This window comes from Phascolarctos cinereus, unplaced genomic scaffold (assembly GCF_003287225.1).
Source record: "Phascolarctos cinereus isolate Bilbo 61053 unplaced genomic scaffold, phaCin_HiC Scaffold_1;HRSCAF=81, whole genome shotgun sequence".
NCBI classification, from domain to species: domain Eukaryota; kingdom Metazoa; phylum Chordata; class Mammalia; order Diprotodontia; family Phascolarctidae; genus Phascolarctos; species Phascolarctos cinereus.
Window position 1 is genome coordinate 193,445,467 of NW_027555514.1, and position 111,208 is coordinate 193,556,674.

The window sequence follows — 111,208 nt, forward strand, 5'->3', positions numbered from 1 at the left end:
AAAAGAGAGGTCTGTGAGCATTGATTTTGGGGCTTGCTAAGAGTGTGGCTCAGAAAAAGCAGCACCAGGTGGTGGCAGTGGCAGGTAGCTGCAGCATAGAGCAGTGGTGGTGGCTACAGAGGCACTAGTGCCCAGGGACAGTAAATGGACTGAATACCTGGCCAGAGGATACCTGTACTAGCACCAGGTACACAATTGGATGACTTTGGCCCCTTTGCCCATGAGTGACCACAGTCATGAGGAAACAGAGACCCTACCTGGTTAAGGAGCTAGGACAGACACTAGAACTCTCCCTGGATCATACCACTTTGGAGGCACCAAAAACCTATAGACCCACAGTTTAAGCTGTGAAAGCAGAAGGATATAATGGACAGAAATCCAAGCCAGTCATCCTCCTCCAAAGGTGAGTAGAGCCCAATTCTGAAATAAAGTCTTAAATCAAATAGTGTGGAAAAATGAGCAAACAACAACAAAAAAGAACCTGACCATAAAAAAATCTATTTATGGTGACAGAGAGGCTCAAGACACAAACTCAGAAGAAAATGACTAGAAAACATTTACAAGCAAGGCCTCAAAGAAAAATATTAATTGCACACAAGCCCAACAAAAATTTCTAGAAGAGATAAGGAAAAAATTAAAAAGAGCTAGACATGATTTTAAAAATCAAACAAGGGTGGTAGAGGAAAAATTGAGAAAAGAAATGAGAGCAATGCAAAAAAAAATTATAAAAAGAGAATTAACAGCTTGGTAAAAGAGACATACACACACACACACACACACAATACTGAAGAAAATTAAAAATTAGAATTGGCCAAATGGTTAAAAAAAAAAAGGTACAAAACCTCACTGAAGAAAATAGCTTCTTAAAAATTAGAACTGGTCAAGAAGATACTAATGACTCCATGAAGTATCAGGAAAAAATAAAACAAAGTCAAAATTTGGGAAAAGCAAAAAGGAGGAGAAAATGTGAAATATCTCATAGGAAAAACAACTGACCTGGAAAATAGATTGAAATATATCTGAAAACCAGCAGTTTTTTTAAAGAGCCTAGACATCAAAATTCAAGAAATTAGACAGGAAAATTGCCCAAATATCTTAGAAGCAGAGGGCAAAATAGAAATTGAAAGAATCCACTACATAGGAATAAATGGAGTCTTCCTTAAAATGATAGATAGCATCTATCAAAAACCATCAGCAAGCATTATATGCAATGGAGATAAACTGGAAGCATTTCCAATATGATCAGGGGTGAAACAAGGATGTTCATTATCACCACTGTTATTCAGTATTGTGCTAGAAATGTTAGCGGTAGCAATTAGAGAAGAAAAAGAAATTGAAGGAATTAGAATAGGCAAAGAAGAAACAAAGCTATCATTCTTTGCAGATGACATGATGTAATATTTAGAGAATCCTAGAGAATCAAGAAAAAAATTACTTGAAATAATGAACCAATTTAGCAAAGTTGCAGGATATAAAATAAACCCATACAAATCATCAGCATTTCTACATATTACTAACAAAGTCCAGGAGCAAGAGATAGAAAGAGAAATTCCATTTAAAATTACTGTAGACATTATAAAATATTTTGGAGTCTATCTGCCAAAACAAAACCAGGAACTATATGAACACAATCACAAAATACTTTTCACCCAAATAAAGTCAGATCTAAATAATTGGAAAAATATCAGTTGCCTATGGGTAGACCAAGCAAATATAATAAAAATGACAATTCTACCTAAATTAATTTACTTATTCAGTGCCATACCAATCAAACTACCAAAAATTATTTTATATAGCTAGAAAAAACAATAACAAAATTTATCTGGAAGAATAAAAGATCCAGAATATCAAGGGAACTAATGAAAAGAAATGCAAGGGGAGGTGGCCTAGCTGTACCAGATCTTAAATTGTATTATAAAGCAGCAGTCATCAAAACTACTTGGTACTGGTTAAGAAATAGAGTGGTGGATCAGTGGAATAGGTTAGGTATGCAAGACACAACGGTCAATGTCTATACTAATCTACTATTTGATAAATCCAAAGGCTCCAGCTTCTGGGATAGGAAATCACTATTTAACAAAAACTGCTGGCAAAACTGGAAAAACGTATGGCAGAAACTGGGCATAGACCAACATCTTACACCCTATACCAAGATAGAGTTGAGGGAACTGAGGCAGATAAAGGTAAAATGGGTCACACATCTAGTAAGTCTATGTGTTCTGATTAGAACTCAGAACTTCCTGATTCTAGGCCCAACACATTATGTACTGCTCTACTACCAACCTTTAAAGCTGCTTATGCCCCGTGAAATTATCTTATATTTTCTTGGTGACCTTGTCTCAGATCCTATCTCTGACATATAGCAGTTGGTACCTTAGTTACCTCTCAATGCCCCAGGCAACTCTTTAAGACTAGAAATTGCAAAAAAGGTGCTAATCTTTTTTAGTAGAGGGAGCTTCCATTCATTCATTCAAAAGCAGGGTGGATACAAAAAAAGGCAAAAGACAGACCCTACCCTCAAAGAACTTATAACAGGGGAGACAACATGCTACTAAATATATGCTAAGCAAGCTATACACAGTTTAAATAGGAAATAATTAAAAGGACCAGAATTAAGAGGAATTGCGGAAGACTTCCTGTAGAAAGTAGGATTTTAACTGGGACTTAAAGGAAGCCAGGGAGGTCAGTAGTATGAGCAAAGAAGACGAGAGTTCCAGGCATGCAGGACAGCCAGAGAAAATGTCTGAATTTGAGAGATGGAGTATCTTCTTTGTGGAAGAGCCAGGAAGCCAGTGTCACTGAGAATTCCCTTTACCAATGAAATCACAGATCCTTATGCATACGGGTGGTCCATCCCCACCCCACCCCCCAAATTCCCAAAAGCCTCTAAGCAACTTGACTGCAAGGATTGGGCTGTTTTTTGTCTTTTATCTCCAGTGCCTAGTACAGTGCCTGACACATAGGTGGTTAATAAATAGGTGTTGCTTGATTGAATTGGGAGAATAGGAGACTAAGGGAGAGATGCTAGCTGTCTTCAAGCTCACAAAGGGCTATCATCTTAGTCCTGAGGCCCCAGACAGCAGAACTAGGAGCACTGGATGGAAGTGGCAAAGAGGCAAATTTAGTACGTGTAATATAGGGAAAATTGTCCTACCCATTGGGTCCTCTCCTATGCAGAGTGCTTTGAGAAGTAGTGGATTCCCCTCTCACTTGAACAGGCTAGATGACTACTTGCTGGGTAAAGAGGGTTTATCTGTTCAACTAGATGGCCCCTCAGGGTTATTTCAACTCTAAAACTTGGAGATTCTGTAAAGACACTGAGTCAAGGCTAAACTGCAAAGCACTGGCAAGGCAGGGCTGAGAAAGTCCTCAAATGTTTTGACTCTCAGTTGATGCTACCCTTCCTCTTTCCATGTGATTACTTAGAATGTCATCTTAATCTTTGTTGATTTATTTCAAAGGAGCACAAATGACTGTTTTTCATATCTTCACCTTACAGTGAAATCAGCATCTTCCTCAGACCCTTTAGAAGAGGGTCATGAAACAGATGAGATGACTTACCCTCTATAAATAGTTGAAGCCATTGGGCCTACCTCAAGTTTGCTAACACATCTATAATGACTTTATTTAGCCACTAGGTGTCCCCATTAAACCATCTGTAGTTTGGGACATGCTACCTACACTCTACAATTCCACAAATCATGGCAGAGCCCCTTGAAAATTTCAAAAATGAGTGTCACCATCCTCTGTGTTTGTGCGTAGGAAGAAGAGGAATGCTGAGTGAGGGAAAAGACAGTGGGATTTGAAAAATATTGCTCCAATGTAAAGTAGTCTACATGAGACAATAACGTTGGTTGGAGAAAACTGGGTGAGTTATACTACAGTCAGTGTAGATGATTTTTTTTTTCTACAAGTTTGGATGGGAAAGGAATAAGAGATCTAGCTAGAAGGGAAATTGCTTGAAGGAATGACAGAGTTAGGGGCATCTGGGTGGCGCAGTGGATAGAGTCCTGGCCCTGAAGTCAGGAGTACCTGAGTTCAAATCTGGCCTCAGACCAAACATTTGACACTTACTAGCTGTGTGACCCTGGGCAAGTCACTTAATCCCAACTGACTTAAAAAAAAAAAAAGGAATGACAGAGTCCAATGCTCTTTTTTTTAAGGGTGGGGAAGCATATTACTAGAGAAGAAGTAAGTAGATTAGGAGGGCAGCTAGGTGGCATATATTTGATGTGCTCTCAAACACCTTGGCTTCCCAGTTCATCAATCTGCTCAGCTCTCCTTAACTATATCTTCATTTTACCTTTTTACAGTCATATAAAGGGATATTCTACAGTCATATAGAGAGATAATCATACCTTATATCTCACCATCACTCATAACTATGCCACCACCATGATTTTGAACTCTGAAAATTTAAAAATCAATCTCCTGTTTTCTTTCTTGGCCTCTCATTTCTCCTTAAAGTATTTTTTCTTCTTATTTTATTCCTCCACTCCTTGCTGTTCTCCCAGTCTAGTCTCCCTTCTCTGAGCTCACTTTCTTCCCTTCACAGTCTTTTTTTTTTTTGCTTGATTGAAATCTTATTGATATGTTTTGCTTTTACATTACAAATATTTACAATTTACTCTATTTTGTGAGAGGTTTCTTCTAACAAAGTAAAACATTTAAGTAAAATTAATAATGTTGACCTTATCTCAAAGCGCATACAGCATTTCACACTGGTAGAGACCCCCCCATTTAAAAAAAATAAGAGAAATCTATTTTCTTTCCCTTTCCTCCAAACTCCCATAAAAAATTTTCTGTGATAAATATGCATAGTGAAGCAAAACAAATTTCTGCAATGGCTATATAAAAAAAGAAACATTTTGCAACTCTAAACCCATAACCTCTCAGTAACAGATAGCATGTTTCATCATTGGTCCTCTGGAATCATAAATAGTCATTAGATCAATCATAGTACTTACAGATTTCAAATTTGTTTGTTTTTACAGTTTTTGTTACCTTATAAATTGTTCTCCTGGTTGTATTCATTTCATTCTTCATCAATTTATAAAAGTCTTCAAAATTGTTCATTCTTATAATATTGGTGTTATAGTATGAATTGTTTTTCTGTTTCTCTTTCCTTCACTCTGCATCAGTTCACATGTCCTTCCATGTCTTTATGAAATCATCTGTCTTTTCATTTCTTATAGCACAAAAGTGCTCTATCAAACTCACATACCACGATACACGTGGACATTTCTCAATTGTTGGACATCCTTCTAGTTTCCAGTTCTTCTTTTGTCACCATACACACACATACAGAGCTGCTATCAATTTTCTTTTTTTACATAAAAAACCTTTTCTTCTTTCTGTGGTCCTTTTGGGTTGAGATCAAAGAGCAAGGCTATTTAATAACTTTTTGTGGGTAATCCCAAACTGCTTTCTAGAATGATTGTACCGATTCAAAAGTCTACCAACAATGCACCAATGCACCTGTTTTCCCACAGCCCCCTCCAACATTTTTCATTTTCCTTTTTTGCCATCTTTGGTCCTCTGAAAGGTATGAGGTAGAATTTCCAAACTGCTTCTGACATATACTGGCTATGTGACCCCAGGTAAACCACTTTAACTTCCTAATGTATCTAAGATTATAAAATATACATTGTGATATTTTAAAAGTTAGAAAGACATAGTTTCTGGGTAATCAATAATTTTATTAATAATTCTAACATATTACCAATAAAATGGGTCAGTGACATTCTCGAATGCCAAAGACAAATCATGGTGATGGGCTCCCAGTTTGTGTGGGTGTTGCTGAGGATGGCAATCAACTCTAAACCAATGAGAGGTGGACCTATTCTAATGAGAGATTGGAGATGTGACTTTAACTAGGTCATTTACTTCTAAATTGCCTAGCCTTGGACAATCTAATCAAAGAATTTATATTTCCCACCCATATCTATGTAGAGCATCATGGCTTCCCCCCTCAGGGTATGGTCTGAACAAGGTTGAGGAAAGTTAATTCAGTCTCATTATCAGCAATGTCCTTCAAAAGCTGAACAACCTACAGGCTTCTGAAATAAAAATCCTGATCGTAATTCAATAATTGATTATTAATGTGAGAGAGAAATAATCATTCCCTCATTCATCCATTTGGTTCTATTGAACTCAATGAATCATAACTGATATGACAAACACTTCATCAGGAGTTTCTAACGATGGGGCTTATGAAAGGAAACAATGTAAGGGGAGAAAAAAAAGGGAGAGATGGCTTGCTGCATTGACAAAATTGAAGGGGGCAGTCCTCTTGTTAAGCAAACCTTACAGATAAAAGGCACACATTCCCTTCAATTAATCAATTTAACTGTACACTCTCTCTCCCCATGAATCCCCTGAGCTGTGGCCACTCTCACATTGCCAAACCCCAGCCCTAGCTTACTCCCACACTATCAGGCTGTTCTTACTAGCTGCTGAATGCCACTCAAAGAGTTACACAACTGCACCAAATAGGTTCCCTACAAATATATAATTTCATCTAGGCTCTTGATAGCAATTCTTTTGATTCTATCCAGTCTCCAAAGTGGTTATTCTGAACCTTTTCTTCTCTCTTCAATCCCCCTACTCTCTGACATTCCTTTCCCCTCTTAGTAAAGGATTTTGCCCCTACTTCAATGAGAAAATGAAGGTTATCTTTCATTTTGAGCATTCTCCTCTCCCCACTATACAGACCCTCTACATCATCTCCCTTTTGTGAGGAAGACAAAACAAACCCCTCTACTTGGGTCATTGATCCTGTACCTCCTGATCTTGACAAAGAACTTTCCCTTCCTCTCCCCCATCTTCATTCTTTCCTAATCTACTTTTGTTGTTCAGTTGTGTACAACTCTTCATGACCCCATTTGGGGTTTTCTTGGCAAAGATACCGGAATGGTTTCCTATTTTCTTCTCCAGGCCATTTTATAAATGAGGAAACTGAGGCAGACAGGGTTAAATGACTTGTCCAGGGTTACACAGCTAGTAAATGTCTGAGGCCACATTTGAACTCAGGTCTTCCTGACTCCAGGCGTGGTGCTCCCTAGTTGTCCTCCTAAATCTACTTACTTCTTATCCATGCTTCCTCATCCTTTAGATTTCAGCAAATTGAATTTTCTTACACAGTCTTAAATCCTTTTAGATGAGAGTACCACCTGCAGTATTCATGTCTGACATGTATGCCGCCATACCTCTACCTGCTAGGATCATAGGATTTTGTAAGAGATAATCTATTCTAACCCCTTTCATTTTACTGGAGAGGAAAAAGATCCTGAAAGGGCATGACTTAACCCAAGGTCGCACAGGTAGTAAGTATAGAACTGACTTTCAAACCCAGTTCCTTTGACTAGAAATCCAATTCCAAATGATTCCTTCTTCCCATCAGTGCTCTTAGAGAGTGGCCCAGTTCAGAGTTTGTCTCAGGTAGAGCTCCACTGAAAAGCCACCATCATTAATTGACCCTCTGTACTGTATCTTGGGTTATTCTGTTTTGTTTAGCCTTTTGGTTATCATTGAGATATATGTATTTTTAAAATCTCATTGTCTCTTCCCTCTCAGTTAACACGCTCTCTCTGCCTAGGCACAAACACAGAGGACTGTGACATTCATTTTTGAAATTTTCAAGGATGCTCCCCTATCACTTGTGGAATTGTGAATGCTTTCCTCACAACAGTTCTGGGGTAGATTATTGCCCCCATTTTACAGATGACGAAACAGGTTTCTGATAGGCTAAGTGGCTTACTCCTGATTACACAGCTCATAGCAGAGGCAGGAGTTGAACCAGAGTCTCCTGACTTCAACTACAGAAGACATTCAGTCACTATATGAACATTTAGTAAGTGCCTGCTGTGTTCCAGGCACTGTGCCAAGTACTGGGTATACAAAGAAAAATAAATGACAGTTCCTGCCCTCAAGGAGCTCACAGTCTAATGCAAACAACTGTGTACAAACAAGATATATACAGGATAAATGAAGGATAATCAACCGAGAGAATGATAAAGAAAAGCTTAGGATAAAGAAAAGCTTCCAGTAGAAGGTGGGATTTTAGCTGGGACTTGAAGGAATCCAGGGAAGTCAGAAGGTAGAGTTGAGGAGGGAGAGTGTTCCAGGAATGGGAAACAGCCAGAGAAAATGACTGGAGCCCAGACATGGAGTGTCTTGTTCAAGGAACAGCCCGAAAACCAGTGTCACTGGATCATTGAATATGGGGGGGAGGGCTGGATGGAGAGGGGCTTAGATAAGGTAATTGCTACTGTTTGTCCTTCATTCTCGAAGAGGACCATGACATCAAGGAGGTGATGCCATGACATGCAAATAAATTGGATTTAAATGAGGGAGGGCTATGCAAAGTCACCAGCCTCACTTTCTCCTCCGGAGCCCTCTGGGTCCAGTGGCCAGATATGGATTAGGACAACTGAAGATGGCCCAGGAAGCAATAGGGGATCTCGGCCTTTTCAAGCTAAGGTCTTTAACATGTCTCAGTTTGACTGAGGCAGTGTCCATTCAGTGATTAAGGCTTAATGAAAACAAGGCAAAGAATAGCCTCTTAAAAAAAAAAAAAGATCTGGGAGGTGAAGATCCTTAGGGTTTCTGGGCAAAACAGAAACAATTATTATTTACATGAACTCTGAGCCAATCAGGGCCCAAACAGTGACCCAGAAGGACTTGGTCTGGGACCAGAGTGAGTTGGGGTTAAGACTGGTCTTTAAGAGAAAAAAACAAAACAATAACAACAAAAAAGTTACAGGGATTGAAATTTACATTCTCTTTGGGCAGAGCACCAGCAGGTCAGGGTGTGATACTCCATGTGGAGTGGAGAAACAGAGAGAGAAAAGGAGAGAGGGAGAGAGAAAGAAAGAGAGAAAGGAAGAAAGAAAGAAAGAAAGAAAGAGAAAGAAAGAAAGAAAGAAAGAAAGAAAGAAAGAAAGAAAGAAAGAAAGAAAGAAAGAAAGAAAGAAAGAAAGAAAAAGAAAGAGAGAGAGAGAGAGGGAGAGAGAGAGAGAGAGAGAGAGAGAGAGAGAGAGAGAGAGAGAGAGAGAGAGAGAGAGAGAGAGAAGAGAAAGAAAGAAAGAGAAAGCTGTGTTGCCCAACTGGAAGTTCTCTACTCACAGAGGTTGCTGTTTGCCCTTCATTCTTTTTTTTTTAATTTTTTTTGATTTATCAACAATCACTTCCATACGCTTTTGAGTTGAAAATTTTTCTCCCCTTTCCTCCCCCCACCCTCCCCAAGACGGCGCACACTCTGATATAGGCTTTACATTTACATACCCATGAAACATTTTCACATTAGTGAAGTTGTAAATAAAAATTAAAACCAATAGGAGGAACCATCAGAAAGATGAAACAAAACTCAACAGAAGGTAAAAATGAGTGATAGCAATTCAACTTCCATAGTTCTTTCTTTGGATGTGGACAGCATTTTCCAACCCAAGGCCTCTGGAGATATCTTAGATACTTGTAATGCTGAGAAGGGTTCAGCTTAACAATATTAGTCATCGCACAACGTGGCTGTTATTGTGTACAGAGTCCTCTTGGTTCTGCTCACTTCACTCAGCATCAGACCATATGAGTCTTTCCAGGTTTTTCTGAAGTCAGCCTGTTCATCATTTCTTATAACAATAGTATTCCATTACATTCATATACCACAACTTGCTCAGCCCATTCCCCATTGATGGGCATCCTCTCAATTTCCAATTCTTTGCCACAACAAAAAGAGCTGCTATGAATATTTTTGTACATGTGGGTCCTTTTCCCATTTGTTTGATCTCTTTGGGTTATAGCCCTAGAAGTGCTATTGCTGGATCAAAGGGTATGCACATTTTTGTAGCCCTTTGGGCATAGTTCCAAATTGTTCTCCAAAATGGTTGGATCATTTCACAATTCCACCAACAATGTATTAGTGTTCCAATTTCCCCACATCTTCTCCAACATTTATCATTTTCCTGTTTTGTCATGTTGGCCAATCTGATAGGTGTGATGTGGTACCTCAGAGTTGTTTTGATTTGCATTTCTCTAATCAATAACGATTTAGAGCATTTTTTCATATGACTATAGATGGCTTTAATTTCTTCATCTGAGAACTGTCTGTTCATATCCTTTGACCATTTATCAATTGGGGAATGGCTTGTGTTCTTATAAATTTGTCTTAATTCTCTCTATATTTTAGAAATGAGGCCTTTATCAGAGAGACTGGTTGTAAAAATTCTTTCCCAATTTTCTACCTTCCTTCTAATCTTAGTTGCATTGGCTTTGTTTGTGCAAAAACTTTTCAATTTAATGTAATCAAAATTATCCATTTTGCTTTTCATAATGTTCTCTATCTCCTGTTTGGTCATGAATTCTTCTGTTCTCCATAGATCTGATAGGTAAACTATTCCTTGTTCTCCCAGTTTACTTATGGTATCAGCCTTTATATCTAAGTCATGAACCCATTTTGACTTTATTTTGGTATATGGTGTGAGATTTGGGTCTATGCCTAGTTTCTGCCATACTCTTTTCCAGTTTTCCCAGCAATTTTTTTCAAAGAGTGGGTTCTTATCCCAGAAGCTGGGGTCTTTGGGTTTATCAAATAATAGATTACTATAGTCATTGACTACTGTGTCTTGCATATTTAACCTATTCCACTGATCCACCTCCCTATTTCTTAGCCAGTACTAAGCAGTTTTGATGATTGCTGCTTTATAATACAATTTAAGATCTGGAATTGCTAAGCCACTTTTCCCTGCATTTCTTTTCATTAGTTCCTTTGATATTCTGGACCTTTTGTTTTTCCGAATGAATCTTGTTATTATTTTTTCTAACTCTATAAAATAATTTCTTGGTAGTTTGATTGGTATGGCACTGAATAAGTAAATTAGCCTAGGTAGGACTGTCGTTTTTATTATATTAGCTTGTTTGCCCTTCATTCTTGAAGAGGACCATGACATCAGGGAGGTGATGCCATGACATGCAAGTGAATTGGATTTTAGTGAGGGAGGGCTGTGGTAAGAAGATTGGACAGGAGTATGGGAAGGGCAGGTAATGAATGACTTTGAATACTAAGGGAGATTTTATATTTGATTCTGGAAGTAATAGAGAGCCACTGAAGAAGGCCCAGGATATAGAAGGGTGGTGACACGGTCTGACCTGTGCTTCAGGAAGATCACTTTGGCAGCTGAATGAAGGATAGACTGGAGTGGGGAGAAGCTTGAGTCAGGTAGATCCAACAAGTTAGGCATGAAGTGACAAGGACCTGCACCAGGCTGGTGGCAGTTTTGGAGGAAAGAAGGGAGCATATCAGAGTGATTTTGTAGTCGAAATCAACAGACCTTGGCAACTGATTGGATATGGAGGATGAGGAGAGAAGGTGAGAAAGAAAATGAGGAGTCAAATATGATACATATGTTTCTAGGCTGGGGGACTGGGAGAATGGTGGTACCCTCAACAATGACAGGGAAGTTTGGAAGAGGGGAGGATTTTGGAGAAAAGATAATTGGTTTGGCTTTGGGCATGTGGAATTTAAAATGTGTATAGGGTATTCAGTTTGAGATGTCTATTATATTTGTCCTTCATTTTTTGAAGAGGACCAATGATGGGGTGATATCTTGACTCATGGGTGAATTGGATTCAAGTGAGGCAGAATTGCACAGTCATCAGCCTCACTCTCTCTCCCTGAGTCATCAAAGTCCAGTGGTGAGACAAAAGTCTGGGCAACTGTCAATGGCCTGGGATGCAGCGGATGACCTTGGCATCTTCAATGGTAGACCAAGCTCTAAGTGCTCCACAGCTTCATGGCTGTTGGAACAAATTGCTCTCATCTGCCCATTCACCTGGGGGGATGTCTTCACATGCTTGGGGTAGACATTCCCCTAACTCACCAACCCCTAACCCCTGTAGGTTACCCTCAACCTGGTTTAGCCTGTCTGCTGAGGTTTTATCCAGGTGTGGCTGTGCATACTCTACACCTTCTTGGAGCCACAGGTAAGAGTTGGGTCAAGGTGGTGGATGAGCAACTCTGAAAAGGGCTTGAAAAAGCCCTTACACCAGAGATACTAGTCTTCTCTGAACACTCATACACTCCTTGAGATATTTAATAGGCAGTTGGAGATGGGAGACTGGAAGTCAGCAGGGAGGTTAGGGTTCAATAAATAGATTTGAGGATCATCAGCATAGAGATAATAACTGAATCCATGTGAGCCAATGAGGCCACCAAGTGAGAGAGCATAAAGGAAGAGGGCCCAGGACAGATTCCTGTGTGACATTCATGGTTAGTGATGTGATCTGGATGAAGATCCAGCAAAGGAGACTGAGGATTGGTCAGGAAGGTAGAAGGAGAATCAGAAAAAAGCAATATCACAAAAACCTACAGAACAAAGTATCAAGAAAAAGAGAGTGATCAGCAGCATCAAAGACTGCAGAGAGGTCTAGAAAGATAAAGACTGAGAACAGGTCATTGGATTTGGCAATTAAGAAATCATTAAGGGGGGCAGCTAGGTGGTGCAGTGGATAGAGCACCGGCCCTAAAGTCAGGAGGACCCGAGTTCAAATCCGGCCTCAGACCAAACACTTGACACTTACTAGCTGTGTGACCCTGGGCAAGTCACTTAACCCCCATTTCACCCCTCCCCCCAAAAAAGAAATCATTAATAACTTTGGAGAGAGTAGTTTAAGTTGAGTGATGAAGTCAGAAGCCAGACTGAAGAGACTTAAGAAGAAAGTAAGAGGAGAAGAAATGGAGGGGGCCTCTTGTAGATGGATAGATAGTCTTTTCAAGGAGTTTAGCTATTATAGACAGAAAAGATATGGGAGAATAGCAAGACATAGAAAGATAAGCTAAAACTTAAAGAAGAGGATACTTTGTGATGATGGCATAGGGATGGTCTAGATTACAAGTTTGAATTCAGTCAAAGGGCTGCACTTGGGGACCTAGAGAGCCACATGTGGCCTTGAGGCCATAAGTTCCTAGAGTCCTGGGACTCTAGAACAAGGGTCATGGCCTGGCATCTGTTTCAGTATGGCCCTCAACCGTATTTTTAATATTTTCAAATAGTTGAAAAAAATCAAAAGAATAATATTTGGTGACAATGAAAATTATATGAAGTTCAAATTTCAGTGTCCATAAATAAAGCTTTATTGGAACACAGCTAGGCTCGCTTGTTTATGTACTGTCTATGACTGTTTTCTCAATACATTGGAAGAGTTGAATACTTGTAACAGAAACCATATGTGGCACCCATCACTTTGCCAGGCTGCTTGCCCTTGCTATAAAACAAAGAGATGCAGTTATAACTCAGTAGCATATGTAGTGCCATGTGTATTGGGCCATTTAAAAAAAAATTACCAGTGTGTACCCAACAAGAAAAGTAGGGGGAGTATGGATTATTTTGTTATTGAATTAGATGGCAAAGCATTGTTTTTTATGCGATGATACTACAGCTGTACTAAAAAAATAGAATATACGCTAACATTCCAAGACTAAGCACTCATCATAACATTCCCAAATCACAGCAAAGCAAGTCAGAAAAATCAGAAAATTTAAAGAGGAATCATAGTAGAACTTCTTGACAAAAATAAAAAATAAAAATGAGGCTGAAACCAAAGTAAGTTTCCCAGTGTCTGTTTTGTAGCCAAGCAAGGAAAATTGCTTACCCATAGTGAATTAATTAAATCAGGTTTGGTTGTGGCAACTGAAGAAACTGCTTAGAGAAAATAAGTTTGCTTAAGACTATTAGTTTTTTGGCTAAACTGAAACCATATACTTGTAGACTGATATTAGTATTTGGCAGTACCTATCTGTGTTAGGACACTTAGGTGGTACGGTAGATAGACTACCAGGCCTGGAATCAGGAAGACCTGAGATCTGAGATCAAATCCAGCCTCAGATACTTCCTAGATGTTCAACCCTGGGCAAGTCACTTAACCCACTTTGCCTAGTTTCCTCATCTGTAAAATGAGCTGGAGAAGGAAATGGTAAATCACTCCATTATCTCTGCCAAGAAAATCTCTAATGGGGTCATGAAGAGCCAGACATGACTGAACAACAAATCTGTGAGATTTTTTTTCAAAGATCAAATATGTACAGACCAGCATTAATTAACATTTGCAGTCAATTTTAATGATAGGGAACATTAACTTTGAACCCCAATTAAGTAAAATGCTATTTCTCAAAACGGAATTCCATTCTTCTCATTAGTAAATCCGTAGTATAAAAAATTATACTCAATTATATTTGTTTTAGATTTCATCAATAATTTGTGGACATTTGTTTTCTCTTGTTAGAGAAGTATACCTACATAGCATCTTCGATTTTACCTCTTGGCCCACAAAGTCTAAAATATTTACTATTTGGCCCTTTACAGAAAATGTTTGCTGACCCCTGATTTAGAGCAACAGTTCTCAAAGTGCGATCTGAGGACCCTCCTAGGAGGGGTCCCAAGACCCTTTCAGGGGGTCCCTGAGGTCAAGATTATTTTAAAACAATACTGACAGTATTTGCCTGGTAAATACTCCTTGCTTTCCCAATTAACTACATATCTGTATGAGATCAGATTTTCTTCATATACTTTGACCAAAATAATTTATCAAAACAGAATCAGATAGGAACTCCGACTGTTTTCTATTAAGCTACATGTTAGAGATTTGCAAAAATATGCAAAACAATGCTATTCTTTTCACTAATTTTTCTGTTCCAGAAGTTTTCTTAAAAATGCTATTTATTAACAATGTATTTATTATTATTTTAATGAATTAGTACATTAAAATTTGTAAGTTTTGATTTCTAACTTGGTAAAGAATTGACAGATATAAACTACATGAACAAAAGCTCTTTAGGGTCCTTAATTTTCAAGAATGTAAAGAGGTTCTGAGACCAAAGTTTGAGAAATGCTGGTCTAGAAAAAGCACTGGATAGGAAGGAGTATGCCTTCTACTTCTGTTCCAGTGTGAGGGATGTTCGGGGTGTTTAGGAAGGACTAGCACCTCCAGGTGCTAGTGAGGGCTTGTCAAGCCCTTTTCGGGGCTGCCCATCTTGTTCACCTTGACCCAACTCTCATCTGTGGTTCCAAGAAGGTGTCAGTCATATGGAGCCACATCTGGGAAAGACCTTCTCAACAGACAGGCTAAACCAGGTTAAGGGTAATCTACAGGGGGATGTCTGTCTCAAGCATGTGAAGACATCCCCCCAGCAGAATAAGCAGGTGAGAACAATTTGTTCCAACAGCCATGAAGCTGTGGCACACTTAAGAGCTTGGTCTGCCTTTGAAGATGCCAAGGTCATCCACTGCATTCCAGGCCATTGACAGTTGTCCAGGCTTTTATCTTGCCACTGGACCTTGATGACTCAAGAAAAGAGAGTTAGACTGATGACTTTGTGCAATTCTGCCTCACTTGAATCCAATTCACCCCATGATGTCACTGGTCCTGATAGTTAAGATGGAATGTCTTCTAGGTGGAGCCAGGTTTCTCTGAGTGCAAGATGGAAAATCTAAGAGGAAGAAGTCTAGGAAGAAGGAAAGTTTGCCAAGGAAAGAATGGTGTTCCAGATACCACAATGCTAAATTTGGTGTAATAAAGAACTGCACAGAATCCTGCCTCAGATTATGGGCAAATCACTTAACCACTCAGACTCGGTTTCCTTAACTGCAAAATGGGGTAACAGCAACTTCCTCACAGGGATATATGAGGATCAGATGAGATAATATATGTAAAGAGCTTTGTAAACTTTAAAAGACTATAAATGTTAACTGTTAATATTACCACCAGGCTACTGCTCTAAGTTGAGGCTAATTAAGATTTCTAGAGTCAGAATTTTTTAAAAACTGTACATAAAGCAATTTTATGATACAAATCATTTGAAGGCAGAAATGGTGCCTAGGTATGGTTCTATTAAAAAGTGCATAGACCCTTGTGGAGGTTAAATCTATAACATCATGTCGAATAAAATCCAAGGAAACAAAGCTGTAACTGTCTAACTCCCATGCCTGCCATAATGGAGCCACAAAATGCTTATACTCTATTGGTATTGTTTAGACACAGAGCCACCATCATCTGAATTACATCAGTTTGTGAATCTCCACACTCCCCCATGATAAATATTTACTATGGCATTCATTAACCACTGCTTTTGCATGACATAATGGAAAAGTTAGCAGACTCGGACTGAAGTCCCTGCTTTGCCACCTTACTTCTTTTGAAATAGTGAGTTTGAACTTAGGGTCTCTTCCAGCTTTAAAATTCTAAAATTTTAAAGCATTTGCCTCATTCATTATTGCTAAATGATGAAAAAAGGAGATTCTAAGCAAAGATAGTCAAGAGATAGCAATGAAATGTTTGTATAAATTATTTTTTATTGACATAACATACAAAAGCTATAAATATGATTCATGTAAAACCAGAGTTGACTGAGGAAGGCATCTCTCGAGACATTCAAGCAGAAAGCAAGTAGAGCAGTGTGACTCTTCTGAAGATCAAAGGAAAAGCAAAAGAGAAAAGGAGAGGGATTAAATTTACAGCCTCAGGGTTGGCTCCTAGCTTCCAGGTTTCTCTATCCACAATAGCTGAAGACAAGGGAACAACTTCAGTTAACTACCAGTTTATTATGTCTGGCAGCAAGTTAGTGACCTAGGTCTAAAGGGCCTCGGGGCACTTAATGAGGAGGCACTTGACTGGAAGAGCCAGGCCTAAAATGGAAATAAATTAACAAAAGGAAGATTGGCAGGATTGGTCAAAAGGGGATTAAATGTGAAGTCCTTTGATCTCCCCCCAGATTAATTTCCTACTCTAGGCATTTTGACTTGAAGAGAAAAGGAAGCAGGAAGTACTGGGTAGGGACTTAAGAAGCCTGAAGCAGGGAAATACACTGACAACTAATTTCTAAATTTTGGTGCAAAAGTTACTACTTGATTTATTGAGATATTCTAATAATCAGAACTCGTCAAACAAAGATATTGTGATTTGTGAGCGAAAGCAACGAAAGGGCAAGTTGTACCAAAATACAAAGGCTTTGGTGACACTGAGTGCTAGTAATATTTATGTCAGGAAGGGCCAAACTCTGCCCATCTGAGGGTTGCAGAGTTAATAAGACAGCTAATTCTAGGACCACCAAATGTATAGGAACGAACACCTTTCGCTGCCACCATTTTTCCCTTTTATTTTTTAGACATACAGGATAGCTGAAAGCTTCAATAGATAATTCCTGCTGGAGATTATATTCCCTAGGTGAACGGCTTCATAGACACCTACACACAGGAGGCACCATTGGGTTGAAAATAAGGGCAGCTGCAAAACCACTGGGTGAAGCCATCTCCAGTACTCGTGCCTTGAAGGCACCATTGGCATCATTCTGAGAAGAAAAGGATTTTAATCTTTACAACAAAATTAAGACAGTTACATTAAATTAATCCTTCACTGGTTACACATTTGATAGCCACTTTCCTACCTGGGATTGGTGCCAGTTGACTAGTCAGTTTTGAAACTAAGAGGGTTTCACACTGACATAAGAACCTCTGGTCCTAAGGGAGAAACTAAACTAGTTTCAAAAAGCAGATACTTAACTTCCTCAAAAGGGAGTGCAACTGTCAAAGAGATAACATTCTGGACAATCTCCAAGGGCGTATACAGGCTCTGGCTAAACAGAGCATTTCTTTGAGGATGGGGAAGAATGATGGATGCTGCTTCTTCCCATGGGACAAGGTGTGGGTAAGTCAGCACACATGAGCCATTGGTGAAGTGTCAAAGTGATAAATCACTTTGGATTTCTCTGGTCCTGGTAGAAGATTGTTCTCTGGAAATCATCATTCCTCAAACAAGTCAAAAGCTGGATCCAAATGGACATATACTACTATGGACACATAAACTTCAATGGCCTTGGTCATTTAATCTACAGGATGGGAGAAGGAAGCAATAGCAGGAATGGAGGTTTTGTTTTTTTTTTTTTAACATAATCAGCCCTCCCATTTATGAGCTCTGGACCACAGGCACAAGCTATAGAACCTCCTCTGTTGCTGAAAAGCTGTCCTAGCATCAGTTACCAATGTGGGCAAAAGAATGTTAAGAAATAACTGTCCCTTTCTAAAAATAGATAAGTAACTGAAATAATCTGAACCTGATGCCAGATACAAGAGATTCCAGGCACAGGAAAAACTGATCTTTGAGGCATAGGATAAGTAAGCCTCACTGATGTGTGCTATAAGTAAAATTTCCTTTGCAGCCTGAATAATCTTTCATCTATTCTGGGTTGGTAGGGGCTGGAAATTCCAGTGAATAGTTTTTTTTGTATATGCTAGAATCAATCCAAAAGATATTGGATGACTTTTCTCATCTCTTTCACACTTTGGGGAGGAAGTTATTTTCTCCCTAAACTTAGCTTCATGGAGTGAGAAACAGGTTTGGGGCACGACTTGTCTTCTTTCATTCACAAGCTAGCTTGCTGTCAAAGCTGGAGAGCCCAATAGCAAAGGCCTGGAGGGCACACATGGGATAGTTGTAGTCCAGTGTGAACACATCTTCTGCTATACGTCCAAACTGCATGACTATATATTCAGCTGCAGAGACAGAAAAAAGAGTTGAAGGAAATTAGAGAATGTTCAAGATAATGATAAGGAAAAACCTATTTTAATTTTAGAAAGAATTATAACGCCTAGGTAAAAAGCTAATTAAAATTTGTCTTACATTAAAAAGTGAAAAAAAGGAAGCTTTTTGAGGTTAAAAAAGGGTTTCCCAATCTTGAGCAGTTTTAATTTACTGCTTCTTCCATCCACTGGAAATGAAAGCCTGTTCCTGATTACCATAAAGGATCCTAGCAAGAGGAAGGAAAGGATGAGAACAACTGACTAAGGCTACTACAGATTAGTTAAACAAAAGGACTCAAGCTACGGGAAACCTTTGCTGCATGTCATCTGAGTTGGTCCTTCCAAAATAGCCCAACCTAAGACTCTCTCTGTGGCAGCCCAGCAGCTGCTTGACATTCTCTTCACCTGTCCATGCAGTAAAGTTCAGAAGCTCTTCTCCTAAAGTATGACTGTCTTCCCAGAGGGAGTTGTCTCTCTCAAACAATTGTATAAGCCCCATAATTTACCCATGAAAAGGAATGTTCAGAATTTATCCTACCCAAAATGCAATTCAAAATCTCCCTTCCAAAAAAGCCCCTCTCACTGCCCCCATTCGGCCCTTTCCAGGGGGCTTACGGTCATTTGCATGGACGATCTGAAAATTCTTCACAGATGCCTGAGTGACTCGGCCATGGAAATTTAAGACATAGGACTGAGTGTCGTCATTCCCAGACAGGGGCTTTGTTGTGTAGTTCTATCACATTTTCCATGTTTTTTATTTTGCCATTTGGAAAGCAAGTTCTCATGCTCCTGCTCAAGGGAAAAAACACCATGTATTAAGACTGCATTTACATCAGAGGCACTTCTCTATTATGATCTTAATCATCCTTAAATAATAGTCAGAGAGTGCTGTGGGGGTTCTGTTTGACATTTCAGAGAGAGTAAAGCTAAGGTACAGAAAGAAAAAAAAAACCTGAACGAGGATTTTTGATACTTATCCCAATGCTCCATGTTACTATTTCATAGAGAACATGCCTTTTAATCAGCAATTACACTACTGTAGCTTTAGTCAGTAAATATTTATTGAACACCTACTATGTGCCAGGTACTATAGTAAGTGATGGGGACACAGAGAATGCAAAAAAAAAAATCCTCACTCTTAAGGAGTTCACAGTCTAGTGGGAAAGACCAACATGTAAACAACTATGTATAAACAAGATACATACAAGATAAGTGGGAGAAAATCAACAGAGAGAAGGCACTAGTATTAAGGCAAATTGGGAAAGGCTTCTTATAGAAGGTAGAAATATGAGGAGAGAGAAAATTCCGGGCAAGGAAGACAAGCAGTGATGATGTCCAGGGCCAGGAAACAGACCGTCTCTTTCCAGGAGCATCAGGAGGCCAGTGTCAATGGATCAAAGAATATTTGGGGGCGAGTAAGATGGAAATACAGGAAAGGCAGGAGGGAACCATGTTATAAAGTGTTTTAAAAGCTAAAAGGAGGATTTGATGCTTTGATCCTGAAGGTAACAGAGAGACACTATAGTTTATCTGTATTTTAGGAAGATCAACTTCACAACTGAGTGGAGGACAGACTGGACTGGGGAGAGATTTAAGGCAGGGAGACCAACCAAAAGGTCACTGCAATAGTCCAGGTGTAAGCTGATAAAGGCCTGCACCAGGGTGACGGCAGTACCAAGAGAACAACCCACACAATGACTAACAACAATTTAAATAAAGGTAACACTAGCGCTGGTATCAGGATGTGAAATTTAAAGCAAATATTATTCCTTTCTGGTGACTTACAATAGTGCAAAGTGACATGTATTTTCAGTTGCAATCACACGTTGTTAGGTGACTTTGCTTAACTTTTCAGGTAATATATTTTATAGGAGGTGATTCTGGAGGTGTATTATAGGAAATGTTTTTCTCTATCACAACAAAAAGGATCAATAAATTTTTTAAAAGAAAAAATAAGGCTTTACCCCAGAGATCTGGCAATTATACTCTGAAGTGGAATGCAGGGAAAACTGAACAGATTCCTTAACAGCCTTTGAAACCCTCTTTGCAAATTAGGTATGTCCCTACTTACATTTCGTGGCCGGAATGGGATTCTTTCATGACTCATATTCATCCCTGGAATAATCACAGACATTTTCCTGGGACCCTTAAACCCAAGCACGTTGGTTTCCTAGAAAATAGAGAAACATCTTGGAAAGTGAAGCAGAACTCTTGAAAAAAAAGGGAAAAAAGTGACAACTTTTTAACTATCCTTCTTTGGCGCTCTCTATTGGTAGTAACAAGAAAGTAATAATAACAAAAATAATGTCAATATCATGGTGAAGTGGACATACAGCTGGGTTTGGAGCAAAAGGACCCCCTCAAGTTCTGCCACCTAATAGCTCTGTGACTTTGGGGAAGTGATTTAACCTCTTCAAGCCTGTCTCCTCATTTATAAAATGAGGGGTTTGAAATAAATGATCTCAAAGGTCCTTCTCAGTTTACAAAGCATTTCTTTACTATAACTCTGTGAAGGACTATTATCTCCATTTTATAGATGAAGAAATTAAAATCCAAGGAACTTGCCCACAATCACACTGTCAGTTAACTGATGGAATGAGATTGAATAAGGTCTTGTGATTCCATATGTTGTTTTTTTCCCCCTCTACATTAAACTGTCAAAAACAGGAAGCATTATCTCTATAAGTGACAGTAATGCAGTTGCTATAAACATAACAGAGACACAATCATATCAATCCATACAGATCTCCATAACAGATACCGTTGTCCTAAAATTCATCTTATTTGTCTCTAATTAAAAAGAAAATGACAAGTAACTTTAGCAAATTGTCTAACTTAGTCATCCTCAAATATTTAACAGAACTATGAACTATGGAAATGACAGATTTCAAGTTAAATATGATCTCTAATCTTGAGACAATTTAATAAGGAAGAATATGATCATATAATTAATATTTATTCAGAATATACAGAAGTTAAATGCATTATGGACATAAAGATGATAAATGGATAGGGCTTGGTTTGTATTACATAGATCAAATATTACTGAAAGACAAAGGCTGAACTATTATTTAAGATCAAAAGGATAAAGTTTGGCAGATAAATTAAAAGATACTTCTGAAGAAACATCTCTTTTGGAAAAGCACAAAAACTAAAAAAGTTATCTGATTCAAACTTGTCAGCAAACTGGCATTCTTAGAGATCTACAGTATTGTGATTTCAAGTTGGCTGAAAACAAATGAGTTTTTAGTTTCATTCCCTTAATCTTTGGGTCTATATCAGCTAGTTCTGTTTTAATTTTTGCTAGAGACTAAGAACCAAATACGATAGGAAGTAGCTTGAAATTATAACTGTTCACAATCCCCGGAGGTTAACCAAATTCCTCTGTTATTACCAAGTAATTACTGAAAGCATAGGGTTAGGTTGGGTCCTCCGGAATTATTTGGTTTATATTCTCCAGAAGTTTATATAATCTTACTGGGGCTTGTAGGTAGAAGCAACATAGTTCTAGATCCATTCTCTGTTTCTAATCTTAGCTGGGAGCTCAGAGAAGGGATTAAATAGCAAGAATGGCACTTACATAACAGATGGCTGCAAGCTCCTGACGAGTATGGGCCTTTTCCACTAGGCCCTGTGCCTTAGTTGGGCTGACTCCATGGTCATACACTGTAAACTTGGTTCCCATGAGATTGGACCTAGAACCAGGAAGAGACTGTCACCAACGTAGTCTCATTTTTCTCTTATGCAAACAATAATATACTACATTGAGTGACACAACAGGTAACTGTTTGTATATTCCCTAAAATGTCAAAGTATATCGATCTCATCTGCAGCTTTTACAAATTCCTTCATTAGAAAAAAGCAAGAACTCTGACTCAGTTCAAATCAAAATGCTGGGTTCCAACAACACTCGGTGGTAGCAAGTCTCATTGACTCACTGAAACTACCAGAATCAAGGCAGGACACCTTTTGGCAGAGGTGATGGATAAAAGTGCCGGAGGACATACACATTTTCAGATACAACCAATGTACTAAATGGTTTTGCTTGACTATACATATTTGTTATGAGGGTGTCTATTATTCAGTCAGTTGAGTCAGTAAGCATTTATTAAGTGCCTGTGCTAAGGAATGGAGATGCAAGGAAGGGCAAAAACCAGTCCTTGCCCTCAAAGATCTCACAATTTAATGGGGGAGACAATATGCAAGCAACTATGTACAAACAAGTCATATATAGGATAAAAAGGAGATAATGTATGGAAAGAAGGCACTAGCTGTGTAAGCCTTGGGCAAGTCACTTAACCACAACTGCCTCAAAAAAAAAAAGAAGAAGAAGGATTGATAAATGCTTCCTGAAGAAGGCATAATTTTAGTTGGGACTTGAAGGAAGTCAGGGAAGCCAAGAGGCAGAGATGAAGGAGAGCATTCCAGGCATGAAGGACAACCAGAGATAACGCCCAGATCCGGGAATGAAGTGCCTTGACCTTTTCTTCTTTCCCTTAAGGAAACCATGAGGCAAAGTTCTCAGCTGAGAAAGTAGGTGGAGGGAAATCATGAAAGCATGGGAGGTTTCAGGAGGGATGAAAAGGTCTGGAAGAGCTACTGTGGTGAGTAGGAGAGTGAGTTAATTTAGGGTGGTGTAAAAGGGCTGCCCAGCAGCAAACCCAGTTGAGTTATATAACGTAAACTGGTAGTGGATCCAGTCAGATTGGTTGCTTGATTCTTCTATTAGCAAAGGATAGGGGAACAAAAGAATTGCTGGTGATAGAAATGCAAAAATAAAAAAGAATAAAATACTTAAAGATATACAGAAGAAAAGAGAAGAAAGTCTATAAGGATACAAACCAGGCAATTTTGTTATTATCACATTAAACTTAATACATTCTTAAAACAATCTGTATATAACAGAAGTTTATGATTTCATATGTAATTCTCTTTTTTGTTCCTTTGTGTACTACAACATTCATGTTTGTTGATTATTGTTAAGCTCACAATCAAAAAGAAAAATTAAGCTAAAAAAAAGAAAGGGCAAGGAATAGGGAAACTAGATAAAGTCCTTTAGTCCCTCTTGACTTCTGTTTGCTGATTTGTAAAAGGAGGGGTTGGGCTGAATGGTTTCTGAGGTCACTCCCAATCCTAGGCTAGAACACTCGTCAACCCTGGGGCTCTCACCTGAGTTTGCCAATGTAACTCTCCCCTTCCCGAGATAAATCTGTCGGGTCAATGGAAATGAGGTAGTTGGACGTTTTGCTCTTTTTTCGCTTTCTCCCGGCAAGAAGGAATGTCTGAAAAATGCAAAATGTCATGTCAGGTCTGGAATGAAGAGAGCACAAATCTTACTCCGTCTACTCGAGCAGTAAACCTTTTTGATCTCTCATTCCAACCTCCAACCTGCTTCCACAAATTGAGGGTCCACTGTTCTTTCTTCTTTCTTTCCTTTTTGGCAGTGAGGTAGCACAGTGGAGTTAGTGTGCCCAACGGTAAAAAAGGGTCGTTGTGAGGACTCAATGAGATCATTTTTATGAAGTGCTTAGTGACTGGCACATAGGAGGCACCTGATAAACACTTACTTCCCTTCTATAGCTTTCCAGGTTTGCTTCAAACCTTGCTCTCTGTATTGCCGCTTATTTTTCTATCACTATGGACCCAACAAAACATCTTTCTCCCTTACCATGGACTTAACCTAATTGATCAGTGCAGTCACCTTGTCCTACCTTTAGTTTTATAATCTTTACTGCAATAATTCCCTTGCTATTCTGCACCTCATCACTTCTGTGATACAACTACTTCAGCATTAAATTCTGCCTTCCAATCAAACCACTTCTGGGAATCCTATGTTAACTCTTCAGCCCTTATGTCTATATGGAATGAATTATTCGTGAACAAGTTTAAAAGTGCTGAGAAGCCCAAGTCTGAAATAAACTAGGATTGTTGGGGCATTTAGCTTGTCTCTTCTTCTGATTATACCTAGGTCATTCCCCCTCCCAACCCACACGTACTTATTTTCCTTTGTCATTATTCTTCTTTGATTAAAAAGAAAAAGAAAACCGAGATGCTTCCCCCAGGAAAAAAAGAAAACATTTCATATTATTTAAAAAGTAAATGTATGGATACTCTCTAAAGCATCTGGTGTATCAAAACAAAATGAAACAATTTAAAACATAATTTTCCTTAAACAATCTAACAAAGCAGTCTACTTATTAAAACTTTCATTTCCTTATATTTAATTCATTGAAAAGAGCACTAACACATACTTACAAGGAATGGAAGTTCACTCACTTGCATTGAATTTGGCCTAAGAGCACAGGATAAAAGGATAATAGATATATAACTGAAAGAAACCATGTAGACCAACTCTTTCATTTTCCAAATGAGGAACTGAGGCCCAGAGTGGTTAAGTAACTTGCCCAAAGTCACAGAGTTATTGGTAAGCAGCAGGGTTGGGATTTGAATTCAGATCCTGTGACAGTATTCTTTCCAAGGTACTATATTCCCTCCACCAGTATTTTTTCCTTATTATAAAATCCAACCTCCTATATTTCCCCTCCTGAAAAGCTTTGCCCTAGAAGATCATTCACATACCTTCCGATTTTCATCCCTTTCCAAGTGCATGTAATAGGTGGGGTAGAGGCCCCTGTCCATTCCCTTCTTATCCCTGGTGATCCGACACTTCACTGTAATCCCCCGAGGAGCAGGACGAAATGCAAAATCTTCTAAATTTTCTACTTCTCCTAGCTGGTTATCAGCCTGAAGGGATGCTGTACAGGAGGCTCCTGTATCCTGAGGGAACAGTGATACCTGAGTAAGAGGAGACCTGGCCAGAAGCTACCACATTCTTGTGAGGAATAATCGGCCTTTGGATCTTCACAACCCAGGCCTTCTCACAATGGCAGAAGAAATTCAGGGACATCAAATGAAATGATAAACATTTGGCACAAGAGAAGATAGCAAAAAGGTGATGCCCTTAAAAGTTATTTTGAATGAGGGTTCCTGTAGGCACTAATCTGTCTATATTCAGATATGAGCCCTCTGAAGGCACCTTCATTTAACAACAATATTTTTATTGATATTGTCTGTTTTTACATTGCCTACATTTCACCATAGGTCTTTCTTCTGTTTCCTCATCCCTCACAAAGCAATCTCTTATAACACAGGATAAAAAGGTGGGGGAGGAGGGAAATGTTCCTCAAAATCAACCATACAAAAATTTGAAAATATTTGCAGCCATAGTCTCCCACCTCTGCAAAGAAATGGAGGGAGGGATGGAGGTAGAAATCACCCTAATTTAACAGTGCTATTACATTATGAAGGTAAGCTCTTGGGAGAGCTGGTCTAATTTACCCAAAAGGAAGAGCTTCCAAAACTACATACTGTGGCTGATTTCTGGCTGGATCCAGAACTGGGTCGCTGTGTTTCTGAGTAAGGTGAATGAGTTCTTGATTTCTTTCCTTCTTCTTCCTCCCCATCAGTTGCCTCTTCATCAAAGTTCAAACTGTCAGAGATACCTGATCAAATATAGAGATAAAACTGTCAAAATTAATTAAGAGTCTGAAAATTTAAGTAAAAATTAATTCCCTTCTCTGCCCAGCCCCTCTACCCACTTCACATACACATACCCCAGCAAATATTCTTACCCAAACTGTTGTAAATCTTTCTTCTTCTGGATTACTGCAACAGTTTTTTATTGGGTTTCCCCTCACCAATCCAAATTAATCATTTATCTTCCTGAAGTACCTATCATTCTGTTATTCCTTTACTCAAAACCACTTTTAGTGGGTTCCCATAAAGCACTATCCTAAACTCCTTAGTTTGGCATGCAAGCTTTCAGCAATCTTGCTACAATCCTCAGTTTACAGCTTTTAACACTGAGGACCTGTGGACTTGAGTGACTCATTTAAGGACAGGAAAGTTATACACCATAGAGTTGGGATTAGAATCTAGATCCTCTAAGTCTAAAGCCTATCCTCTTTCCAAAATTGTCTATTCACTCTTCCTCATATTCCCTTGCTTCTGAGACTTTTTCCTAGTGCTCTCCCTGCTTTTAATAACTTTCTTTCCCCCTTCCATCTAGAAAATCCCCACCTATGCTTCAAGGACTAAGTCCTAGTCATTCTGTAAAGCCTTTCCTAATAATTCCTACCTTTACTCCCCTAGCTGGAAGTGATCTCTCAACCCTTTGAACTCTTAAAAACATTTATTCTTTAGACCACTGATTTGGGATTTAGCATAATGCCTTATACGGTAAAGTTTTTTGTCTTTTTAAAAATGTTTATAAGCCTCCTGTACTTTATGAGTTTTATGAGAAAAACAGTGCCAAGCACATAGGAGACAATCAATCAATACTTCTTGATTCAATCAAACAATTCAACAAGCATTTATTAAATGCCTACTATGTGTCAGGCACTACACTACGTGCTGAACATGTGAAGACAAAAATAAAACAGTCTCTGCTCTCAAGAAACTTACATTCTAGGGGGAAGGGGAAGAGAAAATAACATATACACAGATAAGTAAACACAAAACAATTTCAGGGGGAACAGTAACAACCATGGTAAGAATTAGAAAAGGTCTCTTTAAAGGAGTGGCCTTTAAACTGAAGCTTGAAGGAAGCTGGGACTCCAAGAGGCAGAGGGGAGAACACCCCAGGTACGGGGGGAAGCCTGTGCAAAGGCACAGCGAGAGGAGAGGTCGTGAACAGGGTAGAGCAAGTAGGCCAATTTGGCTGGAATAGCCTGTGTGTACAGGTCGGTAATATGTGCTCAATCTAGTGAGATAGGCCAGAGCCAGATTCTAGAGAGTTTTAAATGTGAAAGGAGTTTACTTTTGATACCAGAAGCATTAGGGAGCCACTGAAGCTTTCTGAATAAGGAATGACACGAAGAGAACGTCGGTCTGGCAGCTGTGGGAAGGGAGAACCTGTGCATTGGAAAGGCTGAATGCCAGGATACCAAAAAGGAGGCCACAGCAGCAGCCGTGGGGAAAGGTGATGAGGGCCTGAGTTAGGGTGGCAGCTGTGGAAGTAGAGAAAAGGGAGCAGATACAAACAAAAGACAATGTGAATAGGAGGATGTGGCGCAACTCATCAGGCTGTTCTATTCTCCTTAGTGCCTTCTGAAAGAAAAAACAAATGGGGTTTCTTTTCTTTCATTATTTTTTGTAAATAGTATTTTATTTTTTTTAATTACATGTGAAGATAGCTTTCAACACTAATTTTTTATAAGATTTTGAGTTCCAATTTTTCTCCCTCCCTCTCTTTCACCCCCCCCAAGATGGCAAGCAATATAGCTTACATATGTGCTATAAACAAAACAAAAGGCAAAAGCCATGGGGAAAAAAAAAACCCAAAAAAGTAAAATTAGTATGCTTCAATCTACATTCAGACACCATCAGTTCTTTCTCTGGAAGTAAATAGCATTTTTCATCATGACTCTTTTGGAATTTTCTTGGACCACTGTCTTGCTGAGAAAAGCTAAATCAACCATAGTTGATCTGTGCACAATGTTGCTGTTACTACATACCATGTTCTCCTGGTTCTGTTCACTTCATTCAGCATCATTTCATGTTAAGCCTTTCCAAGTTTCTCTGAAATCTGCCTGTTTATTATTTCTTATAGTATAATAGTATTCCATTACATTCATATACCACAATTTGTTCAGCCATTCCCCAACTGATGGCACTTCCTCCATTTCTAATTCTTTGCCACCACAAAAGAACTGCTATAAATATTTTTGTACATGTAGATCCTTTTCCCTTTTTTATGATCTCTCTGAGATACAGACCTAGTAGTGGTATTGCTGGATCAAAGGGTATGCACAGTTTGATTGTCCTTTGAGTACAGTCTCAAATTGCTCTCCAGAATGGTTGGACTACTTCACAACTCCACCAACAATGCATTAGTGTCTCAATTTTCCCATATCTTCTCCAATAGTTATCATTTTCTTTTTCTGTCATATTAGCCAATCTTATAGGTGTGAGATGGTACCTCAGAGAGGTTTTAATTTGAATTTCTCTAATCAAGAAATGGGGCTTATTTTCTCTAGTTACACTGTGTACTCAAAAGCTTTGAGAGGGACTCCAAAGACACCCCAAAAGTCCATATCAGAACCTAGCTGAAACCAGTTCCTTTGGGTCAGGGCTCTCCCTAGTAGACAACAGAATTACAGAATTTCAGAGATAGAATGGACCTCAGAGGCTATCTAGCCAAACCTCTACCTAAAAAGGAATACTCTGTGTTGTAAGGGGATGGCTCTCTGAATAATGGGAAGAGGAGAGGAATATTTGGAAATGAAGGGGATATAAATCAATCAATCAACCAACAAGTATTTATTAAGTGCTCATTATAAGCCAGGCACTGAGGATACAAGTACAAGGAATGGAACAGTCCCTCCTTGCAATGAACTTACATTCAAATGAGGTATGTATGTATATTTTTACACACATATACGTACATATGTATGGATAAGGTTAATAAATATAAATGTATATAAAGTAGTTAAATACAAGGGAGGGAGGGCTCCAGCAGTTGGGGGAGGGATCAGGAAAGGCTTCACGAAGAAAATGGCGCTTGAATTGTATCTCAAAGAAAGAGAGGGGCTCTATGACATGGAAGTAAGAAGGGAGTGCACAGAGATGGGCAAAATCAGAGACAGGAGATGGGCATATCATCCGTGAGGAACAGAGAGAAGGCCAACTGGGCTATCTCACAGTGCACAGGAGGGGATGTAATATCCAACAAGGCTGAGAGACAGGCTGGGCTGCTTGTACATGGATTTAAAAGCTATACAAAAGAGTTTACATTTTACCCTAGAAGCAGCAGAAAAACACTGATGCTGGCTGAGTAAGGAAATCATAATCGGTGTGCCAGATGGACTGGGGGTGAGAGACATGAGGCCAGGAAATCAATTAGGAAGCTTTCAAAAAAATCTAAGCGAGAGGTGATGAGGGCCCGAACTAAAGTGGTAGTTGTATGAGTTGGATCAGAGAAATATTATAAGGATGGAAATGGCAAAATGTAGCAATTGATGTGTGGTGAGGAATGTAACATAATGCTAAGATTATGAACCTGGGAGACTGGAAGGATGATGGGACCTTTGAAAATAACAGGAAAGCATGGGGAGGATTCAGGGGAAAGATAATGAGTTAAGTTTTAAGCATGTTGAGTTTAAGACATCTATGAAACATCCAGTTTGAAATATCCAATAGGCAATTGGTAATGTGTGACTGTTAAGATTGAAACTAAAGTAAATTGAGGCACAAAGTTCTAAGTACATTCAATTTATTGGTAAAGCCAGCAATTGCCAATTCTTTCAGGTCCTCAGTAAGCAACATGAGGTAAAGCTTACTAACCTTCATATAGTTTTGAAAAGTACAAGGGAACAAAGAACAAGAAGTATCACAGAAGGAAAACAATATGATTGGTTACAGAGTCCAAAGTACCATAGATAATGGGAAGCAATATGACGAGATGGAAATCTGGAATACAGGGCTAGCAACAACCTCTCCACTCATCTTTTTGCTATGGAAAGCTCATTGCTGGTGTCCTCTTGCATGGCTAGTTAGTGTCACAGACTTTCTTGAAGGACGGCCAGGATTGCAGAGATAACAAACCAGACTCCCTGGCATCCACCTGCACCCCTCAAGGAAAACAGATTTCTTCTAATTGTAAAAGGGCAGCTAGGGATACAGAGATAACTGTTTTCTTTCAATTAAAGTGATTTATAGGGGAAAAAACCTTTTAAACTTAAGTCAGAGAGGAAAACTGAACTTTCATATTCATGAACTTCTGAACTTAACTTAGAGACAAAGAAATATTGCTCAGGCCATGAATAGAATCAATATAGAATGGATTCAAAAATAAAATACAAGAACAGTATTTTATTTTCTCAGGACTAAAGTTCAGATTAGAGACAAGGGCTGGCTACATAGATTGAGAAGTCATCTGCATAGATATGATCATTAAACCTGTAGGATCCGATGAGGTTACCAAGAAAAAGAGAACAGGGACTTGGACAGAACTTTAGGGGATGTGATGCTGATGAGCAGCCAGCAAAGGCGACTGAGAAGGAACGATCAGACAGGTAGAAGGTGAAAGAGAGTAGGGTCACTTCCCACTGGCGGCACTGGTAGGATTTGACATCATCATCATGATGTCATCATGCCATCATCATGCCCTCAAGCCAGGCACCTTCTCCCTCCACCTTTTTTAGTTTCCTTTTGTATGTTGCCTTCCTCCATTAGATTGTAAACTTCTTGAGTATAGGGACAGTCTTTCTTTTTCTTATTGGTATCCCCTGTTCTTAGTACAGTGCCTGGCACATAGCAGGTACTTAATAAATGTCCATTGTATTGAAACTAAAAATAAATTAATTAAAAATGTTTATTGTATTGTATTATTGTGTTGTGTCATGAAAACCTAGAAAGGAGAGAGTATCCAGGAGGAGGGGGTGGGGAATGGGAATGAGAAAAGATCATCAGATTTAGCAATTAAGAGATCAATGGTAACTTTGATGAGAGTGTTTTCAGTTGAGTGACAAGATCCTAAGTCAGACAAGCAAAGGCTTGAGGAATGGAGGTAAGGTGTGGTTGGGAAAGAGAGGAGAGAGGATTATAGCTTGGTCTAGGGAAGATTTTAAGGACATGGGAGATTTGCATATGTTTGAGGCAGGGAAGAAACAAGTTGATAGGGGGAAGCTGAAAATTTGAGAAAATTTGGGAATGCCAGAATTAAAAAACAGAAGGCATCAACTTTTTAAAATAGATAGTATCTGTAACATATCTGACAGGTAGTCCCTAGGCTCTACTTTAAAGTTTCAAATGAGGGGGAACCTACTATTTCCAGAGCCCATTCTACTTTTTTAGCTCTAGTTTTTAGCACCACTTTCCTTGCCTCAGGCTTCTACAGGTCTCTTTACAACTTCAATTCACTGTTCCTGGTTATATCCTCTGGGACCAAGGAGAATTAGTTTAAAATCCCCTCTTTCATGTGATAGTCTTACAAATATTTCAAGTCAACTATCAATTCCATGGGGCAGTTAGGTGGTATGGTAGATAGAGAACAGGACCTACAGTCAGGAAGACTCATCTTCCTTAGTTCAAATCTGGCCTCAGACACTTATGAGATGTGTGACCCTAGGCAAGTCACTTAACCCTGTCTGCCTCGATTTCCTCCTCTGTCAAATGAGCTGGAGGAGAAAATGGTGAACCACTCCAGTATCTTTGCCAAGAAAACCCCAAATGAGGTAATGAAGAGTAAGACATGACTGAAAAACAAATGAAAATCATTTCCTCCCTCCCACACCTTCCCAGTTCACTTCTCTCCTCTGGGTTAAACATTCCTGTTTCTTTCAATCAATACTCATATGCCATGAAATTAAGAAGGCATGTTTCTAATATTTGCAAATGACACAAAACAGCTTCCAGGAATAAGGAGGTTAATATATGCTAACCCACACTAACGTACTCTGCGCTGTTCTGAACATTTCTGCAGTACTGTTCAGTTTTGGATGCCACATTACACTTAATGCCATTGACAAGAGGGTCCAGAATAGGATGACCAGGATGCGGAAGGCTCTTGAACTCAAGTCAGGGAAGGACAAGAGTGAGGAACTGGGGATGTTAAGACTAAGCCTAGAGAAGACTGTCATGTAGAAGAGGGATTAAAATTGCTCTGATTCATCCAGGAGGCAGAACTAGAAGCAGTAGGCATAAAGTTGCAAAAGGGCAAATTTAGGCTTGATGTAAAGAAAAACTTCCTAATACTTAGAGCTATCCCAAAATGGAATGTGCTGCTTTGGGAAATAACAGGATCCCACTCAGCAGGGGTCTTCAAGCAAAGGCTGGCTAATTACTTGTCAAATGTGTTGTAAAAGAGACTCTTTTTTTGGGTTATGGATTAGACTAGGCAGTGGTAGCAATCCTCCCACTTCCAACTCTGAAAGTCTATGATTCTGCTAACTCAAGGCACTTCCCCTTCCTGGTTATCTTCCTCTACATTTTCTCTAGCTTATCAATTTCCTTCCCAACATGTGACCAGAACAGAACACACTATTCCACATACAGTCTGTATGGTGGGACGTCACTTGGCCCATATATATGCCTCTCAACGTAGCCTAAGATCAAATAAGCATAAGAACATAATATTACTTTCTTTACCAGTTTTACTTCTTAAAATACTTTAAATGTACTTTTGCAATTTTGGAATATGTTATTTCTTGTTCCCAAGAAATATGAAGTTAAAATTTCGTTATCATCTTCTATCAATATTAATTGAATATAACAAAATGTGTGACTCACTGGTTCACTTTGTTGAAATTAACCTTAGTTGTACAATGCCTTATATAACAAATGTCTTCCAAACAAGCTGAATCATTATAAGTGGAATCATATTTTTCTTTTTAATCATGTTTCTTTTGGCTTACTTTGTAACTTCGAACTCTTCATTTCTGATTTAACGCTCAATTTAGTTCTCTATACTTTATGCTTTATTTTCTCCAATTGTGCCTTCACAAAGTCACTCAGTCAAAAGTACATATGAATTTCTAAACCATTTTACTTGTAAATATATAAAAGTTGTAAAAAACAAAATACCCCCCAATTAAATCCCATAGAATTAAAATGTAAATAGGCATACATATACATATATGGGTATGTACCATACATGTTGTCTTCCCTGTATAAGGTAAGCTCTTTGAGGGCAGAGGTGTTTCACTTTTATCTTTGGACTCCCTGTGCCACAGAGGAAGCATGGTGTGGTATGTAGAGCATTCTGACTTCAAGCTAGCAAGATATGGGTTCAAGTCCTGCCTCTGACCCTGGGTGAGTCCCTCAGCCTCTCAGTACTTTAGATATTCTATACCTCTAAGGGGCAGAGAAGGTACAGACTTGTTGGAAGGAAATTCCATATAACAGTGAAGCCACAGAATACAACTCAGCACCTAACACAGGGCCTGGTACCTAGGTAGTTAAAAATGCTTGTTGAATGATTAATAAAAGTCTTAATATGGAAACCTGAGGTTAATCTTTTGTAGCGCCAATTTATTTAACTTCTTAGGAGCAAATTTCAGTGAAAATAGTTACATACTTTCCTCTTACCTTTTCTGAAAATTTGATTGTTCCCTTGAAGACTACATAATGTGTACAACCTAATACTGCTATGCTTTTGCTTTATTCCAGAATGTTTACTAAGACTTCTAGCACTTTGTTCTCACTCATATCTGGGGACCTTGGGAGTTGGCAATAGCAACAATAATACTGAAATCTTGGAATTATAGAACATTTTTATTCTAAAAGTCTCAAAGTCCCTTCATAAACTATTCATATCCCTTCAAAATTCTAATTTTATCTTCACATTTCTTTGAGTTAGATCAGATATTAACTTCATTTGAGGGTTAGGGAGAGTGATTTGTACTCCTGCCTCCATCACGAAGTATGTGGCAGAGGAAGGACTAGAACATTGAGTCTAGAGTTAATGTCTTATTCTTTTTTCGCTCTTTAAGCTCAAGTTTACACTGAGATAAAGTTCCCAAATCACAGATTTCTAGGACTGTTCTCATCAATGGATTCTGAACCAGGCTCTACTGCCTACTCTTATTCAACTTAGATGTTCTACTGAAATGAATGAGTTGTTCACATTTGTACATTGTCTAAATCAGTGGTGTCAAACAGGAGGCCCCAATAGGCCCTAGTGGCTAGAATCAGATTAAGAAGTAATTGGGAAATAGTTAACAAAATAAATGAAAATAACAAAACATAAATAATATTACTTTGTAGTTTTCAAAGTCAACAGGTGGCCCACAATGATCTTTATATATGGTTTGGTGGCTCCCTTTTCTATCTGACTTTGTCACCATGCTGTAAAAGATTCAGGGTCTGTGGCAGAATGATCAAGGGCCATCTGAATTCTCAAACTATTTTCTTCAGCTCTAGACTGCATTGGCTTAAGCCTTAACAAGACTTATTTGTATTTACCTAAATTGAATGGAATCTGTATTCTGGAGCAACTATTTACCCTGTAAGATAAGGTTTTCATGCAAAGGTCCTTTGCCTACCAACAAGAATTATTGATTTCATTTAATATGAAATCCAAGCACACCCAACATTCTGGGAATTTTGCTACATGAAAATGGAAACCCAACATTTGAAATTGTAGGAATTTTGTGGAAAAGTAACTGTACTGCTTTACTCTTTTTTTTGTAGCTAGATAAATTTGCATGCTAACGTAAGCCCATCAATACAGCCTTGAGTTCTAAGTATGTCCTAGGATGATTTTTATTTTTCAGTCAATCAACAAACAAATACACCGTAGGCCTTAAATAGTTGTTGAATTGAATATCTGAGTGCTTCCTATGTGCAAGGCATAATTTTAGCTTTCTTTCTCATCTTTGTTGTTTTGGAATTCATAATCCAGAATACTTTTACTTAAGATTGCATAAAAGCTATATGGCTTCAGTATCTGATACATTGTCTCCAAGTGACACACATAACAAGGAGAAATAACACCACTCTTAATTCAAGTACTTTAGAAAATGAAGTAAAATTCTTCCCCAATAATCTACATTGGAGCAATATGATTCATATAGTTTCCCACACTTATCAATGAAAGTGTCTATTTGTAGAAAGGAGAGGGTCAAACTTAAACAATCAGTACTTAAAGCTGAATTATAGGACATGGCATAATCTGAAATGCTAAGAAATTTCTATTTCTATTCTTTAATACATTTCTGAAACCCTCACAAAACAATTCAATATGTCAAAGAATAAATGTTAAGAGGTCAGCTGAAATGTCTAGAATTTTATTCTGAATTATTTTAGTCATCGTTAGCTCAAAATACATGTAGTTGGAATACAATAATGAGCAGCTAGAGACTGGATATTATCTGTTCCAAAAGTAAAAAGAAACAAGGTATAAGCAATAGATATAATGGTTTTTCTATGCTACTAAGATTTCTTTGCTGGTCAAAGGACATGAATAGCAGCTTTCAGAAAAAATCAAAGCTATCTATAATAATATAAAAAATACTCTAAATCACTACTGATCAGAGACATGCAAGTTAAAACAACTCTGAGGCACCACCTCACATCTATCAGATTGGCTAAAACGACAGAAAAGGAAAATGACAAATGCTGGAGAGGATGTGGGAAAATTGGGACAATAATGCACTGTTGGTGGAATTATGAACTGATCCAACCATTCTGGAGAGCAATTTGGAACTATGCCCAAAGGGCTATAAAACTGTGCATATATCCTTTGACCCAGCAATACCACTATGAGGCCTGTATCCCAAAGAGATAAAAAACAAAAAGAAAAGGACCTGGGTATACAAAAATATTTATAGCAGCTCTTCTTGTGGTGGATAAGAATTAGAAATTGAAGGGATACCCATCAATTGGGAATGGCTGAACAAGAAGATGTGGTACATGATTGTGATGGAATACTGTTGTGCTATAAGAAATGATGAGTAAGCAGATTTCAGAAAAACCTGGAAAGACATGAATTTATGCCAAGTGAAATGAGCAGAACCAGGAGAACTTCATACACGGTGTCAATAGTATTGTACGATGATCAGCTGTGAATGACAGCTATTCTCAGCAATACAATGATCCAAGACAATTCTAAAGGACACATGATGAAAAATGCCATCTATAGAGAAAGAACTGATGGAATCTGAATACAGTTCAAAGCATACTTTTTTAAAAAAAAACTTTCTTTACTTTTTTTTTTGGGGGGGGTAGAGGGGAAGAGACCTGTTTTCTTTCTCTCTCTCTCTCCTTTTTTTTGTTTTTGTTTTGGCAAGGCAATTGGGGTTAAGTGACTTGCCCTGGGTTACACAGCTACTAAATGTTAAGTATCTGAGGCCAGATTTGAACTCAGGTCCTCCTGACTTCAGGGCCAGTACTTTATCTACTATACCACCTAGCTGCCCCCGTTTTCTTTTACAAAATGGCTAATGTAGAAATATGTTTTGCATGACTACACACATATAAACTATATAAAATTATAAACTGCTTGCCTTCTCAGAAGGTGGGGAGGAGAGAGAAATAATTTGGAATTCAAAATTTAAAAAAACCCCAAATGTTAAGAAATGTTTTTACATTTAATTAGAAAATATAAAATTTTTAAAAATGTTTTCTGTGTCTGCCTATCTACTATCTATCTATCTATCTATCTATCTATCTATCTATCTATCTATCTATCTATTTATCTCAAAACAAGTGACAGTCCAACTATGCTCTGGACAGATGATACACAACATGCTGTACGATGAAGAACTGTGAATAATTTAGCTATTCTCAGCAATACAATGATCCAAGGCAGTTCCAAAGGACTTATGATGAAAAATACTATCCATTTCCAGAGAAAGAGCTGCTGGAGTCTGAATGCAGACTGAAGCATAATTTTTCTCATACTTTTCCTTGCCTTTTTTTTTTAACAAAATGGCTAATATGGAAATATGCTTTGTATATTCAATTTCACATACATAACTGATATTTCATTTCTTGCCTTCATAATGGGTGGGGAAGGGATGTTGAACTCAGACTTTTAAAAAAAATTGAATGTTAAAAACAAATAATAAAAATTAACAGAGACTGCTTAGTTCACAATAAAAAAAGAAAATTTAATGAAAAAAGAATGTTTCTGAAAGTAGGATAAGATATCAGTATATGTATAAGTTTTAAAGGACGTAATTTTGCTACCAATAACTCACACTTAATAGATTCATGTCTTGAAAGACATCAAATGATGCTTGCTCTTAAGAGATTTAGACTAAATAAATTGGAACTACTTAAAAAAATATCCTGTCAAACGAATACCTTTGAAGAGCCACCTTTACCTACAGGATAATGGTGGATTTTAAAAATAGATATATTTTGGTGACATAGACCTAAAATGACATTTGTTTATCCAGTATTTTAAAGCTACTTCTGAGGAGGAATGGCAGTGGCTTAATATGCCAAAAAAAACCCAAGATCTAGTAGTTTCGCATAAAGAGCTACCTGCCCTAGGTTCTGTCCCAGATCTTGCATTTATTAGCTTAGCTAATGTGATAGCTTAGTAGGGGCAGCTAGGTGGTGCAGTGGATAGAGTGCCAGGCCTAGAGTCAGGAAGATTCATCTTTCTGAGTTCTAATCTGGCCTCAGATACTCACTAGCTGGCTGTGTGACCCTGGGCAAGTCACTTAACCCTGTTTGCCTCAGTTTCCTCATCTGTCAAATAAGCTGGAGAAGGAAATAGAAAACCATTCCAGTATCTTTGCCAAGAAAACCCCAAATGGGGTCACAAAGAGTCACACACAACTGAAATGACTGAACAACGAATAGCTGTGTGACACTGAAGAAGTCACTTCATCTCTCTGTGTGCCTCAGTTTCATTAGGAGGAGTTGGCAAAATGATCTCTAAAGAGTCCTTCCAGCTATTAAATTCTATGTTTCTATTCTGAAGGGAGGTAGAATACTATGGTTAAGTAAAACACATAAGAGAGTTTTAGAAGAATGTGACCCATTAAAAGAGCACTAGAAGAAGGAATGTTTTGATTTAGCTTGTGCTCTTTCTAGGTTAGTTACTTATATTTTACCCATCACCTGCAGTGAAAGACATAGTTTCAGCATTCAACAGAAGCTTTGCCAGAGGATGGGGAAGACAATGAAACCTAACATTCTTGAGAGAGAACTAAATTCATGTACAGCAATTTTGCTGCTGAGGCTCTGGTTTACTCTTAGACTCATTCTCTAATGTGTTATTTCAGATTATTAAGATAATTGATAACAGTATTGAAAACCATCAATACTCCAGTGTCAGTGATGCTTGCTACCTTTACCTCTATAAAGCCCTTTGCTGTCTTGATAAATTAATGATCCAGCTGGAAGTGGATCTGACTGACCAACTTAAACATTTATGACAAGAGCATAAAAAAAAATCACAAATAGTAAAATGAGACTGTGAACAGAAATCAACACCAATCCTCACCGCGTTTCTGAAGAAGTTCCTGGAGATCTGGTTTTGAGGCAGTGTCAACAATATTCTCCCCATCCAAGTCTGTCTCAGTCTCCTCTTCTGTGGTAGAAGAGCCCACTGAGAGAACGTGGAGTTTGGTTCTCAAATCTTGAGCCTCTGGTTTCATGAAGGCAGCTGGGCCATCAATTCCTAGGGGAAATAAAAGGAAAGGGAACAGAACAAAGGGCTATCTGTTGTTCACCTGAATACCCTGACATATTTGGTCAGAGTTAAAGGCTGTTTAATTGGATCATTTCTCCTTCTCCCTCCCCTGACATCCCCAAGTCCTTCATGATGTATTTATTGAGGAAGTATTCCAGGATCAATATTCACAGCAGGTACATATTAAAAGGCAGTGTGGCAAGGCTAACTTATTTAGAAGCTAGGAAGACTGGGGTTCCAGTCTTACTTCTGATACATCCTGGCTGTGTGACTCTGGGCACACAATATCCTCTAAAATCAAATCTATGAACAAGAGAAATGTTGAAAGGATTACTAGTACTGTCCCTTTTGCCCACCTGTTTTCCCAGAAAATTTGCTGGCCTACCTTGGTAAGAAAGAATGCTAGCTAGGTACATACCATGCAAGACCACATCACTGCAAAGATGAGTGTGAGGCTCTACCAAAGGGGTCTGCTCTTCACAAACTTTTGGCTTTGACCGGCGAAGCCTGGCTTCTGGGTTTGGCTGCACCATGAGGGGCTCAAGACGCTTCTTCCTTTGCTTCTTTTCCAGCAAAGCTCGCTATGATATAATTATGATGATGAGAACCACAGCTGCCATTTAGCATAACAGTAATAACAACAGAATCTTGGATTCATCATTTTAATAAACTTGAGACTTTGAAAGTATCTTTCAGTGATCCCCACAACCCTATGAGGTAATAAAGGAAGAGCTTATTCTCCCTGTTTATAATCTGGGGAAACTGTGGTACAGACGGGCACGTAATTGTCTAAAATCACACCCTTCATTACTGGTAGAACTAAGACCATTATTCAGGTAAAATTAAAAACAGACAATGGGCAGCTAGGTGGTGCAGTAGATTACAGTGCCAGCCCTGGAGTCAGGAAGACTTATCTTTCTGTGTTCAAATTTCAGACACTCACTAGTGTGTGACCTTGGGTAAGTCACCTAACCCTATTTACCTCATCTATCAAAGGAGCTGGAGAAGGAAATGGCAAACCACTTCAGTATCTTTGCCAAGAAAAGCCCAAATAGGGTCATGAATAGTCAGACATGACTGAAAATAACTGAACAACAACAAAAAAACCCCATATAAATTAAAACAACTTTTTGGGTAAATAGTTCATATCCAACAAATTAGCAAAAACAACTGAAAGTGAGAAAATGCAATGCTATCTGGGTTGTGGAAGAATAGATAAACTGACAGATAAGTGCAAATGGACAAAATCTTTTTGAAGAATAATCTGGAAGCCGAGTTAAAAAAATAATCATATTCTTTCACTTAATAATCTCATTATGGAGAACTTTTTAAAATAGCCATCTGTTCAAAGATATTTATTTACTGTAATGATAAGTAACTGAAAATGTGTAACAGAGGATAACTAAATAAACTATGAGAAATTAATGTCAGAGAATATTACAATGAACTTAAAATGACTGAAAAGTATGGAAAGACATGAAATAATTTTAAGTAAAAAAAAGCAGAACCAAAATAGCAGCATAAATATTGGTAATTAAATATACAAATAACACTGGTGAAACAGACAAACCAAGAGAACAGAAGGCATACACAAAAGCTATTATTACATATTTGCTTACAAAGGAAAAAAAAATCTGTGGAATTGCTTTCAAACATTTATATGAAAGGACAGGGTTGATACATGCTAAGACTGACTATAGTCAAGTCACTTCACTTTTATGCCTCGGTTTCCTTATATGTAAAATGGAAATGGTAATACTTGTACACTTACCTTAGAGTTCTTCTGAGCAAAGAAAGGCTTTGTGAATCTTAAAGTGCAATATAAGTGTGAGCTGCTGTCATGCTGAAAGTCATTTTTAAATGGAAGTTATCATAAATGAAAAATTGTTTTCATTTAAAGTTTTGTTAAAACCCTTCAACATAAATTGTAAAGAAAAAAAAGACATAAGCAGTAAAAGCTGAGTACTATATAAATTGGTATTGTGGAGATATATCCCTCCCTTTAAACTTAACTACACTGTAATAAAAGTCTGATTAAACAGCCTTCACACATATCCGTTACTATGAGTTTAAAAAGTTATTCAATTACTTGCATTTGTAAATAAAGTGTGACACATGTATCTTAAAAAGAGTAAATTCACAATTAAATAACAGGGTCCTAACTCCCTAGCTAATTCATTGAACTTAAAGATCCAATCTGAAGTGATTTTGGGGTTTGGATTTCTCACTAAAAGATAATTAGGTTTACTTTTTTCAAAAAAATTTTTTTAATTTATTTATTTTGCTTTTTGGTGAGGCGATTGGGGTTAAGTAACTTGTCCAGGGTCACACAGCTAGTAAGTGTCAAGTGTCTGAGGCCGAATTTGAACTCAGGTCCTCCTGATTCCAAGGCCGGAGCTCTATCCACTGTGCCACCTCACTGCCCTTAGGTACAGAAATGAATCAGAGAGATACAAAGGACAGAGGAAAATAGCAGAACAGGGTAAGAATCTAAGGAACTCGAGAATTCCCATGGGAAGCTATCAGCAATCTGAAAAGTAAACAAAGAGCAGAGGTAAGATGGAAATAGTACTAAAGAACAGTAAAAATGTGAGAGACTATAAGGGGAAAAAAGGGAAAACCTCATGATACTGACAATTTTAAACTCTTAGCATGTAAACAGTTAAATAATCTCCAATGCTTGAATCAACTGTCAAGTCTCAAGTTAAAAAATAAGAGAAGCTAAGGCTGTTAAACAAGAGTTCTAAGTGGAAATTGCCCACGAAGCAAAAGAATAAGCATTCACTTTGCCTCTTTTCATCAGCACTGCTTCAGAAAAGTGTTGGCAGGGAAGAAGAATCAATGGATGGGAAGGGAATAGGCTGCTAAAATAACACTGTATTTTCCCTCCAGTGATCTGTGAAGGCAACCAAATATTTCAGAAGGTATTGGGGAAACTAAGTTGTCTTTTTTTTTAAATCTAGTCTGTTTTGTATGGAAGAAAAAGGACTTAGATAACATGGTAACTTGGGCCATACCATTAGCAGTTAACAGTGGTTAGGGAGAAAGAAGAAATAATTACAACTAAGTTAATATGAGCTCATTTTGATTTAATGGAAGGGAAAGCCAAACGAGAGACAAACTGTAAACTATAAGCCAAGGTTACTACAATGTAGTGCTGAAATCTAACCTGTTACTACCCTGCCACACTGTAAACTATATATACAGTAATAGCAATCAGCTAGCAAATAACTGTCATGAGAAAGCAGTATTGTGATTCATTGTTCTAAATAACTTAGCTTCTTCATAAGGTCTAGGTTTTGAGATTCAATCTAATCCAGGAAACATTTATTAAGCAAAGCACTATGCTATATGGGTGATATATAAAAGTAACCCAATACACTCAAAAAGTTTATAATCAAATAAGAGCATAAAACATATAGACAATTAACTGTGCTATAAGAGAAAGTGAGACAAGTGCAAAGTATTTCAGGCATAATATTATGGGAAATTTAAGCCTGTCCTCAGGCTCACTAAGCTAAAGATAGTGCGGAAAGGCTTTCATGAAGGGAAGTAGTACCTGTGTTAAGCCTTACAGGCCAACATAGGGAGGCAGGGAGATGGGGGTGGGGTGGGGTGGGGGGAACAATCAATTCCAGAAATGTGGATAACATAAAGACACTGAGATGGCAAAAGACAGAGTAGGAATGGAGGGGGTGAGGGTAGGGTAAAGTAGTCCAATTTGGCTGGAACACTAATACACAAAGAGAAGTAGCATGAGATAAGTGTTGAAAGATGGATTGGAGTCAGGTTCTGGAAAGTCTTGAATACCAGGATCAAGATGACAAATGCTAAGTAAATTTGGGCATAACATTGACAACTGACACCTATTTATAGTTTCACCTTTCTCTTAAATGCTAAAAGTGCTCAAATAGAAGAAATGAGAGTGCAATAGCTCTTTGGAAGTCGGAGAGGAAACAAATTTGATTAAACTCTATTATATTGTGGTTTTATCCACTGCTAGATCATATTGCCTTCATGAATACACACACACACACACACACACACACACACACACACACACACACACACACACACACACACCCCCATATGGACCAGAAATTCAGCAACTTCAAGAAGTTCCTTATGATCTGAATGGCAACTTGAAGAATCCTACTCTCTCCCAAATCTGACAACATAGTTTACTCTTATACCCCTAGGGAGAAAGACTGAAAAGCAAAAGTTGTAATAAAGGACAAAAGAATGGATTAAATTATATGGTAACATAACTTTCCTTCATAGAGAATTAGGGACCTCCTCAGTTAACAAGAATAAAATTCAAGTGAGTTACCAGAAGCCCCAATTAATTACTATCTAGCTTTTCTGATGCTCATTTTTCTGAGTACTCTTCGAAGGCGTTAACACTGTCACCAGATAGGTTAGCTGTGATCTTTGTATACATCCAGTTAAAAGTACTAAAAGTTCTCTGACATATCCCCTGGGGTCCCAGGCAAAAAGTCAATCTGGTGTGCAAGTTCATTCCATCATCAGCCATTTGTCTGGGAAAAGTTTCTATACCTAGGAGGTACATTGATAATAGGAGGATGTGGATGGCTAACCCATTACCAAAACGGCTGTGATAATTTAAAGTTTTCTACCAACTAGCAGTAATATTCTATAACTAAGGTATCTCTGTGTTCCTAAGGAACTACATTCTGATTCTCAATTCTCTGATTGCCACACACTCCACTACATGCTGGGAATCCAAAACGAAGGGAAATACCACACACATATACTACATATATGTAAACATCTATGCACACACACACACACACACACATACACACACACACATATATACACACACACACACACACACATAATATTTTTCCAATTGGACTTATGATTTCAGCACTGTAGGGTGGTGATGATAAGGAACTTCCTTTAACAATGGACACTGACATCTTTCCTGCAAATTTATAGTTTTAGGGAGTTGCCTCAGGCATTGACAGAGATTAAGTGACTTGCCCAAGATCTCTCACACACATACATAGCCAGTATGTGGGACTAGAACTCAGGTCTTCCTGACTCAGAGAACAGGTTTTTATCCACCATGCCAAACTGTTTCTTGCAAAAAAAATACAAAAAAATAAAAACAATGAGGAAGTTGATTTAGTAATCTAGGTACAAAACCATAGGGCCTATATTAATATAATAGCAATGGGAGTGGAAAGGAAAGAATAAGACATATTTTGGGAAAAAAAATAAATGAAAGAGCTTGGTGATATATCAATCTGGAAGGAAAGAGATTGATTTGTATTTTGATTGAGAGACCAGGAAAATGGTGGTACCACTGATGGAGGAAACTTGCTGCAGGTATGGAGATAATGAGTTTAGAATGCATGAGATCACTGTGGGTCATTCAAATGGAAATGGCCAGTGTACATCTGAAGATACAAGATTAGAGCTAAAACAAGATCAAGACTGAAGATAAAGATTATCAAGGCACTGGCATTAAATGATAAAATTGGATAATAAAAAAATGGATAAACTTTCTGAAATAAGAGTTGAGGGAGAACATGCCCAACAGTATGGATTGAGACAGAGAAGATTGTGACACAGTCCCTACCCTCTAAGAACTTACATTTCTAATCAAACTTCATGATAAAACATGTCACTTTTCATAGACTTCCCAAACTTACTAAGTCAGAGATTAATACTGATTATATCATATTTATATCAAGAATGATAATAATAAATGTATCATATTTATATCGGGAATCCCGGTATTGAGAATCTTTCAACTGCTATGGTACAAGATAGTTTTTATTGTATATGCAGCACTAAAAATCTAAAATGTGATGCCTCTAAATAATATCACCAATCCAATTCAGTTTGTCAACAAGTCCAAATCAACAGATCTAATAAACGATATACCAGGTTCCTGAAGGAACTGGTGGATGCAACTGCCAATACACTGCTTGTGTGACACTTTCATGGGCTTCAGTTTCCTCATCTGTGCATTGAAGGGGTTAGATTAGATCACCTGAAAAGTCCATTCCAGCTCTCGATCTATGATCCCATCCAAAGTGTCTCCTTTGGTGACCTCATCAGCTCTCATCAGCTCCAGTCATCATTTCTTTGCAGACAACTTCCAAATCCATAAATTCAGCCCTAATCTCTTTCCTTAACTCCAATATAGCATCACCATATCTCTTGTATATACTACCAGTTATTTCCAACTCTATATGTTCAAAACTGAATTATCTTCCATTCTAAACAAACTCCTCCTCCAAACTTTCCTATTTCCACTGAAGGCATAACCATTCTTCCAGTTCATCCAATCCAGGATTCAAAACCATGGAGTCATCTTTGATTCACAGATCTGGAGCTGGAAGGGACTTCAGGGCTATCTAATCTAACTCTCTCTTTTTACAGATAAAGAACCTGAAGTCCAGAGAGGTGAAGGAAGTGTCAGGGGTGGGACTTAAAACCCTAGTCCTCTGACTCCAGAGCAGAGCCAACACTCCTTCCACCACTACACTAGTAGTTCTGGAGCAGAAAAGGACAGAGCCACAACATAGAGAAGCAAACCCTAATTTGGCCCTCATTAGCCAGAGAATATGGATAATTTACATACAGCTAATTCATATAGATGAGTCATATGGACTAGGTAGGGCCAGAGGAAAAGGGATTATCTATCAATGCTGAATTCTTTTCCTTCTTAGAGAAAGCTGAATGAAGGTAATACCTTTGGACTTGGATAAGTCCCTGGGGAGGAGATGAGCCCACCAGAAAAGGAAGGATTTACCTGCATCATTAATGAGGTTGAGATCTGTGTCCTTTCTGTTTTGAACATTTTTTGTTTAATTAAATAAAGGCTGACCTGTAGTCTCTGCATTATCAATCTGAATTCTTACATTAGAAGCAGAGGACACTTTTATTTTTCTGTAAAGATGTACACGAGCTATTTTCTGATGCTTCTACAGAAGCTGTCCCCAGGAATGAACCTGATCCATGTAAGCAGAGAACTGTATGTTTTATACCAACTCAAAAGACACCATTTAGTGAATAAACTTAAGTACCTATCCCTTCCTAGCCCTTGTTCCATTAAGTGATCAAGTAGAAAATCTATTTTGCTGAGGAAGAATTGAGACCATCAAAGACCACGATATTATTAGAAGGAGATCAGCACTAAAAAGTAGACTCTAGCTTACCTGATTATCCAATTTCAATTGCCGGAGCTTCATATTTTCATCTTCAAAGACTCTAAAAAAAAAAAAAGACAGAAAGAAAAAAACTTGTGAAAAATCTGGCTAGCTTCATCTCACACATGGACCTGCTCCTCTGAGTTGTCTCAAGGCAACTGATTTTGCTCAGGGAAGATCAGTTTCTTAGATGTTCTTCATACTATGTATGACCCGTCACCCTGCCCAACAGAGCCCACAGGTATTCTTCACAACATCTGTGCTCTACTCCTCCAGCCTGAAGCTACCATGAAAAGAAAGACTAGATCACAGACTTTCAGTCTATCAGGAATTATAGACCTATCATAAAGGGAAACTCTTCCTAAAAACAGCTTTTAAATTATATTACTTTTTAGAGATGGCTCTAGACTACCCCAACACATTAAGACGAGTTCTTGTTCCAGTGCTAACAATTATTTCTTTATGCCCAAGGACAGAACTTGTCTGTATTTTCCTGGGTCTGAGGTACTTACGCAATGCAGAGCTATCCTGGGAGTTAAAAATTTCAAGATCAACCCAGTGAGTTAAATTTTATGTCAATGTATACGTAATTAAGATTCAATAAACTCCACGGATTTAGATATGCAGTACTTTCTGGTTCTCCCATATCCTATTTTTTGTATTTTATTGTTTTTGTTTTTTTGTTTTTAGGCAATTGGGGTTAAGTGACTTGCCCAGGGTCACACAGCTAGTAAGTGTCAAGTGTTTGGTCTGAGGCTGGATTTGAACTCAGGTCCTCCTGACTCCAGAGCTGGTGATCTACTTACCATGACACCTAGCTGCCCCCAAAACAGACTATTTTCTTAACTAATCTTCTAGTTCGGTATCCCTATTTCACTGCCTCCAAGAAATCTGATATTGACATAAAGTGGTGAGATATCTTCGTGGACCTTGAGTCAGGAAGATATGAGCTCAAATTTAGACTCAAAACATACTAGCTGTTTGATTGTTGGCAAGTCATTTAATCTGTCTGCCTCAGTTTCCTCATCTCTGTGATAATAATAGCACCTACCATACTGGGTTGTCGTGAGGATAAAATAATACCTGTAAAGCTTTTTGTAAACCTTAAAGTGCTACGTGAATGCTAGCTATTATTTATTAGCAGTAGTAGTAGTATTAAAGCTGTCACATGGAAGAAGTTTAAACTATTTAACCCCAGAAGGCAGAAGTAGGAGCAATGGGTAGAAACTTTAAAGAAAGAAGCAAACTTAGACTTGATTTAAAGTAAAGCTTCCTAACAGACAGAGTTATCTAATCGTGTAATGGAACTGCTTCAGAAAATGGTGACTTCTTCCTCACTGGAGATCTTAAAGCAAAGGCTTGTTCAAGTATGGGTTAGACTATGTGGTCTCTCCGGTCCCTTTCCAACTTCCTTGGATTCTATGATTCTGTAACTATTAAGAGCATTGCAGGGATTCTGTAAAGCCTAGGTCACTACCTTTATCCTGGCATATGCCATGATGTAAGAAAGGTCAAGTTAGAAATGAAACAGACTCACCGCTACAGAGCAATAATTTCTACATTGTTACGTAAAGCACATCTAGGGTATTCCCTGAAAGAACAGTCATGGATATGTGTTTAATGCAATATTACTCCATCATCAACATATCCAACCTTTAATACTGTACCAGAGTTAAGGTACTTTCATGAAAAAAAAAAAGCATGCCCCAGAAGTGTGCCACAACCTTTGCCACAAAATAGAACTCCTCAAATATTTCTCTCAAGGTTTCTAAGGATGAAGAAATTACCACACAAACTAGATGTGTCTTGAATGCCACACCTAGACACCAATCAACCAAATAACTTTTTTCAAGATTGGGCAAGTTGAACATAACAGCCAAACAAACAGCATATAATCAAAGCACTTTGAGCTCACTAGTTACAAACACTAAATGTATGTTGTGCAATCATACCATCTGATTGCCTTTAACGTCTAAAAACGACATACTTTCATTAAGCGATCGAGGACAGTTTAAATTATAGCTTAGAAACAATAGCAAAGATAATTTGTATATTTACAGTCATAATTAACAAGGACTCTCTTTGAACTAGAAAAAAATCTTGCAGAATTTGTGGGATTTTTTTTCTCATTTTTGTCATACTAAAGATACTCAGTAATAAATCTAACTAACCTTGGTTAGTAAATAGAACAGGACAGAAAGGACTCCTGATTTGCAAAAAGAGTTTAACTATATGAAAGTCTCTTGACTTTAGTTTTCATGAAAAGGTGTGGGAATAAAACCTTCCAGATGCTCTAAATGAAAAAAAAAAAATTCAGGGGCTCATAAATCTTGGAGAAACAAGGCAAACCATCACTAAAGATGATGCCCATGTAATATGGCTCACTGCTCTCGTCACTGACCTCTGGGTCAAAGTCTGAGCTGAGACTGCTTGAACAAATTATCACTGCTGTAAACACCTTTCTAACTAAGATGTTTTAACATCTAACATTCTTACAGGAATTCTTCCCCAGCCCCTCTTAATTCTAGTGCCTTCTCTCATTAATTATTTCCTATTCATTTTATATATAGCTTGCTTTGAATATATTTGTTTGCATGTTGTATCTTCTTAGATTGTAAGCTCCTTGAGGGCAGGGATTGTCTTTTGCTCTTTTTGTATCCCCGATGCTTAGCACAGGCACTTAAAAATGTTTACTGACAGACTGATAATGTAAATATCAATAGATATAAACCATTTAAATAGAATCTCTTTAAGGCAGGGATCCTCAATAATTTTTAAGGGACTAAGGCCAAAAAGTTTTAGAACCGCTGTATTAATAGATCAGGATCATTTTCAATCTTCTTACATTTTTTTCCCCTATTATTTCATTTGTAATTTTGTTCTAATAATTCCAGCTGTCTCTTGGGGTTATTTTTTTTTGTCTATTCTAGTTTTCAGGGAGTCTATTTCTTGGCTAATGTTTACTACTTTTTCCTCTAAGTATTTTATTCTGCTTCCAGTCTTTTCCTTAAGAGACTTTACTTTTTTTTTTAATTAATTTTTTTTTTCGGTGAGGCAATTGGAGTTAAGTTACTTGCCTAGGGTCACACAGCTAGTAAGTATCATGTGTCTGAATTCACATTTGAACTCAGGTCCTCCTGACTCCAGGGCCAGTGCTCTATCCACTGAGCCACCTTGCTGCCCATACTTTCTTAAAAAAAAAAAAGCTTTTGCTTCATTTCTTCTAGGCATGTAATCCTTGTAGAAAAACTATTTTTTTGCAGTTTGTAAAGTTAAATTTGCAATGATTTTTGATACCAGATAGTGTTTTCTTGGATTTATTCACCTCTTCAGCTTTAGTTCCTGAATTAGGACTTTATGCCAAGTCAGCCTCTATCGCCAGCTGCTCTTTTGAGTAAGGTAGTTAGCTGCCTTTACTTGGTCTGCTCTGAGTCCCCTGGATTCTTATATCTCTACCTCCCAAGTTCAGCCCTTCTAGATCTTTAAGGTTCAGAGTGCTGGATCTTCAGGGTCCTCTCTGGTATGTCAGGATATAGTATTAGGGGCATCAGAGTCCCTGGGTCTGTGCTGTTTGGATCTGAGGGCTGGGGACATTACATTGCTTTGGTCTCTCCCAGATGCTGCCACTCCCCAATGTTTCCAAGCCTTCCACCATGCAACTTTTTCAGGGATTTCTCTACTTTTCCTGCCTTAGGACACAGAACCTTGAAGGTAACCCACGTTCCTTCTCTCTGGTCATACTGAGGCCCTGCACTGGTGCTGGCTTTGCTGATAGAAGCCTCAGTTGACTTTCTGTGCAGTTGTGAGGCAATCATCCCTTCCTGTCATTTTTAATTGGACTTCTTGATCATTATCTGGTCTGGTATGAACTTCAGGGTTTTCAATACATCAGTATGTGAGAGCTGGGCCGTTCAGGCTTTGGCTTCCCTAGCTTTAGTAATGAGCATAATACACACCAATCTTTAACCCAATCTAGAGTCCCTCAAATTTATTAAAAAAAAAAAAAGAGATAATTGAAGTGGCCAAATGAGAGCTTGCTAATACTAACATAGGCTAAATGTAGTCTAGAGTGGGCAGCATGGAATAGTGGATAGAGAGTTAGCCAAGAAACCAGGAAGACCTGGGTTCAAGTTTCACCTCTGACATATAGCAGCTATGTAATTCAGGGCAAGTCACTTAAATGGTCAGTGCTCTAGATCACAGAGTATCCAATATATATGCTGACTGCAAGAGCTCCCTGCCAGAATTAGATTAAAATGTAACTGAGAAATATTTAACAAAATAAATAGAAATACCATAAAACAAAGGTAATGTTAATATATGGTTTTCAAAATCACCATCTGATATTTACTAGAGTTTGTTGTCACTTCTATAGGAAACTCTCTAAGACTATAACCTACAGAGAAGGTGCTAACCTGCACTGGTAGAAAGAGTTTCAGGTCTAGTGCCTAACTTTTTCCTTAAGAATGGGCTAATCTCCTTAGTAACTGCGTAATTCTGACCAATGAATAGCATATTTGAATTTCCATGACTTTTGTTAAAATTTTGGAGTATAAGGTTCAGTTAATACTTGTACATACTAATTCTGGGTAGACTTTTACAATAAAACTAAAAACAGACCTCTTGTCTTTCAAATAAAAAGTTCTTAATAAATGTTTGTTCAATTTGTTATTTGTACTATATATAATTCAAGACTTTGCTAAAGGCTATTCCATGCTGTGGATCTTCTGTTAACCTTTACAAATCACTTACGGCATATTTCATAGTATTTTAGGAAATTAAAGAGAAGGAGCAGTGAAATATGGAACTAATGAAGAAAGAGAAATAATTTAATCAAGATCAAACAGCTGTGCTCATTTTAAAATTTAAGGTACCTGATTCCTAGTTCATAATCTACCCAACAAACCATGTTACCAAATGAAGCTAAAAGTTTCAAGATAACAACATACCAAAGACCATACCAGGCTCCTTCAGCTTACAATCAGTGTATTTATCTAACTGCCAATGACACAAAATTTTAAAAGTTGCTGAAGACCATATGTTTTTGCTACCTACATCATACTAGATAATAACTATGCTGCAATCAGCACTCAGCTAAAATATGGCCACGGGTGGAAGGGATAAATAAATAAATAGGCTCCTTCTGTTCTGCTGCCAGACACAAAGCAGGATGAGACTTAATAGATAAATATAGGCTTTTCAATCTAAACTGCTCTTCAATTTTTCCTTTACTGACTATAATATGGTATCCTATAACCAACAAATCATTATTTTTGTGAGCAATCAACTTAATCTGAAAAGTCTATGAAGCAGTTTATTGGCAAAACATATATCATTATGCATTATGCTATCCACCTCCAAAGAAAGAACCGATAAATAGAAGTATGATTAGCATGGTTTTACATATACCTATACATATGTGTGTATGTGTGTGAGAAATGGTGGCCTTCTCTGGTGTGGGGTAGGCAGGGAGGGAGGGAGTTTGGAACTTAAAATGTAACAAAAAAAAAAATTTAAAAAAATGTTAAACAAAAAAACTTTCCATGAACTGATTTAGATTTTCTGAAATCAGTTTACAGCTATACTCAAAAATCATTTACCTGTACATACTCTTTAACCCAGCAGCACCACCACTACCATTACCAAAAGTATCAAAGTAAAAAGGAGAGAATCCATAAGTTTATTTACAATTGCACTTTTTGTTGTGGCAAAGAAATAGTCAATTAGGGAATGGTTGAACAGATGAGAGGCAGCCAGGTGGCATAACTGGACAGATAGTGAAATCCAGAACACGTGAGTTCAAATTATGCCTCATACACTTATTAGCTGTGTGACCCTGGGCAAATTACTTAAAACTCTTTGAGCCTCAGTTTTCCCATGTGTAAAATAAAAATAATAATGGCACCTATTTCTCAAAGATCAGTAAATAAAGGAGATATTGTATGTAAAACACTTTGCAACTTGGTCTATCACGCCACTTCTCTTGGACAGACCTTAGAGATAAAAATGAACTGGATCCAGAACAGAACACAGGAAGAGAGCAGCCTGAATTGAATTTGGAAAATTACACAGTGCTTTCAAAGGCCTCAAGCTTCTCCACAAAACTTTTAGTATCAATATCCCTCTAGATATGCTATATAACTGTGAACAATAGACCTCCATAGTCTACTACAGACATACCTTGTTTTATTACATTTCACAGATATTGCAGGTTTTTTTTTTTAAACAAACTAAAGGTTGTGGCAAGCCTATGTTGAGCAAGTCTACTGGAACCATTTTTCCAACAGCATGTGCTCACATTGTGTTTCTGTGTATCATTTTGGTAATTCTTGTAATATTTCAAACTTTATTATTATTATTATTACTATCATATCTGTTTTGGTGATCTGTGATCAGTGATCTTTGATGTTACTACTGTAACTGTTTTGGGGCACTACAAACCACATCCATATAGACTTTAGGTAAACTTAATGGATAAATGCTGCATGTGTTCTGACTGCTCCGACTGGCCATTCCCCCATCTCTCCTTCTCTCTTCAGACCTCCTTATTCCCTGATGAGACACAACAATATTGAAGAATATTACACAGACTAAGCTGATAAAGCTGTGGCAGGGTTTGAGAGGATAGACTCCAATTCTGAAAGAAGTTCTACTGTGGGTAAAATGCTATCAAACAGAATTACATGCTACAGGGAAATCTTTCGTGGAAGATTTCCTTCTTCCTTCTTTGAAGAGTCAATTAATGAGGCAAACTTCATTGTTGTCTTATTTTAAGAAATTGCCACAGCTATCCCAGCCTTCAGCAATCACAACCCTGATCAGCCATCAACATCGAGGCAAGACTTACTGAAGGCTCAGATGATGGTTAGCATTTCTTTTTTTTAGCAATAAAGCATTTTTAAACTAAAGGGTATCTGTGTGTATTTTTTTTTTTGGTGAGGCAGTTAGGGTTAAGTGACTTGCCCATAGTCACACAGCTAGTAAATGTTCTGTGTCCAAGGCCGGATTTGAACTCAGGTAATCCTGATTTCAGGGCTGGTGCCCTGCGCCACCTAGCTGCCCCATGTGTGTATTTTTTAAAAGGGGGTACAGGTAGGTGGTGCAGGTGATTACAGCACCAGGCCTAGACTCAGGAAGACCCACCCATCTTCAAATCTGGCCTCAGATACTTACTAGTGGTACGACCCTGAGCAAGTCACATAACCCTGATTGCCTCAGTCTTATTTGTCAAATGAGCTGGAGAAGGAAATGACAAACCACTCCAGTATCTTTGCCAAGTAAACCCCAAATGGGGTCATGAAGAATCAGATATGACTGAAACAACTGAACAATAACAAATATATTGGTTTTTTGGACATAATACCATTGCGCACTTAGCAGACTACAGTACAGTGTAAACGTAATTTTTATATATATTAGGAAACCAAAAAATTAACGTGACTTGCTTTATTGTAATGGTCTGGAACCGAACCTGCAATATATCTGAGATATGGCTATTCTTTTAAATAAGAGACAGTTGTTTTTGGAACAAACAGATTCCTTCAGATAAAAAGAAACATTTCAAAGAAGTATAATGATGCAGTATATTAAGGAAAAACTGCATGTGGTTCTTTGAGAGAAAAGTATTTTAAGAGAGACACATATCACCAAAGAAGGATAACAACAGCTACAGGGTTTATATAGCTTTTTAAAGTTTACAAAGCACTTTACAAATTCTCTCCCATTTAATCCTCAAACAACCTTATATGGCAGGTGCTATTATTATCTCCATTTTACAGCTGAGAAAACTGTTGAGGCAGCTGAGGTAAATAGAAGTTAAGTGACTTCCCCAGGGTCACACAGCAGAGGTATATGTGAACTCAAGTTCTCTTGACTCCACACTTAGCACTCTATTCACTGCACCACCAACTGATGCCCTTTTGTTACGAACTCCTGGGAAAACTGGAAAGCAGTCTGGCAGAAAGTAGGCTTAGACCAACATTTTATACCATATTCCACAATGAATTCAAAATAGATATATGACCTGAATATTAAAGATACCATAAAAAAAATTGTAAGAGAAGCAGACCTTTCATAGTTTTGGGCAGGAGACGAATTCTCAAACAAGGACAGAGGAAATTACTAAAGATTAAATTGCTTTTATTATACAAATTGGAAAGCTTTTGAACAATCAAGAATAATGTATCTTGGATAAGGGAAATAGTCAACTGAGAAAAAACAATCTCTGTATCCCTATTTCTTGGATAAGGGTATTAATATGCAAAATACATAGACAACTAAGAGAAATATATAAAACCAAAATCCATTCCACAATAGATAACTGGTCAAAGGATATGAACACATAGTTCTCAAAAGAATTGCAAATTATTAACAACCATATAAAATAATGCTCCAAATCACTATTAATAAAAGAACTGTAAAAGCTGAAGAAGAGGCAATGCTGGAGAATTTGTGTAAAGACAGGCACACTAATGCAGCAGTGATGGAGTTGTGAATTAATACAAGCATTCTAGAAAGCAATTTGGAATTATGAAAATAAAGTAGCTATTGTTTGAACCAGAGATTCCACTGACTGCTTGGCATGTATCCCAAGGGAGTCACTGATAAAATGAAAGACTTCACATATTCCCAAAAACTAATAGCAGTATTTTTTAATAACAGCAAAGAACTGAGGGAAACAAAAGTACTACATATCTATAAATTGGAGAATGGCTAAACAAATTTTGATACACAAATATAATGACTACTGCTAAACTACTATATAATTGATATCAAATTGCTTGCCTTATCAAGAAGGGGAGAGGGAGAGAGAATTTGGAATTCAAAGGTTTTTTTTTTTAGGCAATTGAGGTTAAGTGACTTGCCCAGGGTCACACAGCCAGTGTCAAGTGTTTAGTCTGAGGCCAGATTTGAACTCAGGTACTACTGACTTCAGGGCCAGTGCTCTATCCACTGTGCCACCTAGCTGCCTCTGGAATTCAAAATTTAAAAAAACCGATTATTTGTTATAAGGAATTATGAACTGGTTGATTTTAGAAAAACTTGTATGAAATAATAAAGAGTGAAACGAGCAGAACGAAGAGAACATTGTATATAGTAACAGCAATTTTGTTCAAAGAACAACTGTGAATGCTCCATTATTTTGAGTATTACAAAAACTAAAATCAGCTACAAAGGAAGATGCTATCCACCTCCAAAGAAAGAACCGATAAACAGAAGTATGATTAGCATGGTTTTACATATACCTATACATATGTGTGTATGTGTGTGAGAAATGGTGGCCTTCTCTGGTGTGGGGTAGGAAGGGAGGGAGAGAGTTTGGAACTTAAATGTAACAAAAAAAATAAATTTAGAAAAATGTTAAACAAAAAACTTTCCATGTAATTGGGAAATACTTAACAAATAAATAATAATATATTTTAAAATATTACTATAAGAATTGAGAATATGATAAATACAGAGAAGCACTGAAAGACTTACATGAACTGATTAAAAAGTAAGCAGAACCAAGAAAACAATATATACAACTACAACAATGTAAACAGAAAAAAAAACACAAAATAATAGATGAATTTGCAGAATAACAAAGAACATAGGGAAAGGGCAAAACACCTCCTCACATCTCTATAGAGGTGGGGGGAGTCCAATGGGGTCAAATATTGCGTGTGTGTGTGTGTGTGTGTGTGTGTGTGTGTGTGTGTAAAATCAAGTATTGGGTTTCTTCTGATCTTCCTTTTTTCTTTTCTTTTTAAAACTTTTGTTAAAAGGCATGGCTCTCTGGAAGAAGGAAGACTACAGGGGAAAATACAGGCAATGTGAAAACAAAAGCTATCAATAAAATTAGTTTTTAAAAGACACAAATAGATATTGAGACAGCAAATGGACAGCCTTATGTATTGCACATATATCGAGTAATCAAGAAATGTAGAAGGCCTCCAGATCATTGTATGGACATGCTGTAGAGGACATGACAAGGGACACAAAGAATGAGAAGGCATGTATGGGTTTTGATCAGTACTGGAGAAGAATGCACATATTGATTATATCATATGGAATACACTGCATTTTACTAAGCCAGACACTGGGTCAAACTCTCTACAATACTCCAAACACGAGGCAGCTGGAAATATAAGTCAAGTTATCACAGGACCTGGAAGTGGAAGCTCTGATCAAAAGATTCTTCTATCATCCTACAAGTGGCTCTGGCAAACTCCATCTACCTCTTGGCCTTATGACTGGCGTAAGTGCCCACTGAGGGGAAAATACTTCCTCATTGCAACTGCCCCCATGTTTTCATCCCTATCCACCTGAGCCCTTCACAGTCCATATTCTCCTCTGCTTTCCTATTCCACTGAACCCTCAGGTATGACTTCTACAGTTAACAAACTCATAGGGACTTTAATACGCATATTGATGCCTCATCAAACACACTGACCTCCCAAACTCCAACTCCCATGGTGTGAATCTGTTCCAATTCAGAAGTGATAGTTGTATCCTACGTTTCACCATTACTACAAATATGCCACAATCCTGAACTCTGAAACTGTCTCTGATCATAATTCTATCCTTACATTTCTCTGCTTCATTCCTAAGCTATGTTCTTTATTCACTTATTTTGAATATTATTTCATCTATCATCTACCTTTTCTGTTCCTACTAAAATGTTGATGAAGACTGCTAGAGAAAGGCAACTGACAATTAGGTTTTCAATGTTTCATGGACATCTTTTTATTCTTCCCTAATTGACACTATCTCACACATTCTACAGCAGCTGTTCCAAACCTTTCCTCGTGTCACCTACCTCTCCCTTCAGGATGTTATTAATAGTTAGTGCTGCCCCAAAGCAGAATGAGCTGCTTCAGGAACCAATGGATTCCTTCTCATAGGAAATCTTCAAGTAGAAGTTCAATGACCATTTGTTAAACGTTATAATGGGCTGGACTAAATGGTCACAGAGGTGCTCCCAACACTAATATTCTCACCTCTGTTTTATAAGTTCAATATTCTCCTGCTGATACTATATGACAACAAACCATGAATCATCACAATTTCCGAAGAATCAAAATTTTGGTGACCCACAGGGAAATAAAGTGCTTGATAAAAAGTAGGCCACAACATATTACGAAGGATTAATCGATCATTAGGTAGTTATTAAGTGCTTACTATGTTGTCAGACGTAAGAAATGGCCTAAGAATCAACATCAAGGGTATATGTGATCAGAAAATTTGTACTTCACCTGATTAAAGGTTGCATCATTAAAAAAATTACATGAGAACAAGATCAGTTATCTTTTACAGCTATAACTGAGGTAAGAGTTCTAGGCAGAAGTAATCACAAAAGATAAAATGTATAATTTTGATTACATGAAATTGTAAACTTTTCGTACTGACAAAACCAATGCAACCAGGATAAGAAGGAAATATGTCAACTGGGGGAAAAAAAAACTTTGAATCAAATATTTTTGTTAAAGCCCAGATATCCAGTCATATGGGAAACATAAATATTAAGACTAAGAGCCATTTCCTAATGGGTAAGTGGTCAAAAGACATGAACAAAGTTTTCAAAAGAACTGCAAACTGTTAACTACCATAAGAAATAATGCTCCAAATCAATAACAAAAAGAAAATCAAAACAGCTCTGAGATTTCACTTCATACCCAACAAATTGGCAAAAATGAGAAAAGTTGGGAAGTCAGTGTTGGAAGGGTTGAAAAAGACAGGTAACTGGTCAAGCAGTGAATTCTGAAAGGCAATCTAGAATCATGGTAATAAAAAGCCTAAATTACTCATACTTTTTGACTCAGAGATCTCATTGTTAGGTATATACTGCAAAAGGGTCAAAGACTTAAAGATCCCATAGAGACTAAAATATTCATAATATCACTTTTTGTAGTTTCTCCTTTCTTTCTTTTGCAAGGGATAGCTCTCTGGACAGGAGATAAGGAAGGGATATATTTGGAAATGAAGCCAATGTAAAAATAGAAATGAAAAATGAAAAATTAGTCCTTAATTTATCAAGAATAAGAGAAATATAAACAAATTCATAACATATTTATATAGTGTTTTAAGCTTTGCCAAAGTGTTCTATACACATTATCTTATTTGATCCTTATATCCAGCACAATGAGTAGATCCTCTATAAGGTTTTTGGTGGACGTACACAAGAATAGACAGTATGAAAAGACAAAAATATGGATTGGGATCTAGATGCATGGAAAGATCATTACATGGATAAGACTGCTTAAGTACCAATTAGGATGTATTGATATCAGTCCTAAGTAACAGAATTTTAACAACTATAAAGTAATTTAGAGATCATCTAGTCCAACTCTCTTATTTTCCAAATGAAATCCAAAGTCACACACAGCTACTTGATGGCAGTCAGAACTATTAAACAGCCCTCTAACTCAGTTCCAATGCTCATATACAGTGAGACTAAAACACCATGGGATAAAAGTAGTAGAGACATTCCAACAATCATTATTTTTTAATGTGCAATTCTACATAAATATGGTTGTAGTGGGTAATAGATGTGATTCTGACAAAAATTTCAGACATGCTTATAGGTAAAAGTACATTCATTTTTTTTTTAAGTCTTGTACCAGTTTTATGACAGAACCACAGAAGAATCAAAAAAGGACTCAGTGGCTGTTTAGTCAAATCTACAATAAAAAAGTAATCATCACAGTAACATACCTAGCAAATGATCAAATTCGGTGTTGCTTCAACGACTGGCAATGAGGAGGAACCCACTAACTCCTGACATAGCCCATTCTACTTTTGCATAGCCCAATTATTAGGAAGTTTTTCCTGATACCAAACCACCATTTACCTCTTTGTACCTTTACCTATTACTGCTGGTTCTGCCCTCTGAGGCTGTTCTTTCTGTAGATCAGGGATTAACATTTTTTGTGTGTCATAGACCCTCAAGGCAGGTTGGTGAAGCCTATGGATCCTTTCTCAGAATGTTTTTAAATAAGTGAAGATGATAAGTTTTATTTATGGGTTAGTGAAAATAAGGATGTAATTTTTCCCCCATCCAATTTCACAGACCCCAAGTTAAGAAATCCCTGCTCCAGACATTCTTCAGCTTATCAAGGTCTGCCTATCTCATCCAGGCTGAAAGGAGAGCAGAGCCTACTCACAGGTCCCATTCCAGTACAGAAGCTCTGACCAGAGTCAATTTGACCCTACTTAGGAATCCTGGTGGTCCTCCTCCCAAAGGCTTACCAGTTTAATGCCGGATACACCCTCAGCTTTTTCCCTACTACAGCTCAGAACTCTGGAACTCAAGGGATCCACCAGTCTCAGCTTTCCCTGGATTACAAAAATGTGCCACCAAGTCTGGCCTCAATGTACTTTTTTTGTTCTGTTTTGTTTCTTGGCTAGGCAGTGGGGTTAAGTGACTTGCCCAGAGTCACACAGCTAATTAAGTGTTATGTGTCTGAGGTCGCATTTGAACTCAGGTCCTCCTGACTCCAAAGCCAGTGCTCCATCCATTGCGCCACGTAGCTGCCCTCAATGTACTTTTTAAACAGGGTAATTAGAACCAAATAGGAAATTCCAAAGGTGGTCTGACTAAGGCAGAATAAATACCTCTTTATCTATGAAAATTATGTCTCTTGATGTAACTTAAGTTCTTTTTTTAGTATTTTTAGCTGCCATATCATACATGTGACTTGTATTGATCTTGTACTTCATTAAAAGCCTTCCTCCAACACTTTTCGGACAAATTGCTTTCTAATCCCTCCTCCAACTTGTACTCAAGAAGATTAGATTTGGCTCAATGCTTAGGCCCAATGTCTAATTCACAAAACTCCTAAATGCTGCTGGAACCAGAGTAAAATGTAATTGGGAAATGTTTAACAAAATAAGTAAAAATGCAATACAACATAATGTTAATTTGTGGTTTTCTAAATAAATATGCTTCCTGGTTTCTATTTGAGTTTAACACCACTGCCTTAGCCCATCAAGATCTCTTTGGATCCTGACTGTTGCAGTGTGTTAACTATCCCTCCCAGACTTTTGTCACGTGCCAATTTTACAACCATGCCATCTATGTCTTCATCCAAATCAGTGATAGGAATGTTAAAAGGCATATGGCCAAGTGAAGATCCCTGGAGCACATCACTAAACACTGCCTGTTAAGGTGACACAACTATTCTTTAAGTGTAACTATTTAACTGCTTAGAATCCATCTAACAGAATTATTTCCAGGTTCAAATCTCTACCATCTTTTCTACAAAATGTGAGCTACTTCACCAATTTTTTTTATACTTCTAGGCAAACTCTACCTCTAGTATTACCCTCATATACAAATTTAGTAATCTTGTCAAGAAAAAATGTTAAGTCTAGCTTGACCTGTTCTTGTAAACTATTCTGTCTCTTTGTGTTAGATATTTACTTTAATGGTCCGGTCTATAAGAGAAAAATTAACATCTTCATAGACAGAAAAGAGTTCAAGATTTAACTAAGTCAGAAAGCTTTATTCATTATACAATCATTAAGAAAGTCTTAATAAGGTAAAAACCAGTAGATTTAGTGGCAGTAGATTATTTCCAGTGACTAGATAAAAAGCAGTAGATATAAATATGCCACAGATTTTCCATATAAAAAAAGCCTTGCTAATTTCACTGTTACCCTACTTCAAAATAGCAGAAAGACTAAATGAATTGTGTGCATGATTCTCAAATGCTAGGTGAAGCAATGAATAGAATGCCAGGCCTAGAATCAGGAAGACCTAAGTTTAAATCAGGCCTCAGACACTTACTAGCTGTCTTACCCTGGGCAAGTCACTTAACCTGTTAGCTTCAGTTTCCCTTTCTGTGAAATGGGGATAATGGTATCTACCTCCCAAAGTTGTTGTGAGGTGCCCTAGCATAGTACCTGGCTATCATCATCATCATCATTCTCATTGTACAAATGAAGTTTCTAATCTACTGAACGATTTAGGGATTTTTTACTTTTTCTACTAAGAGGAAGCATCAAGTTGGAAAGAAACAAATACAGAAGAAACAACATAATTTCACACAGAAAGACAACAGTAGAGCTACCCAAAATCAAAGGTTAGGAGACCCAGAAATGTCCAATTTTTCTCCATTAACAATACCAAGGAACAAAAATAACCAAACACACAGAAACTACCTTTCTAGTTCTGTAGGACTCAAAAATTGGGAAAAAACCCAAACAGGATGCTTGTTTTTTATCCATTTGCTGTAGCACTTTGTATCTGCTATCAAAATAATTTACTAAGTATTTTCAAAACATGGGGGATGTATATTTTGCAACAACAATTTACGAATCTGAGTAAACTCTGAGGAGCTAAAGGAGAGAAAGAAAATGAAAAAGTTTACTTTGGGCAAAATCCCAGCAGAAATTGAAGTTTTATTTTTAACATCTAAAGAGAAATCATAGCTAATGAATGAATTCCATTATAAGAATTTTCAGGTCTGAAAATGAGCCACAACAAATCCTAATTCCTCTTTCATCAAAAGAACATGGTTCAGCCAAGCCCTACCATGAGGAAGAAATTTATACAACAAAACAGTCAATTCCCAAAAGGGTCCTGTGATTTAATCCCTAACAAAATCACAAACTTGGCTTCTAATTTAAGATTTAGGGAAGGTTTAATTTTGCTTTGAAGACTTTTCTATTTATTATAGGCACAGGTGCACTTCAAGGCAAAATAGACCAAGTACAAATTTTGTTTAGGTTATGGATTACTCCTACTCTTAATATACATCTATAATTTTTTGAACCTAGCTGACCCCTTACTTATCACCCCTAAATGAAAAGCATTTCTTTGTCCACATCTCTGATAAAAAATAAAAAATCTGAAACCTAAAAGCCAAAGTCAGTTCACACTCTCTAAGCCACAGATGAACTCAACAGCAACAGAAAGCTATACTACTATTACTGAGCAGAAACAAAAAACTTACCTGATTCAAAAATTATCCTTTGGTGTCATTTTTCATTTTTAAAGGTAAGATTTCTTTTTTTAAGAAAACAATCTCCAGTGGACATTCCCACATTGTTCATAAAAGCTTTCTTTTCTCTCTACTGCTCCCTCTTGCCTGTCATTCCTCTCTTCCCTCCCTTTTCACTCCTCCAAAAAATTATCTCTTTAGATTTCAGATTCAGAGAATTAAAAATCTTTTACCTCCTGGTTACTGGATCATAAAAACCTGCTTTTAAAGGCCATTAGTTATGTGAAACATTAACTAATACCCACATAATAAAACTTTAAATTCATTAATTCATTCAAACCTCCACCAAAGTCCTGCTTGGGGGTGGGGTGGGGTGATGACCTTGGCTCTAGCACAGCAGGTTCTTCCAAGCTAGACTTTAATCCGTCCAGCAGACTGATGTTTGTCTAGCTAAGTCTTGAGAGGTTCATCACCAAAACACTGAACATGAAAACACAATTTTTTTCTAGTCACACAATACCATTAAGTCTACTCACAGCAACATGCTAAGATAAATTACTAAAGAAAGTAATGAGAGGAATTGTCATCTACATCAAGAGGGAACACTCACACCAATGAAACCACAGATGCCTGAAGTTTTAGTCCTTCAATAAATATCTGAATACCTACTGTGTGTGTGACATCTTGCATTCACTCAATAAATGCAATCAGAGAAGTAGAATATTTTTCATCCTTTTCCAAATACATTGAAGTCTAAGAAGAAAAAAGTATGAACATAGCTGCTTTGAAAAGTAAAATAAGTAATTAAATCAGTGAATAGGTTTCTGGGAATGCCAAATGAATGGAATTTGACTGAAGAAGGGGTTGTCTCTTTTCTCCATCCTTCCTACGACCATTAAGTCTATTCAGAGCAACTCATCATGAACATCAATTATTAAGCAGTTAAAGGAATTGTCATCTTCATCAGTGCAGGGAGTACTCATACCAAATGGAATCAAAGATCCTTGAGTATTAAATATTCATTTAATAAATATTTGAACACCTACTATGTGTAGTACCCTTCAGTAAGGAGGAAGGGAAAAAGGACCCATCTTTTATTAAGTACCATTTTCAGCCAAATGTACTCTCCAAAATATGTTCACTAATTTATTTTTCTGTCCAAAGGAGCTGAATCCACAGCTCCCTAGAAATCAGTGTGTTTGGAAAGGAACGAGAAATTACAGGGGAAGTATTCAACTTCTCTGATTGCATGTAATTAAAATTTATACGGACCAGATCTTTATCTGTAAGGAAACACATTGATTTAGGTTTACAGATAAGCTAAATGTCTTTCTCCAAAGATTTCAGTATTCTCAAGTCTCAGGCTGCCCTCTCAACACCTCATAAAGAAAGCAATCTGGCGTAGTGGAAAGCATCAGAACCGAAGACCAAGCACATACCAATTAATCTTAGAACCTCAGTTTACTAATCTGTAAAATAGGTGTAATTAACCATTACTCTACTCACATCACGCTGTTATGGGGAAAGTTCTTTGCAAACTGACAGGCTATATGAATGTAAGTTAAACAAAGGAAAACAGATTTCAGATGATTTTATTTCCCCAACTCTCCCTCTGCCGGAAAAGTAAAGGTTCTGGGTAAGGCAAAGATCCCGAATAATTCTGAACTAATAATACCTTATATTTGCAAACTAAATTTGCACTTTTAGCCTCCTGGTAACGTCCAAAAAGCTTCGAAGTTAGGGTCATTTACTAGATCCTACCCAACAACGCTTCTGCCTCGACGTCCTCAAAAACGAACACATTCGATTTTATTTTATTGATATTATTTGGATACAGCATCTCTTGGAAGCAGATCCTCGTTTTATCCTCCAACGAGGAAAAAATGAGGCCTAGTGCCGGCAGAACTAGAAGATGCGACCCCTCCTTTTCAGGGCGGAGAACGGGCAAGAAGGAGCAGCTTCCGAGGTGGGGGCAGCGCTGCCGGCCCGGCCCCAGCTCCGGCTCCCCGGGGCTCCTCGCGCCCCTCCCTCCCGCCGCCAGCCCACCCAGCCGTCGCCCCCAGGCCTGACCACTCAGCTCCGACCTCCACAGCCAAGCACCGTTCTCCCCGATCCCAGGGGGAGACCGACCACTACCCAGCGCTGACCTATCCCCGCCGGGCCCGAGTCTGTGGCGCGCCGCTTCCATGCCGAGCCGCTCGGCAAGCGAGAGCTGCATCCAATCCCGGCGGTCCCGACCCCGGCTCCAGACGCCGCCGCCGCCGCCGCCGCCGCCGCCGCCCGCCTCCTGGCAACCGGACCCCGCACCACCGCCACCCCCCATTGGTCCGGAGCGCCGCCGCTGCCGCTTCATTGGCTGTCGCGCCCGTCCGGCGATGCGGGAGGGTTTCTAAGGAGGGGAAGGGGCGAGGGAGCGCAGAGCGCCTGCGTGGGAGCTGTCGGTCCGGGGGCTAGGTGCCGGCGCTGTGGGGGAAAGGAAGGGGTCCGGGACACCAACGCCCCCAGCAGCCGCAGCCCGCAAGGGGCAGGCACGGCGGCGGACATAGCCTTCCCTCTCACCACGCGTCCACAGCTCGCCCTCCACCGGGCCACATAGCCACCTCTATTCTCGTGGCTAAGCGGCCAACTCTGGCGGGGTTAGGTGCCGTCCCTGCCCGGAGGAGCGGCCCACCAGTTCTGCTTCTAGCCCTGGGGCTGACCTGTAGGAATCTTGGCCACCACCAAGCCCACCTTCGAAGCACCAGTGTTCTCCAACTTACTCTGAATAGGTCAAAGACCTATCTTAAGTAGTCCAGTGGATGGAGCTCTGTCCCATCTAGGGTCAGGAAGTTCCCTTCAGACACTTACTTAGCTGTGAGACCTTGGGCAAGTTATTTAACCTGTTTACCTCAGTTTCCCCAACTGTAACACAGGAATAATAATGCACTTACCTCGAAGGTTTTGAGGAACAAATGAGAGAATGTTTGTAAATTAAACCCATATCCCTTCTCTTTTCCTAATCTAAAATGAGAGTAAGTTGTCTGATATTATTTATGCAAAGCTTAACTATATATACACCTTATTGAAATCTGGACTGTCCTTGTGCTTAGCACAGCACCTGGCACATATATTAGGCATTTCATAAATGCTTATTCTCTTCCCTTCTACCCGGCCTAAATCTGCTCTTCCTCTGGTCATCTACTGAATTTCCTTTGCTCTGTCTTAGACCTGCCTTTGACTACCTTGAGCTCTCCAGTCTCATCAGGAGAACCCCAAACTTGCACTCTCCTGACCAGCCAGAGGCTTTCTTTTGTTAAATATGAAATACTGCTCTACTACAGGCAAAAAGAGGCAGCATTCACTAATAGTTTTCCACATTTATTTGTACACATTTTTAATACTTTCTAAAAGTTATCTTCCCACCCTTAAGTGCATATTTACAATTTGTTGAAAATATTAAACGACCATTTTCCCTGTGCTATGAATTATCTTTAAACTGGATAAATAGCAGGAAGAAAAATATAAAAATAATGGTTTGTGTATGCTATGCCACTAACTAGCAACACCAAAAAACACATTAGGGAACTTCAGCTTTAGTTCACATGATGATTTTGGGGCATATGGTTCCCTATTAAATCAACTGGAGGGACCCCAAGGGTCCTAAATCACACTTGAGTCTGTTGATTTGATATCTTCAAGAGCCAGAAATTGGATTAGCAGCACTATAAAAACCATCCATGGGGCAATGTAAATTTCTGCCCTTCTGGATCCAAGTTATTGATAAAAAATCAATATTTCAAGGTTCCACTCATGTCTTCACAAAAAACTGGCTCATGCTCAATTTCCCCTTTTCCCTGAGGCATGTAAGAAGTTGGTATCGTCGTCTCCAAGTTACCTTGAGCCCATATTTCTCCTCCGGTGTGTCTGCAACCAGTACAGGGCTAGGGTCTGGGCTCTTGGGAGGATCCATTAGGAGGGGGAAGCTCCTTCTCGTAGGCTGCCTCTGGTCTGTGGGAATATCCTTCACAGGGGACTGCTCTGGGGTCTGGATATCAGGCGGGATAACCACATAACCTGAATTTTGAAGGTCATGAGAAGACAATTCCCTATAGCTTTGAGGACTGAATAGAGGGATCAAGGGCCTTCTGGCAGTGTCCTTTGGACACTGCATAGGAAAGTCCATAACTGAGAGATTGTCCAAAGCAGCTTCACTGGAGGAAGACACTGAACTCTCAAAGGACAGAGGTGGAAACCTATTCTTGGTTGCTTTTCGACTTGAACCTTTTGCCAGATTCCGAAGATTGTAAGGCACCTGATGTTGTTTCTGGTAGACTGGCAACCAGCCTCCTGTATTATCAAACTGAGGAGACACCTAAGAAACAAACAGAAGCAGTCAGCCCAGACCCAAGAATACCTCTAAAAAGTACTTTGTCTCCATTCAAGAAGCCACAGATATAATACCCAAATTTTCTAAAACGAGAGCCTATCTACATTAAAATCAGCATATTCTACAGCTATGAGCACCAGACTTGGAGTCAGGAGCTTTGAAACCTATGAAGTTACAGGATTTTTATGAGGAAAAACAACTTACAAACTTTAAAGCACTGTATATTTGTGAGTTAATATTTTTTTTTATTGGGTATCTACCCTGTTCCGAGAGTATGGATTATTGCTTTTGCAGCAACTTCTAACGAGTCATTTTTTAAAGCACTCTAAGCAGGAGCTGAAGTCCAAAACTGGCCCCTGCTCTTAACTTCTACTTCTCACAACATAACCCAAAACTCTTTCAGCAGTCTTTAGACTGTTAAGACTGTCAAGTATGGATGTTACTTTGTAGCAAGCTATTAAACAGTAAACAATGTACCTAAAGAAGAATATACATTATCTGGGACCAATGAAAAAATCATTCCCCATCATGTGGCTACTTTTATCATCAGACACTGCATTTTTAAGAGTGCTTGGAACCCTTTTTCTGGTCCTTGTCACTCTCCTACTCAGTCAACTCTAATACACCCCAATTGCCCCTAATATAAAATAATAACTTTAGCTTTTAAAGCCATTCACAACCTGGTCCCAAACCATCTTTCCAGCCTCAGGGAACATTATTCCACCTCCCGCAGTCCAACCAAAACTGACCTTTTCTCTGTTCCTCAAACAAGACAACCTCTCTCCATTCTTTTCACTGGCTGCCATCGGGCCTTGAATGCAATTCCTCTTCATATCTGCTCTTAGAATCCCTCTCTTCTTTTAAGACACAACCCAAGCACCACCTTGTACATGTACGGATCCCCCCACGTTAATGCCTTCCCTAAACTACTTGTATTTAACTATTTTGTATTCTATTTTTCCATATGTATGTGAATGCATGTTTGTTTAGACAGATATGAACACATACATGCATGTACATGTTGTTTTATCTTTTGGAATATAAACAACTTCCCAAGTTGGAATTGTTTAATTAATTGTATTTTGTATCCCCAGTGCCTGTCAATTAAAGCTTTTAATAAATGCTTGCTGATTGAATGAATCAGCGGTTGGGAGAAAGAAAAGGAAGAATGGGGGTTGAAACTCGTGTTCCTGAAGGAATTAGATAACTAATTGGGGTAGGTAATGTCTTGATTTATCAGGCCAGCCACCAAGGGTTAACAGTAACAAGGGAACACCAAAGCAAAAGCATATACTACTGAATCTTCAGACTACTGTTTATTCTTTTTTTTGGGGGGGGGAGACCTTCCAGAGAAGAAATGAACACAATGTGCCAAAATTCCCCACCGCTCTTTAAAAAGAGATGCAAAGTAAAGTCAGTCGAAATGTCAACAATTCTCCCTCTGACTGGCTATTTCCTGATCAACCCCCAATTATCTAGCTCTCCCCTCACCAAGATATTTGAATCTACCCATTTTTACAACTTATGGGAAGAGCTGTTGGTTGAGCAGTTTCAATAGATGGCTTAGGAATGGCAGATAGCAACAGACAGAAACAGCCTCTTGTCCCAGTGTACCACTAAGTGGGTGGTGGGTGACCTTTCTCCCGATATGGGTCAAATACAGAACTGCAGAGCCCTCTTGTATCAAATGCACCTAGTGTAAGAACTCACTGGCCCTACCCAAGAAGTGATGGTCTTGTGGTCTATTGGTTTGACTGGAGCATGCCTTGGGAGAGCTGCGGCTGGCTGTGGGGATCCATAGGGATGTTTGGGTCCCTCCAGAGGCCCTTCTCGGAATGCCAGTTGGGATTTCCGGGGCTGACTTTTGCATTTCTTCCTGCGAGGCATCAATAGTCGAGGAGGGAAGGACAGTGAGTAGCCTCATGTTGCCAGGGGTAATACGTCGGGGAGACGGGCAATGATCCTCACCCATCCCTGGAGACCAAACAACAAAACAAGCATGAAAAGAAAATCGATCACTGGCCCGGGAAGCAAAGCCCACACAAACTCGGCCGGACTAATCAGCGCTATCAGGGTGAAAGGGGGGCTACCATCTAAGTCCCAGAACCACCAACCTGAAAAGGCAGGAAGGACTCAAGGAAACAGCATAGATTAGCGCTGCAGGAAAAGCAAGGTGCTGCTCTAAGAAGGGGTGGGGGGAAGGGGGGAGGCAGCATGGTAACTTACGCTGGGTGAGTGCAATTCCTCCAATGAAGAAAGCACCTGGAACAAAAACTCGAGCTTGTGAAAAGGGGATCCCAGGGAGCGGGACTCGGACAGAGGAGCTCGGGCACCTGGCGCCGCCTCCCGCGTACCGGCCCCCCTAGCCAGCCCCGGAAGTCCGCCCGGCCTGGCTCAGCTGTGCCTGGCCCCCTCCCACGTCCGCCCTCCTCCCTCACCCGGGAGCCTCCGGCCGCTCAGCCCCCGGCCCCGACCCCGGCCCCGGCCCCTTGACAGCCCGGGCCGAGTTGCGGCCCGAACGCTTAAACGACGCTCGGCCCCGATTGGCGGCGCCCGCGTCACGTGACCGGCAACGCTCCGCCGGCGCCAATTTCAAACCGCGGAACAAACCGAAAGCCCCCTTATCCCCCTCCTCCCCCTCCCCTGGCCTAGGACTCCCCCCTCCCCCCCTCCCGGCGACCCCACCCCTCCCCCCCGCAGCCGGGGACCTGGCCGACCTGGCCCCCAGCGGCCCGGGGCCTGCTCCTGGACCCTGGCTCGGCCCCGGCGGGCTGAGGCTAAAGGGAGGCCTGCCCTGGGGCAGTGGTGGAGGCAGCTGCCGCGGTGCTGAGGTGAGAGGACCTCGGGGGCGGCCGGGGTGGGGGGTGGCCTCTGCTCCCGAAGGGGGAGGGAAGGGGTCTCCGGCCTGCCCCCCTCCCCAGGAGGGCCCTAGGGAACCAGGCAGGGTGGGAGCCCTGGGCCGGGGAGGGGGCTGGGCTCCGCAGCCACCCTCCCTAAAATGGGCCCCCGCCGGTCCCCAGCTTCTGGGCGGCCGCGGGGAGCCCCGGACAGAGGGTCGCGGGCTCGAGCTTGGATGCCAGTTCCGCCCCGGCTGCTAGGCCCCGACCCCCCTGTCCTTACCGGGGAAATGAATGACCCGGAGGAGGCAGTCCCCGAGGTGCCGCAGCCTCAGGAGATGGTGCGGCCGGGCCTGACACTGCACCGGACCGGCGGCCAGCGCTCTCTTCCACTGCGGGCCCGATCCCGGCTCGGCCACTTTCTGCCAGTGCCGCCCCAGCCCCCTGCTTCAGGAGCCGGCTGGGCTCAGTGACCACATCTGTAATCCCAGAACCCCCGGCCTCCCTTGCTGGGTGTATCGTGGCCTCCTCTGTTCAGTGGGGGGGGGGCTTTCTCGAAAGGACCTTGGATGTTGAAACCTCTTGGCACTTGTTTGATGTTTATTGTGCACCTTAGACCCTGTATTACTATTATTTACAAATGTGCATTATTAAGTTTTACATTCCTTGAAGACGAGAACTAAATTTTGTTTCATCTTTTATGTATCCCCTTCAGTGTTTTAACACTGGGTCATATGGGTGCAGTCGAATCCATAATTGAGCTAGGGTTGGAGAGTGGAAGGAAGCAATAAGACTTACTTTTTTGGGAAAGGGCATGTTGAAAAGAAAGAAGCAGGAGCTGGTGGTTATGGGAGGAGGGGGGCAATTTTTGAAAGGTGGAACTTAAGAGAGGTTGGAGAAAAGGTAAAATTGGAGGAACCTGAAAGAAGTGAGAACTTAGGTCCAAGAAATTAAAAGGTATGAAGAGCTCGTGGGAGACCCAGGTCATCTAGTCAAATGCCTATAAAGTCAAGAGTTGTATAGCAGGGACCCAGGAAAAAGAATTCCTCTGATTTCCAGGATGACACTTCCTAGTAGTGACATACATATGAGGGATTAGTCTTCCCAAATAAGTATTTGAAGGAAAATGTTTCCTTTCTCCTGTCTTACACAGCTATCATAGCATGAAGAAAAGCATCAGAGACCTGAATTTTAGTCCTGACCTTGCCACTAACTTGTAGAAATTGAGCAAATCATTTCTCTATACCTCGTTTTCTTAATTTAAAATGAAGCTAATAGCTACCCTGAAGGGATGTTCCACAAATTAAATGAGGTAATAGATAATTAGATACTTAAAAAAAAATAAAACACTATACAAATCTATAGTGTTAGCATTGCTATGGGTTTATAGATGGAGACCTAAAGGGAACCTTACAAATTGAGAACCTGAGGCTCAAAGAGGTTTTGATCAGAATACATCTGAAGCATTGTGTTTAGTTCTAGGAGCTATACTTAGTATCCCTCCCAAGGAGATGAGATGATGAGCCAGAATGGTGAAGAATATTGAGATGATGGCAACACAAAGATCAGTGAAGAACTGGGTTATGTTTAGTTGGGAGAAGAGAAAACTTAGGGGGATATGATAGTGAAGAGATTTGGGGTGACGGGACCCCGAGAATGCAGAGTTGCCGGGAGCAAATTCACACATTCAAGCCTTCTGTTAGTCAAGTGACAGAAGTTTTATTGTAACCGCAATAGTAGGTGTCTTAAGTTCCTTTGGGGAACTTGCAACTTAATAGTTGTGAATCTAAAGCTTAGAAAAAGAATAGGGAAAGCAATGTTAAGGCTGCTAATTAGGTAATGCAAGGTGTCCAGGTGTCTTTGGGAGCAGGTGTCAATGATCTACGGATGGGAAAATATAGGGAGTCAGAAACAACTTTGTTGATACCAGACATTGAGGGAGAAAAGACAGTTTTTGTTTAGCTGCCAGAAGCATGGACCTCAGGGATCTGGCTTGAGGGAGAGTCCTTGGGCCAGCCAGAGACAAAAATCCTTGGGCCAGGCACCGCTGTGTCTGTCCTTTATCTAAGGAATTATAGGGTCTGGTCTGCATGAATTCTGCAACAAGGGGAGAATTTTCTCGTGGGGTGGGTGGAAGCAGCTGGGATTCTAGGTTGTTTAGACATGGTCTTAGGGCTTTTTGGGGTCTGGGTCCCACCACCCCATCAATAGTATTTGAAAAACTGTCATGCAGAAGAGAGATTAGACTTATGTTTGACTTCAGAACAAAGAACTTAAAAGTACTTAAATTAATTGGTAGAAATTTCAAAGAGTCAATTTTAGACTGCATAAGGAAAAGCTTCCTAACATAAGCCTTACGAGGTGGTGGGTTCCTTCTCAGTGGAAATCTATAAATAAAAGCTGGATGACCTCTTGTCCAATATATTTTTGGGTGAGGAGTAGATTGGATTAGATGGCCTCTGGGGTCCCTTTCAACTATCTGAAATTCTCTAAGGTTATGATTTTCACAAGGTCTTATAATTAAGGAATAGCAGAAACAGAATTCAAATCCAAGTTGTCTGACTCCAAATACATCATTTTTCCTCTATGCTAGGCTACAATAAATAAAAATCTCCATTTTCTCCCCCTCTTTGATACCGTCTTCAGGCTGAAAGTTTATTGTAACAACTTTAATGTGAATTTTCTAACCCCTGGGATTATATCAAGAAAATGTACCTACTAAAAACAACAAGCCATAGTGGAGACAGTGCTGGCTTTGGAATCAGGAAGATCTAGGTTCATGTATTTTGCCATTAAATGTAACTTAGCCATAGATGGAGTTTAGGTCTTACTTTTCATTTCATTTGCTTCAGTGATCTGCTTCCTTACCACTAGACTGAATGTTCCTTGCAGACCATGAATTTATCTTCTTTTTTCTTCTTGTCAGAAAATGTATTAATATTACATGCATTTGTACTTGTAGAAAAAGATTCAGAATTCCCTCTACTAATTAGAATAATTTAACTGAAGCAATTTTTAGCTTACATTTAATAGTAATTGTAAAATAAGACACTAAATTCCATGGCAAAGTAAAACTTAAGATACAGAGTATAAGCTGGAGGGCTTTGATTTGCCAATCAGAAAAATTTTAATGTTGATACCACCTACACTGTAGGAGAAAATATCTTCCAGAAACTAATTATTCGCTTTCTAGCCAGTCCCTATAAGAGTGGATTAAACAAGAAGACATACCTACTTTTACTTTAGTCACCATAGGGCTAAGGACTGGACCTATAATTTCAATAGTTCAGGAAATTCCCAGATGAGAAAACCATCTTTATAACTTATGGCCTTATTGCCTAGAATATGAGAAACTAAGTGACTTGTCCAGAGTTACAAAGCCAGTATTTGTAAATGGTGGGACTCAAACCCAGGTCTTGGTGGGCTTGAAGTCAGCACTCAAGGATAGGGACGTTTTCTAGTTTGATCTTTGTATCTTCTGTACCAAAGTGTAGTGCCTTGTACTACCAATGGGCGGTTAATATTTGACGAAAATTGACTTCTGTTTAGTTGGGACTAATTCTTTTGTCACAGAAGCATAGCAATTCTTTGGATTCATTCTGATGATCAAGATTTGCTCTTGTGAAGAGGAATGCCTTTCTGTGCAGGCACTTTTTTCTCAACCTCACAGTCCATGTCAAACTGCCCCTTGTTTTTTATAGGTTCTACTCTTGTTTTCAATGGAGAGCAATTGCACAGATTCATGATGAAAACTAGCCCCCGTCGGCCCCTGATTCTCAAGAGACGGAAACTCCCCCTTCCTATTCGTGATGCCCCAAGTGAAGGAGCAAAGGAGGAGGCCAAAGGGACTCCTGCTCAGCAGGAGTCTGGCCAAACACAGCCATCCAGGGAGGTGGCGGGACCTGATCTTCAGAAGTTTCCAACAGGCATCAGGATCATCAACCATCCCACCATGCCAAACACCCAAGTGGTAGCAGTTCCCACCAACACAGATATCCAGAGCATCATTGCAGCCCTGACTGCCAAAGGGAAAGAGAGCGGTAGCAGCGGGCCCAACAAATTCATCCTTATCAGCAGTGGACGGGCCCCTGCCCATCCTCCTGGATCCCAGCCCCCAAACCAAGGAGATGAAGTGGCCAAGAGGGCAGAAGTGGTAGCTGAGAGCATGGGACCAAAACCTGTGACTAGAGATGTGACCCTACCCAGACCACTAGGAGCCCATTCCAGTCGGGGATGGGAGCTGGAGGGCTGTGGTATGTGATCCATAAAACGAATAGGTGGGGAGGCTTGGTATACATTACTAGACAAAATGGAACAGTGGGAAACTATCTTTGATGACAGGGTTTTTGTTCACATTACATTTACTATACATTTAATGCCTAGGATGTATCACATCTAGCCTGAAACTAATAGAAATTAATCTGTTCTTTGATCCTAAAACCTTGGTTCTTAGCAACTGGGTTCTGAGGCTGCTATTAAAATTCAGTATTTCCATTATCCCTTCTTAATTTGATAGAGGACTTTCTGTTTATTATTCTTTAAGTTGATCTTGCAAAGAAGATAAGATTAGTTTTTAGTTTATGTTGAAGTACAGGGACAGAAAGCAACTTATCTTGAGTGAGTAGCTTTTTGGTAAGATTAAATTGCCTAGTTTTCAGGGTGTCTTGAGTTAAGATCCAAGTTGAACTGTGCTGAATTTCTCCCAAAATCTAGAATGGAACAAAGCAACTGAGGGCCATCTTAGATTCACAGACTCCCTGATTCCAAAGTATTGAATACTGTGGGAATGTTCCTCAACTGTCTGTTTGGATATCAGGGAGACCTAGCTACTGGAACAGCTGGCAAGCAGGTAAAGAGATGCCCTGATTTATTTCTTCAACAGCTGGAAGTGAGGCAGCAGGCTGTCTTCTGGATGATAGCCTGACCAATATTCAGTGGTTGGGAAAGATGAGTTCTGATGGACTGGGTTCCTGCAGCATCAAGCAAGAGATAGAGGAGAAGGAGAATCGCCATCTGGAGCAAAGTCAAGTCAAGGTGAGTTTTCTTTGAGTAGTGTGGGCAGAAGGGTCAATCAGGATCATTTCAGGGAGTTCCCAAGAAAGAGAAATGTCTTGAATGGTCAACTACATCAGAATCTCCTGGTTCCAGTTCATTTTCCACTACTGCTATGATAGAGAACTGTGGGCAGTTTCCTTTCTTCTGAGACTTTTTCCCCTCGTGCATGAAATGGGAAGACTATTCATAAATATTGTTGTGGTAAGTATGAATCATTAAATTGGAAGGAACTTTAGAAGTTGTCTAAGTGATCCCAACTACCCAGTGCATGAGTCCTGTCTGAAATGTGATCTAAATGTGATCTAAAATGTGTCTAAAGTGATCATTCAGTATCTGTTTGAACACTTCCTTAGGAGGAACTCACAACTTCATAAGTTCAAACATTCAAAGGCATCACTGTTCTTCTGGTTGTCAGGGTTCAAAATCTCATTCAACTATGCCTTTTCCCTCTCATTTACCTTGCGATGTCCAGTTTTAGCAATTCTACTTTTTCACTATCTCTACCGTCTGTCCCCTTCTCTGAATTCATGTTAGGATCGCTTCAGTCCAGATCCTCATTACCTCTCCCCTTTCCAAGATGTCCCCTATATAGTCACCAAAGCGATATTCCTAAAATGAAGGTCTGACCACATCTCTCCTGTTGAAGAAACTTCAGTGGCACACCGCTGCTTTTAGGAAAACCAAACTTCTCTGTGCTGTTTAAAACTCTTTGCAGTATAGCTGCAGCCTCCGCTTCTAGGCTGATTATGTATTTTGTATGCCCCATTTACACACACTGTAGTACAGCCCAGCTGGCCTGCTTGCTATTCTGTCTCACAGCTCCATTCTTTGTATAGGCTTTGCCACGGTGGAATGCTTTCTCCTCACCTTTGCCTCTTGGAACCCCTAGGTCCCGTCAAGGCTCAACTTGCGCACTATTTCCTTTTTCCTGATTCCCCCAGTTTTTAGTGCCTCCTTGCCAAATCACTGTATTTATTATGAACATGATAGGTATTTTCACTTGTCTGTGGACAGATGGCAGGGACCTTCACAATTTTGTGTATCTAATACATAGCATAGTTCCTAGCACATCATAGGTACTTGTTTGTTGACATATTGATCCTATTCTAAAATACCTGTTGTGGTTAGGAAATTTTTCCTTCTACTGAGCAGAAATCTGCCTCTTTGTGATTTCAATTGAACAAGTTTTTTTTTTTAAAGAAAAGCCAGCATAACACATTTTGTCATAACAAAACTTGGAAATTCTTATGACGCCGGGAGAGTAAGTGGTAGCAGTTTCTCTTACTAAATCACTACACAGGACAATGAACAGGGAATGGAGATGTAGAGAGAAGGAACATGGGAGTGGGGGTTATTAGCAATAGAGGAGCTGAGATGTTGCAGCTGTGCTGTCTTTCAGTTTTTTGTGGAGTGTATGCATTGATTTGTTGTGACTATTGTAATGATGACTGGACTTTCATTGTGTTAACTTTTTCTTTTTTTTTTAACTTTTCTTTATTCTGAACTTAAGAATTAAAACAAGCATTTCTATAACGAAGTGGAATAAAAAAACAGAGGATTGCACCTGAAACTGCAGATTTATTATGCACAGCTTTCTATTCCTTTCAAATATACAGCAAAGGTATCATATAACTTCCTTTTTCCCCCTCTCCCTTACTCCTTACCCTAGAGATAGCTTCTATTAGACACAAATATGCATATATGCATACATACACACACACACACACACACACACACACACACACATATACACATACACATACATGTCATCTCTTTCTCTGGATGCAAACAGCATCTTCCTTCATAGGGTTTTTGCAGTTAACTTGGATATTTGTAATAGTTAGAAATTTACTTCGTACAGGTGTCTCCATGCTTTTCTAAAATCATTGAGCTCATTATTTCTTACAGCAGAGTAATTAATAGTCCGTCATGAACATGTACTAGAATTTGTTTAGCCATTCCCCAACTGACCGGCATCCCTGCAATTTCCAGTTCTTTGCCACCACAAAGGGATGCTATAAATATTTTAGAATACATGGGTTCTTTTCCTCCTTTTTTTTCTAGTCATCTTGGGAAATAGACCTAATAGTGGTATTACTGGTCAAGGGGCACAGACAGTTTAGTAACTCTTTGGGCATAATTCCAGATTGCTCTGCAAAATGGTTGGATCAGCTCACAGATCCACCAACGATGAATTAGGGTCCCAGTTTTTCCACATCTCCAACATTTGTCACCTTCCCTATCATTTTAGCCAATCCAATAGGTATAAAATGGTATTTCAAGGTTGTTTTAATTTACATTTCTCTAATCAATAATGATTTAGAGCATTTTTTCATATGACTATAAATCTTTTTAATTTCTTCATCAGAAAACTCCCTGTTCATATCCTTTGACTATTTGTCAGTTGGGGAATGACTGGCATTCTTATAGATTTGACAAAATTCTATATTTAAGGTGTGAGACCTTTATCTGAGGAACTGTCTATAAAATTTTTCCCCAATTTTCTGCTTTCCTAATGATCTTGGCCACATTTGTTTTATTTGTACAAAACCTTTTTAATTTGATGTAATCAAAATTACTCATTCTACATTTCACAATGCTCTCTATCTCTTTATTCATAAATTGTTCACCTGTCCATAAGTCTGCTAGGTAATATGTTCCATGTTCTTCAAATTTTCTTGTAATATATCTCCCTTTATATCTAGGTCAGTATATCCATTTTGACCGTATCTTGGTAAATGATATAAGATATTGGTCTATGACCAATTTCTGCCAGACTGCTTCCTAGCTTTCCCAACAATTTTTACTAAATGATGAATTCTTATCCCTAAAATGTAAGTCTTTATGCTTATCAAATACTAGGTTACTACATTGGTCTGCTACTGTAAATTGTACGTCTGCTCAGTTCCACTGATCTACCTTCCTATTTCTTAGCCATTGCCAGATAGTTTCGATAATTACTGCCTTATAATACAAAGATCTGGTACTACTGAACCGTCTTCCTTTACAATTTTTTCCATTAGTTTTTTTTGATATTCTTGACCTTTTGTTCTTCCAGTGTTGAATATTTCTACAAACAGCCCTTGAATATAACAACTAGTTCAGTTCTTGGAATTTAGGTAGTTGTGAAACCTTGATAACTACTTGTTTAAGACTCCTCCAAATCTCTTAAGATAGGAAAAAACAGTCAGACATCACTAAATCGGTTTAAATTGCCTCATTTGTCATGTAGATAAGATGCCAAGTGGCTTGTCCGATATGGCATTGAAAAGATCTACTTTCAAAAGGTAGAGGTTAAGAATAAGAGGAAAGGAAAAGAAGCATTTCTTAAGTACTCACTGTGTATGTAGTATAAGGCACTGGTGGTACAAAGGCAAAATAAAAAATAGTTCCTGCCTTTAAGGAGCTTCTACTGGGAGGATACAATATTTACTTACTCATTCATTCATTCATTCATTTATTTATTTATTGGTGAGGCAATCAGGGTTAAGTGACTTGCCCAGGGTCACACAGCTAGTAAGTGTCATGTGTCTGAGACTGGATTTGAACCCTCCTAACTCCAAGGCCAGAGCTCTATCCACTGTGCCACCTAGCTGCCCCTCAGGATACAATATTTAAACAGATTAATTTAATCCACTATAATTTGAGTCAGGATACAGCTCTAATAAGTGAATCTGGAAAGGTTTCCTGTTGGAGATAGTACCTGAGTTGGACTTGGAAATAGCTAAGAATTCTAAGAGGAATTGGTGCTGATAAAGAATTATTTTATTTTCTGAGCCAGCTAAGTGGCGCAGTGGATAGAGCACTGGCCCTGGAGTCAGGAGGACTCTGAGTTCAAATGTGGCCGCAGACACTTGCATGTCACTTAACTCCATTGCCTAGCCAAAAAAAAAAAAAAGTAAAAGGATCATTCCAAGAAGAGATTGAAATTAATAAAAAAAATTATAGAAAAAAAATGGGGGTAGATAGATGGCACAGTGAATAGTCAGGAGGACCTGAGTTCAAATGCAGCCTCAGACACTTAACACTTACTAGCTATGTGACCCTGAGCAAGTCACTTAACCTCAATCACCTCAACAAAAAGCAAAAAAAAAAGAATATTCTATTTTCTACCTGTTACTAAATGTACTAAATATAATCTTTCTTTGGCATGACAACACATCAAATATTTAAAATGTCAATATTCTAGATGCCCTAGTCGGCAGACCTGGGTATGTTTGCACAAGTGGTAGACAGCTGAGCATATGGACATTCTTCACATGTAAGGCAGATTCTCCTTGCTAAATACTAGTATCCTGGCTCTCTTTACCAACTGCTTTTAGAGGCCCACGCAGACACAACTAATGGTAGTCCTTGGCTGGCACTGTCTTTGGGAAATAGACAAGATGGTTCCTTAAAACTCAGTCAAGAAGACCAAACCATTTAGAGAGACACAAAACCCCATGGGGCAGTGGGCCTTGACTTTTTGAGTAGACATGGCTATTTCTGTGTTGTGAGGCATCCAGTTCTCTTTCTCATGTTCAAACCTCACAAAAATTATACTCCATCACTGTAGAATAATGAGGCCTAGCTCCATCATGAGCTGCCTTCTGATACTCAGTCCCCTGTTACAGTATATTACAAGCAGCTCCCACACCCATCCAATTGAATTGTTGAGGTGCATCCGCAGCTATCAAATTCCCTACATGTTCTCACTACCCCTAAAACTATACCAGTCTACAAGTGTCCCTAGCTACTAAAATGAAAATAGTTACATACCCTCTGAATCTTCTTTTGTCCAGTTAAAACATCCACAGTTCCTTCAACCACTACTCAGAATGGCATAGTGGAAAAGCCTTGGATTGGAATCCCAGTTCTGCTACTTATTACCTATATGATATTATGCAAATCACTTTACCTCTTTGGGCTCAGTTTCCTTCTCTCTAAAATAGAGAGGTCAGAACAGATGATCTCTAAGTACCCTCTTGGCTCTAAATTATGATTCTGTGTTCATATGACATGATTTATGCTCCTTTCACCATTCTAGTTGTCCCTTCTAGCCTTATTCCATTGCATCTCTTAAAATGTAATTCCCATATAAACAATATTTCAGATGTGATCTAACAAGTTCAGAGTAAAGTGACTGCTAGATCCCTTGTTCTGGACATATTAATACAGCCTACATTCAAATCATCCCTTCTGTTTGCAGTATCACACTGCTAATTCATATTAAGCTTACCATCAACTAAAATTTTTAAATCTTTTTCGTATGGTAAGGTTTCCCATTCAGTATTTGTGCCATTCATATTTTGGATTTACATGCAGCACTTTACATGGCCGTTAAATTTCATCTTGTTACATACAATCGATCTGGCTGATTGAGATTTTTTTTAAGATGTTGATTGCCATCCAGTAAATTATCCCTCCCAGTTTTTTATTATAGGCAAATTTGATAAGCGTCCCAACCATATCTTTATTCAAGTTGTCTTAATTCAACTAATAAATGTATAAAATGTAATAGAATCAGGATCAGAATCCTGTAGAATACTTTTAGACACCTATCTCCACGTCCATACTGGTCCTTTAATTAACATTCTTTAGTTCTGATCATTCAGCCAATTATTCCATCCAGCTGGATATCATCTCCAACAGCCTAAATTTCTCCATCTTGTCAACAAGGGTATCATGAGAGACTTTGTCAGATTTTTTTAGATGAAATCTAGTTATACTATTCTGCCACCCTTCATAGATTCACCAGTCTAGTAAGACTATCTGAAAAGGAAATGGAAGTTATTGAAACATGATTGGTTCTTAGTGAAGTCATTCTGGCTCCTTTTCTAAGTGCTCATAAAGCATTCATTTAATAATACATTCTATCAAAAGGCCAAGAATTTGAAGGATAAATAATACAATCTAAAATTTTGCTATTATCAACACCAAGCTCACCAATGTTTAAGACATTTATCTATCTCCAGTCTTATATCATCATTCTTCTTCTTCAAGATTACTTAAAGATTACAACAGTGGCCCAGTAATCGAATCTGTGGGTAAATTATTTCCCACTTTGGTGGGAGATTCGGATTTTTCAGAGTTGCTAGTTGTTTTCTGTTGCCTCAGCTATCTTTTGACTTCGAGTCCTTATTTGTATTTATCTACCTTTTCCAATCTGAAAATCATTTTCTTTATTAGAAAAGATGGAGACAAAATGATTAAGTGTGGTAGGATCTTGATGCTGGAAGTTATCTAGTCCATTTCCCACCTGAAGCATAAATCTTCTACATCATCCCTGACAAGTGGTTATGCATCTTCTGCTTCACGAACACCAGTGACAGCATATAACTTTCTAAGACATACTATCCTGTTTTGAGGTAGCTGTAATTGTTAGGAAGTTTCTCCTTACCTTGAACTAGATTTGGCCTCCCTATGATTTCTACCCCATTGGTCCTTGTTCTGCACCTTAGGATCAATTAGAACAAATCTAATCTATTCTGCATGAAATCCCTCCCTATATTTGAAAACAGTACTAAGCTGTAGTTCTCCTCCACACCATCTTTTCCAGCCTTCAGAAATTCCATCCAGAATTTCCAGCCTTAACATCTTCAGTTCTTTGAATCAATCTTTGTATTACATGGTTTCATGTACTTTCACTACTCTAGTCATCTTCCTCTGGTCCCTCTCCAACTTGTCAACATCCTTCCTAAAAATATGACACCCTCTTCTTATCCCTCAAATGGTAAATAATCCTAATATGATTTGACAGAACAGAGTACAATGGTATAATTCCGTATACTTCAAGTACTTACATTTATTAATGCAGCCTCAGATCCCATTAACTTGTTTTGGCTGCTACATCATGCTGTTGATTTTTATTCAACTTGGGGTTCACTAAAACCCCAGGATCTTTTTAACATGATCTGCCTTAAGAGGCAGTTAAGTGGTGAAATGGAAGAATGCTGGTCCTGGACTTGGGAAGACCTGAGTTCAAATCTGGTCTCAGACACTAGCTATGTGAGTAAGTCACTTAACCTTTGCCTCAGTTTCCTCATCTGTAAAATGGGGATAGTAATAGCATCTACATTGCTGGGTTGTTGTGAGTCAAATGAGATAATAGTTGTACAGTGCTTAGGACAATGACTGGCACATAGTAAGCAATATATAAATGTTAAACATTATTATTAGCTGTTATCATGTCTTTCTCATTATATAATTGTGCACTCACCTTTTAGAACCCCAGTGTAGTACTTTTACATTTACTCCCATTAAATTTCGTCCTTAAGAGAGTTAGCCCCCCAGTCCAGGATGTCAAGATCTTTTTGGTTCCTGATTCTGTCGCCTGACACATTAACTATTCTCTCTAGCAACATTTGATCTGCAGATTTAATACACATGCTATCTTCATCTTTAATCAGAATATTGAATAGGAGAAACACCTGTGAGTATTCCACTAGATAACAGTATTTAAGTTGATGTCATTCTACTAATCGGGACTCTACATCTGATTGTTTATACAATCGTGAACACATGTAATTGCACTATCATACAGGCCATATCTTTCCAATTTGGAAAGCCTTGTCTGAAATAAAAAGATTCTTAACCCATGTAAGTTCATAGCAGCCACTTCTTTCCTTTTTTAAATCCTCATAGGCCACTTTGCAGAAAGAACCCACCTTTTTGTGCTGATCTTAATCCCGTGGCATCTTTTCTCAGAGGTCATAAACAATGATTCAGCATTCGTTCTTAACTTCTTCAGTATATTGGAATATAATTTTGCTTCTGCTGGATGATTTAAAGTCTTTAAGAGCAGTTAGATGTTCTTTTGTCATCTTAAGTATCTTGGATTTCATTTTCCTGCTAACTTTTTTCCCCTATTCTTTGCCATCTGAAGATCATTCTTATTAATAGAGAATATAGAAACAAAATAAGTTTGATTTTTCTTCTTTGTGTCATGTGTTATAACCTCATCTCCCTAAACCCTGGTCCTATTATTTGTTTATCTTCTTGCTTCCAACATAGCATTTTTTGTTGTCCTTAGTATTTATTGCAGGCCTCAGTTCAGGTTGGATTTTAACCTTACAGAATTTGCCACCCTTTTGTATTAATCTTGTTACCTACCTCTGATGCCATCTCTTATGTATGTTCTTTTAAAATCTGATCTCATTACTGAGTTCTCTCCATATTAATTTCTTTAGGCACTATCCCCCACTTTTCTTCTTCATAAGAATCATTTACACTTTTATCATCAGAATTTTGTTCTCCCATTCCTGAGCTTTGAGATCTTTCCTACCTTTTTTGCAAATTCATATTTCTTTAAACTCATATATTATACTATGTTCAGGGGTTTTCTCTTAATAACTTCTAAAATGACATAATTCTTTTTTTAATGTCTTTTATTTTTTTAAATTGATTTCTTTTTACAAGCATGTATTATTCATCCCTCATGCAACCCCACTCTTTTTAGGACCTCAAAAAACAACCCCCTTGTAACAAATATGCATAATTTAGCAAAATAAATTTCCACATTGGCCATGTCCAAAAATGTATGTTTCCTTCTGCATTTTAAGTCCATCACTTCTCTGGCAGGAGGTGGGTGGCATGATTCTTCTTCAGTACTCTTCACTCTTGGTTTATCATTGCATTAATCATAGTTTTAAAGTTTTTCAAAATTGTCTAAATTGTTCTAGAGGCACATTTTACTCTGTATTGGTTCAGTTTCCTCTATAATTTCATTTTGTCATTTCTTGTGACACAATAATATGCTATTACACTCATGTACCACAATTCTTTAACCATAGAGTTTCTTCTTATTTGTTCAAAATCAGGTCTAAAATAATGGAATCATGATGTCCTTTCCTTTTGTCATTTCTTCAACCTTTGGGAGGTCATAGGATTTCAGATTTAGAACTGGAGGGGACCTTGTAGATCATCTAGTTTCAACTATCTCATTTTACAGGTGAGGAAACTGAAGCATAAAAAGATTAAGTAACTTCCCTAAGATCCTTCAGGTAATTAGTGTTAGAGATGGATTTGAACCTGGGTCTTCTGACAGCTAATCCGGCATTCTTTCCTCTGGACTGTGGTTTTTCCGCAGTGAAAATGAAAATTGTCCCCAGGGAAGTGAAAAATTCATCAGCGTCTCCACTTTTAGTAGAATCTTTCAACATATGTCTGACCTATTGGCGCGAACCATTCGTTATTATATTTTGTCTCTTTGCTCAATTTGTGATTTGCATTAAAAACTTATGATCTGCTTTGTCCACCTGGCTTAGTAGACTGCAATATACCCTCACAACAATATCATTTCTGTAATGGAGAGCTCATTTTTATATAGCATATAGTAATTTGAACTCCAAACATGAGTTCTAATTGAATAATAATAATAAAGCATCTTAAACTTAATCTCTAGTTTTTCAAGAATATATGATTTGAATATTGTCATTACTCTTTCCATTGGAGTAGATTGTAGTCCTTAGTAACTGAACCTTAGGACCTGGACTTTGTGAATTGATATGTCCAAAAAGTCAGTCACTCTGCAGCCAACTTGGTGTTGAGCTTCTTGAAATTACACAAGTTGGTTCTTGGGTTGTTGTTGTTTGTCCTTTGTTCTCCAAGAGGGCCATGACATCAGAAAGGTGATAACCATGACTTGCAAGTGAATTGGATTTAAGTGAGGGAGGACTATGCAAAGCCACCAGCCTCGCTTTCTCCTCCAGAGCCACCTGGGGCCAATGGCAAGATATAGATCAGGATGACTGGGGATGGCCTTCATTGGTTGGTTCTCAGACAAAAGACTTATAGTCCACGGCTGGGACTTTACTTAAAGCCTTTCTGTGCTGGAAGGAATTGTCAGAGCTTACATTCTATTAACAACTCCATACCACTATGATATATCAGCAGGACTTCTGTGAACTAGAAATTATTTCTGGAGAATTCTTTCCAATGGATAAGGGCTATATAAATTGATTAGCACCCAGGCAGAGTGTGAAGGGAATGGATATTTTCTCTGTGGAACAGCATTTGGGGCTTTGCTGCCATACCAAGAAATGCTTTATTTCTTTAAAAGAAATTTTATTGTGCAAAAAAGAGCCCTATTGGTTAATGTATTCAACTTTACCATGTATTAAACAACCAACAAAGCATTAGGTTTTACAAATCTGTTGGGGACATTTTAGAATAATATCATATGTGATTGTGAAGATAAAAGAAAATGTTCATATGTACCCTGGGTGATGATTTTATTATTCAGGAACAGAAAATTTTACTATATTTTATTATCTGAAGAAGAGTAAACTTATTTAGAATAAAAATATGTAAAAACTGTTGCCAAAAGATATACACACAAATACATATGCATGCTAGAAAAAATAATATTGGAAGCAAAGGAATCACATATGAGTTAAATACTTCCCAGTGTTGTATTTGAAGTCAGAGGACCTGGGTTCAAATCTCAACCCTGCAATTTACTGTTTGTGTGACCTTGGACAAGTTACTTAACCTGTGATCCTAAGAATAATCCAAACTATTTAAGCCAATATATTTACATCAGACTACCAGTTTGGCATAAGTCAGTCTGAATTATTCTTAGGATCACAGACTTAGAGCTGGAAGAAATTTCAGAGATCTAATACTGAGTGGTCAGATATAAATAGCTTTCACGGAATTAGAAGGGACTGAATCTCTGATAACTCCATGTAGGGCAGGTCCCACAGTAATATGGCTGTGGACATGTTTCCTCTATCATCCTCTGGATAAGAGGGTTTTTCCAAGAGATGTACTCTAAGTGGGCAGCTTTGATGACTGGTTCCTTCCCTCTTTCTCCTTTTTTGTCCTTTTCCTTTGGCTCCTTTGCTTTTCTCAGGTGGAAGAACCCCCAGTTGCATCAACCTCCTGGCAGGATTCTGTATCAGAAAGACCACCTTATTCCTACATGGCCATGATCCAGTTTGCCATCAACAGTACTGAGCGGAAACGCATGACCTTGAAAGACATCTATACCTGGATTGAGGATCACTTTCCCTACTTTAAGCACATCGCCAAACCGGGCTGGAAGGTCTCTATAATGTCTCTATAACAACCAGGGTCCAGGTGACCAAATCCCCACTGTCTGGGGTTGTGGAAGAACACTTGAAAACAGAAGAGACTAGACCTAAAAAATAAATTCATCTGAAATTTGGGTGTATAACATACTTCCAACAACCTAGGCAAAATAGCCAAGAAGTTGCTATTCAGACACTCCTACTTATAATACTGTGATACTTTATTGTTCAGTCCATTATAGCAGGGGGTTCAGAATTCCACTTTGCCCCTGCTCAGTAGAGCTGGACTAGATTTCTCAGTAGAAGATACGCTTAGAGTGTGACTTACTATATAACTTGCACTGAAGTAATCTTTTAGATTACTGAACTTCATACTTGACAGTCTCTAGAACATCTTCCCAAGTTTCCATAGTTCCTAATAACATTTTCAGAATCAGTGTAGAAGGGCGTGTTCCAAATAAATGTAGCTATTCGAGTTGCAATTAGGGTGGCTACAGTGGCTGAAGAATCCCTTCTCCTGTATATTTGTAGGATTGGCAAGCTTTTTAGGCATTATTAATTTATTTTGATTTATCAGCAATCACTTCCACAAGCTTTTGAGTTTTAAATTTTTCCCCCTCTCCCTTCTCGCCTCCCTCCCCAAGACAGCACACAATCTGATATAGAGCAAGCTTTTTAAAATGGTGTGCCGAGGCTCTGATCCCTCAGGAGAGAAGGTGATGGCACGGAGTGAGGCAAAGTGCTGTGCATTCCATAGACTTCTCTGGTAAAGAATACTCAGTCCCTGATGGGGAGCATCTCCTGGGCAGAGAGCCCTGTCCTAAGGACCACAGGAGGGTGAAAGACAGTGCAGAAAAAGCACCGTAGACCTCCTCAATGCACTAGATGGTGGTGATCTCCATAGGAAATGGTTTTGACTGTTCTTCAACCTCTATTTAATTGACCTGAGATTTCATGGATGAGGATGGTCCTTTTTTTGGTGCTACTTGTGTTGGTAAATTCCACATCGGCCAGTGCCCTTGAGGCCTCCCTCTTGTACCTTTTGTGTCTTGAGGATTCTGATGTACTCTTTGATCTGTCAATCTCTTGTCTCCTGTTCTTGCTGCATGAATCTTTTCTGGTCAGCCTTGTCTTCCACTCTCTGCAGAAGTCTTTGTTGTCTAACATGTTGCTGCTGCTTTATTTCATATATTTTTACATTTTTGGAACGTGTAGAAGGACTGATCCCCATTTTACACATAGGAAGACTGAAGCACAATCTTATTATACCTCTGTCAATCAACCAGCATTTATTCAGCACCTACTGTGTGTCAGGTGCTATGCTCAGCTCTGAGTAGACAGAAACTCAAATGAAACAATTCCCACCCTAACTGAATTTACGTTCTAGTGGGGAGATTACATATGCACGTGCAGGGTATCCCCAAAGTCTTAGTATACTTTTAAGCTCTGGAACCTTGATAGCATAATGTGGTCTCCCCTGAAATTTAATTTTAAATTAACAAAACTTAAAACTGCACTAAGACTTTGGGGATATCCTGCATAAGAATATACAAAATAGGATAATTTGGGGAGGGAAGGTATTAGCAACTGGTGGGGGGGGGGATAAAGAAAAGCCCATAGAAGTTAACACTTGGGCCCAACCTTGAAGGAAACTAGCTAAGATGCAATCAGAGACAAAAAACTGATTGGGGTGTGATGCAAGGGAATGAATAATAGATTTTGTGTACTGAGGACCTGAGGTCCTAGTTCCAGCTCTACTGTTTACTACCTCTGTGATTTTTGGCAGGCCATTTCAGTCCTCTGGCCTTTGTTTCTTAACCTGTGAAATGAGTGGGTTGGACTAAATAATCCCTTTTGATCCCTTCCAACTTTAAGTTCTGTGATCTTTTTATACTTCTGTGCCTTTGTACTTGTAATTGCATTGATATAGGGAAACTTGTCCCACAGCTCTGCCACTTAGAGTCTTAAAGAGTTGCCTGGGGCTCTGAGTGGTTAGGTGATTTGCCAAGGGTCACATAGCCAGTATATTGTCAGAAGTGAGACTATTACCCCACACTGTATCTTGTTATATGAACCATGATTCTCAATTCTCAGCCTACAATTTTCTAACATGTGACACACCTTGACTAATTTCTGCTGCTTCTCTTGATATTACCTGTTGCTTCACTCTAAAATGGATTTTTTTTCCCCATCCCCTAACAACCATCCAGACTCATCTCTTGATCACTAGCCTAAAAAATGGGAGTGAATCACTAACCTGTGTACCACTTGAGATCCTTGGGATCATGGCTGAGCCTGGGGACATGCAGTGGAATTTTAGGGTGAGAAGTGTAGTTAGCCACGGGTGCCAGAGATTTAATGACAGAGCCCCAAAAGAGGCTTTATTATGAAGAAGAAAATTAAAGTTAGGTGACTGGGAACCATCATCCAATAATAATCAAAAGTCATGTTTCCAAAGCTGAAATCTGAATGTCTTCATCTCATTTCAGAATTCTATCCGCCACAATCTTTCTCTACATGACATGTTTGTTCGGGAGACATCTGCCAATGGCAAGGTCTCCTTTTGGACCATCCACCCTGATGCCAATCGCTATTTGACACTGGACCAGGTGTTTAAGGTAAGCATCCTGGTATCCAGTGGATGGCAATTAGGGATTATTTTTAGACTCAGAAACCCCTTCAGAATTTGAGTGTGACAGTACCCGTGCGGGAAAAAGATCATTTTGTTCTCTGATCAGCCGCACAATCAACACATACAGAGAACATAATGTGTTAGGTACAGTCGAAAAATAGTGGGTAAGGTTTTGGAGGATGGGGGGGCAGGGGAGGAATCTAGCAAAAAATATTAGAGGTAACAAAAAAGGCAAAATTTTGGGTTTTTTACATTTTAAACTGGAGACCTAAGACTTAATTCATGATGTGTTAATACTAAGGGGTTCTTTGTTGAAAGGAACTGTTGTTTCAGTGTTACAGCCATGTGCATATATCTGATAGAGTTCTTACTCCCATTCTCTCTCATACCTGAAGCCCTTCAAGCAGTATTTTATGAAAGTGTTCATCACTATGTCAGGTTTATGTTTCTTCCCCTACTGGTGAAATTGACCAAATTGGTTGGTAACTTCAATCTTATTTCTTTCCCAATGCCTTGCTGCCTCCAGCCACTGGACCCAGGGTCTCCACCATCGTCTGAGCACTTGGAATCAGTAAGATTCTCTCTCTCCAGCTCGGGGCTTGGCCTTGTTCTCCTTTTGCTGCTCAGCATGACTTCAGTGGACAGGGACAAGATGTTCAAGGGAAGGGCAGGCAATCCCAGGGCCATGTGACTGCTGGCCCTAGACACAGACTACCCCAAGGCTATCTTAGACATGGGAGAGTTGAGCTGCTTCATTATGACTGTCGCACCTCCCCCAGATGCATACCTCTTTAGGGAACACAACTACTTCCCTTTCCCTTCCCACAGGCAACAGCAAGGTGTTCAGCAGAGTCAGCATATCAGGAGAACAGTGCCACACACTTGGCATGGAATAGCAGCAATGTAAATGACAGTCTTGCAAGCAGCTATTTTCACTCACATTTCTCTTCTTTGTTCTTCTTTTCCACTTATTTCGCCATACAGTCTAGCTCCCCAGGGGAGACACCATGGGTATGGTTGGGGGCACTGTTCTGGTACTGTTGGTCACTATGCTGCTCACCCTTCCCACAGACAGGCCATGGAGACAGGACCCATGGCGATCCCCTTGGATCAGTTTTTTCTTCCTTTATGGCTATCAGGTGGCAGAGAGACAGCACTGTTCCAGAGCAGAGCAGCTGGTGGGGTTTGCTTCTCATCTCCCACACCTTTGTAAACTAGGCTTCTTTCTTTTCCATTTTTTGACAAGCAGCAACAGAAACGGCCCATCCCTGACCTCCGCAGAAACCTGGGCATCAAAGCTGAGCTCCCTTTGAGTGCACGTAAGTATGTGGGAAGAACTAAGTTCAGCTTTTGTTTAGAGCAAGTCTAAAAGGAGTCAAGACTCTTAGGTTTAAATTCTCGGCTTCTATCCTTGGCAAGGGGATCTGGGATTGAGAAAGGGAAGGAAGTCTGGCCCCCCGTGCTCTTCACTCATCCTCTCTCTCAGGACGGAAGATGAAGCCGCTACTCCCAAGGGTCAACTCATATCTAGTACCAATCCAGTTCCCAGTGAACCAATCCCTGGTGCTGCAGCCTTCGGTGAAGGTGCCATTACCCCTGGCTGCCTCTCTCATGAGTTCAGAGCTTGTCCGTCATAGCAAGCGAGTGCGCATTGCCCCCAAGGTGAGTAGTGTCCTTTCTCCTATAAGGGTATTCGTCTAGTCAGTCAACAAATATTTACATATAAGTTCATCATGCTGGGTTCTGTGGTGTGTGCAAAGTTGAATATGACCTGATCCCTTTCCTTGGGAAGATGAAACAGTTATGAAAAGATTACATTCTGAATTATGTTATTATGTTATTAAGTTCCATAACAAAGAGATGGAGGCAGAAGGTGCTTTAGCAATTAAATGGAAGAAGTTACTTCCAACTGGGAAGGATCATTAAAGAAAGACTTTCTGAAGGAGGTAACCTTTGAACTAGTTGTCCTTAAAGGATGGGTTGGGAGAGAAAAAGGTATCTCAGAACAGGATAAGCAAAGGCAAAGAGGCAGAAAAAAATGCAACGCTGTTAAGGAAATGATAATAGTTTGTTTTGACAGGAACGTTAATTTGTCGGGAAATAGATTAGGCTATAAAGGTAGGTTGGGGGACATTTTGTAAGTCCTTAAATATCACATTAAGGACTTTGAGCTTAATTTTGTGGACAGTGGAGCCATCAAAAGTACTAGCAAGAGAGTAATATGATTAAAACTATGCTTTAGCAAGGAAGCACCTGGTAGTGTTCTGAAGGCCAGACTAGAGAGGGTAGAGACTAGAAGTGGAGAAGCAGTTGATATTATTGTTGTAGAAGTTTGTGACTTGATAATTTAATAAGGACTTGAAATAGAGAGATATCAGTAGTGATAGACAAGAGCAGACAAATGCAAGAAATATTTCCAAAGCAAAATCAATAGGAATTATTAGCTATGGGGGCAAATGGTGGTACTATTACTAGAAATAAGTACTATTGGGGAAATATGGGTTTAGTTTGGAAACATTAAGTTGATTCTGGATTGAGATATCCAAGTGGAGAATTCCAAAAGGGATTAGAACTATGTTGGCTTGGAATTTGAGAATAGAATTAGGGGTAAAGATTTGGCAATCTTTACACAGAAGTAATTAGTCAAGAGATTACCAAGAGAGAATTAAAAAAGATGAGATGAGGTGTGATGAAGGGGTCTAGAGAACCCTGCATTTGGTTGGGAGAGGAAAACAAGAAATCGTGATCAACCAGAGGAATAAGAGAAGAGCTAGAAGAGAACCATGACAAAAGACCAAGCAGGAGAGGGTTTCAAGGAAGCAAGGTGGTTGCTTAGTGTTAGGGGCTGCCTAGAGCTCAAGGAGGATGATGATTGAGAAAAGGGCCATGGGCAACAAATTAGATTGATTTCATTAAACAACCCCAGTCCAGAGACCAGACTGATGGTGGAAATGGGGGAGGGTGAAAGTGGAACGCTGTCTTTGCAGTCATTTTGCAAGTTGGTCCTAACTGTTCAGTAGAGAAGAGAGACATGACATGTAAAAAAATTAAAAAGCATTGATAAAACTGGTTACAGAAAAAAGGCCATGAATTGAGTGATTAGGAGGTCATGGGAAAACTTTGAAGGGGCAGTTTCAAAAGGGTTGTGGAAGCAGAAGCCAAATTATGAAAGATTAAAGAGTGAAAATATATTGGACATCATTTTTATGCAAGGCATTGCACTAGGTTCTAGTTTTGAATCCAAAGTAGGCCAATAAGCATTTATTAAGTGCCTACTATGTACCAGGCACTGTGCTGAGGACAAAGACAGTCCTTGCCCATGAGCTCACAATCTAACTGGGGAGACAACATGCCAGCAAACTATACACAAAATAAATAAGAAATAAATCAACAGAGGGAAGGTGCTAGAATTCAGAAGGATTGGGAAAGGCTTCTTGTAAAGAGTGAGATTTTAGTTGGCACTTTTTAAGGAAGCCATGAGGCAGACAGAGATGAAGAGAAAGAGCATTCCAGGTGTGGAGGACAGACAGTGAAAATGCCCAGAGTCAAGAGATGGGAGTATCTTGTTTGAGGAACTACTAGGAGCTCAGTGTCACATGATGAAAGAGTACGTAGGGAAGGTGTAAGAAGAAATCTGGAAAGGTGGTGGAGATAGCCAGGTTATGAAGGGCTTTGGATGTCAAACAGGATTTTATAATTGGTCCTGAAGGTGACAGCCACTGTAATTTATTGAGCAGACAGGGAGGAGGGGTGACATGGTTGGACTTGTACCTTGGGATAATCTCTTTGGCAACTGAAGGGCGAATGGACTGGAGTGGGGAGAGACTTGAGTCTGGCACAAACTGGGAGGATGGCAGTGTGTGGCTGAGGTGGAGCAGGTCGTGGGAAATGAGTAGGTCGAGGAACTGGGAGGTTAGAGTGTTGAAGTCCCTTAGTATGGAGGGCAGGAGTTGGAAAGGAGAGAAAGATTGTGAGCCCAGCAACTAACAGTATAGTTGATATTTATATAATACTTTAAGATTTACTGTATGCTTTATACTATCTCATTTGATCCTCAAAATAAACCTTTTGAAGTAGATACTTAGATATAATAATACTATGTGTATTATTATATCTGCTTTATAGATAAGGATAGCTGAGGCCCAGAGAGCCAAAGTGACTTGCTTCAAATCACAGGGAAGTAAATCGCAAAGCAAGGGTAGCAAATAATAAATAACAAATCAGGGAATGGGACTGTATCTCTAAGGTCTATTTTCCGAGTGTGACATTCTATGATGCTATGAATTCTTTTCATTTGGAGAAAAATTTTTAGAGTGATGTCATAGGCATAAAAGTGGGTTATTACCTGGTGGGGTAAGGAACCTCTGAGAATATAGGAAGCTTAAACTGTAGAAGTGATTTAACTTAGGGAAAGAGAATCAACTTCTTAATCAAAAAGCTGTGTTAGATCCTGAGATAGGTAACAGTAGTTAGTGAAATTGCCTCCCCAGGAGCTTTTTAATAACAGGCTAGGGTGATTAAGTTCTGCTAAAAGATCTAGGGGATTGAATATGCTCAGGAGACATCCCTCCCACATTTTTGTGTTCTACTTTCAGGTGCTGCTAGCTGATGAGGGACTATCTCCCTTTTCCACTTCTGGATCATTGAAAGAGGAACGAGCCCTACCTGGGGAAGGGCTATCTCCTTTGTTTCGGGCTCAGTCTGTCAAAGAAGAAGATCTCCAGCCCATGGAAGAACTATCCCAGTTCACAAGACCCATCAAAGTGGAGAGCCCACCACTGGAAGAGTGGCCCTCACCCTTTCCGGTAGTCAAGGAAGAAGTATCACACCCTTGGCAGGACCCTTCCCTTTTCTCTGCCTCCAGACCCAAGAAGACCTTCACCGGGCTCAAGTCCCCACCACGGGGTGTCTCTGACATGCTTGTGATTAAGCGGAGGGAAAGGAGGGAGATGAGCCGATCCAGAAGGAAACAGCACCTTATCCCACCTTGCTTGGAAGAGCCAGAACTATTGTTCCCAGAGATCCCTGGACCCTCCAGACAAAACACAGATCTCCCCTTCCTCCCAGAGGCATCAGAGCCTACCTCCCAACTCAGCCACTCTCAGGATGAAGGAGGTCCCTTTAAAACACCAGTCAAGGATATGTTATGCAAGCTACCCATTTCTTCCACTCCCAGCAAAGCAGTTCTCCCTATGACCCCAGACCCTTGGAGGCTTACACCCCCAAACAAGGAGACAGGGCTCGATTTCAGCCCAGTGCGTATTCCCCAGGGATCTTTTACCCTGCTGCCAGATTCCATGGGGCTGCTGGATCTCAGCACCACCCCACTGAAGAATGTTCCTCTCTTTGAGTCACCCCAGGAGCTTCTTAATCCAGAGTCACTTGACCTGGTCTCTGACCCTTTTAACAGCTCTCCCACCTCAGATCCTGAAGCCCCCAAGCCTGGCTCCCCTGAGATGCATGTCTCCAACCTTTCTGCCAACCGTTCACTGACTGAAGGCCTCGTTCTGGACACAATGAATGACAGCCTCAGCAAGATCCTGTTGGACATCAGTTTTCCTGGCTTAGAGGAGGATCCCCTGGGCCCTGACAATATTAGTTGGTCTCAGTTTATCCCTGAGTTGCGGTAGAGCCCAGTGTGTCCCACTAAGTCCACTAGTTCAGATTTGACAAGTAGCTAGGTGGTCCAACGGTTAGACCAGTTCACACACTTTGTGTGAAGGCAGCAGGGCTGCCAAAAGCTGGTGAACCTGTCTGCTTCTCTTAGCTCTGTTTCTCCCAATCAGGTCAAGATAGCCAGCCATGTTCTAGCTGACTACAAGCTGGTCTCCTGATGGCTGGCCATTGCCTATCCTGGAGCTTCCCCCAAAAAAATCTGTCCTCTTTACCTCTATCACCACCTTGACCTCCTCATCAGGCACTAATGGTGGGAACAGCAGCACAAAGGCTAAAAACCAGAGGAGGACTCCCAGCCTTATTTACGTCTACAAGCTTCTGTCTTCATCTTTCCCTATTCTCCTCTCAGTGGCCCGTTGGGGCCAGGTGGTCATTGTAAATAGTGTATATTCTCCAAATTATCCTCTAATTATTAACATAACTTTATTTCCTTAGATCAGTATCGTGGGGGTTGCCAATGGGTGGGTTGGTTGACGCGGGTTTTTTTGTTTGTTTCCATGGCTTGCTGTTGGTCTTCTCTGAGAGATAAGGGCTTCAGGTTCATGGCTTAAGGGTTTTTCTGGGTCAAGTATACACTTCTCAAGGTTTCTTAACCCACCATGCATTCAGAATAGGAGATCTGTTTTCCCTGCACCGGACTCCTACAATAACTTTCCTGTTGAGGATCGGTGGGTTCTTAGTGGAAGAAGGGAGAGCCACAACACTGCTGCAGATTCTCATTGTAATGGGGTCAGTTCCCCAAAGCTGAATGGAACGAGATGTCAGGCTACTAGAGAATTTCTTCTAAGATTCCAGATTTTGCTGGGCAGCCCTGAGAAGGGAGCATTTGGCCAGAGGATGGGTGGAATGGGGGGTGATTATAAGGTCACCCTTATTTATACTGGATCCCCTCCATTTGCACGTCAGCTTTTATAACCAATCCACCCCATAAGCCAAAGTTTCATCATTTATATTAGGCCAGAGCCTTAGGCATACACAATTGTAACCACCTACTCAATAAAGGCTAGGGTGGAGATGTTGGGTTTTGTGAAGTATTTGGTGTCTGGAGACTCTGAGTTCTAAGGAAGATATGAATCATCCTATGGCAGGGGGTAGGGGATGGGGGGACAGGGATAAATGTATTGAACTTTGGGGATAGGAGGAAAGAAGGGAGAAGTGGGACTGTTCTAAAGAATCACATGTCTAAAGAAAGTTCAGGACTGACTATACTGATAAGGACTTGGCTCTCAGCCTCCCCCTATCCCTTTTCCCAATTTCTATCTTGCTCTCAAGCTCTTTGCATCTTGGTTCTGTGGAAAGAATTCTTCACTCTATATCTAGGGCAGTTGGCTAGCCTAAAATCCTTTCCTCAGGGGTTTCCCTACCCACATTTTTAATTGCAACTGCATGTAGAAGTAAAGGAAATAATCTTTAGCAAGTCCTGAATGAGAATTTTAGAGTGATCTAAACATCAGGAAAAGGTGCCTTTCAGCTCTTTAGAAAGGGCGTGTCCCTCTTGGTTTCTCTCACCCCCTACAGCTCCTTATCGAGGATAAAACTATCCCAAGCTAGTGACCCATTTTCATCTGGGGCTCCTGGGGAGGCTTCTCTGTCCTCAACAAGGGAGTTTTGTGTCAGCCCACAAAGAAGGTACTCGGGCTACGCTTTTAGGAGGGCGGTCACCAGGTGCTACTAAACATAAGGGGTTGGTGTGGGTGAAATTCAAGGTTTCTAACTTCTTAGGTTATGAAGACTCCCCACTGTTTCCTCTAGCAGTTGGAGGCCCAGATAGTGCAAATGGTTTCACACACAGTTCACTCATCGTGATGCGTCACCATAGCAACTCATATGGGCAAACAATGGGGGCCTAGGAGCAGAGGGGCATTTTCTAGCTTTGATAGTTGGGTTTTTTTTTTTAAATTTAAATGTATCTTATGATCAGGAATATCTCCTGGAGAAAATGAGCCACCTCAAAGTACAGAACCTCTCCTACAGGTAGGAAGACTGCATCCTTAGAAAGCCGATCCCCATGTCCAGAGTACCTGCCTTATGTAGCTCTTGATTTTTATCATGTAGTCCTCCACAGAGGTTCTGTTTTCTACTAGGGCCTGAAGGAACTAATTGTGCTGATATTCCATCTACCTAACCTCCTAGTCTTCCCAACATTAGCCATGTGAGATGTGGGAGTCAGAGCTGATAGAGAGGGCAGGACACCTGGGATCTAATCACTTCTGGACTTGCTGGGGTTGGTCAGACCTGGAGGAGTGGAGATTTGTGGACATCAGCAAACAAGTAGGGGGTGACTGGAGGGAAAGGGCATCAGGATTGAGGTGTGTGGTAGTGTAGTGAAGAGTAATGGATTTGGAGACAGAACCAAGTTTGAATCCTAGCTCTGCCCCTTGCTACCAATCAATAAGCAGCATACTTGTGTGACTTGGGCAAGTCATTTCACTTTTGGGAGCCTCAGTCTTCCTAATCTATATTTTATTTTATTTTTAGGCAATTGGGGTTGAGTGACTTGCCCAGGGTCACACAGCTAGTAAGTGCCAAGTGTTTGGTCTGAGGCTGGATTTGAACTCAGGTCCTCCTCATTTCAGGGCCAGTGCTCTATCCACTGTGCCACCTAGCTGCCCCCAGTTTTCCTAATCTGTAAAATGAATGGGTTGGATTAAAAGATCTCCAGCTCTAAATTCTAAGGAAACACATATATAATGAAGAAAGGACTATAAAATGACTCCAAGTGTAAGAAAAAGCAGGGGCCTGATCTCCATGGTAGACTCAATAGCATCACACTGCCCAGTAATGATGGATAGGTGCTAGGTCAAATATTTGGTAACATCATTTCCCTAGAGAAGTATCAGGAGTCATTTTGAGGAGAGGAAATAACTGAAGTTTAAGGCTTATGCAACACTTATTCTTTCCTTGGTTGCAGCTGAACAAAATAGAGGGCGGAGAAGCCGATTTCCCCATCAACTCATCTGTCACCAGGTCCCATCTTAACTCTTACCTAGATGACCTCTTACAACGATCCCTTCACTGAGGAAACATGGGTACAGCGAGAATTCTTCCACCCAGACATCCCCTTAGTATTTGGGGGCTTCACTCCACAGCCCTACCATCAGCTTGCTGTGAAGCCACCACCCTGTACAAAAATAAAGTCCATCACACGCCAGCAACTCCTCTCCCCTTGGAAGGGTGCATCTCAACATACGCGGGGCTACCACACGTGGATAGATGTGGGGCGTCTACCTCCAGTCTTTCCCACAAGGCCTGATAAACCTTACGATAGTAATGTCTGGCGATGGCTCACTCGCAGTGAGGGCCATAAATGTTCTTTAACAAATTACTCTATTCCTCCACCTTCCTGGCTTGGGAAAAACACTTTATTGCACTTTATTGACACTCGTCCTATCTTCACGGACCCTGAAAGAAAGGAGAAGGTGGTCACCCAGGCCAAGAAGGAAATAAGGAAAGCAGAAATACTCAAATCAAGAAGTGAAGTGAGGGTACCCCCATTGGATGCCCAGGGTGACATTTTGCCCCCCAAGAACTTCAAGAGGTAAGAAAACCCCTCCCTAGCTGCCTGTCCGTCTCCAAAAAAAACCCCAATCTAAATGTTAATAAGTACTGAATATAGTATTGAGCGTTATGATAGTTGGTGTGGGATAGACCCATCCAGAAGCATATGAAATAGAATCCCTTCCCCAAGGAGGAGGCTATCTGGGGTGATTGGGCACATGTATGCAAGATGGTGTATAAGTGCCAAGTGAATACAGACTGAGTTCAGAGGAAGGAAAGAACGCTATGGACTGTGTCATCAGGTTAAGTTTGTTGAAGGAGATAGGACAAGGGCAGCTAGATGGCGCAGTGGATAGAGCACCAGCCCTGAAGTCAGGAGGACCTGAGTTCAAATCCAGCCTCAGACCCAACACTTGACACTTACTAGCTGTGTGACCTTGGGCAAGTCACTTAACCCCAATTGCCTAAAAGCAAAAAAAAAAAATGGAGATAGGACTTAAGCTATATACTTGAAGGATGGTAACAGAACTAGATAGGAATTCGCCTAGCATTTAGCAAGGCCTTTGTGTTATTTGGAGCCACTTTTTTGGCTCTCTTGCCTCATCTCACTTCCAACCACTGTTGGGACCTGAGCAGTCTATAGGGGTGAAGGATGTGAATTCAGGCTAACCAGGCAAGATCCACTGCTGGAAGAGCAGTGGACAGTGAAGTAAATAGAACCTACTCATGAATTCAAGGTCCAGTGATCCAGTAGACAGCCAGAATCAAGGCCTTTGCCTTCTCTCTCCTGCCTTTTGGAACATCTCCCTGCAGAAGCAGAGAGAGAAGCATGTCAGAGCAAGTTATATTACTCCTATGAGTAGCTTCGGTAAGGGATCGAAATAAATGGCTAAAATGAGGTTTGGGGATTGTGGATTTTGGGGATTTCTCCTTCCTGTGACTCCATCACCCCCCATCTCTGGTTTTTCCTGACTATGGATCTGTAGCAGATTAGAATGAACTTCCGAGATATCCTAGTCCCATGTATACCTGAATAAAAATCCCTTCTATAACGTGCAGTGGTATATATTTAGAACTAGAAGGTATCTTAGAGATCATGGTCATCCAGCTTTTGTCTTCATTGACCTTCAACGAGGGGGTCACTCTCTGCCTCCCAAGCCCATTTTGCTGCTGGATTGCTCTTTTGATAGGAAGCGTTTCCTTTCACCTGAACCTAAATCTACCCCTGCAACTTTCGGACTATTCTTAGTTCCAACCTCTAAAGCCAAGCAGAATTGTAGAATCAGATTTAGTGATGGGAGAGACCTTAGAGTTCCCCCTCCCTCACTTTACAAATGAGGAACTCGGGGCAGAGGACTAAAATGAGTTGTCCAAGGATGCAGTAAGTGAAAGTGCTGGGATTCAAAGAGCTGGGATCCCTCTTCCACATATTTCATTTTAAACTGCACCTGTGGTTTCATTGCTCTCAGAAATCCCTTCTACCAATGCAGATTGGAAAATATTCTGCAAATTATAGTCTTAGAGAGTGACCTGGGGCACCGAGAAATCAAGTGACTTGGTCCAGGTCTCACCTGTATGTGTCAGTAGCAGCTGCTTCCATATGAAATATGTATAGAATAAATGCAGAGCGGTTTGGAGCCAATGAAGGAAAGAAAGCATGAACAAATTGCTGATCAGGAAAGGCCTGTAGGTTGTTGCATCTGAGCTAGGCTCCGAGTGAAGCTAGGGAGGAGGAGCCTGCTAAAGCCACTGTTTCTAAAACATCCCATCTCACTTTTGGATAACTGTAATAGACTTCTGATGTCAAGCCTAAACTTGCTTAGTTAACAACCTCCACCCATTCCTGCTGGTTTTTAAGAGTATAAGTCTAGTCTCTTTTCTACTTGATAGACCCTCAAATCCATATGTCCCACTTCAGTATTCTTTTTAAAAATTAAATATACTTAATTCCTTCCACTCATCTTCAGTTGGCGTGTTCTGATCATCTGTGATTACTTTGATTGCCCTTGGCATTCTCTGTAGCTAACTAATCAATTAATTGATTAATCAACAAATATTTACTGAGTGCCCTCTATGAGCTTAGCACCATGCTTGGGTAGAATGCCTTCCTGAAATAACCTGGATGTGTCCTATTATCCTAAAACCCCAAGAGCTATCTCTTCCTACTCCTCTCCTCGTCCAATCAGGTGCCAAGTCTTATTGATTCTACCTCCACATCTCTTGCTTCCGTTCTTTTCTCTTACCTGGCCGCCACCCTGGTTTGGGCTCTCATCAGCTCCTGTTTAGGTTTGTAATTGGTCTCCATTTCTCAACTCTCTACTCCCTCCAATTCATTCTCCACATAGCTGCCAAATTGATATTCCCAAAGCGTACATGGAATCATGTCACTCCCCTTCTCAAGAAGCTTCAGTAGCTGGGAGATCAAATTCAAATTCTGTTAGGCATTTAGCTTCACCATTTAGCTTACCTTTCCAGACATATTTCACTTATTATTCCTCACATGCAACAATCTTTGTCTTTGTAGATGCACTCAGTTCCTGGAACAGTATGCTCTCTCCTCATTTCTCCCTTATAGAATCTCTTGTTGTTCAGTCTTTCAGTCATATCCAATTCTTCATGACCCTGTGGCCATACCATACCAGTAACTGTTCATGGGCTTTTCTTGGCAAAGATACTGGAGTGGTCTGACATTTTCTTCTCCAGTGGATTGAGGCAAATAGAGGTTAAGTGACATGCCCAGGGTCATACAGCTAGTGAGTGTCTGAGATCACATTTGAACTCAGGTCTTCTTGGCTCCAGGGCTTTATCCACTAAGCCACTTAGCTGACTCATAGAGTCTGTAGCCTTCTCCTTCAAAGGCTCCAGTGGTTCCTCCTTCACAAAAGTTACTATGCATTGATTTTGTATATATGTTGTTTCTGCTTTATATAAATACGTTATTTTAGGGATAGAATATAAACTCCTTGAGCATAAGGAATTATTTTGGTTTTGTCTTTGTATCACCAGCCTCCCAAGTAGGAGGTGCTTATTAATAAATACTTGTTGCTTGCTTGCTTGATGATGGGAGAAGGCAGAGAAACTCGCAAGGGTACCACCACTGGATGCCCCCCCCACGCACATTAGGCTGTCATATTATATATGTATATATATGTATACACATGCATACACGTGTATGTATGTCATACATACACATGTGTGTGCATACATATATGTTGTGTGTGTGTGTATATATATACATATATATATACACATCTACGTGTATGTAACTACATTTATATATATACTTCTTATCAAACTTTAAGTTCCCAAGCCTCTTAGTCCTTTTTGTATATGTAATTGTGTATGTTGATGATTGTTACATTCCCAATAAAAAAGGAAAAAAAATTTAAATGAATGGAGAGATAGAGTGGTCAGATGAGACTTTGCAAAGGAGGTGGGGTTTGTGTGGTTTTGAAGGAAGCTTAGAATTTAGGGAATAACCAAGGATGGGCCATAAGGATTGCAGATCCAAATCACATCCCAATTCAACAAAAATGTTTTAAATACTTATTTGCAGAGTGCTATGATTGGGGGATGGGAGAGATGAAAAATTTAAATTTTTGAATTCCCCTTATAGATATGAATTTAGTATCAATAAGGAAAAAACACAATACACAACTGACATGCAGCACCCTGACACCCAGGCAGTTAAATCCATGAATCAATTTTCTTTGTTAATTATTTGTGATGCTTTATTGCCAGGATGAGGGAAGTAAAGGGCAGACACTGCATTTGAATATTTCTCTACACACTGTCAATAGCTAGTTTGTGGAGAGAAGTCATTTCCTCCCCACCTGCCATTAGTATCCCTACACAGGATCTCCCCTTACCTCTCCATTCTCTCTTCACCACAAACAGGTACAGACATGTGACACCAGGTGGACGATTGGACCTTAACGGCTTCCAGCTTGTGCCCAACCCAGTCCCTAATTTACTCTGCAGGGGTTGGCCCTGCCCTAACCCTCAACCACATTATGAAGAGTTGTCAATGAGGCTGTTACTGCAGCCTGCTCCTCCCCTGGACCCTGAAATGGTGAGGAATTACCAGATCCTTACAAAGGACCGAGCAGCTACTCCCACCCGCTATGTCTCAGAAGAACCCTGCGTGGCATGAGGGGCAAGGGATACAGTTAGGAGATGGGATGCTGGGAGGGAGAGGGCTGTCTCATTCCCTATACAACTTCCCACAGGAGAGAAATTGGGTAAGACCAGAGGATCCTCCAGCTCCAACAGAGAAATATTGGTACATTATATTCTGTGTTCCAGAGACCTTAACTTGAGACACCCCTGCTCTAAGCAAGAAACGCCCTAGGGTGCTGGAAACTCCAGCTTATCTGTGTTTTTCAGTCTACAAAGTTCTTTCCTCACAATCACCTTTTGAGGTAGATAGTCCATGTATTTTACAGGCATGGAAACCAAGATTGAGTGTAATTTAGATTAATCACAGGATTTTAACCCTGTAAGGGACCTTAAGTCATCCAGCCTAATTCTCTCATTTTACCTATGAAGAAACTGAAACCCCAAAAGGTGAAATGATTTGTTGCAGATTGCACATATAGCAAATTACAGAGCAGGGATGGAATCCAGCCTCAATTCCAGTGTTTTTTCTTCAGGGTCTCTTACACATACATACCAATGTAAACTTGCACTCTAATACAAAGAAACACGTCTGTATGGTAGAGAGATTAACACCATTTCCCTCTCTCCTCTGGTGGCTTGGGACACTCTGTTCCCCACTGGAGAGAGCGCTGCAATTACCACAGATTTTTTTTTTCCTTCTCTTTTCCCCTTCTCTTTCCCCTTTTCTTTCCCCTTCTTTTCACCCCTAGAGGCTGAGCCTCTAGAACACTGGAGAATATGTGTGAAATAGGAGTAAGTTGAGATATATATTCCAGTTATTGGCTAGCCCTAGGATTCAGCTTAGGCAAACCCTCTCTGGGGCCATAAAATGTTGAGGGACCACCATTCCAACCTGCATCTGCTTCTACCTCACAGGGAAGACATGGACCTTCTCAAAGAGGTCTCCCTCTCAGCCAGCAGTATCCCTAACCCAGGTAGCCACACAGACTGTGTTCCATTTCCATTCCATAGCCTCTTTCCAAGATGATTTTCAGAACCATCTTTTCTAAAAGCAAACAAAAAACCCAACTTTTCTTTTTAAACTAATGCCTTTCGTGTTTACATCATAGTCGTTTCCTAATCTCTTCCCACCATGAACCCTCTCTTGTAGCAAAAAAGAATAGTGAGCAAAGTCAATTGACAGTGTTGACAGCATATGCAATATTCTGCACCTGTCAATCCCCACCCCTCTCTCAAAAGGCACCTCATCGGAGACATCTTTCCCAACTTATAAGGGAGTTGAGCTCTTTGGGAGCCCTGAGCCAGAGGTTCATAACTCTTAGCCTCCCCTTACTTTCCCAAAGAGGGAGATATCTTGAGAGGGAAACAGGAATAGGCAATTCTACATCTTCGCTCCACTCCCCCAACATTCATACACACTCACACATACACTTTATCTCCCCTAAATATTACTATCTTCACTGATACTAATTACTGTCCATTGCCAAAGGCCTTTCAAGACACTTTCTGTCTAACACTCTTCTGGGGAAACTTTCCTTTTCTCAAAAACAGACTTATTAGTCAGAGTCAACCAACTTCTGCTTCCTAAAGCATAGAAGACCAGAGAAGTTGGAGGCCACTGACTGGTTGGCAAGTACCTTGGCTGAGGAAGGGTTATGGAGAAAAAGAAGGAAACACAGCATTGTTAGGCCTTGCCTTTAGTTTTGATTGTCTCCACATTTTACAGAGGCTTCTCACCATAATAAGGTTCAGTCAGATCCAAAAGACCTGGTTTGTTGCTGCAAAGCCTGGCTGTCACCAGTCTACCTTGGACACCTTCCCTTTCCTGTGTTCTAGCCTATTCCCCATATGTCTCCTCCAGGCACGCTGAAGGGAGCCTTCCTGGACTTATCCAAAGGTGAGGGGAGATGATCACTCCCTCCTAACTCTGTCTTGATTGAACTACACCTCGTCCAAAGCCTACTGAAACCCTGAATCTGGATGTCCTGACTCATATGCCACAGCTACTAGAGCATCATTACCTAATCTGTTTTGAGGAGGGCCAACCTCTGTGTTTCATAAAGTTTCCCCATGGCTGGACAACAAGGGCTGGTCCAGTCAGATCAAGAGGGAGCCATCTTAAATTAAAAAAAAAAGTCCCCATATCCCCACAAATAGTTATCCTTTCTATGTGTATATATATATATTTTGTGAATTTGTTCTGTGGGTGTTATGTCCTTTCTCTAAATCAATATGCTTGACTTAGATAATAAACCCCAAGAAGGCACAAGGCCTACCTTATTTAACCCACTCTGAAAAGTACCTATCACAGTGACTAGTAAATGCCTTTTGATGAAGAAAATGTCTTTTGCTGATCGAACAATCATTGGGAATTTGGTCAATATAAGACTAGGCATTGTGAGATATCTAAATAAAGCACTCTGGCTCTTGGTTAGAGCATTTGTGTAGCTTAGGCACTTGCTATACAAATCGCTCTCTCTACGGGAGCCACCAGACACTCAAAGCTTAAGCTACCCCAGCTACTCCAATGTAAACACAGAGCAGTTAGGGGGCGCCATAGTGCACAGAGTGCCTGGCCTGGAGTCAGGAAGACATAAATGCAATGTCAAATTTAAACACCTCGGGACCTGATGCATTTAAAAGTGAATTCTGTTGAACATTTAAAGAACTAGTCCCTGTGCTGCAAAATTATTCTCAATAATAGAGAAAGAAAGTGCCATGTCAAATACTTTTTATGACAAAAATATAATCCTGATATGCAAACCAGGGGATAACTCAGAAAAAAAAAACAAAACCTGTAGGTCAGTACAATATGAATTCACTAATTTATTCAGAACTTTAAAATACAAGTTTAGCAAAGAGACTGTAACAGTATTTTAGAAAAATTTATTATCACCAATAACCAGGGATGCAAGGATGTTTCAACATTAGAAAATAATTGGCATAATTAACCTCATAAATAATACAACCACGAAATCTGCAAGATTATGTTAACAGAGCCTGAAAAAGCTTTAAATAAAATATAGAATTCACTTCTGTTAAAAACCATTAAAAAGGGGGTCAGTTAGGTAATGTAGTATATAGACCACCAACCCTGGAGTCGGAGTTCAAATCCGACCTTGGACACTTCAATAGTGGCCCTGCGCAAGTCATTTAACTCTGCCTCAAAAAAAAAAAACCCTGAAAAGATTAGGTAGGGAAGGTCCCTTTTTTAATATAATAAAACACATTCATCTAAAATGGGAGCTATCATTATTTGTATAGCACCTTGGCACACAATCACAGTACACACAGGCTCTCAGAAAAAGCTATTTCAGATTCAAGGCACTTTCTATAGGACAACAAATGAAACTATATATCTTATAACCCCCCCACCAATGTTTGTTTACTTTTACCAACCAGTGGATACATTAATTCAAAACATGTAATCAAGCATTGTAACAAATAAAGTAAAAATAAAAGGTCCCCTGATGCACACATGGGGAATATTCTCCAACAGGTTACCCTATCACCAGTGGATGAGAGTATAAATAAGGGGACATGGACAGGGTGCAAGTGGCCTGGTCAACTCACACCAGTGATGCTGTAGAGCTGCTGATGCCCTCTGATGACTTTATGATGTTCTCTGTTAGGTAACCAGTCGGGTATCCTCTCTGCAAGGCATCTCAACTGGTCTTGTAATTACTAAGCTACTCTGTTACTCTTTTCTGGGCATCAGCTTTTCAGAGCTATCTACTGCTCTCTCCAACTGAGGTGTGTTGGCTAGAAAGCCTCTCACAAGGGCAAGCTAATGGTCTATTTGTATGTAGGTGAGGTTATGTGCCACCACCCCAATCAGACAAACAACCAAAGCCAACTACACGCCCCAGGCTGAGAGTCAACAAACATTTATTATGCACCTATTACGTTTCTAATAATAACAGCTAATATGTATATGGCTCCTACTATGTGACAGGTACTATGCGAAGTGCTTTACAGTTATTACCAATTATTACCATATCTGATCCTCACAAAAACCCTGGAAGGTAGGTGCTATTCTAATAACAGTATTTTATAGATGAAGAAACTGAAACAAACAGAGGTTAAATGACTTGACCAAGGTCACACAGCTAGTTAGTGTCTGAGGTCAGATTTAAACTCAGCTCTTCCTGACTCCAGGTCCAGTGCTTTATCCACTGCGCTATTTAGTTGCCCCTAGGTGCTGCAGATACAAGTTCAAGGAATAAAATGTTCTCTACTCCCAATAAACATATTCTAATGAGGAAAAAAATAAGTACATACAAAAATACATATAGCATGAATATCTCTATCTGTGTCTATAAATAGTAGTGCGGCAGGTTTAATCTGAAATAACTGAGGAAACAAAGGTTCAAGCTTCCAAGCATGTCAGTTTATTAAGCCATGCATGCCAATTGCATAACAAATCAGGATCAGGCCTCCTCAGCTTAGCACTGGACCTTGAATACAGAAGGAGACAGATTTTTATGCATTAAAAGAAAACAATTAACAGAATATAGGACAGGATATGAAATTAGGTAACCAGATTTCTAATTGGAGGAAAGATTAGAGGCTTTCCAAGCTGGGAGGAGAGCAAAAAGGTACAATTCCCTGAAATCAGAAAAAGAGGTATCCCACTCCCCTCAAGTATCTGTATTCAATCAAAGCAACAAGGCTACAGGAACTGATTGACCAGTATAGGAGCAGTTTTCAGATAAGACATATGGGTTGCTTGAGATACATAATTGTTAGACAACTCCTTGCATCAGTCTTCAGACCTAACTGGGTTCCTGGTCAGTATAACCTAGGGTCTTAGTTAAGGGTCTCTAAGCAACAAGTAGAGGTGGTCCAGCTTCCCACCCACGCAGGGCTAGATTCAAACAATGCAACAAAGTTGTTGGTTTTGGGGTTTTTTTTCAACATTCCCACGATTGAATGAAGTTTTCTCACAAGACAGAAATTGGACTAGACCCATAACTGAATAGAAAGGGAACTGAGCTAGATCCGGAATTGATCCAGGAGTCAGTGTGGTTCACTCAATTCCCACAAATCCTATAGTAGTTAGAGTTAGGTATGAGGTACTGTGAGAAAGTGGGCACTGAAAGTTGTGATGATTAGGAAAGAATTCACTCAGAATGTGGTGTCTGAGCTGCATGCCAAAGGATGTTTGTTGTTTGGTTTTTTTTTTTTAGGCAATTGGGGTTAAGTGATTTACCCAGGGTCACACAGCTAGTAAGTGTCAAATGTTTGGTGTGAGGCCGGATTTGAACTCAGGTGCTCCTGACTTCAGGGCCGGTGCTCTATCCACTGTACCGCCTAGCTGTCCCCGCATCCCAAAGGATGACAAAGGACTCTGTGACACAAGTAAAGGATGGGGGGGGTACATTCCAGATCTGGGGGACAGCCAGAACAAAAGCACAGAGAGAGAAGGTCATGAGTGAGGAACAGAGAGAAGGCCAGTTTGGTTGAATCACAGAGTGAGAGAGAAGTAGTGTCCAATAAGGCTAGAAACATAGATTGGAGCTGAATTATATCTGGATTTAAAACAGATTTGTATTTTATTCTAGAAGCAGTAGAAAGCCACTGGAGTTACTTAAATAAAGGAGTCACATGGTCAGCTCTGCATTTAAGGAAAATGACTGTGGCTGCAGTGTATAGGATGGATTAGAGCGGGGAGAGACCTGACAAGGGAGACCAAGGAGGATGCTTTTACAATAATCTAGATGAGAGGTGTTGAGGAGGCATTGTGTGAGTGAGTGGAGAGAAGGGGTGAGAAGTTGTAAAGATAGAAACCATAGGATTTGGAGACTGATGAGATATATGTGGTGAGGGAGTCAGGAGTCAAGGATGATGCTGAAATTACAAACTCTGAAGACTGGAAAGAAAGGTACCCTAAATGCCTTTGGCAGAAATGGGGAAGTTTAGCACAAGGAAAAGTTTTGAGGAGAAGAACATGAATTCAGTTTTAGACATGTTTGAGTTTAACATCCATTTTAAAATATCCACGTGGCTATGAAGCTCAGTGGAGAAATTGGGGCTGCATTTGTACACTGGGAGTCATTTGTATAGAGATTATAAATTAAACCCATGAGAGTTGATAAGGTTGATAAGGGTCCAGGACTAAACTCTGGGGAACAACCACAGTTGTTAGGGTGGTGTGATGTAGATAACGAGTCAGCAAAGGAGACTGAGGAATGGTCAGACAGGTAGAACAATAACCAGGAGAGAGTAATGTCATGAAAACCCAGAGAGGAAAGAGTTAATCAGCTGGACAGAGGGTCTAACAATGCAAAAAGCAACAGATAAATTGAGAAGGATTATGCCTGAGAAAAGACCATCAAGTTTGGCAATTAAGAGGCCAGTGGTAACTTTGAAGAGAGTACTTTCAGCTGAGTGAAGAAGTTAGAAACCAAATCATGAAGAGGTAGAGTGAGGACAAACTCAGGTGACTTCTCTGACCCTTTGGTGGACATGAACACACAGCGGTCTCATTTAAATAGCCATCTAGATCCTCACTATATAAGCCAATTTCACTATGTAAGTCCAGCAACTTGTAAGTGGATTCTTCTGAAACTCTCCACATATTATCAATTCCTCCCCCTCAAATAATCCTCCAATGTGCTTTCAGTGTAATTGTCTGCAAAGGGTCCCAATCACACTCTGGAGTTCTTTTGTAGATTGATAAATTGTCCAATCTTTCAAATACCTCTTATAGGATAGGTTTTCAGTGTCCCTCTACCTTGTGTGTCACCTCCACACCAAGATTTCTTCGCAGAATTCTACCTCCTTGAAGTGGTTTCTGACAGGAAAAGGAAGCATTACAGAATTACTTGTTTCTGTCAGAAGCAATAGGCCATCTTCAGTCAATCCGTCAGATGGAGATGGTGCTGGAATGAGTCTCCATGTCTTCCCTATCTTTAGACATTACAAAGTACAAGGTAGACATGGTGGTCATCCAAACATCAGCAGGTATAGGAACGTCACTCTTGGTACTACTGTATGCATGCACTGGAAATATCTTGCATTGATTCCACTAGGTATTCTTCTAGGAACTCAGGATTCCTGGCATTTTCAGCAATATATGATTAAAGTACTCAGGTTGTGGGTCACTGTGAGGGCAGTAAGGTAAATTTTAGATCTCTTGACTTCCACCCTAAAGCCAAGAATTCCTTAAATAGCTTCCAGTTGAAGTTTCTACACAGATTAGATCCATAGATCCATAACTTTTTTTTTTTGGTGGGCTAGGCAGTTGGAGTTAAGTGACTTGTCACACAGCTAGTATTATCTGTGTCTGAGGTTAAATTTGAGCTCAGGTCCTCCTGACTCCAGAGCTCATGCTCTATCTACTGCGCCACCTAGCTGCCCCTAGATCCATAACTTTTGGAGCATAGTTCAAATTTGCTTTCCAGAATGGCTAGGCCAATTCACAGCTCCATTGACACTGCATTAGTGTGCCTTTTTTTTTTTGGTCAACTTTTCCAATATGAATGGTGTGGGGTAGAACATCTGAATTGCTTTAATTTTATTTCTCTAATCAATAGTGATTTAGGGCATTTTTTTCTTATTGATAGCTTGGATTTCTACCCTTGAGAACTGCCTTTTTATTTATCAGTTGGAGAATGACTTATTTTTATAAATTTGAATGTGTTCCTACTATATCTTGGAAATGAGATCTTTATCAGAGAAACTTACTGTTCTTTATTTTTTCCATTTAACAGTTTCTCTTCTAATCTTAGGTGAATTGATTTAGTTTCACAGAGACTCTTTAGATAGAACCAATTAATAAATACTTTTATCTTATCTGGATCAGGATTCACTCCCAGTTGAGACACTATGTGACATATATGTGTGTGTGTGTGTGTAAATAAATATATACACATATATGTGTGTGTATATATGTATACACACACACACACACATATATATATGCAGAGAGCAAGAGAGCTGAAGGGGTCCTCAAAGGTCATGTAGTTAGACCCCCTCGTTTCACAGATGAGGAAAATGAGGCTTAGGTAGGTTAAATATTTTCCCTAAGGTCTGAAAGTGAGATTTCAACCTAGATCTTCTGTCTCCATAGCTGATACTGTTTCCAGTGACAGAGACTTTGCAAGATAGAAACTGGTCAATTGAAGGCTTCTTACCAGCATCTTCCAGCTGAGCTAACACTTTTGTTACCCTTTTGTTATTTTTCTTTGGTTCCCCAGAGAAAAATCTTCTGACTACAACAATGCTAAATAGTGTATGTCTCTAATCATCTTTTCCCTATAATGTAGAAAAATATCTGGTGTCTCTAAGTGTTCTTGTAGCATACATTCACTCCAGTAGGATCCTGCTGGACAGATGGAGGCTATGTTCTTCTTGTCTTCCTCTGCCATTGAAATCTGATAGTATTGAGTGTACCTAGTTTAGAGGCAGCTGGTGGTGCAGCAGATAGAGCCCTGGACCTGGAGTCAAGAAGATGTGAGTTCGTATCTGGCCTCAGACTCTTACTAGCTATATGACACTGGGCAAGTCACTAAAAAAAATCTCTGTCTGACTCAATTTTGTCATCTTTAAAATGGAGATAATAATTGTACTTAACTCCCAGGGTTGTTGTAAGAATAAAAATGAAATATTTCTAAAGCTCTGCAAATCTTAAGGCACCATATAAAAGTTAGTGTGCAAGTACAAAACTGAAAATCATTGGCTGTCTAACAAATAATAAAGAGCATCTTGAACTTTGGGCATGATGTACTGGTCTAATTTGGTTTTCCTGTTCAGTGTCCAACAATCTGCACAGTCCTGATCTCCTCACTTCCACACCATGACTATGGGTAAGGCACATAGGTTGCAGGGCTCCATGATGATGTCACTGAAGGAGGTAGCACACAGTCCTGGAAGGGAGCCAGTGTCTACAATCTGAAAAGGCTGAAATTAAAAGAAAGAGCATTCCAGGCATGGTTGACAGCCTATGTAAGGGAAAACAATCAAGTGATGGCATGGCATGTAAAAGGAAACGGTAAGTAAGCCTGTTTAGCTAGAGTGTAAAGTGTGAGAGGGGGATTATAATTAACCTAGTGGAAAAAGGTAGGCTGGGAGAGGCTGAGTCAAGATGGTAGAGTAGCAGAAAGAAGAATAAATTTTTTAAAAACTGAAAAAATATGGAAGAAAATGAGAGGTATCTCATTGCAAAAACCACTAGCCTAGAAAAACAGATCCAGAAATAATTTAGGAATCTTTGAACTACTTGAAAGCCATGACCAAAAACACAGCCTAGACATCATATTCCAAGAAATCACAAAAGAATACTACCTAGATTTCTTAGAACCAGAGGACACAACAGAAACTGAAAGAATCCACCAGTCACCTCCTGAAAGAAACTCCAAAATGAAAATTCCCAGAAATATAATGCAGAGCTTGAAGATCAAAGATAAAATACTGATAGCATCTGGAAAGACATAATTCCTTTTTAACAGCTGTTTTTATTAAATAACTGGTTTATAAAGTCAGATCAGTGCAGTGACTTATTGGGGGAATATGGAATCAGTGCTTATATCACTGACAGTTTTCCTCAGTCACATCTTGTTCTATATAGTATGTGAAGAGAAGGGCACAACAGTGCACTAAAAGACAAAATTCTAATACCTAGGAACCACAATCAGAATCACACAAGATTTAACAGTTACCATCATGAAAAAACGGAAGTGCAATATGATGTTTTGGAAGGCAAAGAATCTAAAATCTAAGAACAACTTATCTAGAAAAACTGAGTATAATTCAATAGGGGGAAATGGACATTTAATAAAATAGAAAACTTTCCTGATGAAAAGATCAGAGCTGAATAGCAAAGGTGATATTCACACAGGACTCAAGAGAAGCATAAAAAAGTAAATATGTGGGAGCAATCATAAGGGACTAAATAAATTAGACTGTTTATGTTCTCATTTGGAGAGAGGATACATGTAACCCTTCGGAACTTTGTCATCATTAGCATTCTTAGAGGGAATCTAAGGGCCTGGGTGTGATTCTATCACGTTGGGATGATCTCTAAAGAAGAATGGAACAACGAGAAAGAGGTATGTACTGAGACAGGAGAAAGGAAGAGGAAGAATAAGGAAAATTCATTCACATAAATGAGGCATGCAAGGAAGAAGCATGCAAAGCATACAGTGGAGGGAACTGTGGGAGCAGTAGGTGGGGAGCAGTTCTTGA

At 39.6% G+C, this 111,208-nt stretch overlaps 4 protein-coding genes across 10 annotated transcripts; 2 read left to right on the top strand and 2 right to left on the bottom strand.

Moving 5' to 3' along the window:
- Positions 1–16,315: 16,315 nt before the first annotated feature.
- Positions 16,316–64,193, bottom strand: TULP3 (TUB like protein 3). Its single transcript, XM_021001652.2, is given in 13 exon segments — positions 16,316–18,536; positions 19,179–19,269; positions 19,271–19,318; positions 19,320–19,352; positions 20,635–20,733; positions 22,144–22,258; positions 23,733–23,845; positions 25,143–25,340; positions 25,932–26,065; positions 38,524–38,700; positions 39,131–39,293; positions 45,909–45,960; positions 63,973–64,193. Coding segments are annotated over 13 exon segments (1,563 nt in total). The 5' UTR covers positions 64,179–64,193; the 3' UTR covers positions 16,316–18,402.
- A 976-nt stretch (positions 64,194–65,169) lies between these two features.
- Positions 65,170–68,935, bottom strand: RHNO1 (RAD9-HUS1-RAD1 interacting nuclear orphan 1). 4 transcript variants are annotated; one of them, XM_021001607.2, is made up of 4 exons: positions 68,909–68,935; positions 68,418–68,453; positions 67,911–68,165; positions 65,170–66,176 (listed from the first exon to the last, which is right to left on the bottom strand). In XM_021001607.2, exons 3-4 carry the CDS (start codon positions 68,076–68,078, stop codon positions 65,613–65,615), a joined length of 732 nt encoding a protein of 243 aa, XP_020857266.1. In that variant the 5' UTR covers positions 68,079–68,165; positions 68,418–68,453; positions 68,909–68,935; the 3' UTR covers positions 65,170–65,612. The 4 variants fall into 4 exon arrangements, with proteins under 4 accessions (XP_020857266.1, XP_020857267.1, XP_020857268.1 ...); XM_021001608.2 differs by lacking the exon at positions 68,909–68,935 and adding an exon at positions 68,630–68,676; XM_021001609.2 differs by lacking the exon at positions 68,909–68,935 and having other exon boundaries at positions 68,418–68,619.
- On the top strand, positions 68,872–94,437 carry FOXM1 (forkhead box M1). 3 transcript variants are annotated; one of them, XM_021001603.2, is made up of 9 exons: positions 68,872–69,022; positions 72,730–73,281; positions 73,911–74,062; positions 84,918–85,109; positions 87,585–87,713; positions 88,254–88,298; positions 88,974–89,046; positions 89,214–89,389; positions 92,323–94,437. In XM_021001603.2, the coding sequence occupies exons 2-9, from the start codon at positions 72,771–72,773 to the stop codon at positions 93,355–93,357; spliced, it is 2,313 nt and encodes a 770-aa protein (XP_020857262.1). In that variant the 5' UTR covers positions 68,872–69,022; positions 72,730–72,770; the 3' UTR covers positions 93,358–94,437. The 3 variants fall into 3 exon arrangements, with proteins under 3 accessions (XP_020857262.1, XP_020857264.1, XP_020857265.1); XM_021001605.2 differs by having other exon boundaries at positions 88,977–89,046; XM_021001606.2 differs by lacking the exon at positions 88,254–88,298 and having other exon boundaries at positions 88,977–89,046.
- Positions 94,438–94,518: 81 nt separating this feature from the next.
- Positions 94,519–103,727, top strand: TEX52 (testis expressed 52). Of its 2 annotated transcripts, XM_078155969.1 has the most exons (3): positions 94,538–96,941; positions 100,799–100,973; positions 102,882–103,397. In XM_078155969.1, the coding sequence occupies exons 1-3, from the start codon at positions 96,394–96,396 to the stop codon at positions 102,888–102,890; spliced, it is 732 nt and encodes a 243-aa protein (XP_078012095.1). In that variant the 5' UTR covers positions 94,538–96,393; the 3' UTR covers positions 102,891–103,397. The 2 variants fall into 2 exon arrangements, with proteins under 2 accessions (XP_020857129.1, XP_078012095.1); XM_021001470.2 differs by having other exon boundaries at positions 94,519–96,941; positions 100,799–103,727.
- The last annotated feature ends 7,481 nt before the right edge of the window (positions 103,728–111,208 follow it).

Coding starts and splice junctions, on each gene's coding strand:
- RHNO1 (XM_021001607.2), bottom strand. CDS start 68,078: ATGCCTCGCAGGAAGAAATGCAAAAGTCAGCCCCGGAAATCCCAACTG. Junction 66,177..67,910: donor ACAAGACCATCACTTCTTGG/GTAGGGCCAGTG, acceptor TTTGTTTCTTAG/GTGTCTCCTCAGTTTGATAA.
- FOXM1 (XM_021001603.2), top strand. CDS start 72,771: ATGATGAAAACTAGCCCCCGTCGGCCCCTGATTCTCAAGAGACGGAAA. Junction 73,282..73,910: donor ATGGGAGCTGGAGGGCTGTG/GTATGTGATCCA, acceptor TTTCTTCAACAG/CTGGAAGTGAGGCAGCAGGC. Junction 74,063..84,917: donor TGGAGCAAAGTCAAGTCAAG/GTGAGTTTTCTT, acceptor TGCTTTTCTCAG/GTGGAAGAACCCCCAGTTGC.
- TEX52 (XM_021001470.2), top strand. CDS start 96,394: ATGACCTCTTACAACGATCCCTTCACTGAGGAAACATGGGTACAGCGA. Junction 96,942..100,798: donor CCCCCCAAGAACTTCAAGAG/GTAAGAAAACCC, acceptor CACCACAAACAG/GTACAGACATGTGACACCAG.